Raw genomic sequence first — 117,386 nt, 5'->3', positions numbered from 1 at the left:
TAAAATTAATTAGTGTTCTTGTTTAAATTGGCCTATATGGAAGTTTAGTGTGGAAATTCTTGTCCAATTACATGAGGAGAACTTTACAAACAGTGCAAACAACTTATTAAGCGGATGTCTTCTCTAATCTAGAGGAAAGAAACAAGTTCAAAGTAGATTTTTTGATCCGTGTTTTTTTATCGAAATATCAAATATTTTCTTAACAAAATATACTAAATATAAGGCAAATAAATGTAAATTTATCTATTCTATATCCGTGTTTAAATTTCAAGCTTTTTTTCGTAAAAAAATATCAAAATTCATTACATCGTTTATAAATCGACCACAAAAATATGACCGTTTTCAAACCGAGAAAAATAAACGTCTTTTTGATCAATTTTTCCATAGAACAAAATGGAATATGAAACCGATATCGAAAACAATTCGATGTCGGAAAATGTACATGCATCACACCTACAGTCGTTTTTGACTCGTTTTGAGCTCGAAATCGATTTCCATCACATACCTGATAAATTTCACGTGAGTTCTTTTTTCACTTTCTCCTTTAAGTTGAAGCTGCGGAAAGACAAAACTCGGGGGGAACTTTCGTTAATAATAATCCCCATAATAAAATTTGTATTTTCTACTAAAAGGATATTTCGAAAGAAATTGTAAGAATAACTACTATAACAAGAAAATTTCCATTTCAATATTCAAAATGTCACAAAAATGTTCATATGATTGATCTATAGCCATGAATTCAATTCTATATGCAATGTTGGCCACGGGAAAAATCCTCTTTAAAAATCGTAGTTTTGAAAGGTGTCCCTAGGAGATTTTGGGATATATTCTGTGACACACTTCACGCCTTTTTAAATACCCTAATGAATCTTTGCCCCAAGAAATTTACAAAAAGTGGAAGTAAATGAGGTGAAAAAATGCTTGAGGCGTGAATTGAGATGTGAAGTGTGTATCAGAACATACCCGTTAATGTACTATGAGTATTGGGATTTACCTCAGTTTATCTTCATTTGCGTGTCCTCAAAGTATGTTTGTGTGTATTCTCCTATATCCATCCAAAGATGCTGTTCGTTCAATATTTTAACCGTAGGAGACCGGCTCACAAGTTCTAAGTCTGATAAAAATGCATACGGGTATGTTGTGAGATACACTTCAACTCTCGTGTAAAGTGAAAAGGAAGTTTTTGACAGCCTTTACGCCTTTTTTTCGAGGAGTAAAGGTGGTGAAGAAAACGCTTGAGGCGTGAAGTGAGAGGTAAAGTGTGTCTCAGAACATACCCGATAATATGACCTCGCATTTAACAAGTTAGAACATACAGGTATGTGATGAATTTCGAATCGATTTGCAATGAAAACGATTTGCCCAAAACGAGTGAATTCTTTTTAGATAAGATGGGATCCGCATCGTATTTCGATTCCACGTTGTATATATACTAAATATAAGACAAATAAATGTAAATTTTTCTATTCCATACCCGTGTTTAAATTTCAAACTTTTTTCTAAAAATATCAAAATTTATTGCCTGATTTATAAATCGACCACAAAAATATGACCGTTTTCAAAACGAGATAAATAAACGATTATCGAATTGCATCACACGTCTTTTTGGTCAATTTTTCCATAGAACAAAATGGAATATGAAACCGATATCGAAAACAATTCGATGTCGGAAAATGTACATGCATCACACATACAGTCGTTTTTGACTCGTTTTGAGCTCGAAATCGACTTCCATCACATACCTGATAATATGTAAATTATCTGTGTATCTTCAAATGTAAACTTTAAGTGGAGAGTAGCCCTATTGGTTATGTTCCCATTTATGAAAATAAATTGAAAATATACATATATACACATCCTGCGATATGACATTTAAACTAAACGATAAGAAGTAGGTTTCTTCTCATTGAGCAAAATATTGAATAAAAAATGAATAAAAATCTTTCTTTCTTGAAGAAGCCCGCTTCAAGGGGCTTGCATTATTTGACTAGAGTTATCAATTACAATGTTGGTGATTTAAAATTTAAATTTTATTCCGATTCTAAAGACCGATAAATCCTCTAACAATGGAGAATGCTATCGCACGATTTCTGTTCTTACATCTGTAGCAAAATTTTAGAATCCTTATTGCTACCAACCCTGAAAGAGCACTTCCATTTTGTTTTCCAATATGGTATTAGGTAGGCGTATTCCACAACAACAGCTTTGAGGAGATTACGCTCTGTCCAGACATGATTTCCGACATCATGAATTGCTCCCTTACAAACGATTTTACGTGTTGGATAGCACTCCACAATCCATCAGCAAATGTTTCGATGGTGTCGTAGGCTGATGACTTTTCCATCATTGCACCAACCGTTAACACTCACGGGCAAGTGCTCAGATTTCCGGCCATTTAGCCACCGTCACCGGGACACAGGTAAGATAATAAGTGCATCTAAAGCCTTCGCCACATAAGAAGCATGGCATTCTTGCCTAAGTCATATCTGATAAAAGACTAAAGACCAAGTTTGACCTAGTAAAAAGATTTCAGAATCACATTTGAATAGGTCGAAATTGGTCTGTAGTCATTTACCAGATATGACTTAAGCAAGAATGCCATGCTTCTTATGTGGCGAAGGCTTTAGATGTCGAGGCCTTTATTTCTTCACTTACAAAGTCATTTGTGTCACCTTTTATTTCCTGAACACGAGAGGTAAATATAGAATTAATTATATCAATCGTATTCCATTTCCCATAGTCAATAATCCAAAAAATACTTATGGCCTGTTTCTCTAAGACGATTCGAATTCAAATTCGTTCAAATTACTACCAAACTCCTTTTGTTGTAGGACATGTTTGTTTGATTGAAAATAAAAACAATTCCAATATTCCCAAAAAAAAAAAACAGATGTTTGGTAGTAGTTCGAACGAATTTCTATTCGAATCGTCTTAGTGAAACAGGCCATTAAACAATCTTCTCCAATTCTCGTCACACGCCACATATATAAACCAGAAAGTGAAATCTTTTTTTTTTTCAGTGGCGTAAGGTCCAGTGACGTGGATTGAAACTAGTCTTCCCTGCTTTACCTCTTGGCGAACAATGCCAAAATTTTCCCTAATAAATAAGTTGTTTTAAAATAATAGAACAACAATAATGGGATTAACCGGACTATTTAAAAAAAAAATTGTATCAGCTATCCCAATAAAAACGACGCCACCAATGTTAATTAGAAAGTGAAATCTACAAATAAAGTCCTGAAAGCACTACACCATTTTCAGAAGTAATTCGAAATATTTTAGATTCAATTCGTAACATTTCACTTAATATTTCATTTTAAAAGTGAAAATAAAGATTATTTATTTCATTTTCTTATCCGACTTTTTCGCTGGCAATTCTGGCAACACAACAAATAAACTATTAAATAATTGCAAAAATAATCAAAAAAAAATTAATGTAAATATCACAGTTGTTTCTTAATACTATGGATCGCAGGCATTTGAATTATTAACATTTCATTTGTAATTTGAGATTTCCATTTGTAATTTGAAGCATTTAACTTCGAAATTCGAAAATTCCATTTGTTATTTTCGAATTACAAATTGAATAATTCGAATTACAAAAAAATATTTGAATTACAAATTGAAAAATTCGAATAATTCTCGAATTCTCGAATTACAATTGAAATGTTACGAATTACAAATGTAATTTTCCAATTATAGTTGAAATGAGTTGAATTACAAATGCAATTTTAAATTTAAATGATTTGAATTACTTCTGAATATGGTAGCTGTCACCTACTGGGGCGACGCATAAAACATTATTGGGGTGACGGCCCCTAGTCGAAGTTACATCCGAGTCAACCCACCGTGGACCAGAAGAACGCCATCTGTAAAGGTAAACACTACACCATTTTCACATGTAATTCGAAGAACTTCAGTTGTAATTTGATTATTTCATTTGAAATTCGAAATATTTCACTTGTAATTTGAGAATTCCAATTGAATTTCGAATTATTACATTTGTAATTTGAGAATTCTATTTAAAATTCGAATTATTTCATTTGCAATTGAATTTTTAAATTTGTGATTTTAATTTTTCTATTTCTAAATCGAAGTTTTTCATTTGCAATTTCAAATGAAAAAAATCAAATTACAAATGGAAATATTCGAAATACAAATGAAATTATTCGAATTACAAATGAAGAAATTCAAATTACGAATGAAATTATTCGAATTTCAAATTGAATTCTCAAATTACAAATGAAATAGTTCGAATTTCAAATGAAATTCTCAAATTACAAATGAAATAATTCATTTCGAATTCTGAAATCAAATTACAAGTGAAATGTTTCGAATTACATACCCAACACATGCTCTGTATTTGGATTGGAATCGCACTACACAATGTATTTGTTTAGCTGTCCAGCTAACCCTACTTACCATCCATCTGATTCGTTATGGACGTATACAGTCCAGGTTGCAGAATTCTTTCCGGACTGAAAGAGGAACCAACCAACCAGATAACTGAACATATTTGAGTTGTTACAACAACATCGGTCATTCCGTCCTTAACTATACAGTTCCAGTCTGGACTCCCTCCTTAGCGACACAGAATGGAGAAATTTGCAAGCATTCCATGCTGACCAGACAGTTCGTGCTGGCGTCCTATCTGCTGTTTTAACCCAGCTATCACAAATTGAAGGAGATCCACCTCCCCAACACATCCGTAAGGACTTCGCATACTAGTGATTGACGTTAGCGAACTCCATGATAACCGTGCATCAACAAGAGGACTCCGAAGCAATAAAACGATTTATGGTCAAAACCAATTGAGGTTGCGCAGTTTCTCCAAATGATGCTCCCTTGTTTCTAGATGAACTGTTACAACAACAATTGTTGTTAAATTTTTATCTAAAAGTCGAAAGTATGGGGACTATGATACCGCGATCATGTTTACTACTACACCCTTAGTTGTTAAAAAGGATATTAACTTTATTTTGTTCCAAGGTTTTTATTCCTTATTTAAGCCTTAACTACAAGGGTTTTAATTCCTTATTTAATCCTTAACTTCAAGGTTTTAATTTCTTATCTAATCCTTAAACACTTTCTTCAAAACATTTTTTAAAGTGAATAATTTTTCAGTCCATCTTTTTTATTAAAAAAATTATTTGAAACCTAAAATTAGCACGCAACGAAGGTTTTTTATAAGAGATTATAAATATAAATGTGCAAATTTTCAAATAGAAATTGATACAATTGTAAGCTTAATTGAGGAAAAACAATGAAAATGTATATTTGGAAATTGTACAAAGTACTAGCATCATCAGGGCGTTAGAACAAAAATATATATTTTTAAGAAAGGCTGTGTAAAAATAAAATATAGATGCAAATCCAGACAAACAAACCAAAAACCTGAATAAAGAAAGAAAATTACATTTCATACAAAGAACAATGGAAATAAACCACAAGACCTGAGACAAATTATGTACATGTCTCCAAACAGGCAAATCTCAAATACCACCTTTATAACTGTTTAAGTAAAAAAATAAATAAATAACCAAAACTGAAATGCAAGTATGTTTTTTTTTTATTTTTAAAGCAAACACCATTTACTTTGTGGTGGATAGTTAATCCAAAACAAATTTCAGCAGGAAAACATTTAAATAAGCTAGAGTAAATTTGAATATTGAGTAAATAAACCTACACAATTTTAATTGAGAAACAAAATTAACTATTACCAGTGTTTTTGCAGTAAATTGCGTGTACGAATTGCAAAAAAAATTAAATGATAAAGACAGGTATGGTCTGTTTTTTTAAGAAAAGAAATTTGTGTAATTCGTAACCAATAAGTCATTTTTTAAAAGCATAAACAAATTTTAATGTTGAGAAGAAATTAAAAAAAACCAAACCCCCAATCCACAAATGATGACCCTTAAAACCAGGACAAATATATTGAATAAAAAATAAAAACGTTTTTTAATAAATGCCAAATTCAAAACAACAAAAGCAAAATGCATATTAAAAAATTTTGCACATTAGTAAATTTGTAAAAGGTAAAAAATAAAAAAAAAAAAGATTTTTTGAAAACCACTTGACTTACGTCTTTCTTTTACTTTCGAAAATTAAATTCGTGATTATGTACAATCGACAGTTAACGGTTTTTATTTAATATTGCTTTGTTCAAAAACCAAAACGTGGGGAATAATGATAATCGCTAAACAAAAATCTATAATTTTGAACATAGTTTTTGGTACCGAATATTTAGAGTATGAAAAACTAATAAATTCGAAAACATAAAAAACACTTAAAAATACTGTCTGCCATACATTGAGAAACACAGTGATCTTAAACCTAAAGTATTAACTTAAACAAGTATGAAGAACATAAATACATTAAAAGTTTAAATGCGCTGTTTATCTAAGGACTAGCTTCCTTAATTAGCCATATTAGAAGCTGCTACCGTTTAGTAAAGAAGTATTGTCATTGTCATCGTAGTATAAGGACAGTTGTGACGACGTTTGTACAGCATTTAGAGACCTTTATTGAAGTATACCTTATCCGGTACATTGCCTTTGGTGTTTTCTAACATTTCTTCATAGAATTCCGGTTCAAGACGTTTAATGGTCGTTGTATTTAGCGAACTAAAGAAAATTGGAAATGGAATTAAAATCTATTCTAAGAAAATCGTATTTGCTAATAAATGTACGTACCATGTTTGTGGGAAGAGAGCACACGCAGTAGGCACCATAAATAGTAGGCTAAAATGTCAATTAAAGTGTATTTAAATAACAAAACTAAATTTTGGTGGGTGATAAACATGCGAAGAAATTGAGGGAATGGAGTTTGTTAGTATGAAATGGAATATTCAATGAGAAATGAAAATAAACTTATAATACCCTTTTCAGATTGTGGTATAGGGAATAATAATTTAATTTATACAATATTTAGTTAACATTACCCTGCCCACAAAGATCTTGTCAGTAAAAATCGTATTCAGTTTACAAGACATACGAAATACCTTTAATCGAGGGCTCCAATTTTTAAGGATCAATAGCCTTTAAATGCCTCAATGAGTGGCTAAATCTTTAAAATCGGGAGGAGCCATTCTATAGGGGATATATCAAAACGTGGACCAGTACCGTACCATTACCGTTGATGTGCCGTTCTATGAGGGGTATATCAAAACGTGGACCTGTATTGATCTGCAGGGATGTTCCAAACCTCAACGAAGATTTAATACCAAATTTCAGCTATTTCGGTTGAACAAAGTGTCTAAAACCTTTAAGCTTCCAAAAATCAAGAAGTATAGTTAAAGGGGGCTATACCAAAACGTGGACCTGCACAGACTGATTTCTTGAGAAAAGTTTTGTGGGTTCAACGAGCATTAAATATCAAATTTCAGCCATTTCAGTTGGCTAATGACGCTAAAGCTTTTAGAATACCGAAAATCGTGAAGGGTATATCAAAACGTGGACATGTATTGATCTGCGGGAATATTTCAATCCCTATGATGATGTGAATAAAACATTTAAATTACCGAAGATTGGGGGGCATCGTTCAATGGGGGCTATATCAAAACGTGGACTTGTACCGACTGATTACTTGAGAAAAGTTTTGTGGGCCCAACGAGCATTAAATACAAAATTTCAGTCATTTCGGTGGACTAATGAGGCCAAAGCCTTTAAAATCAGAAATCGTTATATCAACATAGCATTTTTTGCTGATAAAGAATTCGATGTGTTACAAATGGAATGACCAATATAATTATACACTCCATCTCATTTGGGTGCCACCGTGGTGCAATGGTATGCACGCCCGCCTTGCACGTAGAAGGTCGGGGGTTCGATTCCCCGGCCAGGCAACATCAAACATTTTTCAACGGTGGCAAAATACCCCTCAGTAATGTTGGCGACATTTCCTGAGTATTTCAGCCTTGAAAAACTTCTCCAAAAGTGGTGTCTTAAGACACGCCGTTCGGACTCGGCGATAAACAGTAGGTCCCAGAGCTAAATATGAATCGGGGTGCACTCATTGATATGAGAGAAGTCTCCCTTGTCCCGTATGGGATGTTGTGGAACAAAAAAATCTCATTGTGCAGCCTTTTAAGTCCCAATACCCAACATATTCCTGGGAATTTAGCTAAGAATCCTCTATTGTTATCCATATTTTCATATTTCGCAGCAGGACAAAAATAATTTTAATATGATTTAGATACATATTTTTACGCGTAGGGTTCAAATCCCATCCTATAATTTATCCTTTTTCCTTTAAGGAAACAAGAATGTAGTGTTCCACATTCCTCCCACTGAAGTAGGTGAATACTCGAACATGCATCCAAACCTAGCGATTTTAAAAATCCTTAAACCATTTCTTTCATATTCTAATATGACATTGACCGTGGAAAGGAATGATTGCAGTTTTAAATAAACATTATTATAACGAGATACTTGACTGAATATAGTGTGAATATTATGATGATAACTGTAAATTGCGATGATATGGACTTTTTAAATGCAATATAAAGATAAGCATTGTAAATAAACAATAAAGAGAAAAAAGTGTGTACTTACAAACATCCAACCAAGGCTGTTTGGAATGGAGCATTTATCCACTGGATGCGTTTATATATTGGTAATTTTTCTACACGTTCCATAATGAATGGAAGTATTAACATGCCGGGTGCAGCCATAGTAATACGAGAGAATACCACTTGGCTAATGCCTTTTACAGCAGCAGTTCGGCTTTTTCCCACAACATTACCATTTTCATCTTTCACCTCAATTCCATTGATAATTTCATTTTGCCGCATTAATGGAATATTTACACAATTTGCAGCTGCCACAGCGGCAAAGGGTACAAAACGCTTTAAATAAAAAATGTGTTAATACGGAACCATAAAAGCTATCTTATTATAGGGGGGTTATTCTGAACGAAAACTCTCCGTAAGTTTTGTCTCTACCGTTTAAACTTAAATAACAAAGTGAGAAAACTCACGGGCAGATTTCGTTCGGAAAACCTCCAAAACCTTACCTGGAATATGGGAGTTGCTTTCTTGGTCCAATAACTCTTGAGACCAATGGCTGCAATTAAGGCTGAACTAGTGGCAGAAACATAAGAGACTCCCAATTGTGTCACCGTTGTTGGAGAATTGGCATTTCTGTTGGTGTAATTGACAACAGCATTAAAGGACTGATTTATGAACTGCCACAGGACTACAGCGGGAATGGTACGATAAAAGGCCAACATTCCACCAGTGATCAGCATTCCGCCAGGCACCTATTCAAGGCAATAAAGAGAATATCTCGTGCACCATTTGCCATAAATTTAAACTAAATGCTGTGATTAGTTGTGTGGGAACGTTTTTTGGCAATGATTCAAAATCGACCATTACATGAGAGAGAAATGAACATTTTAGAAAGTGAACATCTGTTTGTTTAAATATTTTGGTTAAATCACGCGACTTCTAAACGTGCCCATACATCATCATCATTGCAACATTTAAATGTACTTAATTAATGAAAATGTGGTGAATATTCATCCCTAATGAATCAACAATGACGCTTGTTAATTTGCAAACAATGTAGATTTGTGTTCATATGTTGTTGTTGCTTACTTGGAAACTCATTCGGCCACAGAAATTTTGCAATTCTCCCGTATCAGGATGGAAAGCTGAATTATATAATTTCATGGCGTATTTCACTTTCTCGGGAGTTGTGTCCAACGTTTCACCTCTACGATAAGAATCAACCAGACTCTTGGCCTGCAGTAACCTTTCACTGGAAACCACAACAGTTCTTGGATCTGTCATCCAGGCAAAATGCTGGAAGCGTCCTTTAAAAGTGGACAAGTCATAAAGTGGCTTGTCAACATCAATTCGTTGGGCTAAAGCTAATAAGGAATAAAGGGGTCAATAACAAGGACTATATAACAGTGTGGATTATAAAATACTTACTCTGCATTTTATAGCTTCTGATTTTGGACTAATAGAATTACGTAAGATTTATTGTTTGCAAATTGTTGTAAACTTCCACAGCAATACAGCAATTATTACGGGTAAAGAGTGGGGTGCGACGGATTGTGGATTGTTTGTCTTTCGCACGGTTTATTGTAGTACATCAACAACGCAGCAAAACACAATTCAAAACAACTCGACCCGTCTTCTAGCCGAAACACTAAAATATGAGTACAGAACAAGAAAAATTAATTAATATTCAAAATTAAGTACCTGTTTAATAAGAAGCAAGAACATCAACTAATTCACACAAAAACAAATTAACACCTGTTTTCTTATTTTAAAATAAAAAGAAGAACCTAAACATGTTCTGATTTGGCTTACATTTTTAGTATTGACCTGCGAATGCATCAATGAAAGTGATGCTAAAACAAAATTTGCAAACATAACATTCGTGATAAAGTTTTGTTTGGATGAGGTCCAAAAAACTAAAAAAATCATCTACCTCCGACTGTCTTTGTGTTTGGTTGTTGTTGTCGCACTTCATAATATTCGATGTTTAAGATGGAACAGAATTTAATAAATTTCTTGGTGCTTTTATACAAATTATACATACTAAATGTTTTTTGTTTAATATTTTTAAAAATTACAAATAAAATACGTGAGATTTCTTTGTAAACTTACCGCTAAATGTGTGTTCCCCTTTTTCCGGTTGTGAATAAATTAATAAATTTTAAGTTTCATTCATTTTTGTATTGGGCGGCTTTTTTGCGCAGACTCCAACATCATATGTTTTACATTACTACTAGGCGTTTACACCAGACAGTTCCTTGCCAACATTTGCTATCTGTTTATTGTCCAATGAGTCACTTCAATTAGATTGCACAAACGAATGCGATAGTCGCATTCTTATCCAAAAAGATCATGCTCTCGGGAAGAACTGTTCCACTCATTAGATACTTTTTTGAGTGTCTAATTGGACACTTCAGAAAGTTATTAAAACGATAATATCGGTGGAACAATGGTAAGCATGCTCGCTTTGCAATCTGAATGCCCGGGTTCGATTCCCAGGCCAGTCGACATTTTTTTAATGACAAATCTTTTTTTTTTAACTATAAAACATTAATATAGCTAAAAACTTGATAAAAATATTAATAAATAAAAAAGAACAAAATTTAATTTTCTTTTTAACTTAATTTCTTTTTATTTTATGTTTTGTTTATTGTTGTTGTTGTGTCGTTAAATCCTTTGTTTGGGTTATTTTTGACTTTTTGGTTTTTTATTATTTAATTTAATTCATTATATTTTTATAATTGTTTCAGGAATTGTCGCTTATATTAATTTTGTCATTTGAAAAATGTGATGTCGCCTGACCTGGTAATCGAACCCCGGACATTCAGATTGCAAAGCGAGCATGCTTACCATTGCACCACCTGCGTATATAACCATCTGTGTACAAATGTCTTATTTGTTCAACTTACAACAATTCTAAAACTAAATGTAAGCTGTCTAATTTGTATCCAAATAAAGGATGGAAAATAGATATGTATGTCTATCTAATTTCCATCCTTCATTGGGATATAAATGAGATAGCTTACATTTATTTTTAGATACATATGTTATTGTTGTTATTTGTCTATCGTATTCTTTTCTAAATGGTGACTGGATACGATACAAATGGGATAACAATGCAATTGTTATTGTATATTAGACAAATGTCGCATTTTTACAGAAAATTAGACACCAAAAATATCCTCATTTATAAACTTAGATAAAACTCACTTCCAATTGCTGGCAGGGTTTATCTTCAAATGCAAATCTGATTTACTAACACATATGTACATACATTTGTCCATTTTTGCACAGACAGTTGGGTTAACAAATTTTTGTGAAAAAGAAGTGAGGTGATAATGCAAATATGCTGAAAACAAGAGAATATGTACAAAAACAACATATGTGAAAGGAAAAACGAGAAGAAATCGATGATTTTCATTCAAAATTTTACAACTGTTTTTGCAGTTATCTGGACGCCTACGTCACACAGGCAAGTTTTGCGTTTTTGACAATCAGTACATGAACTCAACTGTCCTGTCATGTGTAGACGCAGGGTTAAAAGCATCCAACGTAAATTAATGGCCTGCTTCCTCTTCTTTGGAAATTACGAAAATCACTCTACAATTCCCTAATTGTTGTTTTGTTTTACTATCTGTCATTTCTTGTTTTGCAAAAAAAAAATTTTGCAACCAACTAATCGGCAAAAATACGCATTAATTAGTAACATAAACCAATTAAATATTCATTTTTACCGTATAACTACTAATTTGCATAAGCCAGCGTTATGTAAATCAAAATCATTTAGAGACGAATACCACCGAGAGAGTAACCAAACAGGATTTGACCACGTATCGTTGGGAAGAAAAAAACGAGAGGCGTATGCGAAAAGTTGCCTAACAACATATATATAGCCACAGCCAACACCTACACATCACAATATTGGTCCAGATATACACATATAGATGGATATGAACTCCTAAGATAAGACTGAAATATCTACAAAACGAAAATGTTAAAACTTAATGACATTTTGAAAGGATGCTGGTTGATTTTGAGTCTTGTGCTAAGTTCCATCCCACAGTGCTGCCATGGAACTCATGTAATGGCCGTTCTGCCAAGCGTTTGGAAATCCCATTACTTATTTGGTTACCATTTGTTGGAACAAATGGTACAACAACGAAATTGGTGTCCAAGGATTATATAACGCCATATTAAAACACAATTCAAGGTCTTCTGTATGTAATTTGAGCCAAGAACTCCGAGGAATCTATTAACTTCCAGAGATATCCCAGGAAAAATGTGAATTTATCGACACCCAGGAAGGTGTGTTATGCACAAGGTCAACTAAAATGCTTTCTAGGATCTCAAAATTTATAATCTGACACTAATATTGTGGCTTTTGTATACTCAAATACCTAAAACGGAAAGAAATCAGCAAGGGTCCGCTTTAACGAGCTATACAAGAAGTTTGGCATTAAATAACGGCACTTAACACCCAAAAATTATTTTTTTTTCTCTAAAATATATCGGACACCCAGACACATTCGCCAAAACAATAAAATGTATAAATTTTGCTGCTAATTCCATAAATTGTACGATAATACTCATATTTCCTTGGGGCGTATGTATACTTTTGTAAGTGTCATTTTTTGGTTTTTGTAAAATTTACCGTTATTTATATTATGGAATATACTTTTGTTGTATTAAATATTGTTTATTAGTGAGACGAAATAAACCTGTGTACTTGGAATTTCATAAATATCATTACTTTTTCTAAAACCCGAGATTTATGGGGCGTACGTATACTTATGTAAGACTGTGTAAATTCTCTGTAAAAATTGCAAATTTATTTTTCCCAACTTTTGGAACGGTTTCAGGAGGATTGGTGTAAGCTTGGGTTGCCATTACTCCAAAGCCACACGCTAAAACTTTCATACGAAACTTTCCCATTATTTTGGCGTTCTTAGGTCGAGTTCCCCAATACAGTAATTTCATAAAATTACTTTAGTATGGAACTCGATCTATGAACGCCAAAATAATGGGAAAGTTTCGTATGAAAGTTTCAGCGTGTGGCTTTAGAGTTAGGGATACGTAAAATCGATTTCGGTTAATCGATTATTAACCGTAAAATTTCCAAAAGTCGTAGTCGACTATTGACTGTGCGAAAACCGGATAATCGATTATTTTTAGTCGACTTTCGAAAGACAGAGTCAACTATTATTCGTAGTCAACCATTAGTCGTAGTCTATTATTATTCGTAGTCGGCTATTAATCGTGGTCGACTATTAGTCGTAGTTGACTATTGGGTGTGCTAAAACCGCATAATCGACGATACTTTTTTATACATATAACCATCACGGATGGCATCAACGAAAATGGTCGATTATAATCGGTTTTTGGCAGTTAACGATTAATCGAAAGTCGAGTTTTAAGTTTTTCACGAAAACCGAATAATCGAAAAATCGATTATTGCAATTCACTGCGTATCCCTAGTTGCCATGATTTGAAAGCTTAAAAGTAAACGAAGAAGAAATTATGTATTATTTTAAGTTATTTTTATGTTTTTTGCTTGCGTTTTGTAAGTAATGAAAAGCGATTAATGTGATTGGTATGATTAACGAATTTATTTTATACAAAAACAAACAAACAAAGAAAACATAAAAATGACAATTAATAATAAAATTCAACAAAAGAATACACATAAAACACAAAACCATACAAATAAAGAACAAAACCAATTAATGAAATTATATAAAAACAAAAAGCAATTACAAATTCAAATTTTTTGACTAGAACATAAGCAAATAATATAATACAATTTATAAATTTTCTAAGTTATTTTTAGCTGTAAATGAATCATAATTTAATTTGTTATTCTTTTTAGTATAAGTTTTACTTGTTATTTTCAGTCTAATTTCTTTTACTTTTTGTTTGTTTTCTTCGTAATTAAAGTTTAGTCTTTCTAAACTTTTTTGTACAGTTTTTTGGTAAGATTTTCTGACATGTGCTTCTTTTCAAATGGCCCTCCTTTACTTAAGTATAGGTCCCGCATTAATGTTCGGTACGGTATTTTTAATACTTCAGAAACATCTGCAGGCACTTCTAGGCTATTGTTGCACAAGTATAATGCAATTTTAAAATCTTCTTCAGTATATGGTCTTTGAGTTGATGAAGACGATAAACTTGGAATCGACGATAATTTGAAAAATTGAAGGAAGAGGAAGGACCCTCATCATTTTCATAATTAATTGATCTACAAAAAAAGGAAAAAAATATAGGCTGACTTTATAAATGCAGTATTTACATTGCAACAAATGTTTTGGGGTCTCAAACATTGCAGTGGTTAGGAATTTTGAATATGAGGGAATTCTGCCTTTGAGCAATTTTGTGGAACATATTTTAACTTCAACATTTATTAAAGAATTTAAATTGTAGCCAATTCTGTCCGATCCGTTATACAGTGAATCACAGTCAAAAGTATCCACTTCACTTTCTTTCATTAAAACTGCAATTTCTAAGAGTTAATTAATGATAGCGATTTCATTAATTTTGTTTTTTCAAAATAGTCTGGCTTAATCCCATTGTTGTTGTTTTAATATTTTAAAACAACTATTTTATTAGTGGAAAAGATTTGGCATTGTTCGCCAAGGGGTAAGGCAGGGAATACTATAGTTTCGATCCACGCCACTGGATCTCATCAGTTCCCTTGTTTCTTGTTTGTGGATATTCTCCACCGAAGTTATTTTTCAATAACTTCTTCAACAAGAAACTTGTTATACCCAAACATCAATCGTCAGCTCGAAGTATAAAGGTAAGCAAAGAAAAAGGTTCAATGAGAAGTTTTTCCTTGGCAACCTCATACAACTCCGACGAATGTGTCTGCGAAAACAATTCAAACCTCTTCCACTTGTGTGTGTCGTCGAATTTCGACAAATGCACACACCAAAATTTGGTTGGTCTGCTTTACAGCAAAAACAACACACGTCGTGCCAGTGTCTTCAATTTGAAGCATTGTGGCGTTTTTTTTTTATTGGGATAGCGTTTGCAATTTTGTTTTTTCAAAATAGTCTGGCTTAATCCCATTGTTGTTGTTTTAATATTTTAAAACAACTATTTTATTAGTGGAAAAGATTTGGCATTGTTCGCCAAGGGGTAAGGCAGGGAATACTATAGTTTCGATCCACGCCACTGGATCTCATCAGTTCCCTTGTTTCTTGTTTGTGGATATTCTCCACCGAAGTTATTTTTCAATAACTTCTTCAACAAGAAACTTGTTATACCCAAACATCAATCGTCAGCTCGAAAACTTCTCATTGAACCTTTTTCTTTGCTTACCTTTATACTTCGAGCTGACGATTGATGTTTGGGTATAACAAGTTTCTTGTTGAAGAAGTTATTGAAAAATAACTTCGGTGGAGAATATCCACAAACAAGAAACAAGGGAACTGATGAGATCCAGTGGCGTGGATCGAAACTATAGTATTCCCTGCCTTACCCCTTGGCGAACAATGCCAAATCTTTTCCACTAATAAAATAGTTGTTTTAAAACAACAACAATGGGATTAAGCCAGACTATTTTGAAAAAACAAAATTGCAAACGCTATCCCAATAAAAAAAAAAAAAACGCCACAATGCTTCAAATTGAAGACACTGGCACGACGTGTGTTGTTTTTGCTGTAAAGCAGACCAACCAAATTTTGGTGTGTGCATTTGTCGAAATTCGACGACACACACAAGTGGAAGAGGTTTGAATTGTTTTCGCAGACACATTCGTCGGAGTTGTATGAGGTTGCCAAGGAAAAACTTCTCATTGAACCTTTTTCTTTGCTTACCTTTATACTTCGAGCTGACGATTGATGTTTGGGTATAACAAGTTTCTTGTTGAAGAAGTTATTGAAAAATAACTTCGGTGGAGAATATCCACTAACAAGAAACAAGGGAACTGATGAGATCCAGTGGCGTGGATCGAAACTATAGTATTCCCTGCCTTACCCCTTGGCGAACAATGCCAAATCTTTTCCACTAATAAAATAGTTGTTTTAAAATATTAAAACAACAACAATGGGATTAAGCCAGACTATTTTGAAAAAACAAAATTGCAAACGCTATCCCAATAAAAAAAAAACGCCACAATGCTTCAGATTTCATTAATTTTTATATTGTTACATTAACTTAAATATTATAAAACAACATCGATTTCTACCTCACAGTGAAAAGTATGCACTCTAAAAGTTTCATGAAACAAAACGAATATTTTAGGGTTTCAGCCCTTTGTATGACATCCTTTGTTTTAGATGTTACGATTTTTTATATTTGTCTCAAAATACTCCATAAATTATCTATAGGATTCAACTCCGGGGATCGGCGAGGTGTTTGAATCACTTTTGGACAGTTACATAGCATCCATTTTGGAAAAATATGTGATTTGTGCTCGGGCTCATATATTGCCCTATGACATACCTTAATTGGTCCATATGACCAAAACAGGTTAAAGTTGTCTTCACTGCTTTCATTGGCAGCCTGTTTTGGTCATATGGACCAATTAAGGTATGTCATAGTGCAAATACCGCCTTGGACCCCAAAACACACAATTTCAAAAGTAAAGCACAGATGAGACTCTGTTGTGGTATGGGGTTGTATGAGTGCTTCCGGTGTAGGAAATCGTGTCTTTATCGAAGGAATTAAGGATAAGATGTATTATTTAAACATTCAGAATGGATAATTGAAATTTAGCCGTTGAAAAAATGGGATTTGGGACAACATTCCAATTTTATCAATATATGAGCCCGAGCACAAATCACATATTTTTCCAAAATGGGCAGTTGCATAGCCCAAAAGTGAATCAAATACCTCCCCGATCCCAGGATTTGAATCCTATAGATAATTTATGGAGTAATTAGTAGACAAATAGAAAAAATCGTAACGTCTAAAGTATAGAAACCCTGAAATATGCCTTGCAAGAAGAATGTGGAAAAATTCCGATATCTTGCCCCGAAAACTTAGTTAAATCTTTGCCAAAAAGCTAAAAGCTGTAAAGGATAACAAAGGATGTCATACCAAGTGCAAAACTCCTAAGAAATCCGTTTTGTTTCATGAAACTTTCACTGTGAGGTAGAAATCGGTGTTGTTTAACCATTTTTATTTTTTATCTAAATTTACCTGAATTTCGTTAATTTCATTTTATTATATTTAAGTTAAGACACTAATTAAAAATATAAAAAGGAATGAAATCGCCATCATTAACAAATTCTTAGCAATCGCAGTTTTAATGAAAGAAACTGAAGTGGATACTTTTGACTGTGATTCACTGTATAACGGATCGGACAGGTCTAAAATATTTACCATGGATAGATCTTGATGTCCTGATAAGGAAAATGTTAATGTAAAGGCCTGGGTAGATAAGTTACCTCGCCTGGTTGCCTTGCTTTCTTTTATTTTTTATTTCTTTTACGCAAAAACCGGTTATATTTCGGGCATTTTTGCCAAGCTTTCGATTGAAATAATATTGGCAGCCTGCAAAATTTACATTTGCGTTTAAATCTAGATCGGTAAAAATTCCAGATTGATCCGACTATTATAGCTAAACTAGAAATGTTTCAATTCTTCTAATAACTGCGGCAAGAAAAAAGAAACAAGTTGAGTTTATGCGCTAAGGCAAGACATTTTTTAATCGCAAGTCTTCTCTAAATTGCCGGCCTTTAGACAGGTGCTAAACGGACGCTCAACGGACCGTATGGGCCGGGGCCATAAGTGTGACTGATGAATTCGTTTAAATAAGTGTGACTGATGAATTCCTTTAAATGCGAATTCAGCCGATACACCTAAAAACTCTCGTAGCCGCATATGTAAACCAAATTAACTACTCCCACTGTCATGTGTAGTTAATTTGGTTTACATATGCGGCTACGAGAGTTTTTAGGTGTTTCGGCTGAATTCGCATTTAAACGAATTCATCATTCACCTGAAATGCCCAAAGACGTAACCCTCAACGTAACCCTCTGAGGGTTACGTCTTTGGACATTTCAGGTGACGATATATAGTGAATCACAGTCAAAAGTATCCAGTTCACTTTCTTTCATTAAGTTAATTAATGATAGCGATTTCATTAATTTTTATATTGTTACATTAGTGTCTTAACTTAAATATTATAAAATAAAATTAACAAAATTCACGTAAATTTAGATAAAAAAATAAAAATGGTTAAACAACATCGATTTCTACCTCACAGTGAAAAGTATGCACTCTAAAAGTTTCATGAAACAAAATGGATTTTTTAGGGTTTCAGCCCTTGGTATGACATCCTTTGTTATCATTTACAGCTTTTAGCCTTTTTGGCAAAGATTTAACTAAGTTTTCGGGGCAAGATATCGGAATTTTCCCCCATTCTTGCAAGGCATATTTCAGGGTTTCTATACTTTAGATGTTACGATTTTTTCTATTTGTCTACAAAATACACCATAAATTAACTATATGATACAAATCCTCGAATCACTTTTGGGCAGTTGCATAGCATCCATTTTGGAAAGATATGTGAATTGTGCTCGGGCTCATATATTGACAAAATTGGAATGTTGTCCCAAATCCCACTTTTTCAGCGCCTAAATTTCAAATTATGCTGTAATAATGTTTAAATAATACATCTTATCCTTAATTCCTTCGATAAAGACACGATTTCCTACACCGGAAGCACTAATACAACCCCATACCACAACAGTCTCCTCTGTGCTTTACTTTTGAAATTGTGTGTTTTGGGGTCCAAGGCGGTATTTGCACTATGACATACCTTAATGGTCCATATGACAAAAACAGGCTGCCAATGAAAGCAGTGAAGTCATATGGACCAATTAAGGTATGTCATAGGGCAAATACCGCCTTGGGCCCCAAACACACAATTTCAACAGTAAAGCACAGAGGAGACTCTGTTTTGGTATGGCGTTGTATGAGTGCTTCCGGTGTAGGAAATCGTGTCTTTATCGCAGGAATTAAGGATAAGATGTATTATCTAAACATTCTGAAAGGATAATTTGAAATTCAGGCGCTGAAAAAGTGGGATTTGGGACAACATTCCAATTTTGTCAATATATGAGCCCGAGCACAATTCACATACATATCTTTCCAAAATGGATGCTATGTAACTGTCCAAAAGTGATTCAAACACATCTAAAACACTATCTAAAGTATAGGAACCCTGAAATATGCCTTACAAGAAGAATGGGGAAAAATTCCGGTATCTTGTCCCGAAAACTTAGTTAAATCTTTGCCAAAAAGTCTAAAAGCTGTAAAGGATAACAAAGGATGTCATACCAAGGGCTGAAACCCTAAAAAATCCTATTTGTTTCATGAAATTTTTAGAGTGCATACTTTTCACTGTGAGGTAGAAATCGATGTTGTTTAACCATTTTTATTTTTTTTTTTTATCTAAATTTATCTGAATTTCGTTAATTTTGGGTCTGTTCCAGAACTGCAAGAATCTACTAATTTTTATTATTTTTTTCCGATAACGTAAAGGAAAAAATGTTATCGTAGTAAAAATTAGTAGCTTCTTGGAGGTTCTGGAACAGATCATTTATTTTATTATTTTTAAGTTAAGACGCTAATGTAAAAATATAAAAAGGAATGAAATCGCTATCATTTACCAAATCTTAGTCTTATGCCAAGTTTACACTTGCGCTCCAAAATCCACTGGATTTCACGAAATCCAGAAATACACCCCAGTGTTTACACTTATTTTTTTGTTGATTTCAAACATATCACAATGATCAAGGTAGATGCATATGCGCAGCTGATTGAACATGAATTTTCAAAACAAGTTGTTGTAAATTGAATTAAACATCAAAAATATTCGACAATATAGAACTTTACAACTTTATTTGGAAAATTATCGTAAAATTATCTATATATCATATCAAATGTGTATAGTACCAAAAAATAAAAAATGATTTTATCGTTGAGACATCATAATAATAAATTTTGATAGATACAAGTTGTGCTCAGAACCTGCAAAATATTAGTACTTGCAGTAGTTTTTCCGTTTAGTGCTAAAAATGCGTTCCCGTACTCCGAAATCTAGCAAGACTTACACTTCTCTTTAAACAAAAATAGCGCCGAATAACACCCTCTTCTACTGTTTTCTGCCATACAATTTTGGCCTGGTAGAAACTAGCAGCAAGCATGTTCATATGTTCATTGGTATCTAATATTATAGCTGATACGTTGATTTTGACATTTCTGCTGGAGTTTTTGCAATTGCCATCATTTTTCCGTTCCCATATTTTTTAGGAAATTTGTATAGGGGAGAAATTTTTGACAATTCGATCTATTTTCTAAAATTACCATTAAAAAAGTACGGGAACGCAATGAAAAATAGCACTGTAACAAAGTAATTTAATATTTTTTCAAGTTGTTTACAAATTTTGATACTAAAATTTTTTGTTGCAGCAATTCGCACATCTACCTTGTTTATTGTGATACGTGAAAAGTGTTGCAACTTTTGGTACTTTTTTAGGCAAAAGCAAGGTTGTATATCATGTGTACTGTGATTTCGACGTTGATTTCGCTGAAATCACGAAATGAGATGATTTCATTTTTGTATGCGAAATCATGATAAATTTTGCTTGATTCCGCACGAAATCACGAAACGCCTACGAAATCACGAAACGACGCCGAATGTTAACCAAGCATTATGCTTAGTTTACATTCGGTGTCGTTTCGTGATTTCGAAGGCGTTTCGTGATTTCGCGCGGAATCAAACAAAATTTATTATGATTTCGCATACAAAAATGAAATCATCTCATTTCGAGATTTCAGCGAAATCGAAATCACAGTACACATGATATACAACCCTGTTTTTGCCTGAAAAAGTACCAAAAGTTGCAACACTTTTCACGTATCACAATAAACAAGGTAGATGGTCAATTTCTGCAACAAAAAAATTTAGTATCAAAATTTGTAAACAATGTGAAAAAAATATTAAAATACTTTGTTACAATGCTATTTTTTTCATTGCGTTCCTGTACTTTTTTTAATGGTAATGTTAGAAAAAAGAGCGAATTGTCAAAAATTGCTTCCCCATACAAATTTCTAAAAAGTACGGGAACGGAAAAATGACGGAAATTGTAAAAACTCCAGCATAAATGTCAAAATCAACGTGTCAGCTATCATATTAGATGCCAATGAACATGCTTGCTGCTAGTTTCTACTATGCCAAAATTGTAATATTGTGCAGGTTCTGAGCACAACTTTTATCTATCAAAATTTATTATTATGATGTCTCAACGATAAAATATTTTTTTTATTTTTTCATTTGTTACTACTATACACACATGGTAGAACAAATATAAGGTAAAGTTAATACTACAACAAATACAACTCGAACAACAACCACAAAGGAATTTGTTTTTGTTTGTAACGTTACTGCCAGTTGTATTTGTAAACAAAACAAGGAAATGTCTATAAATTATTGGAATTTAAAAAACTAATATTTTTTCACATTTGGTTGAATATTTTGGAAAACATGAATGAAAATTCGTAACATTTTCAATTTTTATGGTTCCACATCATTCCACTAAATGCATAAATTCTCGCAGAAAGTAGAATTCTTGCAGAAAAGTTTGGGGTCGCTGGAAATTCATAGAAAAAGGAGAAGCTGTTTCAATGTTTTGTTTTAGAAATCAAAGAAGCACATATTTATTAGGGCTTTATTTTTTTTTTTTAAATTTTAACAAAATACCTCACATATTAACAAACGTTGTATCGCCTCTACAAGCGGTGATTTACTGCGCGGCTTATCGTTCGAACTTGGAGGAGGTTACATATCATTGATATGAAGAAGTCTTTCTGGGAAATGGTTTTTTCCGAATGATATATTTTTTTTCTCAAAAAATATATGTCCCTAATGTACATCGAAATAGAAATGAATGTATAAAATGTCATATGAAATTTGACACTAAGTGCTGTTTTACATTTAAACGATTTCTCTTACGATTTTTTGTCTCCTCTTTGTGGTGGTTATTCTTGTTAGGCAGAGTTGCAAAACATAGTAAGAGAAATTGAAACATAATTTAGTTTTGAAATGAATTTTGTGCATAAAAAATCATTTAAAGCATTAAATGATTATTTTTTATAAGAATTTTAAAATTTTTATAACATATTTTTATAAAATACCTTCTTTTTACATTAAGAATTTTTAACAAAATGTACACTTGGTACCATGTTACAAAAAATGCAACCCTGTGTGAGAAATTTACGAAGATGAGCAAAGAGGAGACAAAAAATCGTAAGACAAATCGTTTAAATGTAAAACAGCACTAACACTACAACCCAGTTCAGTCAGCTGGGTATTGCTGCTACCTTTTCTTGTTCTACCATGCTATACACAAATAATACGATATATAGATAACAAACCCGTTCGTGGGTATTGATTTGGTTACGAAGTTTTTCGGCAAATCACACACACGCGACCCGAACGCAAAGTAAGAGAGCAAATGTTTTGATTTGTTTACTTCAGTCTTGTACTGAATTTCATGCAAGCAGGTTGATGCCGCTTTATTTGTTTATTTTTGGGTACACAGAAAAGATTTTGCAGTTGTACAGCAAATATGTGGAGGGAAGAATTTGAAAATGATTTTTGTTTTGTATTAATATTTTTAATGACGCAGAATGCCTCGTCTGCAATGCAACAATATAAAATGTATGTATGCTTAGAAAGTCTTAAAAAATCATTTTTATATGCAATTTGTTTTTTCTCTCAAAAAAATTAGCATATGAAGAAAAATACTTTTCAAATTATGAAGTTATTTATATTATTTTTAATTTAAGTCATACAAAGCGAACGCGCCACAATATATTTTTCATTTCACACTCAATATGAAAATCATCACCCTGTTCTGTCAGTGTAATTTTACCCACACATAAACAATTTAAGCGCTCGCTCTTCTTGGTCGGCTATGATAGATAATTTTCCAAAAAAGTTCTATATTGTCGTATATTTTTAATGATTAATTCAATTTACAACAACTTGTTTTGAAAATTCATGTTATATCAGCTGCCCTATGCATCTACCTTGATCATTGTGATATGCTTGAAATCAACAAAAAAATAAGTGTAAACACCGGGGTGTATTCCAGGATTTCGTGAAATCCAGTGGATTTTGGAGCGCAAGTGTAAACTTGGCATTATTAACGTTACGCGCTAAAACTTTCATACGAAACTTTCCCATTATTTTGGCGTTCATAGATCGAGTTCCATAGCCCCGGGCCACACTACAGTAATTTCACTGAAATTTTGATATGAAATTATGCGTCTCTAGATCGACGTCCATAGTAGAATAAAATCATAAAATTGCTGTAGTGAGGAATTCGATTTAAGAATACCTAATTTCATGAAATTTTTTAATGAAATTCACGCTAGTGTGGACCGGGACATACAAAAGTTATTTTATGAAATTACTGTAATGGGGAACTCGACCTAAGAACGCCAAAATAATGGGAAAGTTTCGTATGAAAGTTTTAGCGTGTAACATAAGAGTTAGCAATCGCAGTTTTAATGAAAGAAACTGAAGTGAATACTTTTGACTGTGATTCACTGTACATTTGTCGGCTGCCTTCCAGATGTCCATAATTTTTTCACAGACAGTCGGGTTAAAAAATTTTTGACATTTTGGTGAAAAAGAAGTGAGATGACAATGCAAGTGTGCTGAAAACAAGAGAATATGTACAAAAACAACATACATATGTGAACGGAAAATGAAAAGAAATCGATGATTTGCATTCATAATTTTACAACTGGCAATCAATTCATTAACTCAACTGTCTTGTCATGTGTAGACGCAGGGTTAAAAGCATCCAACGTAAATTAATGGCCTGCTTCCTCTTCTTTGGAAATTACAAAAATCACTCTACAATTCCCTAGTTGTTGTTTTGTTTTACTATCTGTCATTTCTTGTTTTGCAAAAAAATTTTTGCAACCAACTAATCGGCAAAAATACGCATTAATTAGTAACATAAACCAATTACTCATTTTTTTACCGTACAACTACTAATTTGCATAAGCCAGCGTTATGTAAATCAAAATCATTTAGAGACGAATACCACCGAGAGAGTAACCAAACAGGATTTGACCACGTATCGTTGGAAGAAAAAAAAAAACGAGAGGGGTATGCGAAAAGTTGCCTAACAACAACATATATAGCCAGCAGCCAACACCTACACATCACAATATTGGTCCAGATATACACATATAGACGGATATGAACTCCTAAGATAAGACTGAAATATCTACAAAACAAAAATGATAAAACTCAATGACATTTTGAAAGGATGCTGCTTGATTTTGAGTCTTGTGCTAAGTTCCATCCCACAGTGCTGCCATGGAACTCATGTACTGGCCGTTCTGCCAAGCGTTTGGAAATCCCATTACTTATTTGGTTACCATTTGTTGGAACAAATGGTACAGCAACGAAATTACTCAGTTACTTTAGTAAGTCCCTATAAAGGAGGTGGTCGTGAAAAGACTGCCGCTGAATTGATGGATCCTAGGTTTAAGGAAATACAAATTGATGGTTTGTTGGAGAATTGGTCTGAAATGGGTCTTAGCTTTGATATTGAGGAAATGTACAGCAAATCGGTAATGGAACATTTTACACGTTTAATGTATGCCACTACAAGTAACACTGATGCGTTATTACAAAGTCCAAAAGTGCGTGAATTGTTACACTCACAACAACAATTTGATTTGCTAGTTGTAGATCTATTTTTAAGTGATGCTTTAATGGGGTGAGTAGGAAACGAATGATCACATTGACTGTTTAAATGTCTGATGGATTTTTTCTATATTTGCAGATTATCTTTTTACTATCAAATACCCACTGTAGTCCTAAGTCCAAGTGGTTCAAACACTTGGCTCAATCAACGTTTTGGCAATTCCCAGAATGCCGCCCTAGATCCTAGTAATTTCCTAGCCTACTCAAAATACATGAACCTGTGGCAGCGTAGTGTAAACACCCTAATGGTTATGTTTGAAAAGCTAACATATTCCTTTTTCCACATGATCTCTCAACAAGTTGTCTATACCAAACACTTTGAACCTCTTTGCCAAAATGCAGACTGGTGTAATGTATTGCCCGACCACAAAGACCTCATACAAAATTTATCCTTAGCTTTAATTAATACACATCCTGTTTTACAATATCCTAGAGCATTTTTACCCAACATGTTAAGCATAGCGGGAGTACATATTAAAAATGATAATGAATTAACTCTGCCAGCGGTAAGTAATGCGAGGTTGACATCAAATTATACAGTAATAATTGTTCCAATTTTCAGCATTTGAAGGAATTCATAGAAACATCCAACGAGGGTGTGGTCTATATTAGTTTTGGAGCCAATGTTTATGATTTTCCTCAAGAGAAAATCGAGTTATTTTTAGATATCGTTGAAACACTGCCCAATATGCGTTTCATTGTCAAATACGATGAGGAGGAACCGCTGGAAATGACCGTGAATGTAAGCAGCAAGGTGATGGTACAAAACTGGTGGCCACAACAGGCTATATTGGGTATGTCTTAAGATCTAAATTTATTAGCAATTGATTTAATGTTCTTTTCCTTAGCCCACAATAACGTGAAACTCTTTATAAGTTCCTGTGGTTTTATGAGTGTAACTGAAGCCATTAACTTTGTGAAACCTATTTTGGCAATACCCATAACACCTGAGCAGCACGTCTTGGCCAGAAATCTGCAACAACAGGGTGCCGCCCATATTTTAAATTACAATGAACTATCCTATGAACAGCTTTTATTTGCTATAAATGAAACATTGACAAATTCCAAGAAATACGAGGAATCTTTGTCAATATTAAAATCTCAACTCACCCAGGATTTAATAGGCCTAAAAGCCATAGACAAAGTTTTGGGTGCCATTGAAATGACACTACAAACCAAAGGCCTAAACTACTTGAAAACACATTCTCATCATTTGAATTTTTGGAGTTCAATACTAATGGATGTTATGCTTATTTTACTATTTGGTCTTTTGGCCATTTTAGCAATTCCTTTCCTTCTGACCAGTTGTATTTTGCGTAAATCCTATCAAAATCAAACCAACAACAATATTACCATGTTAAAGAATCAAATACGTTATCAGCGCCAAGTAAATGATTTTCTAAACAATTGTTCGAATCCCAAGCACAGGCATACAAATGAAAGTGCCGAAGACTTATCTTTGAAAACAGTGCGTCGTTCATCTTCAAACTCGGATTTGCAACGTAAACGCCTGTCCTCGGCTTGTTCTCACAGTTCCTCGTGTTTTTACTGCTCTTCGGGTTCATCATCAGCGCCGAACACGCCATTAACACGGGAATCACCCTCCTTTATTAAATCACTGGAATCCAATGACACTCAATAAGTACATATGTATTTTTCTGAAACACTAAATGAGATACATATATACACAAAATATATGTAAAACTGTAGTTTATATACATCTTTATATTGTTTAGGATATAAGTGAATAATGTTTGTATTGATTTATTTTATATGTAATTGTTATTTTATTAATAAATATATGTGTGTGTTTTTAGTCCTAAGAAAGCAAGAAGTAAAAACAATATCAATCACATTTTAACGAATTTATCAAATTCATATATAGTAAATCCAAAAAAAAGAATCTTGTAAATAGAATAAAATATAATGGAAACTTGCTATTAAAAAAAAAATAGAATTTTTGGTGATTCTTTGTATTTGACCAATAATTTCTTTATAAAATTAAAAACAATTCACCGTTTTCGTTGTATCTTGTTAAAGGGTTGTTTACACCATCTATCAATGTCGTATGAGATGCCAAATTTTCTACCTGCGAATGTTGAAAATTTTCATCTATCAAAATGATTTGGCAACTCATATGTAAATTTTTCATTTAGGGAGCGCTCTATTTGATACGGCATTCTCGTATGTAAATATAAATTTATCAGCTGTTTTCTGACATTCTCAAACAAAAATGAAAAACAAAATCTTTTAAAAAAGAAAATGGAAAGGCATGTATATTTAAATATTCAGTAAAGTAAATAAATGGCGTTTATAATGTTATTTTCCGATCGATTGGTCGAAAGAAGCTGTCCTTGAAATGATTGTTTGGTGGCAAAAACATGATGCCTCTATAACTCCAAACACCAATTCTACCAATTCAGTTTCCTTCAACCAAAATTAAAATTTGCGCAAAATTGCAACTCAACAATAAATGTAAATAATGACAAAAACGGCTGGTTTTTATATTTTTAGGTTATGTCATACGAAAATAACACTTGCAGGTATGAACGCACAAATTGAAAGTTGTATGGATGACGCCAATTTTGACAAACATAGAGAATGTCGAATGGGTGAAAGAATTGGCAGCTCATATGACATTGATAGATGGTGTAAACAGCCCTTAAAATTATTGTCAAAAATGTATATCTTCTTGTAATTCAACAAAATTCTTAACATTTGTTATGATCTGCAATAATTTTAACGCATTGATATCGATCTTAATGTAAATCACATAAAATAATTGCTTTTAAAATATATACAAAAAATAAAATTTTTGGTCTGTTCCAGAACTGCAAGAATCTACTAAATTTTACTATATTTTTTTTTTGCGATAACAAAAAGGGAAAAATGCTATCGTAGTAAAAAATAGTAGCTTCTTGCAGGCTCTGAAACAGAGAATTTGTTTCTAAAAATGTTATGAACACTTGATAAGGCAGAATTTGGAAAAATGTAGGAATGGCGAGACCAACATGAAAACTAAAAGTTTTCAGGACTTGGTCAAGGCCATTCGCCTCATACTATTCGTAAAAATATGTATTTTGAAACAATAACTAGGATTTAAAGGATTTAAACAATGTACATATATTCACCCTTAAGCTGAAAACACATCCAACGTTTAGGTAAAGTTTTGTGTCGTTTGGGCCGTTTTTATATGCCGAAAAATATATGCCGGCAAACATATCAATGAAGGACGTTGGTGTCAGCGTCGCCCTGTTGTTCTTTTCTCAACGCCCAACACAAAACTTTAATCAAACGCAATCAAGCAAGCAATACCCAGCTGACTGAACTGGGCTGTAATGTTAGTGTCAAATTCCATACGACATTTTTTGTATTTATTTCTATGTGCGATGTATATTATGCTGGGCATACACAATGGGCATGCAGGACAGCAACCGATGAACCCTTGTGTAAGTGCGTGATTGAATAGTGTGTGGCATTCCTTCAATCCATATTGCAAAAATTATGAATTTTCCTCCAGAACTCGATTTTGGGTTGAAGTTTTCCAAATTTTTTATTTCCTCACAAATAATATTTGTTGTTTACAAAAATTATTTGTTGGTTACTTGGAAAATAAACAAAATTCATCGGATTGAAAGGGGTTCATTTACAAAATCAAAACTATTTTGATTTCAATCCTGCCAAAACTACTCCCAAATACATTGACAAAAACTTCAAAATTTACTAATACTATTACAAATGCTGTCCTGCATGCCCATAGTGTATGCGCGGCATTAGGGATATATATTTTTTGAAGAAAAAGTATATTCATCAGAAAAAAACCATGGTTTAATAAGAAAGGTTAGCCAAAGCTTTATGTCAATTTAAATTTTTTTCATTGGAGTATGCCTAAAACTTCAAAACAATAGTTGTGTTCCAGAACCTGCAAAATAGTACTATTTAGTACTATTTTTACAATTTTTTGCCAAAATGCGTTCCTGTACTACAAAAAGTGGCAAAACTTGCTCTTCTCTTTAACCAAAAATGGCACCAAATAGCTTTCTCTTCTACTATTTTCTACTACACAAATTTGGCTGTGTAAAAAGTTGGAAATTTGTCAAAAGGAATATTTGACATATTTTTAAAGAGAAATTTGACATATTTTTAAATAAACTTTGAAACAAATCATCAACAGAAAATAAGTGTATAGCAAATTAAATTGGATCAAGATATTTCGCTAATAACTGTTGAATCGTTTAATAAAAATTGATGGTATGTATTTACAGAATTTCAGCAAAGCTCATAACTACTTAACAATTTCAATCTTACAGTCCAACTGCGGCAATTGTGACCAAGGCTATTCCTATTTCCATGTAGGAAACCATCAGCAAACATATCCTCAAGTACGCTATCTTCTTCAAGAGCATCGTACATTGCTATAGGAACGGTCAAATTGTACAGATCGCATCTTCCGTACACGTTTCCGCCTCAATAACTTGATTTATGTTGCTCTTGTCCTTCACTACAAGAATAAGCGCGGTGGAACAAATGGTCCTTATGCCAAGCCCAATGATTGAATGATTGTACGCAAATGTCAAATGTTACCTTTCCCACTAACATCAAAGAATGGAAAGGATAGGAATATCCCAGCCGATCCTATTTCAACTACATGATACATCCGAATACAATGCTGCACATAGTTCGTTGGATTCAATCAAATCCAGGACATATTTTCTCACCGATGTTGACACGGTATAATGTAGTGGATCCTGTTGGTGTTGTAGTAAATGAATGCAACTTTGAGATGCTAAATGAAATCAATTCCAAAAGGACATTATTGTGGCCCAATAACGTAATGAAAATTAGCTGTTGTTGTTAATGATGATAGTTTTTAAACTGAATAGTGGAAGAGCCAACAATTCAATAAATCTCTAAACGAAATATTAACATGATTTTTGTTCATATTAGATACACAAAACATATATTTATGCATTATAATCGCGTACATTGATTGGGATTTATCTCTAGGACTCCACAATATATCAGGGCCTGTCCCAAATTGGCTGGATGGGGAATTGATGCTTTTATTAAAATATGATTTCATATGCTTGTTGTTATCCCAAGGGTGTTCCAGATTTATATTGATTGAAGCTACGGCCATGGCACAATTAACCAGGTAGTGGCATCGCAAAATTTTGAATATGTTATGTCAAAACTTTCTTTATGTTGTTGGGGAAATTACAACAAAAATATTTTTTATAAAGGGATTTGACTTTACATATTCGATCAGCTGGTGTGATGCCGCTACCTGGTAGTTCTGCCATGGCTACGGCTCTTGTTCTTTTATTTCTTAATGACCAGCAAAGACTTCCAAAGTATGTTGTTTCTGAGACTTCTTTGGTATACAACTTCTTAAAAAGAACAGAAATACATTAGAAATCACAATTCGTAACATCGAATATTTATTTTATGTTTTATATGACGTCTGCCTTTGATTTACCATTGACATTTTTATTAACTTTACTACAATTTCCGTTCCTGTACTTTTTAAAACGAAAACGATCTATAAAGCCCTACCTGACGGACGTGCTGATTTTCATAAAATAAAAAACAATTTCCCAATTCGTTGAAATTATTATTAATTACAACACCGGCAGGTTTCCTGCTTGCATTTAATTGCAATGGAGGAGCCTGATGATCTTATGTACGATATGGAACATGATGTGACGGAAGTTATTGCCTCAACTTCCACAAATATTCTACCGCCATTAGCAAACAAGGCAAGTACACAAACAAACATACAGAAAACTACTAACCAAAATGACCGTAAAAGACAGCGCATTGAGAGCGCACTTTCGCCAATAAACGTTGACGTTTCTGATCTTGCTAGAAGGTTATCAAACTTTAACCCTCAAGACCAGAATAAATTTGGAATTTTAGGTGCATTAGCAGATTTGGACATCGAGGCTACTATGCCAACCAACAAACCCAATATAAAGGAAGCCAATGATAAAAGGCCGGTTAACAAGGTCTCTTGGTGCCCACCCATCTTTGTTTTTAATGTAAACACCACGGCCTTAGCGCAAAAGCTAAAGTCGTCAATGCCAGACTGTGTGTTCAGAATCAAGAACGTAAACAAAAGTAAAAGCAAATTATACTTCACCGACCCAAAGGTGCATGCATCCATGATGGAAATATTAAAATCCAAAAACATTCAATCTTATTCATTCACCCCTAAAGATCAAAAACAAGAATCTCTAATAATTCGGGGGCTATATTTCTGCTCAAATCCCGATGACATAAAACAGGAACTTGATGAACTAGTTCCGGAAATTGTACACAATGTCACAAAATTTAAAACAGCCTCCTCCATAAAGAGGAATGCTGACACTGGTCTTTTCCTGGTTTCCCTTCACCCCGGGAAGAAAACTGGCGAAGTAACCCATATTCGGGAGCTATTAGGCCAAACAATGTTTTGGGAAAAACCAAAAAAGAAAGGTGGAGACGTACAATGTTACAGATGTCAACGATGGGGGCATGTATCCAAGAATTGCAATTCGTCGCACAACTGCGTCAAATGCAACCAATCACATCTTCCAGGTGAATGTCAAAGGACCAAGTCAGACAACTCTGACCCTTACTGCACTAACTGCGCTATGAGCGGACATCCAGCAAATTGGAAAGGTTGTCCTTCTTATAAAAAGTACGCACTTGCCAGAAAAAATAAAGTAGCCAAGGCCATGGAAGACAAAGCCATAGCACAAAATAATGTAGCTAAATTATTCAACATGTCTAAGGTAACAAGTGGCAAATCCTTTTCTAGTCTTTTCAATACTGATACTCCTTGTAAGAATGATGGAAGTAAAAACAAGAAACCCCAAATCATTGACGACTTTCTAAAACTTGCCAACTTCTTCCTTGAACCGGAAGAACTCACTCTGGAACAGGAAATTCAACTTTTTTTGACGGAATATAAAAACCTGCCAAAGCCTGAAGCCAAAAAACAATTCTTAAGGCTTCTATCAAAGGTCAAGTCTAACTATGGACCATAGATCAATAAACTTTTTAACATTTAATGTACGTTCCCTTGTGGATGCGAGTCGACAATTGGAGTTAAGAAATATGCTCTATAACAACAATATTGATATTTCATTTATACAAGAATGACACATAAAGAAAGGCAGACATGTCCATATTGATGGTTATAATTTCATCTATGATTACTCTCCTATTGGCGTTGCAGTAGTGCTAAAGAAATCTATTCACTTTGAAAGGATAACTGTGAATGACATTGGCATAAACACAGCATTTATCAAGGTAGAAATGCCATACAGTAATATCATTAAGAAGTATCTAGTTGGCTCAGCTTACATCCCATGTAGCTACCCTGTTCAAAGGCTGGAATCTGATTTGAACAAAATAATGCAATTGGCAAGTAGATTTGATGGCTTCATCATTGGCGGAGACCTAAATTCCAAAAGCCCGGCATGGGGTGACGTATTTGAGAACTCAAATGGTAAAGTTTTGCGCTCCTGGCTTGAGGACAACTCGATGGATGTGACAAGGCTTTGTGATTCTGGACCTTCATACCCAAGTGGTCCATCTTTTTTGGATCACTTTTTAATCAGTTCGGTGCTAATTGATGCAAGAAACCCCAATTTCAAGATTTCTTCCAAACCAACCTTCTCTGACCACTTTCCTCTATTGTTGGAATTGAAACTAGATCAACCAAACTTCTTATTGAATTCTCCTCGAATATTTACATCGTATAAGAACACCAATTGGAATCATTTTCGTCGAGATCTTGATCTAGCATCCCGTCAAATGATGCCGCCGTCGAATAGAAACCTTGGAAACGAGGAAATTGACGTCCTCATTACAGACTTCAATGCTTCATTTGCCGAAACGCATAGAAGTCATTCTCAACAAATTGAATTGAAAGATGAAAAACCTCCTATTTCCGACAGAGTGCGCCATTTCTTAAAAATTAAACATCAATGGCAGAAAAATCTGAAGAAAATATTTCATCGATCTGGTAACAGGGTGAGTCGAGAATACTCCATACTCTCAAAACAAATCCAACTATTAAAAATATTAATTAAGGAGATTATCAACATTGAAAACGCTGAAATATTTAATAATAAGTTAAAAAAAATTAAACCCAGTCCTTCCGCCTTCAAGGAGATTTCCAAAATCACTGGAAAAAACAAGTCTGCCTTCTGCCATAAAATTCAGAATGGCGATAATACCATTACAAACACTTCAGAAATTGCAGATCATTTTAAAAACTTTTATTCGTCAGTCTTTGAAGAATTTATGCCATCATCTCCAGTGGAAGATCTTAACTCCCGTGTAATGTCATGCATTAATTCAACATCTTCTCAGATCTATACTTTTGATGACAACTTCAATTCTCTTCATAATCCGGACCTGTATCATTTTGTATCTCCTGCAAAGATAAAAAGTATAATTAGTAGCGTAAACAACAAAAAATCCAGTGGACCCGATGGAATCTCTAACTTCATTGTTAAAAGATTTCCCGACTCCACTGTTAATCTACTGACCTGCATCTACAACAACTGTATCAATAATGGATACTTTCCCTCTCAATGGAAAATAGCCAAAATAATACCCATCAGAAAAAAGGCATCAATTAATACGGTTGATAATTTCCGCCCTATTTCCCTATTATCCAACATCGGGAAAATTTTTGAGAGAGTCCTGAAAGAAAAAATGGAAGATGAATTTATTGTTGATCCCATATCAGATTATCAATTTGGATTTAAAAGTGGCCATTCTACTCAGCATGCGCTGCTTAAATTTCATAATGACATTACGTCGAATTTACGAAATCAATCCTGCACTGTGGCTATATCTCTGGATATACAAAAAGCTTTTGATTCCGTCTGCCATGTTGGAGTCCTATACAAATTATTGCAGCTGGGGACCGATCCTTTCATTGTCAAGATCATGGAGAGTTTCTTTTCATCGCGCAAATTCACGGTGCAAATCAAAGATGCATCATCCACAATGGGGGATGTAAAAAGTGGTGTCCCTCAGGGCAGTATTTTGGCACCATACCTTTTTAACATCTTCCTGCATGACTTCCCGCATGTCTTCCAACATTCGAAGGCTATTTTGTATGCAGACGATTGTTTAATCTACACGCATAGCCTCTCACCATCCCAAGCACTGGCTTCTGCTACTTCTCATCTGCACACAATCAACGATTATTACAAACGGTGGGGCATCAAAATCAATGCTGCTAAGTCTGTTGCGATCTGTATACGCAATGCCTCGGGGAAATGTCCACGTTACGTAGTACCAGAAAGTAAGCTACTTAAGTTATCTTTAGATGGCGTAGAAATCCCCTTTGAAACATCCATTAAATACCTCGGCATAAACTTCAATAATCTAATGAAATTCAACACTCATGCCCGCAACATCATGAAAAAAACAAAGGGAGTTATAGGGAAGTTTTCATACATCCTTAATAACAAATACTTACCGCAGAAAACAAAGCTGCTTCTTTACAAGGTTGCCATAAGATCCATACTAACTTATGGTTTTCCAATCTGGTTTTCTATTTCGCCAGTAGTTGCCAAGGAGTTGGAAATCCTAGAAAGAAAGATTTTGCGGAAATGTGTCAACAAAAATTTTGAAACTCAACAAAAACGATTTTCCAATACTTACATATACAATGCGGCTGGCGTTGTTCCATTTTGTAAGTATGCTCTGTACCATCAAAAAATGTTTGTAGAGAAACTGGCAACCCATGAAAACTCCCTAATAAGCATAATTCTCGAATTGGAAAAACATACATCCTGGACCGAATCATCTTATCTATCGTCAGTGGGCATCCTAAACGAGGATCTGGAGGAAGATATAGATGATTATACTTTACCACACTTTTTTACCAAATCAGTACCTGGATCCCATAGAGGATAACATAACCAACTTTTATCTGTGATAATATATCAATTGCACAATTTTTTTTATAAACATTATTATTCCACTGCTCTTTGCGGAGCTTTCGTTTTTAATTTCACACTTACGATAATTATATACATCCGTATGTACATATGTATGTATTATTAATTCAATACAATTTGTATTATATATATATACAATATCGCTGTTTGTTATGCAGTTTAACAGCCTGTATTATTGTTATTTAGTTTTAATTTGTTGTTATTTATTTATACAGACAATAATGCTCTGATCGTCATAGTCGAGGCCGGGAGCAAGCCTTATATTTCATACTACTATTTGTTTACATTTTACATTATGCTTTGTCATATTTCGCATGTAGCATTTCATTCACTTATTGTTATTAGAGTAAGACAACAATAGCTCTAAGAATTTATCCATGTCATCATTTCGCTTTGATTACCTGTATTAAGAAAAGAAGAAGACTCAAATAAAATATTACTTACTTACTTACTTACTTTTTAAAACAATATGTGTTCTGAGAGCACATTTGACAGTTTGCTCTTTTACTACTTCTGCCATTAAAAAAGTACTGGAACGAAGCTAATATAAACAAACTGTGTATGTGTGTGTGGTGTTTGAATAATATGCCAAACAATTTAAAAAACAATCGAATTCAATGATTTTTAAAATTGTTTTTAGACCATTTATATGGAAGAAATTGGTGAGATTTGCATTGAAACAATCAGTTTATCATATTCACAACTCGATCATGTGGAGAAAACTTAACTCTTCATTCATTTTTCGCGTTTTTTATAAAATGCTCAAAAAATGGATTGTAAACAAACCCACTTGTTGCTTTCATTTTGAAGTTTTAGGAATTCAAGAAAACAAGGGTTCTATAGATTTTTTTCATTTAAATCTACCTCTTTACTTATACCATGAAAAAAACTATTTCCCATATTTCCCATATAAATGACATGTAACCTCCTCCAAGTCCAAACGACGTGCTGCACACTAAAACACCGCTTATAGAGGCGGTACAACATTAGTTAATCACCCTTATTACGGTTGGCGTTGTCGTATCCAAAATTGCAAACTGACGTGTCGTAACGTCTAATTGGTATTATGTATGTATTTGTACAAAAAAGCAAAAATTTAAATTTTTAAAGAATTCTTTTGGTAACAAAAGTTAATAGAATTATTAGTAGGTCATTTTTAAACTTTTAATCCAGAAGAAAAACTAACCCTACAGGTTTTACAATCAAAATAAGTGTTCGGCGTAGACGTTTTTGTGGTCGTTGGCGTAGTCGTTGTCGTAGGGATATTTTTTGGTACCACGTAACATTTACGACAACGACAATTTTTTTCTGATACAAAATAAAAAAAAAAATATTTTTTTTAATTGTAAAATAATTCGTTTGAAATCATCTCTTTAACAAAAACTAAGAAATTTGCATTGCATGAATCGTTATATGAGGACTTTAACAGATTTTCAATAGAAAGTTTGTCATCTGATAAAAACACGAAATTTATCATATGCAAATAAATAAAAGTAGCAAAGTTTGTACTTATTTTAGTTATTTTCCAATTTATTTTAATAATCATTGCCAAAAAATCTTTTGAAATTGATTTGTTTCTATTTTTATATGCTGTCGTTTACAAAATCTGACACGACTCTTTCCTCGTGTTTCAACGCCACACGTAATACCCATTTGTCGTATTACGCCATACGTAATACCAATTTGTCGTATCAACAAAAATAAATGTTATATTTAAAACGAGAAATCCGTTCTTGGAATTACGAATGTATTTCTTTCGATTTTTTAAGGATATAACATGCCATAAAAGTCAAAAATTGTCGTTGTATATCATTTTTCATCATATAAAAAATGTAACTTACGACTACGCCTACGACAACGTCTACGTCACTTGAACGTCTACGACTACGCCAACCGTAATAAGGGTGAATATGGTGTGGTATTTTGATAAGTTTGAAAAAATAAAGCCCTAATAAACATGTGCCTTTTGATTTCAAAAACAAGAGATTGAAATAACTTCTCCTTTTTCAATGAATTGTCAAATTTGCAAGAATTATACTTTCTGCGAGAAATAATACATTTAGTGGAATGATATGGAAACATTCAACTTGAAAATGTAACGATTTTTCATTGATGTTTTTTAAAATATTCAATCAAATGTGAAAAATATTAGTTTTATAAATTCCAATAATTTATAGACATTTCCTTGTTTTGTTTACATTTACCAGTGACACTAATATTACAAACAAACAAAAAATTCCCATGTGGTTGTTGTTGAGTTGTATTTGTTGTAGTATTTACTCTACTTTCTTTGTTCTACCATGGTAGATGAATAATAGACATAGTGCTCCCAAGTTTCAATTTTTCTTTATTCTTCTACCAGAAATGACACAAAACTTTACTCAAACCTTGGATGTGTTTAGGGCTTATCATTAGCTCTGTTCCACAACTAAAAAGTTTTTACAATTTTTACCACTTTTACACATTTTGCGTTCCCGTACACAAAATATGAAAATCGTTTACGACTTTTACCACTTTATAATGTACGGGAACAGGCCAATTGTTTGACTGACTTCCGAAACGCCAGTTGTTTTGTATTCGTGCATGAAACTAGGGGTTCTTAGATCCAGTTCCCCAATACTGCAATTTCATACAATTACTCTAGAATGGAACTCGATCTAAGCACCCCTAGTTTCATGCACGAATACAAAGCAAATGACGTTTCGGAAGTCAGCCTCTTCTGTTTCAATCGGCATCAGGAATAGTCCCTCAGTTCAGTGAACTAAAATAACTAAACTAATCCATGCGCTCTTTACAATGAATCATCCTATTGAACTAGTGGTTCATTTGCGAACTAAACAACTCTATACTAGGGGACAAATCGCGTAACATCAACTCCATCAACGTGCCGTGCGGCTTAATTTTTATTTTTATGAAATAAAACAAGTTGTTAAGGATTCAAAATGCTGAGAGCCTCATCGGGAATATTAAGTCGCCTAACCGCCACAGAGGGTAAAGTAGGCAGTTCTGGGTTTTCCTTGGAATTTGTGCGTTGGAGACGCAAGCCCCGTTGGTTGCCCACAGCCAAGAGCAAACTATTTCGTGTGCCTGAAAGAAAACAACAGACTCCCGAAGAAAAGGCCGAACTTTTGCGTCTACACAACAATTACAAGTAAGATAACTTGTATGTTCCATTAAGCGATTGTTAATTTTCTTTTGTTATAATTTTAGGACACAATTACGTTCCGTAAGACAGTATTTGAGGGAGGAGAACCAACGTATTGCCGAAACTTCCACAGCTGATCATTTCGTTTTGACTGCTGAACAGGAAGAAGCTGAATTCCAACGCTGCTTACAAGAGAATGAGAAGTGGAATAGAGAAGTAGCCCAGTTGCGTGAACAACGTTTGGCCAAGGAACGCCAAGAGAAGCAACAATATGTCCAAGAAAGATTAAGATTGGCCCAGGAGAGGGAGGAAGAAAGAATGGAAAAGATTGAAGCCTTAGTTAGGAAAGAAAAGGTAAGCAATTTATACAACGATTATGTGAAACATTTAACTGATCTTTTTTCCAACCACAGGAATTATCCAAGACATTCATTACCCGTGAAAACCTTGATGCTGCCATTGAACAAGCTTTGGCCAATCCAATCGATTACAACTTCTCCATAGATTTGCAAGGAAATTTGTATCATGGACGTTCAACTACTCCTAGCGGCGGCAGTAGCTCTGGCGGTGGCAATCAAAACCTTTTGGAGTCTGCAGAAGAACGCATTGAAGCCCAAAATTAAATTTAATTTTTAAGTCTCAGCTGTATTTTTATTGTTATATCAATGGAGTTTCATCTAACGTAGCTAATTATTTGTTTTTGCTTCTTTTGAAGAGGATGATGTGAAAAATACGGAATAAATTCACAGTTGTTTAGAATAAAAGGCCAACAACAAAAACTGTTTTAAACTTTCGTTTGTTTTTATGTACACGGCGACTTGGTTGAGGAAATTACTAACAATAGAGCCGATAAGAAGATAGTGGTACATGGGCATGTGCTATAGTTTACCATCCGATAGAGGCTGTTTTAGTAAATGTTCCCAGTCGGGAGTGGCTGTGATTTTGGCTTGTATGGGTCCTAAATTAATCATATTACCGCTACGTTCCTCTCGATTACAGCTAATGGACATTAAATCCTGTAAACAAAAACATAATTAGATTTGGAATACTTAATAATTACGAAGTTTATACCTGTAGAAAACCAGTTTCCATGCCAATATCCAAGTCAAATTGTGTTTCACCTAAAACTAACTTTGTTTTGCCGGATTTATAGCGTATCAAACGCCCCACTTGTCCCTCATCCATTTTCTTAAGAATGTGTTCTCTGATAGACTTTTTCTGAGTCTCAATGGCGGGTGCAGCAGCTTTTGGATCGTCCTTTTGTGATGATTTCGAAGTCTCTGGCGAATCATTATCGTCATCCACACATGGTAATGTATCCGGCAGCTGTAGGGAATAAATTCTCAATTTATTAAAATACACATGGCGACAAGGGATCAATGTTACTACCTACCTGCATTAGGAATATTTTGGAATCTGATGAATTATTTAAAAGTTCTTCTAGTGACTGAGGATAACGAGGCAACGGGCGATTATGTTGCTGAGCAACATGCATTGATTGGATTTGTGATGCTATAGCCACGGCATCTATCAAAAAATCAGAATGGTTACTATTAGGTTGGAGTAAAAATGAAAACTCTAAAAGACAAAATATGTGGTGGAGAAATGCCTCTTAAATTACCTTCACTTGCTAAGGGTGTTTGGGTATCAGGGACTTCCATTTTGATTTCTGGTTTTACGTACTTCCACTTGGCTTTTGTTAGTGGAGGGAATCCGAACAAGATTTCAAGGGGATATTGGGTAAGTATAAAATGGGTAAGGGTATTAAATTTTGCCTTAGAAACACCATTGTGGTTCATTCCGAAGGGTCTTCTCATATGTAAGTAGAAGCCCATCTTTGAACCTAGCTAAGCAAATTTAGGATTTCTTGGAAGCATCTATGGGCCATTGGGGGGTCAAACCATATTGCTTGCGCAAAGTTCCCATAACGAAAAACTATTTCCTTCCATCACTTACCTTCATTCAATAGTACAGGAATTCTATCCAAATCAGTCTTTTGGTCATCATCATCTTCCTCATCATCGTCAAGGCCTTTTAATATATCTTTGTCTCTGGCTAATTCAGCCTTTAGGTCTAGTTTCTTTTCTGTCTTGAATATGGTGGGTTTACGCATGGCCGATGGTGAGTCATCCACATCCCTAGAGTAGCCGGATGAACTTGTGGTTTTGCGTATATTTACCGCACCAGCACCTTCCGAAAACACACCAGCAGTTTGTATCAAATTTGAGGCACCGCCTCTACCGCCACGACCTCCACCTCTACCAGCACCTCTTTCTGCACCACGCCCCCGGCCACGACCACGCATTTGTGTGGTATCTTTCGAGGTTTTGACATTGCTAAATAAAGAAATTTTAATTTTGTAAGTAGTACTAGCCGACACGATTTAATTACACACAAACTTACGTGTTCTTGTTTCTAACCACATTAAGATTTGGCAAAAACACCTTCTTGGCAGCTGTGGAACTTCCTCTTCCGCCCAGTGTCAAATCCCTAGCAGGAGTCAGCGAAGAAAGTTTCGTTGTTCCATTCACTACTGGGGAGCTAGGATCACGCTTGACACCTCCTTCTTTGGGAGTAACCGCATTGACAGCTGGCATTTTAGATTTATCATTACTTGTGGACATAGGGTTGACTTGTTTTAGTTGATTTTGTGCGTTTTATGGGTTTATTTCACAATATATTCTAATAATTCTTTGTTCTCGTTACAGGCTATTGTTAATTTTTAAATTAAAAGCCTCTTCAGAGACAGAATACACGTTTTTCATTCAGCATCACAAACAAACTCAATGAGATGGTGGTGCTTCTTCTTGCTTAAGTTCATGCAAAGTGAGATGTGGCTTGCTTCTTCTTATTAAAATATGATTCCAGAAAAAGTGAGGAAGTTAAAACGGTGATAACTGTCAGAAAAAGAAACTGAATTCAGAAGCAAAACATAGAGAAGAGAATGACCGGTAAATATTAAAATCAAAACAAACGGAGGGTTCTGTGTAGGGCTTAACAGATTGAGGCACATATACGATTATCAGGGTTGCCATGCGTGCACAGAGAATTTAACAATTGCTAAAGCCCAACGATATAAAAAAAAATATTAAATATTATGGTCCATATTTACATTAGGCAATTTTCCTTGCGGCAATTGTCAGTTTTACGGAGAGAGGGGTGAGGCATATGGTAACCCTTTACCTCTCAACACCCTCTCTCACCTACAAACTGACAACTGCCCCAAGGAAAATCTCCTAATCTAAATTTGGACATGCATGGTTTATATTTACGAAATCCACTCGACTTCAATTGTCAATTTCATTGATTAAACGTCAAATGAAATCCAATGGATTTCAGATGAGATTTCATTTGACGTTTAATCAATAGAATTGACAGTTGAAATCGAGTGGATTTCGTAAATATAAACCAGCCATAATATTAATATCATGCTGTATTATTAATGTTTCCAAGGCAAAATATATTTAGTTTGAAATATGTGTATTAATGTTAATATAGCATTTTTAATGATTAAGGCTCATCATAAGTTCCATATTTACAATGTGATTTGCCAGATTTTGTTTTCGTAACATTTGAAGTTATATAATTTGATTTCGGTTTCAAATTCCAATATACTTCTTCCTTTTTAACTTCCTGATTTTTGCATTTCGATTGTAAGAAATCAAAAAAGTCTATATAACGGACATGATTTTCATATCGCGTCTTGAACTCGAAGTAATTGGGATAATTGTGATGTTTAAGCATTGCATGATAGAGACCCTTTCTTTGAAGTTCCATAAATTTACGTCTCTCATGTTCTTGATGACGTTTTTGCCATGAATTCTTGCTATATCTGCGTTTAACTTCAAGCGCCACTTGAGGTCGTAAATGGAATTCAACAAGTTCATTCATTTTCGGTTGCAACATTTTAAAATTCATATTCTCAAATGTTTCCAAAAATTGACAAATGTTTTGCGTGTTTTGCAGTTGACTGGGGATTTTACAATATACACTGAAATAAATAAATAAATAAATAAATTTATAAATAAATAAATAAATAAATAAATAAATAAATAATTGAAGATACTGTAATTAAATATGATTTGGTTTTTGTTGCGGAATACAATCTTAAAGAATTTAAAATATTTGTCCATAAATGAATGGTATTTCATAATTTATTTAATTTCGGATTAAATAATTAATTTGTGTATTTAAAAAACGTTAAATATGGCATCTATTTTATAGATAACTACATTTCACAATGTTATAAACAAGAGCTTGGCAATTATATTAAAAGATTACTTTGATATAAAATGTACTCAATTGTAAATAAAAGTTCAGTTAAAGCTTATTCGTCATTCGGTTAAGTTCTATTACCGTAGGGAGGTAGATTTGTTATCTCACTTCTGTAAAATGACCTCGCCCTCCCCTGTGCCTGCACTTCTTAACGAAGCCCTTATCGTGCGTGCTTTGTGTGAAGCTCATAAAACAATTGCGGAATGTATAAAAATAAAAGCGTGTGATTTTACGATATCTTCAGTGAACGGTGAAAACTTTTGCAGTGACATATATGACGTCGATGTCAAATATGTAATAAACGGTATTGCCATGCAAAAGTGTTTCATTGTTAAAATCATGATACCGGAAATAGCCGAAATTGGTACCAACGAACAAGTAATGTTCACAACAGTGTTGCCAATTATGGAAAATTATTTAAACGCCGTAGAGGGAAGAGAACGAGAAAAATTATTTGCCAAGTGAGTTGTGCGATAGTAAAAATAAGAATTAAAACATTAGTTTTTATAGGTTTTATTGAATAGTAGAGGGAACTTATGTACAAAACGGTAAATATATGGTCTGTTCCTTTACTTTAAAAAATGGTAAAAGTGGTAACAGTAGTAAAAGTTGTGAACTGCTCTCATATCAATTGCAACCTACATCAAGTAAAGGAACACTTATGGAATAAAAAGTGGTAAAACTTGAAGATTCTTGCCCGTTAAGGAACAAGAGTATAGAAGACATATCACCATAAAAATAATATGTTTTTTATTTACAATTTAGATGTTTTCTAACGGAACGCCAAGGAAACAATGAATTTTATATTTTGGAGAACTTAAATACTTTGGGCTATATCTGTGGTGATCGTATTAAGGGATTGGATGAAGCCCATGGACATTTGGTGATGCAAAAAATTGCAAAATATCATGCTGCCTCTATTATATATCAGATGAAAGTAAGTGTGAAACAGATGTGTGTGTTATGATTTAAACTAAAATACATCATTACAGTTTCCACAAGTTGTTGAAAGTCTTGAGAAGTCTCACTTTGCCAAGGGAGCGTCAGACGTTGTGGCCGAAGCAATAGCTTTTGGAGGTTTTGAATATGTGGCAAATATGATTGAAAACTGGCCCAATTATGAACATCTAACACCAAGAATACGAAATATTAAAAATAAATTTAATGATTTGGTAAAAGATGTGGTGGATCCCAAATATTCAACTTTAAAAGTTATTACCCATGGTGATTTGTGGGTAAATAACATGCTTTTTAAATATGACGAAGTGACCAAAAAGCCCACGGATGTTGCATTTGTAAGTTGGAAGTTTAAGATGATAAATGGTTATATTTACAATTGTTTTTTTTATATTAGGTTGATTTCCAAAATACATTTTGGGGTAGTTGCGGTTTTGATTTAAATTATTTCCTTTACACAAGCTTGGAATTGCCAATTTTAAAGGAAAAGAAAGACGATTTATTGAAGACCTATTATGACGCCTTAATAGAAACCTTGTTGGAGAATAAATACGACATTGATTATTTACCCAGCATGGGTCACATCTTGTGGGAAGTTAAACGCTGTGAATTAATTGCCTTATATGTATCCCTGTGTGAATTGCCAATAATTGCATTGGATAAGACCACATCGAAGAAATTTACATTAAAAACATTTGAAAGTCCTGAGGAAATGTCTAAAATGCGTGCTCCCATGTATGCCAATCAACGTGTTAAAGACCATTTATTATATACTTTGAAATGTTTTGAAGAAAGTGGCATTTTTAAATGAACAAACATTTACAGATTGTTAAAAAAATGTTTACATCTAATTACTATAATGTAAAACAAAAAAGTGTAATATAATATTATGAGGTTGGGGCTTCTTTAGCTTGAAACTGATTTTAAAATCGCACCAGAAATAAATGATAATAACATTGTTTATTAGATAACAGAGATACTTGCTTACTATTGGTTTGTTCCTTTACTTTTGAAAATGGTAGAACCCGCAAAATTAGTAAAAGTTGTAAACTGCTCCCATATAAATTGTATGGTGTCTGAAGTAAAGGAACGCTTTTCGAGTAAAAAGTGGCAAAACTTGAAGATTCTTGCACGTAAAGGAACAGAGCTTGTTGTTGTTGTTGTAGCAGCATATATGTAATATTATTATTAACAGAGCTTATATGGTGTGCTAAGGTCTCGTGTAAATTATTTATTATTACAGTAATACACACAATAATTTTATACTTAATTTTACAATAGAATGTAATTATACCATGACCCAATTACAGGTCCTCCATCAAGCGAATTCAAAGAAAAACAAAGATTTTAAATGTCAAAATTTATAAACAGAGGCGAACAACTTTTTGAGGCGAATTTCTTTTCTGTCAATTGAGGTAGATACATACAAAACATTTCCGAGAAAAAGTTGTTCCCGTAGTTATTTCTGTTTGACGAAAAAGAAAATATCAGCTGATCGAACTTGAAATGCTAAAATAAGTTATTGTAAATTAAATTCTCATACAAAACACAACAAATGCTGACTTTTTACATGTATAACATAAGGTTTATTTGTTTTCTGTTTTCGAGATACATCTACCTGTTTCTGTACAGTTTGACATTTCTATACCTCACAGCGAATTCAAATGACAAATACGAATTTTGACAGCTCAAATCGAAATCATCTGATTTTGCTGGAGGACCTATAATTGGGCCATGAATTATACATATTTATATTAAATAACGATAAGTATGGCAACACTTTGCTTTGGGGAACTTTTTTTGTGCAAGATTAGTTTTAACTCAATCGCCCTTTAGTGAAGGTCTATTAACGGAGAAGGCTAGTTGATTTTTATTAGTATCCCACGCCCCTTCATCGTCCATTGCAGCAGTAGTACCAACACGTTTTAACAAAGCCCCTTTCGCGCGTGCTTTGTCGGAATCACACAAAAGAAATGCAAAATCTATTAAAATAAAAGCATGGGATGTAAAGCTTTCATCAGGAAATGGCGAGAACTTTTGTGGTGACATATGTATATTTCGTAGATGTCGTGAATGGCAATGCCATGCAAAAGTCGTTAATAGTAAAACTTATTACGCGGGATGTTTCAAAGATTGGAATAAACGAAGAGTTGATGCTTAAAAAAGTATTGCCAATGAAAAATCTACTGTGTTTCTACCTTTATGTTGTTTTCACATGATTCTTGTTTCAAAGCGTTATAGTATGTTTACATATAACCGGATTTAATAAATCCATTGGATTTCAATGTCAATTCCATTGCGTACATATCAAATAAATTCTCACAAAGAAGTTTAAACCCGACAAAAAGGTATAATATATACAGGATATTAACGATATGCTCAAAAGATTCTTTCTGGCTGAGGCATAACTTCTGGACAAGGTAAGTCTTTTACTTCATCTTCATTAGTTTTGTAAAAAATATTTAACTTGCATATTTACCTAAAAGTACTTATTATGGGAAATTCGATTTTCTCATTACACTTTCTTTTGGAATTAGGATTACGAAATCTAGGAAACTTCTTCATATTCTTTTCATAATGTTCAATTTTATGCTGCATTAATTCATCAATGGTAACAAGAGCTTGAGCCTGAAGTATACAATTGGCACAGTTATAAATATAATCTAATGGTTGGGGCACAGACTCATGAAATTCAAAACCTAAAATAAAAAATTTGTATAAATTTTATGATAAATAAAATTTTAAAAATTTAATATTATTTACCCTTTCCTTTTCTCTCCACAAAGTAATGCCGCTTCTTCATGATTTGATCATTATTGTAATTGTAAAATGTGGCAATTTTATTAACCAAATGTTTGAAAACATCCGTTAAACAATCTTCATATAACAATCTCATTGTTAAGGAATCACTGCAAGGACACAGATAAGAGGTAAGTGGTATGAAAAGAAAGGATTCAAGCAAGCGTGTATACACATTTATTTTTATGTTAATTTCAATTTGAAAACAATGTGTGAGCAGAAATATTTTGTATTTTTTCTACTTCTTCTTTCTTTAGGATAATTTGCGGTTTTGTACATGAGAACGTCTTAACTGACTGACAATTTTCCACTTGATAAAACATTTTCATTTGCATAATAATGTTCAGAGCAAAAGATAATAATGCATTCCAGACATTTCAAGCTAAAACGTTGCGTTGTATTAACGTTCTTCCACACAGTGAATAGCAGCAACAACAACTATCAACATCAGTGGTACAATGCATTTGCAACACATCACTTCTTCATTGCCATCATTCCCATCATCGTTATTATCATCATTTACATTCATGTCCAACACTGTTCCACACTAATCATAAATGCAAAGTATCATCACCCAACAATGACATTATGTCACACAGAGAATGGATGTGTGTATAGGGCCAAATATGAATGTTTGTCTGAATGCTTGGAAAATCTTTCTTGCATCCATCCAACTGTGTATATTGCACATTTTCTTTGCTCGGGTAAGTTAAAGGGGTTTTCTTCCCAAAGGTATTGTTAAAGGAACACATCCATATAAACATACAGACTTTCTTAACTAAGGACACAAATTAACGATCGTCTTTGAGTCTGGGGAATCTGGCAATCCTAGTCTCTACAAAGTCGTTAACTTCCACCGTTTGCATTATACATAAGCTTGACAAGTAAATACTTTCTATTCAATAAAGGTTTAATATGGCTACCAAAGGATTTTTATAGCTCCATCATTAAAAATGCATTTTTAAATGAAAAATAGTTGATAACTGCACAGTGGAATAGAAGGGTTCACATTCGAAAAGTATGCTTACGGAAGGATAATGCTTATGCAACGATAATGCAGAGTACATACATACATGATACTGATAGTCTTTTAGAAATGGTCTATAGAAGCACCCTTTATTTCAGAAAGGGTCTACAGATGAACCCTTTATTTCAAAAAGGGTCTATAGGAGCACCCTTTATTTCAAAAAGGGTCTATAGGAGCACCCTTTATTTCAAAAAGGGTCTATAGGAGCACCCTTTATTTCAAAAAGGGTCTATAGAAGCACCCTTTATCTCAAAAAGGGTCTATAGAAGCACCCTTTTTTTCAAAAAGGGTCTATAGAAGCACCCTTTATTTCAAAAAGGGTCTATATAAGCACCCTTTATTTCAAAAAGGGTCTAAAGAAGCACCCTTTATTTCAAAAAGGGTCTATAGAAGCACCCTTTATTTCAAAAAGGGTCTAAAGAAGCACCCTTTATTTCAAAAAGGGTCTATATAAGCACCCTTTATTTCAAAAAGGGTCTAAAGAAGCACCCTTTATTTCAAAAAGGGTCTATAGAAGCACCCTTTATTTCAAAAAGGGTCTATAGAAGCACCCTTTATTTCAAAAAGGGTATATAGAAGCAATCTTTATTTCAAAAAAGGGTCTATAGAAGCAATCTTTATTTCAAAAAAGGGTCTATAGAAGCACCCTTTATTTCAAAAAGGGCCTATAGAAGCACCCTTTATTTCAAAAAGGGTTATAGAAGCACCCTTTATTTCAAAAAGGGTCTATAGAAGCACCCTTTATTTCAAAAAGGGTCTATAGAAGCACCCTTTATTTCAAAAAGGGTCTATAGAAGCACCCTTTATTTCAAAAAGGGTCTATAGAAGCACCCTTTATTTCAAAAAGGGTCTATAGAAGCACCCTTTATTTCAAAAAGGGTCTATAGAAGCACCCTTTATTTCAAAAAGGGTCTATAGAAGCACCCTTTATTTCAAAAAGGGTCTATAGAAGCACCCTTTATTTCAAAAAGGGTCTATAGAAGCACCCTTTATTTCAAAAAGGGTCTATAGAAGCACCCTTTATTTCAAAAAGGGTCTATAGAAGCACCCTTTATTTCAAAAAGGGTCTATAGAAGCACCCTTTATTTCAAAAAGGGTCTATAGAAGCACCCTTTATTTCAAAAAGGGTCTATAGAAGCACCCTTTATTTCAAAAAGGGTCTATAGAAGCACCCTTTATTTCAAAAAGGGTCTATAGAAGCACCCTTTATTTCAAAAAGGGTCTATAGAAGCACCCTTTATTTCAAAAAGGGTCTATAGAAGCACCCTTTATTTCAAAAAGGGTATATAGAAGCACCCTTTATTTCAAAAAGGGTATATAGAAGCAACCTTTATTTCAAAAAGGGTCTATAGAAGCACCCTTTATTTCAAAAAGGGTCTATAGAAGCACCCTTTATTTCAAAAAGGGTCTATAGAAGCACCCTTTATTTCAAAAAGGGTCTATAGAAGCACCCTTTATTTCAAAAAGGGTCTATAGAAGCACCCTTTATTTCAAAAAGGGTCTATAGAAGCACCCTTTATTTCAAAAAGGGTCTATAGAAGCACCCTTTATTTCAAAAAGGGTCTATAGAAGCACCCTTTATTTCAAAAAGGGTCTATAGAAGCACCCTTTATTTCAAAAAGGGTCTATAGAAGCACCCTTTATTTCAAAAAGGGTCTATAGAAGCACCCTTTATTTCAAAAAGGGTCTATAGAAGCACCCTTTATTTCAAAAAGGGTCTATAGAAGCACCCTTTATTTCAAAAAGGGTCTATAGAAGCACCCTTTATTTCAAAAAGGGTCTATAGAAGCACCCTTTATTTCAAAAAGGGTCTATAGAAGCACCCTTTATTTCAAAAAGGGTCTATAGAAGCACCCTTTATTTCAAAAAGGGTCTATAGAAGCACCCTTTATTTCAAAAAGGGTCTATAGAAGCACCCTTTATTTCAAAAAGGGTCTATAGAAGCACCCTTTATTTCAAAAAGGGTCTATAGAAGCACCCTTTATTTCAAAAAGGGTCTATAGAAGCACCCTTTATTTCAAAAAGGGTCTATAGAAGCACCCTTTATTTCAAAAAGGGTCTATAGAAGCACCCTTTATTTCAAAAAGGGTCTATAGAAGCACCCTTTATTTCAAAAAGGGTCTATAGAAGCACCCTTTATTTCAAAAAGGGTCTATAGAAGCACCCTTTATTTCAAAAAGGGTCTATAGAAGCACCCTTTATTTCAAAAAGGGTCTATAGAAGCACCCTTTATTTCAAAAAGGGTCTATAGAAGCACCCTTTATTTCAAAAAGGGTCTATAGAAGCACCCTTTATTTCAAAAAGGGTCTATAGAAGCACCCTTTATTTCAAAAAGGGTCTATAGAAGCACCCTTTATTTCAAAAAGGGTCTATAGAAGCACCCTTTATTTCAAAAAGGGTCTATAGAAGCACCCTTTATTTCAAAAAGGGTCTATAGAAGCACCCTTTATTTCAAAAAGGGTCTATAGAAGCACCCTTTATTTCAAAAAGGGTCTATAGAAGCACCCTTTATTTCAAAAAGGGTCTATAGAAGCACCCTTTATTTCAAAAAGGGTCTATAGAAGCACCCTTTATTTCAAAAAGGGTCTATAGAAGCACCCTTTATTTCAAAAAGGGTCTATAGAAGCACCCTTTATTTCAAAAAGGGTCTATAGAAGCACCCTTTATTTCAAAAAGGGTCTATAGAAGCACCCTTTATTTCAAAAAGGGTCTATAGAAGCACCCTTTATTTCAAAAAGGGTCTATAGAAGCACCCTTTATTTCAAAAAGGGTCTATAGAAGCACCCTTTATTTCAAAAAGGGTCTATAGAAGCACCCTTTATTTCAAAAAGGGTCTATAGAAGCACCCTTTATTTCAAAAAGGGTCTATAGAAGCACCCTTTATTTCAAAAAGGGTCTATAGAAGCACCCTTTATTTCAAAAAGGGTCTATAGAAGCACCCTTTATTTCAAAAAGGGTCTATAGAAGCACCCTTTATTTCAAAAAGGGTCTATAGAAGCACCCTTTATTTCAAAAAGGGTCTATAGAAGCACCCTTTATTTCAAAAAGGGTCTATAGAAGCACCCTTTATTTCAAAAAGGGTCTATAGAAGCACCCTTTATTTCAAAAAGGGTCTATAGAAGCACCCTTTATTTCAAAAAGGGTCTATAGAAGCACCCTTTATTTCAAAAAGGGTCTATAGAAGCACCCTTTATTTCAAAAAGGGTCTATAGAAGCACCCTTTATTTCAAAAAGGGTCTATAGAAGCACCCTTTATTTCAAAAAGGGTCTATAGAAGCACCCTTTATTTCAAAAAGGGTCTATAGAAGCACCCTTTATTTCAAAAAGGGTCTATAGAAGCACCCTTTATTTCAAAAAGGGTCTATAGAAGCACCCTTTATTTCAAAAAGGGTCTATAGAAGCACCCTTTATTTCAAAAAGGGTCTATAGAAGCACCCTTTATTTCAAAAAGGGTCTATAGAAGCACCCTTTATTTCAAAAAGGGTCTATAGAAGCACCCTTTATTTCAAAAAGGGTCTATAGAAGCACCCTTTATTTCAAAAAGGGTCTATAGAAGCACCCTTTATTTCAAAAAGGGTCTATAGAAGCACCCTTTATTTCAAAAAGGGTCTATAGAAGCACCCTTTATTTCAAAAAGGGTCTATAGAAGCACCCTTTATTTCAAAAAGGGTCTATAGAAGCACCCTTTATTTCAAAAAGGGTCTATAGAAGCACCCTTTATTTCAAAAAGGGTCTATAGAAGCACCCTTTATTTCAAAAAGGGTCTATAGAAGCACCCTTTATTTCAAAAAGGGTCTATAGAAGCACCCTTTATTTCAAAAAGGGTCTATAGAAGCACCCTTTATTTCAAAAAGGGTCTATAGAAGCACCCTTTATTTCAAAAAGGGTCTATAGAAGCACCCTTTATTTCAAAAAGGGTCTATAGAAGCACCCTTTATTTCAAAAAGGGTCTATAGAAGCACCCTTTATTTCAAAAAGGGTCTATAGAAGCACCCTTTATTTCAAAAAGGGTCTATAGAAGCACCCTTTATTTCAAAAAGGGTCTATAGAAGCACCCTTTATTTCAAAAAGGGTCTATAGAAGCACCCTTTATTTCAAAAAGGGTCTATAGAAGCACCCTTTATTTCAAAAAGGGTCTATAGAAGCACCCTTTATTTCAAAAAGGGTCTATAGAAGCACCCTTTATTTCAAAAAGGGTCTATAGAAGCACCCTTTATTTCAAAAAGGGTCTATAGAAGCACCCTTTATTTCAAAAAGGGTCTATAGAAGCACCCTTTATTTCAAAAAGGGTCTATAGAAGCACCCTTTATTTCAAAAAGGGTCTAAAGAAGCACCCTTTATTTCAAAAAGGGTCTATAGAAGCACCCTTTATTTCAAAAAGGGTCTATTGAAGCACCCTTTATTTCAAAAAGGGTCTATAGAAGCACCCTTTATTTCAAAAAGGGTCTATAGAAGCACCCTTTATTTCAAAAAGGGTCTATAGAAGCACCCTTTATTTCAAAAAGGGTCTATAGAAGCACCCTTTATTTCAAAAAGGGTCTATAGAAGCACCCTTTATTTCAAAAAGGGTCTATAGAAGCACCCTTTATTTCAAAAAGGGTCTATAGAAGCACCCTTTATTTCAAAAAGGGTCTATAGAAGCACCCTTTATTTCAAAAAGGGTCTATAGAAGCACCCTTTATTTCAAAAAGGGTCTATAGAAGCACCCTTTATTTCAAAAAGGGTCTATAGAAGCACCCTTTATTTCAAAAAGGGTCTATAGAAGCACCCTTTATTTCAAAAAGGGTCTATAGAAGCACCCTTTATTTCAAAAAGGGTCTATAGAAGCACCCTTTATTTCAAAAAGGGTCTATAGAAGCACCCTTTATTTCAAAAAGGGTCTAAAGAAGCACCCTTTATTTCAAAAAGGGTCTAAAGAAGCACCCTTTATTTCAAAAAGGGTCTATAGAAGCACCCTTTATTTCAAAAAGGGTCTATAGAAGCACCCTTTATTTCAAAAAGGGTCTATAGAAGCACCCTTTATTTCAAAAAGGGTCTATAGAAGCACCCTTTATTTCAAAAAGGGTCTATAGAAGCACCCTTTATTTCAAAAAGGGTCTATGGAAGCACCCTTTATTTCAAAAAGGGTCTATAGAAGCACCCTTTATTTCGGAAAGGGTCTATAGAAGCACCCTTTATTTCAGAAAGGGTCTATAGAAGCACCCTTTATTTCAGAAAGGTTCTATAGAAGCGTCCTTTCTTTTAGAAAAGGTCTATAGAAGCACCCTTTCTTTTAGAAAGGGTCTACAGAAGCACCCTTTTTTCAGAAAGGGTCTATAGAAGCACCCTTTCTTTTAGAAAGGGTCTATAGAAGAACCCTTTCTGAAAGAAAAGGTCTATAGAAGCACCCTTTCTTTTAGAAAGGGTCTATAGAAGAACCCTTTCTGAAAGAAAAGGTCTATAGAAGCACCCTTTCTTTTAGAAAGGGTCTATAGAAGAACCCTTTCTGAAAGAAAAGGTCTATAGAAGCACCCTTTCTTTTAGAAAGGGTCTATAGAAGAACCCTTTCTGAAAGAAAAGGTCTATAGAAGCACCCTTTCTGAAAGAAAGCGTCTATAGAAGCACCCTTTCTTTTAGAAAAGGTCAATAGAAGCGTCCTTTCTTTTAGAAAAGGTCTATAGAAGCACCTTTCTTTTAGGTAGGGTCTAAAGAGGCACCCATTCTTTCAGAAAGGGTCTATAGAAGCACCCTTTCTTTCAGAAAGGGTCTATATAAGCACCCTTTCGGAAAGAAAGGGTCTATAGAAGAACCCTTTCGGAAAGAAAGGGTCTATAGAAGCACCCTTTCTTTAAAAAAGGGTCTATAGAAGAACCCTTTCTGAAAGAAAGGGTCTATAGAAGCACCCTTTCTTTTAGGTAGGGTCTAAAGAGGCACCCATTATTTCATAAAGGGTCTATAGAAGCTCCCTTTCTTTTAGGTAGGGTCTAAAGAGGCACCCATTATTTCATAAAGGGTCTATAGAAGCACCCTTTCTTTTAGGTAGGGTCTAAAGAGGCACCCATTATTTCATAAAGGGTCTATAGAAGCACCCTTTCTTTTAGGTAGGGTCTAAAGAGGCACCCATTATTTCATAAAGGGTCTATAGAAGCACCCTTTCTTTCAAAAAGGGTCTATATAAGCACGCTTTCTTTCAAAAAGGGTCTATAGAAGCACCCTTTCTCTCAGAAAGGTTCTCTAGAAGCACCCCTTCTTTCAAAAAGAGTCTATAGAAGCACCCCTTCTTTCAAAAAGGGTTATATTAGCACCCTTTCTTTTAGAATGGTTCTATAGAAGCACCCTATCTCCCAGGTAGGGTCTGTAGAAGCACCCTTTCTTTCAGGTAGGATCTATGGAAGCACCTTATCTTTCAGATAGGGTCTATATAAGCACCCTTTCTCTATAGAACCACCCTTTCTTTCAGGTTGGGTCTATAGAAGCACCCTTTCTTTTAGAAAGGGTCTACAGAAGCACCCTTTCTTTTAGAAAGGGTCTATAGAAGAACCCTTTCTGAAAGAAAAGGTCTACAGAAGCACCCTTTCTTTTAGAAAGGGTCTATAGAAGAACCCTTTCTGAAAGAAAAGGTCTATAGAAGAACCCTTTCTGAAAGAAAAGGTCTATAGAAGCACCCTTTCTGAAAGAAAGCGTCTATAGAAGCACTCTTTCTTTTAGAAAAGGTCAATAGAAGCGTCCTTTCTTTTAGAAAAGGTCTATAGAAGCGTCCTTTCTTTTAGAAAAGGTCTATAGAAGCACCTTTCTTTTAGGTAGGGTCTAAAGAGGCACCCATTCTTTCAGAAAGGGTCTATAGAAGCACCCTTTCTTTCAGAAAGGGTCTATATAAGCACCCTTTCTTTTAAAAAGGGTCTATAGAAGAACCCTTTCTGAAAGAAAGGGTCTATAGAAGCACCCTTTCTGAAAGAAAGGGTCTATAGAAGCACCCTTTCTTTAAAAAAGGGTCTATAGAAGAACCCTTTCTGAAAGAAAGGGTCTATAGAAGCACCCTTTCTTTTAGGTAGGGTCTAAAGAGGCACCCATTATTTCATAAAGGGTCTATAGAAGCACCCTTTCTTTTAGGTAGGGTCTAAAGAGGCACCCATTATTTCATAAAGGGTCTATAGAAGCACCCTTTCTTTCAAAAAGGGTCTATATAAGCACGCTTTCTTTAAAAAAGGGTCTATAGAAGCACCCTTTCTCTCAGAAAGGTTCTCTAGAAGCACCCCTTCTTTCAAAAAGGGTTATATTAGCACCCTTTCTTTTAGAATGGTTCTATAGAAGCACCCTATCTCCCAGGTAGGGTCTGTAGAAGCACCCTTTCTTTCAGGTAGGATCTATGGAAGCACCTTATCTTTCAGATAGGGTCTATATAAGCACCCTTTCTGTATAGAACCACCCTTTCTTTCAGGTTGGGTCTATAGAAGCACCCTTTCTTTTAGAAAGGGTCTACAGAAGCACCCTTTTTTCAGAAAGGGTCTATAGAAGCACCCTTTCTTTTAGAAAGGGTCTATAGAAGAACCCTTTCTGAAAGAAAAGGTCTATAGAAGCACCCTTTCTGAAAGAAAAGGTCTATAGAAGCACCCCTTCTTTCAAAAAGAGTCTATAGAAGCACCCCTTCTTTTAAAAAAGGGTTATATTAGCACCCTTTCTTTTAGAATGGTTCTATAGAAGCACCCTATCTCCCAGTTAGGGTCTGTAGAAGCACCCTTTCTTTCAGGTAGGATCTATGGAAACACCTTATCTTTCAGATAGGGTCTGTAGAAGCACCCTTTCTTTCAGGTAGGATCTATGGAAGCACCTTATCTTTCAGATAGGGTCTATATAAGCACCCTTTCTCTATAGAACCACCCTTTCTTTCAGGTTGGGTCTATAGAAGCACCCTTTCTTTCAGGTGGGGTCTGCAGAAAGGTTCCATAGAAGCAATATTTTATTCAGAAAGGGTCTTTAGAAGCATCCTTTCATTTAGAAAGGGACCTTAGAAACACCCTTTACTTCAGAAAGGTTCTATAGAAGCGCCCTTCCTTTCAGGTAAGGTCTATTGAAGCACCCTTTCCTTCAGGTAGGGTCCATAGAAACAACTTTTCCTTCAGAAAGGTTATATAGAAGCTTATTTCCTTTAGAAAGGTTCTATAGGAGCACCCTTTTTTCAGAAAGGGTCTATAGAAGTACCCTTTCTATCAGAAGGGTTCTCAAGAAGTACACTTTTTTTCAGAAATGGTTCTATAGAAGCAGTCTTGCTATCAGAAAGGGTCTTCAGAAGCACCCTTTCTTTCAGAAAGTGCCCGCCATAACAGTGCTATCGAAAACGATATCGTTTTCGAATGTTTCTCGATAGTTTTGCGTATATTTTGTTCGAGAACGACACACGAGGATGAATTGAAAACGATTCATTCGTCGCTAAGTTTGTGGCAGTAAAACCTTCGATTTCGAATATCGGCAATAATATTATTAGCGAATGAATAACGATAGTTTCTACGATAGTGGCGTAAGACACTTTTTGTGGAGTTTCTCGATGTTTCTGTTATGTACCTTTCCCGTTTTTATTTTTTGTTATGTTTGCGACTCGATATGTAACTCTTGATTAACATTAGGCCTGTTCGATAACTTGGGAAGTAAAAAGTATTTGCAACTACTTCTCATTTCTCTTTCACTGAAGAAGTTTGTTATCGAACAGCAATTTGTAAAAGTTTTTACAAAATTTTGTAAAAAATTTTGGGTTATCGAACAGCCCTATCGTTGTCTTGTGTTTGGCAACCTACCTATATGTTGTCTTTATCAACACTTATTGTTTATATTATAGGTAGCATTTATATCGAAATTATTTGAAAAAAGCAAATGGGAATTTTATACAAACAACATAAAATTATTTTTTGAAACAAAAAAATTTTCAAAGTAAAAAATGTTTTTCGAAACAATTTTTCTTTTGAAGAAAAAACATTCACCAAATGTTCGGAAATGATATAGTTTTCGGACTTTTGACGAACAAAATAATAACGTGCTTGTGTACATACGAAAAACATTTGCCAAACATTCGACAGTGATTGTCATTTTCGAAAGTTGTGCCGAACATTCGAATAAAGGGGGGTGGGTCTGTGAAGCACCTTTTTTTTTCAGAAAGGGCCTATAGTAGCACCTATTCTTTCAGAAAGGGTCTATAGAAGCACCCTTTCAGAAATTAAAAAAAAAATAACAGTAAGTTTCCATTTATAATTACCGATCAATATCGTTCTCATCGTTTAGATGCACCGAACGACGTTCCTTATGCACACAAATATCAAAGCCTTGCTGATCTGCCGAGAAATGTAAATCGTCTCCAATGAAAACATGAACCAATAACTGATTTGATTTCTTATGTAACTCCTCTTCTGGTTCTTCCTTTACGGTGGAAGATTGTTGATACCCTTCTTTGGAATCTTTATAATTCGTATAAAACAGAATATTATCAATACCGAAAATTTCCACAAATACGGGTGATTGATTTGGAATAGAGGGATTTAGCCATCTAATGCGGACACCAGCATAAGATCGATGTTCTATTGTGCTTCCATTACATATATAGTGTATAAATCTCTCTTCTTCATGTTCTTCAGGAGATTCTGTGTTCAAGAAATTGAAACATGAACAAGATTTCGGATTTTTTGACTTCAAAACTCTTTCATTGTCTTCTTCCTCTTCTAGCATATTGTGTGAGGAGCTTTCAGAAATTTGCAGATCTGTGGGGAACAATATATGATACAAATTAAAAAGGAATAATAATAGGTCTGTGCTACTCACCAAATTCATCTGGTATACATCCACACAATTTCTCCTCAATTTGTGTTGTAATGACAGTGCCATCTTGATGATAACATTGAAGAGCCTCCTGCGTCCAAATCATCTTAACGCCATCACTGCGCTCGCAGTAGCTTTCATTGGCAAAATAGTCGTGCCATTCTTGTAGGAAGAATGGTTTTTCTTCATAAATCTTAATAAAATCAATTATTGAGGTTAGGTCAACTTAAATTGAGGTTATGTAATATTTACCTTTCCATGCCGGCTTAGATTGATGTTTCTTCCTTGCGATGTGGTTATTTTGAGATGAACATAATTAATCTCATATAAGGTAGAAATATACATGAGAAATTTCAGTTCATCATTAACGGAAGCTTTTAAAGCTTCACATCCATACGTTGTATTCGATGAGATCTTAGGAAATGAAATATTGGTGCTGGAACTGTTCTTAATACGAGTTGGCTTTTTTCGTACATAATCCCCTTGGCCATTTGGATCGATGTTTTCCGAACTTTGATTATTGGAAAATTCACTTAAAATATCCTCTTCTTCTCCCTGGTCTAGATCATATTGATAAAGTCTGTAGATTTCTCCATTGTAGCGCATTATGAGTACCACATCATTGGACTTAAAGAAAACAATTACCACTCCATAAGGAGTTATGATTCTACTTCTCTCGTTACTTATTGTATCATCTCGGTTCCAAATCTGCTCACAATACATTTCATGATAATAAATACTTAAGCCATTGGGATAATTCATAACAATACGGGCGGCATGATTGGCTTTGGTTTCATTGACAATTCTTATATTAATTTTGTTTTCGATTTCTAGGCGTATATTGTTGCTTATCCCCCCGTCCTGAAAACGTGGACGATTAAGAAACAAATGACGCTCTTTTATAGAAAACTTTAGCGTCTGATTTAAATCTTGAAAACACCATTTATCTTCATACAATTCCAGGCAGCCTTGTTCAAAATAATATTTTGAAGTTTTCAATTTGATTTCTTGGCGTATATCTTCCAAATTATAACCCTTAAGTAGGGGATGTTCTGGTGGCAAACCCACCCAGTCTTGCGATGGTCTTTTATCTCCTTTTAAGGAAAGTTTCTTGTCATATTGCTTACTTTTGAGGCGACTGCTTCGAACTTCCTTTCCTGGAGGTGGCAGAGAATCTGTACTTCTCTTCTCCTTAAGTTTTAGGGCTCTCAATGAATTGGGTCTTATAAAAATCTCTTCATCCAATTGCAGCACTTGCATTTTCTTTTCCAGGCCACCTTGCTCCAGTGATTGTCTCCTAGCCTCTTCTTGAGACGCTTTGAGCATTTCAGGGGTAACAAGATTTTCAAGAAACTCTTCTCTTTGGAACAAAGTAAAGTCGCGGAAACAAAGACGAGAGGGCAAAACGTACATTTCTTCTTCCACTTTTATTGCATAATAGGTTGTATGGAAGGTATAGATTTTACAATCATCTTCAATTTCACTGATTTGGATGTCATCATGTGTCTCAAGAAGCTCAAATAGCTTTTGTTTACAGCCATCTTCAGAGAGATAAAGTTTTATATATTCCGGTAAAGCTAATATCTCTTCAAGAACTTTCATAGTTTTCGACAATTCCAGCTCTTTTGGATGTTCTCTTACCATGTAAGGTTTCCATGAGTTATAATCAAGAAATATATCTCTCAAATTTCTCACCCCTTGGGGTTTATTATAACTCAACAAATTATTCAGGAATTTATTGCCACCATCAATGAAAAAGCGTCCAAATTTCTTGATTTTAACAATGCCAGAAGACGAAGCATTGGAATGGTTTAACAATTCCAAATCACTGCCATTATAACTTGGACCACAGGCATTTAATAAGCCATTTAAATACACAGCAATATTAGCAGAATCTGCACAACTTCCAGGTAACACATGTTGTTGAAAATTTCCCTGAAAACTTAGAGATTCTAAGAATTCCTTAAGTTCCTCCAGGTCCACCTCTATGGGTAGGCTTACATTATACAAATGAAAAGGTTTATAGTAGTACAGCTCATATTGCCGATACAACATCTCAATATCATAAACAGACCATGTCATCTGATCAAAAATATCTCTTTGCAATTTATTCGCCATGCAGGGAGATAAAATTGGAAGTTGATGGGCAAAAAGGCCAACGGGTTTCATTGCAACTATTTGCCGATACTTATAGATATCATCATTAATGGACTTAAAGGTTTCTTCAATGAATGAACGAAGTTTTGTATTGTTTATCAGCAGATCGTAATTAATTTCAGCGGGAAGGAAGTTTGTAATGCCCAATATCGGTTGACCATATCTGAAAATTGAAGGTAAAAAGGAAAAACAAAAACTATCGACTTAATAATATTTATTTCGAGAGGTCCTTTTCGTATGCGTTGTTTCTTATGTGTCCAATTGTGTTCGTCCTCTCACATTTCCAACATGTCTAAGAAGGTTTACTCTAGCGTTGCACATAAATTTTGCATAAGTAATGCTATTTTCGTATAAATGCATGATGCATGTCTGCAACTAAAGATAAAGTTTGTCACAGTACCCTACAATGGGTAAAATATAAGGGACTGGAAGACCAAGAGGTATATGCCATTTTTTTCCTTTCTCCCAAAAAGAGTCTATAGAAGCACCCTTTCTTTCAGAAAGGGTCTATAGAAGCACTCTTTCTTTCAGCAAGGGTCTATAGAAGCATCCTTTATTTCAGCAAGGGTCTATAGAAGCACTTTTTCTGTCAGTGTCCATTTATTTCAGAAGAAGCATCCTTTCGTTTAAAAAGAGTATATAGAAGCACCCTTTCTTTAAGAAAGGGTCTATCGAAGCACCCTTTCTTTAAGAAAGGGTCTATCGAAGCACCCTTTCTTTAAGAAAGGGTCTATCGAAGCACCGTTTCTTTAAGAAAGGGTCTATCGAAGCACCGTTTCTTTAAGAAAGGGTCTATCGAAGCACCCTTTCTTTAAGAAAGGGTCTATCGAAGCACCCTTTCTTTAAGAAAGAGTCTATCGAAGCACCCTTTCTTAAAGAAAGGGTCGACCGAAGTACCCTTTCTTAAAGAAAGGATCTATGGTAGCACCCTTTCTTAGAGAAAGGGTCTATGGAAGCACCCTTTCTTAGAGAAAGGATCTATGGAAGCACCCTTTCTTAGAGAAAGGGTCTATGGAAGCACCCTTTCTTAGAGAAAGGATCTATGGAAGCACCCTTTCTTAGAGAAAGGGTCTATGGAAGCACCCTTCATTAGAGAAAGGGTCTATGGAAGCACCCTTCATTAGAGAAAGGGTCTATGGACGAACCCCCTCTTAGAGAAAGGGTCTATGGAAGCACCCTTTCTAAGAGAAAGGAGCACCCTTTCTTAGAGAAAGGGTCTATGGAAGCACCCTTTCTAAGAGAAAGGAGCACCCTTTCTTAGAGAAAGGAGCACCCTTTCTTAGAGAAAGGGTCTATGGAAGCACCCTTTCTAAGAGAAAGGAGCACCCTTTCTTAGAGAAAGGGTCTATGGAAGCACCCTTTCTAAGAGAAAGGAGCACCCTTTCTTAGAGAAAGGGTCTATGGAAGCACCCTTTCTTAGAGAAAGGGTCTATGGAAGCACCCTTTCTAAGAGAAAGGAGCACCCTTTCTTAGAGAAAGGGTCTATGGAAGCACCCTTTCTAAGAGAAAGGAGCACCCTTTCTTAGAGAAAGGGTCTGTGGAAGCACCCTTTCTAAGAGAAAGGAGCACCCTTTCTTAGAGAAAGGGTCTATGGAAGCACCCTTTCTAAGAGAAAGGAGCACCCTTTCTTAGAGAAAGGGTCTATGGAAGCACCCTTTCTAAGAGAAAGGAGCACCCTTTCTTAGAGAAAGGGTCTATGGAAGCACCCTTTCTAAGAGAAAGGAGCACCCTTTCTTAGAGAAAGGGTCTACGGAAGCACCCTTTCTTAGAGAAAGGGTCTATGGAAGCACCATTTCTTAGAGAAAGGGTCTATGGAAGCACCCTTTCTTAGAGAAAGGGTCTGTGGAAGCACCCTTTCTTAGAGAAAGGGTCTCTGGAAGCACCATTTCTTAGAGAATGGGTCTATGGAAGCACCCCTTCTTAGAGAAAGGGTCTATGGAAGCACCCTTTCTTAGAGAAAGGGTCTATGGAAGCACCACTTCTTAGAGAAAGGGTCTATGGAAGCACCCTTTCTTAGAGAAAGGGTCTATGGAATCACCCTTTCTTAGAGAAAGGGTCTATGGAAGCACCCTTTCTTAGAGAAAGGGTCTATGGAAGCACCCTTTCTTAGAGAATGGGTCTATGGAAGCACTCTTTCTAAGAGAAAGGGTCTATGGAAGCACCCTTTCCTAGAGAAAGGGTCTACGGAAGCACCCTTTCTTAGAGAAAGGGTCTATGGAAGCACCCTTTCTTAGAGAAAGGGTCTACGGAAGCACCCTTTCTTAGAGAAAGGGTCTATGGAAGCACCCTTTCTTAGAGAAGGGGTCTATAGAAGCACCCTTTCTTAGAGAAAGGGTCTATGGAAGCACCCTTTCTTAGAGAAAGGGTCTATGGAAGCACCATTTCTTAGAGAAAGGGTCTATGGAAGCACCCTTTCTTAGAGAAAGGGTCTATGGAAGCACCCTTTCTAAGAGAAAGGGTCTATTGAAGCACCATTTCTTAGAGAAAGGGTCTATGGAAGCACCCTTTCTTAGAGAAAGGGTCTATGGAAGCACCATTTCTTAGAGAAAGGGTCTATGGAAGCACCCTTTCTTAGAGAAAGGGTCTATGGAAGAACCCTTTCTAAGAGAAAGGGTCTAAGGAAGCCCCCTTTCTTAGAGAAAGGGTCTATGGAAGCACCATTTCTTAGAGAAAGGGTCTATGGAAGTACCCTTTCTAAGAGAAAGGGTCTATGAAAGCACCCTTTCTTAGAGAAAGGGTCTATGGAAGCACCCTTTCTTAGAGAAAGGGTCTATGGAAGCACCCTTTCTTAGAGAAAGGGTCTATAGAAGCACCCTTTCTTAGAGAAAGGGTCTATAGAAGCACCCTTTCTTAGAGAAAGGGTCTAAAGAAGCACCCTTTCTTAGAGAAAGGGTCTATAGAATCACCCTTTCTTAGAGAAAGGGTCTATAGAAGCACCCTTTCTTAGAGAAAGGGTCTATAGAAGCACCCTTTCTTAGAGAAAGGGTCTATAGAAGCACCCTTTCTTAGAGAAAGGGTCTATAGAAGCACCCTTTCTTAGAGAAAGGGTCTAAAGAAGCACCCTTTCTTAGAGAAAGGGTCTATAGAATCACCCTTTCTTAGAGAAAGGGTCTATAGAAGCACCCTTTCTTAGAGAAAGTGTCTATAGAAGCACCCTTTCTTAGAGAAAGGGTCTATAGAAGCACCCTTTCTTAGGGAAAGGGTCTATAGAAGCACCCTTTCTTAGGGAAACGGTCTATAAGAGCACCCTTTCTTAGGGAAAGGGTCTATAGAAGCACCCTTTCTTAGAGAAAGGGTCTATAGCAGCACCCTTTCTTATAGAAAAGGTCTATAGAAGCACCCTTTCTTAGAGAAAGGGTCTTTCTTAGAGAAAGGGTCTATAGAAGCACCCTTTCTTAGAAAAAGGGTCTATAGAAGCACCCTTTCTTAGAAAAAGGGTCTATAGAAGCACCCTTTCTTAGAAAAAGGGTCTATAGAAGCACCCTTTCTTAGAAAAAGGGTCTATAGAAGCACCCTTTCTAAGAGAAAGGAGCACCCTTTCTTAGAGAAAGGGTCTATGGAAGCACCCTTTCTAAGAGAAAGGAGCACCCTTTCTTAGAGAAAGGGTCTATGGAAGCACCCTTTCATAGAGAAAGGAGCACCCTTTCTTAGAGAAAGGGTCTATGGAAGCACCCTTTCATAGAGAAAGGGTCTATGGAAGCACCATTTCTTAGAGAAAGGGTCTATGGAAGCACCCTTTCTTAGAGAAAGGGTCTATGGAAGCACCATTTCTTAGAGAAAGGGTCTATGGAAGCACCCTTTCTTAGAGAAAGGGTCTATGGAAGCACCCTTTCTTAGAGAAAGGGTCTATGGAAGCACCCTTTCTTAGAGAAAGGTCTATGGAAGCACCCTTTTTTAGAGAAAGGGTCTATGGAAGCACCATTTCTTAGAGAAAGGGTCTATGGAAGCACCCTTTCTTAGAGAAAGGGTCTATGGAAGCACCCTTTCGTAGAGAAAGGGTCAATGGAAGCACCTTTCTTAGAGAAAGGGTCTATGGAAGCACCATTTCTTAGAGAAAGGGTCTATGGAAGCACCCTTTCTTAGAGAAAAGGTCTATGGAAGCACCCTTTCTAAGAGAAAGGGTCTATGGAAGCACCCTTTCTTAGAGAAAAGGTCTTTGGAAGCACCTTTTCTTAGAGAAAGGGTCTATGGAAGCACCAATTCTTGCAGAAAGGGTCTATGGAAGCACCCTTTCTTATAGAAAGGGTCTATGGAAGCACCCTTTCTTAGAGAAATGGGTCTATGAAAGCACCCTTTCTTAGAGAAAGGGTCTATAGAAGCACCCTTTCTTAGAGAAAGGGCCTATAGAAGCACCCTTTCTTAGAGAAAGGGTCTATAGAAGCACCCTTTCTTAGAGAAATGGTAGAAGCAGCCTTTCTGCCTTTCAGCCTGTTACTTCAGAAAGGGTCTATTAACGCACCTGTTACTTCAGAAAGGGTATATAGAAGCACCTGTTCTTTAAGAAAATGGGTATAGAAGCATCCATTCTTTCGGAAAGAGTCCCTTCTTTGAGAACTGATATACTTTCTTTGAGAAATTGTCTATAGAATTACCCTTTCTTTGAGAAAGGGTCTATGGAAGCCCCCTTTCTTTGAGAAAAGGTCTATGGAAGCACCCTTTCTTTGAAATGTTCACGACTTCTTATTATAGAATTACCTTGGATCTTCTTATAGAAAAAACTTAGACCTTCGAATAGAAGACCCTGTGGTGTTCTTATAGAAAACCACGAGTAGTTTTTATAGAAAACTCTGAGGTATTCCTTTAGAAAATTCTGACCCTTACAGAAACTCATAAGTCTTCTTATAGAATACCTTGATGACTTATTATAGAAGTCCCTTAGATCTTCTTATAGAATACTCCGAGGTCCTTTTATCTAAGACCATTATAGAAAGAAAAATGTCTTCTTATAGAAGGTTCAGAGGTTTTCTTATAGAAGTCCCTGATGACATTTTATAGATGCACCTTAGGTCTTGTTATACAAGAACCTGAGGTCGTTATAGGTCTTAAAGAAGACCCCGAGGTCTTAAAGAAGACCCTGAGGTCTTCATATAAAAGACTCTGAGGTCTACGTAGGATGACTTCTTATATAAAGTTTTCTTATAAAACACAATTAGAAATTTTTATACGATACCATTAGGTCTCTTTATAGGATACCTTATTGGAGACCATCACGTTTTCTTACAGAACACCATGAAGTCCTCTTATAGAACACCATGAGGTCTTCTTTCAGGAAGGTGGCAGGTGTTCTTACATTAGTCTATGAGATCTTCTTAGAGAATACCACGCTCGGTCTTCCTCTAGAATACAATGAGGTCTTCTTTCAGAAGACTATGTGTTCCATGAGGTTTTTCTCTTATAGGTTTGAGGTTTTCTTATAGGATACTATGGTCTTATAGAAGATCTTTGTTAATACGCGCAAACATTTCTTATATGCAACGTTATGAATTCATCGTATAGAGTACATACATAGCTTGTCTACCTAACTCCTTCAAAACTTCACACAACTTTGATATTCTACTATACAAGTGCCGAAGTATATTCTTAACTTCGTTTCCCCCTATTTTCCTTCTGACTTCCAAACACATCAAACCAAATGCATATTTAAATGACTAAAGTTGTTGTTCTTGTTGCTTCTTGCTGCCTGTCTTTCCCATGTTTGTGGATGCAAAAGGAAAACTTCTTTTTGAAAACAAACACTTGTCAAGTTTTCAGTTTCGAGTTCTTAGCTGGGTACGTTGTTCTTATGCTAAAACTATACATGAGTACGGATGCTTAGCATGCAATAAGGATTCTAAAGGCAAGGCAAAAAGGAGGTAATACAGCTTTGGCAAAGTGTCATGTCAACTCTTAAGACTTTGGTATTTAAATAACAATTTATTGTCGAGTACCAACCAACAGCAACAACAACAACGATTAGAAAGAACTGAAGGATTGTAGAAATAGAAATCCTCTTAAGAAAACATGGAAATTTGTTTGGAAAAAGATTACTTAAATAAATTTTGTATACAAATCATGAATATAAATACCTTAGCAAATCCAAATAGAATTCCTCATTGAGTTGGCCTGTGATTATGATATACAATTTTCCATCCAAGGGATTGTCTTCAATGTACTGAAATTTGAGGAATTTATAGGAGAAATTAAAATAGTTACAAATTGCAAAACACCTTTCGTTTCGATAACAATTCTTTTTGGCCCACACGATTATGCTCTCTTACAACCACAGGGATACATGCAATTTCTTCCTCCTGCTGTTCGGAGCTTTTATTGCTTATGGTGGATTTTCTGGAAGCCCTTTTTGTCGTTTTCGTTATTTTTGATTTCCTCTTGGCACTAATTTTTCCCGATTCCTTTAAATTCAATGAAGCAGTATCTCTTTGACTTGCCGCATCGATTGTTGAAGCTTTTTCTCTATTCTCAATATCCTTAAGCCAATATTGGTAGATATCAAACTGCAGCTCCTCTGTTATCTTCCTGTTAACATAATCGAATTCTTGGCAGCAATTTTGTATGGCTTGCAGAATTTGATGTATTGGTGATTGTTTTATACTCTGCCTTAAAGTTGAGTTGCGAATTTCGGCTGTTTGCTGATCTTGTATTTCATCTGCATCAATAATAAAGACGGGCCTTCGAAGTCCTGTCTGTACTTGAGTTTTGAAAACATTTTTCAGGGTTTGTAGGCCACTGCCATGGAAGTTGATACAATAGAGATAATAGTTCTTAGATTCACGGGAACGCTGAAAAAATATTAGAAGATTAAGAAGATTAGACGAAAATTAAAAAAAAAAAACATCTAAACCACTTACTTCCGTTACCGATTTTCTGAAGTTCATATTTTGAAAATAATTTGTAGAAAAAAATGTTGAAATAAAGCCTTAACCTAATTAACTGCGTGTTGCGTGTGCGTTAAAAATACAAAAACAAAATACATGTATTTCAAATTGAAAACAACAACAAATACATGTATTTTGTTTTTGTATTTTTGAACGCGCACGCAACAGGCAGTTAATTAGGTAAAGGCTTTATTAAAGACAAAGAAACAATACCGACAAAATTTAGTTGAAACCCCTTTTACGGATATTGCGAAGTAGCTAAAATCGGGAGTCACCTTTATAAGGCCTCTACACTGGAATAGGTGTTCGTTCCATCCTCTGAGAAGACCGAATGTCAAATTAGAGCTGAATCGATATGGAAATATGGCAAAGACCCTCGAAATAACTGGCAGGAGGTATGCATATTCATTTGGGCTACACCAAAACATAGATATACGATATATCTGTTATACCAAGGATTTTGAAAAGTTCAGCGCAGAATATAAGGTGCTTTTTTGTATCGTTAAGATTTTATATCAAGGTCCCTAAAACATTTGACATGATAACCCGAAACCGTTTTGAGAATACAATCACATCCACATGAAATTTCTTACACCCTTGATAGGATCACCTAAATAGACCTCTCTCTTAAAAAACTTGTAATATGGTTGTTAAATTTTGTTGAGGAAAAGTTCTAGATTTTTCCACCTACTGTTGGAGCGCTATAACAATAAAACGCTCTGCTTCTTCCTTGACAAATTCAAGAAGTTTTACTTTAAGAAAACCGTTAGGATGGCATGACGAACTTAGATGCAAAGTATCGACGTCAATCTGATCGATAATCGCATAACGTAGAACAGCGTCCCCGATGCTTACTTAGAGGTAGTTTACACTACCTATCAATGTCATATGAGAGACGTAGTTTTTTCTTTTTTGCTGGTGTGGACACACAGAGTAAATGGCGCAAAGAAAATCTCCAATACTGCACATATTAGGGAATATAAACCGATGGAAAAACTCATGTCATATGACATTTACATATAGTGTAAACTACCCCTTAGCAATTCAGAGATCAGAATTGTTGTAGGGATCATAACTGGTCACTGCTTCATAAAGGCCTGGGTACATAAGCCGCTCGGCTTTCTTGCTTAATTCATTTCTGGTAAAAGACCAATGACCAAGTTCGACCTAACTGAAATGTGGTTCTGACATTTCTTTATTTCTTTACCAGAAATGAATTAAGCAAGAAGGCCGAGCGGCTTATGTAACAGGCCTTAAGTTCCATGATCAGTACGTGGAAGGACAACAATATTTAGTACGGATCCAAGATGGAAGAAGGCGAGTCCCACTAATTAAATAGTCATACAAACTTAACGATAGCTACAGCGTTTTTCAAGCAGAGATTCTTGCTATCAGGAAAACTGCAGAATTGGTGAAGGGGCTAAAAGATAATCTAACAGGACCGGTGACTATATACGTTGAAAGTCAAATGGCCCTCAAGACTCTTATGTCACAAACTATTAACTCTCGAGCTATCCTTGATTACACTGTATGGCATACGTAATATTGTTAAACTATGTTGTATTCCAGATCAAAGTTATATAATGGGAAACGAAGTAGCAGATGAACTAGCCCCAGGTGGCTCTAAGTCTATCGACCTACCAATTGATGAAATTGTCCGGCCACCAATATGCTACTACATCGGCAAACTTCGTGAGACCTATAGCGAGAAGGCACATCAAAGATGGCTTTTGGAAACTGGCTGCAGAACATCCAAAGAAGGCTGGCATGGGGTCTCTCGTCGTAGAACGACCTCCCTTCTGTCACTTGATATTAACGGTGGGACTTAAAACGGGTCACTGCAGAGTGACATGGTAGAATAAGAAAAGGTAGCAGCAATACACAGCTGACTGAACTGGGTTGTAACGTTAGTGTCAAATTTCATATGACATTTTATACATTTATTTCTATTTCGATGTACATTAGGGACATATATTTTTTGAGAAAAAAATATATCATTCGGAAAAAACCATTTCCCAGAAAGACTTCTTCATATCAATGATATGTAACCTCCTCCAAGTTCGAACGATAAACCGCGCAGTAAATCCCCGCTTGTAGAGGCGATACAACGTTTGTTAATATGTGAGGTATTTTGTTAAAATTTAAAAAAATAAAGCCCTAATAAACATGTGCTTCTTTGATTTCTAAAACAAAACATTGAAACAGCTTCTCCTTTTTCTATGAATTTCCAGCGACCCCAAACTTTTCTGCAAGAATTCTACTTTCTGCGAGAATTTGTGCATTTAGTGGAATGATGTGGAAACATAAAGATTGAAAATGTAACGAATTTTCATTCATGTTTTCCAAAATATTCAACCAAATGTGAAAAATTATTAGTTTTTTAAATTCCAATAATTTATAGACATTTCCTTGTTTTTGTTTTTTCAAAATAGTCTGGCTTAATCCCATTGTTGTTGTTTTAATATTTTAAAACAACTATTTTATTAGTGGAAAAGATTTGGCATTGTTCGCCAAGGGGTAAGGCAGGGAATACTATAGTTTCGATCCACGCCACTGGATCTCATCAGTTCCCTTGTTTCTTGTTTGTGGATATTCTCCACCGAAGTTATTTTTCAATAACTTCTTCAACAAGAAACTTTTTATACCCAAACATCAATCGTCAGCTCGAAGTATAAAGGTAAGCGAAGAAAAAAGTTCAATGAGAAGTTTTTCCTTGGCAACCTCATACAACTCCGACGAAAGTGTCTGCGAAAACAATTCAAACCTCTTCCACTTGTATGTGTCGTCGAATTTAGACGAATGCACACACCAAAATTTGGTTGGTCTGCTTTACAGCAAAAACAACACACGTCGTGCCAGTGTCTTCAATTTGAAGCATTGTGGCGTTTTTTTATTGGGATAGCGTTTGCAATTTTGTTTTTTCAAAATAGTCTGGCTTAATCCCATTGTTGTTGTTTTAATATTTTAAAACAACTATTTTATTAGTGGAAAGATTTGGCATTGTTCGCCAAGGGGTAAGGCAGGGAATACTATAGTTTCGATCCACGCCACTGGATCTCATCAGTTCCCTTGTTTCTTGTTTGTGGATATTCTCCACCGAAGTTATTTTTCAATAACTTCTTCAACAAGAAAGAAATTTCCTTGTTTTGTTTACAAATACAACTGGCAGTAACGTTACAAACAAAAACAAATGCCTTTGTGGTTGTTGTTCGAGTTGTATTTGTTGTAGTATTAACTTTACCTTATATTTGTTCTACCATGGCAGAGTGAGATCTCTAAGTTCTAAGTGGCATTGATTACTGAAGGCTCCAATCCGATTGGTCGATTCCTTTGCGAGAAGTAGATAGAAGACTGCTTTGCGCAAAGGAATCGACCAACGATAGTGCTTACTATAGATTAAACTATTTGTTTACTAATAGTAGTATTTATATTTAATGTATTACATAAATAAACGAAACACTTCTTGATATGATATCAACAGAAACTTCGGAAATGGAGGGCATTACAATTCATGAAGGAAATCCCCCTTCGATTGTACATGTGTATGTACTGAGAAAATGATTCCTAGACAAGACACTAGGGTGACTTGATATAGGAAAAAGACTTCAAAAAATACTTCATATCTACAAATTTGTAAAAATGGTTGTATAAATAGAAGTTATCAAAATCTGCCTTTGTCTTCTAGCCATTTACATTCAAAATATGATCGTAGCATAGTGGCTATGTGTGTGGTAATTTGCTAGAATTCAGTTTTCAATACAAATTCCTTAGGTCATGTTAGCTCGATTAATTCAAATAATTGAAAAAAAAAAAATGATTGATCCAACAATATTCGAAGATCAAAATATGTATTGTAAAGATATTGTTAGATTCCGCATGTAGTATTGTGAGTCCAACAATCGTTTTTGCTAATTACAACAATAGTTGTTGTCATATCCAACAATAGTTGTTGTTATTTCCAACAATAGTTTTTATCTGCTGGACAATATTATTCTCTTTCCTTCTACAATTTTATTCTCTTCTCTCGGTATTCGATGTCGTGGTGAACAAAAATAATTTTGGTGATTTTTTTTGTTCCTCTTATCTTTGTTTTTTTATCTTTTTTCTTTTTTTGTGTATATACACCAGCGAAATTTTTGTTTTTATTTGTTTCTTCTTTCTCATTCTTCTTTGTCTTTTGAAAGTTGAGTTACACCACAATCTGATAAGTGTTTTTGGTCGTAATTTGTGTATTCTCTTCATATTTGTTGTAGTTTTATGGTATTCCTTATGTTTGGATAGGTGCTTGGAGGATGAGCGCAATGAAGTAGTTATGTTTTTTTATTCAATTTGTTGCCTTTTTAGGTAGACCTGGCAACACCTGGCCATGTGTAGTGTTGGCAATGTTCATTATATTATACGTGGCATTTATACTAAAGTTATGTGGAAAGTGTATATGAGAATTATATACGATCTAATAAAAATGTTAGTAACTGGTTTTCTGGGTTGACAATAGTTTTTGTAAAAATTCTAGATTATGATAGTTCCTACCATAGGTATTGTCAATGATTTTTACAATATTGAGGAATTTCGTAAGTTGTTTTTGTTTTGTATGGTATTTTTGGATTTTGAATGAATTGTTGGAACAAAAATGAGATACGTCGCTTTTTTCACGCTCAGTTTCATGCAAAAGATTTGAATTAGGTAGTACTTGGCCTATAATCTTTTACATGAAACTGAGCTTGAAAAAGCAGCGTATTTCATTGTGTTTCTACCTTTACATCTTCTCTATAGAACCCGCAGACCTATTAAATTCCGCATATGCTGTTTATATTTGAGCTTTTTGCAGGGTTAACCTTCTTTATAAGGATTTGTTTGAAATATAAGTAATGGAATTGACATTTAAAACCCAGTCGGTTTGTTAAATCCGGTTATATATAAATGGGGTATTAGGTGGGTATTTTCTTCCGTTCGATTTACTGCTTATCATTCCTTACTGGTCCTTTTTTATGCCTTCTCCACCTTCTTCTATCTGAAGGAGTTCCTTCACGTCCGTTCTCTCCCAAAAGCTGTGGAAGCTTCGTATGAAAGTTTCAACGTGTGGCTTTAGAGAATTACACCAATGAATTCCCTACTGTTAACGAACTCCGTAATAATACGTTCACATTGGATTTAGTGAGCCCAGTGATCTTTAAATTGTCAATTCCATTGCATATTTTTTAATTGTTCCACAAACATCCCATAAGGGACACGGGGGACTTCTCTCATATCAGTGAGTGCACCCCGATTCATATTAGCTCAATGATATGGGACCTACAGTTTATCGCAGAGTCCGAACGGCGTGTCTAAGATAACACTTTTGTAGAGAAGTTTTACATGGCTGAAATACTCAGGAAATGTCGCCAACATTACTGAGGGGTATTTTGCCACCGTTGAAAAGTGTTTTTGAAGTTGCCTGGCTGGGGAATCGAACACACGACCTTAAGTGTGCAAGGCGGGTGTGCATACCATTGCACCACGGTGGCACCCATTGCATATACGTCAAATAAATCTCCATAAAAGTGGCTAATAGTACGTTTACATATAAGGGGATTTAATAAACCCACTGGTTTTCAAATGTCAATTCCATTACATATATGTCAAAGAAATCCTCATAAATGAGGTTAACCCGGCAAAAAGCTATAATATAAACAGGCTATAACAGGCAGGAAGTAATGTAAACATGATATTATTATGAACTATGCTTTGCGCCTGGAACGCCCGGTTTCATTGAAGTTTCTATTGGCAAAAAGGAGCACACGTGCACCCAAAGAGAGTCATATAATTCAATTCAATGAAAAACCACTCACTTTCACTATTAAAGCTCCCTAAAGTATGCAACAACAAATAGTGCTGCCGATAACTACTTTACTCTTTTACCGGCAAGCAAAGAAAGCTTCCCTCCATTCCAGCGTTATACCCTAGACAGACGGCAGCGTTAATTTGCATTAACTGCCTTAATTCAAATTAATTCGTGCATTATCCACATTCTTAATGCACAAAATCAAAGGGAATTTAAACTGAATTTAGGTATTTCAATATGGCAATGCTGTAAAAGAGAGCCCATATTCATGTAGGAGAGAGAGCATATTCATGCTCTGAGACACAATTCGCATTGCAAACAACAACAAAACAGTTGTTTACCAGCAAACAGCTGTTTCTTAAATGCAGAAACTGTCGTCTGTCAGGTTAAAATTAAATGCACATATTAGTGCAAATTAACGTTGCCGTCTGTCTAGGGTATTAGGCAAGAGAGCGCACACGTGCACTCAGTGAACGTTTATCTCTCCCCACACACAATTCAACAAATTGGAAATAGAAATATTTTGTACCTATCGCTGCTCCACTCTCGTTGAAAAACCGTACACTTACCCCCTGTTTTTGTAAAAATGTTTATTCTTCTCACACGAACTGTCAAATTTTGTAGATCGATTCACTCGCCTTAGCGCAAATGTAGAGCGCGGATTTTTAAATGACGAATTCTTAACTATATATGGAACTCATTTAGGAAACATTAAGCCTGTATGTCATCTGTGAGCTGAGCTATGGATGCCTAAATTATTACGAATATAGACGAATAAAATAAGTTACAAAAACAGGGGGTTACACAAGCTTCGTTCCAGTACTTTTTTAATGGTTAATATGTCAAAAGAGCAAACACATATTTCCAAAATGTACGGGAACGGAAAAATGTCAGAATCGAAAAAAAAAATGGAACAAATGTGTAAACAATTTTCTGTTGTGCAACGAAGCTACAATTAAAGCTCCTTAAAGTATGCAACAAAAATAGACTGTCGATATCTGGTTTAAAGAGTAGATGTATTCTTTTTCTCCTTTGTCATTCTATTCTTAAACTTGATGATGTTTTATTAGCTTTAATTCTCCCCAAAATAAATCATAGACGATTCATACGAATTTTTAGGCAATTAATCATTTTGTGACTATTTATGTTTGTATGTTCGGCTAAAAACAGATAATAATCACAATTTGAGTCCAGTTGGCGGATGTTGAAGAGAAAAACGGAAATAGATTTAGCATGGGTGATAATGGTGGTCAGTTGTACAGAAACTCCTCGAGGAAGAAAGGCATTTGAGTTTTTGTTAATTGTTTAATATCCATAGAAAGGAAATGAAAAATAATTAATGAGAAATAGTTTACAAGCAAATACAACTAAAAGCTAAATACGTATAAATTATATTTGATGTCATCAGGGTCAATAATTTACACATAATAAATCTTCTGTGAAAGTTAAAGGGCTCTAGAAAATGATTTAACTGTGAACAATTTTCATATAAAGATTTATAAGATAAAACGTAAATAAATTGTATACAAATACACACATGCATGATATTCTATGTGTGTAGAAAATGGTTAAATTTCCATGAAACTAATATGAGCGATATGTACTTGTATGTATATCATATCTATTTTGTAAAAATGTGACAAACCACCCTCTATTGTATTGCTAAAAAGATAATGACCGCTCGTTATCTTGGCAAATAGATTTTTTTTAATATTTCAGTTTTTTTGTTCAGTTTAGAAAATTGAATACAATCATCATCAGCCAAACACTCTCTGTCACACACATGCCACATACAATATCATACATGTTGCTAAATATATTTCAACATGTAAATTATCTTCAATTTATCATTTTAATAGTTGAACATTAATAATATTTTGTTCATTCTTTTTTTGTGCTTGAAAACAATTTGAAATGCTTCAAAACGATAGACATTGTGATCCTTTGGCAAATATCCTTTTCATATTTACATAAATAGCAATGCATGTGGGTGTTTGGGTGTGTAAAAAATTACTCCGACATTAACTAGACAATGGGTTCGATGGTTATGTGTGAATTGATGTGGGTGGGGATGATGATGGTGGTTCGTAATTTTTGTTTTCTTGCCATTCAGTTAAATTGAATCACATTAGTTGCATGTTGTCTTTAAAGTCCTTACAAAGGATCTACTGGATTTTTAATCAAGTTTTTTTATAATGTGGATATGTAATTATGTATGACGAAATTGTTTCTTGTTGACAATACCGCCACATTTACAGGTGAATGGTTAAATGTTTAATACATCACAGTCTATTCCCTTTAACTAATCATATTTTCAAATGATAAATTATTGGATGATTTGTAACAGTCAACAATTTAAAATTCTTGCTGCAGAGACACTATAAGCATGTGAATGGTTAAAGTATAGACAAAGAAATCCTCTCACTGAGTGTGAGTTGAGTCAGTTCGCTATGCACTCAATATTTAAAATGGAAATAACTATAAATTTTTAAACTACTTATTCTGGTGAAAGACACTATGTGGATAATCTTGGCCACATCTACATCCTCATTGCAGTTTACGCGAAAATATTGTGCAAAAAATCAATATTAAAAATCTAAACGCGCCCAAAAGTATACAATCAATTTATGGTACCTACGTATTATAGTGCATTTACATCAAATGTTTTTTTTTTTACTTTTATCTCTTTCGAAGATGTCAAAGCAAATCATTTTCCCTTCTTAGATATCTAATAAAAGTAAGTACATAAAAATAAATGAATGACTATGTCTAGGCATTGGCAAATTTCTTTGCAAAATGTTTTTAAAGTGATTGCACTTGTGAGTGCATAACCGTAATTAACATGGCAATCAAACAAATGTTACCCTTAATTTATACCAAATCATACCACTGGAGAAATAGCAGAGAAGATTATGATTGTTGCACAATATCTATACATACGCAGATGTAGAGCCATGCAGCATTCATTTACCCCCTTACGGTGAATTTACATGTGATGCATTTTCAACTAGTCTGAGAGATCCTTTGGTTTCATTCCACACAAAAGGTCTTTGCACAAAGTTTAGTTAGAAGAAAACTCATAAATCAATTTCCGTAGCAAATGCATTAAAATGTTTACTTTTAATAACAGTAAAAATGAAGAAGAAGAAGTAGATGTTGATGAGACGACAACAATGATGATGGGCAATGACGATTATGTTTATTGTGACGAAGAAGTAGAAGAAGGGATGAAATAACGAAGTCTAGATGACTGTGAATTAAATTGTAATGAATATCCATAAATAGAAGAGTACAGTGCAAATACAAAATAATTAACTAACTTTTAAAAGAAAGTACAAAAAGAAATGAGGATATAGAGTTGCCAATGTAGCCTATGCAAAATTTGGCAAAATCCCTTATACCGAAAATCTTTTTGCATATAATGGTTACTTACTTACTTAGTTGGCCCATTACAGAACATTTGTTCCATAGACCGAACTAAGAAAAGATCTCCATTCCTCTCTGTTTTTCGCTTGACTTTTTGGAATACCGCGCCTTTTTATTTCTTCATCCACTTGTTTGCTCCATCGAAGCTTAGGCCAGCCGATTCTGCGTGCACCGCCATGTGACATGTATTCATACGCCTTTTTAGCGGGTTCATCATCGCTCATTCTCATGATATGGCCTAGCCAACGCAATCGTTGCATCTCGATACGTTTAACTATATTCATGTCTTTGTATAGCTTATATAGCTCGTGGTTCATACGACGTCGATATTCACCGTCAACGCAAATCGGCCCGTAGATCTTTCGAAGAATTTTCCTCTCAAACACACCAAGCACTGCCTTATCTGCTTGCGCAAGTACCCATGCTTCGGAGCCATACATTAGCACGGGTAGTATCAGCGTTTTGTATAGTGTTATTTTTGTTTGACGAAATGTGGCTTTGTTTTTAAATTGCTTACTTAGACCATAGTAGCATCTGTTGGCCAATACAATTCTTCTTCTTATTTCACAACTGATGTTGTTTGTTGTGTTTATGGCAGTGCAGAGGTAGACGAAGTCTTTAACTACCTCAAAATTGGTTACATATTCTAAAAGTAGACTTCAACAGCTTTCATTTTCATCGGTTCTCCATACTGTAGTCATACCCATGCTGATGATCAGCAAATTGATAGCTGTTTCTGACGCTAGGGAGGAGTAAAACCTCAAGAGTCTTTTCTACTAGCGACAAAAGCGAAATAGGTTTGTACGCTTCATCTTTGCACTCATCCTTGCCAGGCTTCAGTAGCGGGATCACTCTGTCCATTTTCCAGATTTCGGGCACAATTTGAGTGGCTAGCAAAATGTTGAGTTCGCCCTATCACTCCCGGAGTGCTACAAATGCCTATTACAACAATTTTCTCACTGCTTCGGATGAGCCAGGTTAAAGTTGGAAAACCTGACTGAGGTCCTGTCTTCTTTTTTTGCAGGGTTCCAGAGTTACCTAACCGTTGCCCACACTTCACATACACTATAAAGATCGATCGGCTCCGGGAACTAGATTGCCCAACTCTACTCATTTGGTAATCCCGCCACCTCTACTGGTAAATTTGGTCTCACTTCGGGTATTCGACATTTTTTCTGCTAGCCGAACATTAGAAGGGTTGAACAGATCTCGGGTATTCGACCAGATATATGTAATTGGTGATTATGTCTCGGAACATCCTTTCTGCTAGCCGAACATTAGAAGGGCTGAACAGATCTCTGAAGTTTTGCTGGATGAGTTCTTTGAATCCTTGCCAATTGGTTTTTCATGATGTTCAGGGGTTATGAAGTCGGGTGGTCTATTGATGGAGTTGAGATAAGGGAGATAGATGGTCCGACCCAAGTTAAAACAAACGTGTTTGCCAAGTCACATCAGTCGTCAGACCGGGGGACAGGATGGATATCGTAGGCGAACCAGCGCCTAGCCAGCGCTATGCTTACATGTTAATTTCCTAGGCCGAAGTTCTATAGCTCATGATCCTCATTAAAATCTCCAAGGACAAGCCAACAGTTGTCTGATGCCGCCTTCCAAAAGTTGTCTGATGCCAGGCGAATAACACGGGACTCAGGTGTTAATAGGCGAGATATACACATTCAGAAGTTATATTTTGGCGGTTCCACATCACTACACCCATACACACAAGTATGAGTCACTAGAGACAAGTTCTAGCGAAATAGTGCTAGACTGGTGCAATAGGATTGCAAGCCCACCACCTCCACTTCTACGTGTGGTATACTTTTGCTGTAAAAAACGACTAGGATGTGCATCAAGTTTCAAATGTGGGTTTAATGTAAACATGATTGTAAACAGGGATCCGTAGACTTAAGGAAAGAAAACACTTCCTTCCTTATTGAATGCTATACATGCACTCCTCACCAAGACATTCACTATCTTTATTATAAACTATGTCTGTTTGTCTGTTTACTACTGCTCTGTTCCTTTACTTGCCTGAGGTTACCATTTCTTACCATTTTTAACCTGTAAAGTGTTCCCTTACTTTTAATAGCATACAATTTATATGATAGCAGTTTACCACTTTTGCCATTTTCTGCCACTGTTACCATTTTTAAAAGTAAAGGAACAGAACATACGTGAACATCTTGGGGGCCCAAAAATACATATGAAATATGAAAATTATTTTAAAATACATATACAAATTTAAAAATAGAAAGTCAAATAAAATCCTAAATATAGAAATATCAGGAAATGCAGCTTGTTCTAAACAGCAAGCTATGTTATAGCACCAAGGAAGCATCTCCATCTTTCAAGCTAGTCGCTCCTTCCCGTACCACCTTTGTCTGCAGGCTGAATCGTCCTCATCTGGCGGCTTCTTCCCTCTGACACTAGCAACGTCATCCTTCTGCGGCGGCTTAACTTTTCTGGCCTTGGGCATAGTCTTCTTCCGGCCTTGAAGACAGTTATCCTTTTCTGGCGACTTCACCTTTTTGGCCATAGGCAGTTATCCTTCTTTAACGGCTTAACATTTCCGGCCTCGGGCATCTTTTTCTTCTGGCGTTGAACAATGTCATCCTTCACAGGTTGTCTAGATGGATATTCCTGGCTTATCTTCTTATCAACGCTGAAGAACATTTTCTTCCCATCCCTCTTTGTGCATTTGGCTTTGTTGACTCCAGCATACTTAATGTCTTCCATGGCAACCGTATGTTCTGATTGTTCCTTTGGGCTGTCCATCTTTTCCCTCTTCATAGGCTCCATTTTTATTAGCAGAGTTCCTGTCTCTGCCTGGTTTTTGGTCAGTGCCGAGCTGTTGACTGATTCGTCTTCCTGGGAATATGGCCCCATAGCCTCATCCCTTCTGTCTGCAGCATCTTTGCTCAGATTTGAAGCCCCCTCGCCTTTGTTGCTCGCCAACTCATCACGTTTGAATTCAGCTGCATGTCGCGCTCTCTCTGCGCTAGCCAATTCTTTATTTAATTTTCTCACTTCTGCCTTCATAGCCGTCACCTCACAATTTCCCTCTTGGATAGCCGCTATTAATTCTTCCTTAGCTATCCTCGATTCCTCAGCCTCACGCTTGACTTGCTCCTTTAGTGTAGTGGCAAGCTTGACTGTATCTTCCTTTTCCGATTGGCATGCGGTCATAGCAACTTCCATTGCCATGATCTCCCCTTTCATAATCTTCATAGCTTCTACCGCGGCCCTGCGTTGCATTCGCTCGTTGTCCAATTTTTCCTGCAGGCCACGGACTTCCATTTTGGCCTCTTCATCCCTCATGTGTAGGTCTCTTATCACCTCACACTTAGAGCTCACTCTGGTTTTAAGGCTTGCTTTAGCCTCTTCAGCTTTTTCATGGTCAATTTCCAGAATTTTGTTCTTGACTTTCAATTTCCCTTCTTCATAATCCATTGCGTCGATATCCCATCGCAGGAATTTTATTTGTTCCTCCAATGACAGGGGCCTAACAGGCATCAACATTACTGGTACCACTTCCTCTTTTTTGGTAAACAATTGGAGGATTTTCTCGTTTACCATTTTATCTTTTGCTGCCAGCTTCGATGCTGCAAACCTCTGCTTATCCATGTACGTATAAATGCCATCATTGTAACGCTTAGTCTGGGTTTCATTGACTTCTTCAATCTCCCAGCTGATGAGAACAAGAAGCTTCTCCACCTCATTAGCAATTTTTGCCGCCATTTCCATTTGGCTCAGCATGGTGAATTTCTCTTCCCCTACGGACAATATCCCCAATTGGATATCAAGACTTCACCAGCCAGCTGACCCAATTTCCTCCCTGTGAGGCAAATTATCAGCTTCCCAGCTCTTTTTGGATTCGGTCACTGATCCGGCTCGAAGGACCAATGTAAACAGGGATCCGTAGACTTAAGGAAAGAAAACACTTCCTTCCTTATTGAATGCTATACATGCACTCCTCACCAAGACATTCACTATCTTTATTATAAACTATGTCTGTTTACTACGTGAACAATGATATTAGTTATATAAGTTTGATATGCTGTTTAGTTCAATAAGTAGATCGTTCTTTTACTGAACCAGAAGGAACGAAATTAAAGCTGCTCTTTTCAATGAACATTTCAATTGTACTGGTTTTAGTAAATCTAGTGGATTTAAATTGTCAATTCCATTGCATTTACTTCAAATAAATCCTCAAAAAAAAGTTAACCTGAAAGAAATCTCTAGTGTAAACATGGCATAAAGTCAAGATTTAGATGTAGGTTGAATGTAAACTTGATATTAATTAGGTAAGTTTGATATGCTGTTTAGTTCAATAAATAGTTCGTTCTTCTACTGAAGTAAAAGGAACGAAATTAATTGAACAAGTTCAGTTGCTCTTTTCAGTGAATCGTCCAACTTTCTGCAATTTTCAGTTTGATGGAGAGAGGGGTGAGGAATATGGTAACCCTTTGCCTCTCAAAACCTTCTCTCACCGACATACTAACAATTGCCGCAAGGAAAATTGCCTAATGTAAATTGGGACTTAATGTCGTGAACAAGACGACAATTGGTCTGTTCCTTTACTTTTAAAAATGGTAAGAGAGGCAAAAGTAGTAAAAGTTGTAAAATGCTCTCATATGAATTGTATGGTATATAAAGTAATGGAACGCTTTTCGAGTAAAAAGTGGTAAAACTTGAAGATTCTTGCACTGAAAGGAACAGAGCAAATGTTTACATTGTACTGGGGCTGGATTCTTGTTCTATAAAAATTACCATTTTCTTCGATAACATAAAGGTTCTGAAACAGAGCAAATATTTTTCGTCTGACATTTATTTCCTAACTCTCAGCGCGACGTACAAAAAGTATTCACGAACCTACCACAACAACGCTCTCTGAGCGTCCGTATTACCCAAATACGTTTAGTCCAAAATAACATTTAAAAAACAAAATCCGCGACCGAAACTCATTACGCCCTTGGTCCATATGATAACCCTCTTAGTAGGGATACTATATACCTAATATTGTTGATACATGTTAGTAGCTATTCCTTATTAAGAATAAAAGGTCATGATTTTTAAGTATTTGCTGACAACATGGGGTATTTTGGACATTAATTGTATTTTGAAAACATTTATTTTACACCTTGAATTACATGTTAATTATTATAGTACGGTTACATTAGAGGTTTTTGCCGGGTTAACTCACTTCATGAGGATTTATTTGACGTTTGCCCTATGGAATTGACATTTGAAAACCAAACCCACTGGGTTAATCCGGTTAAGTGTAACAGGGGTATTACTTTTGGTTATTATTATTTAACTACGTGGGTTTATTTCTTATTTATACATTCAGTCTAGTCTTAAACAAGTCGATCAACTGATTTTTGCAAAAACCCGACATTTTTATCACAACTATTTGTCATTTTTCACTAAATAATGCTTAAAAATGTTCGTTTTCTTAGTTTGAAAACTATTACTTGGCAAACTGTATGTCAAATAAACCCTCATAAAGCAGGTTAACCCGATAGAAACCTCTAGTGTAAACTTGGCTTAAAGTCTTCGAGTACTGTTTTACCCTGCGTTTACATATGACAGGACAGTTGAGTACATGTATTGATTGTCAAAAACCCAAAACTTGCCTCTGTGACGTAGGCGTCCAGACAACTGCAAAAACAGTTGTAAAATTGTGAATGAAAATCGTCGATTTCTTTTTGTTTCCCGTTCACATATATTGTTTTTGTTCATGTTCTTTTGTTTTCAACACATTTCAATTATTATCTTACTTCTTTTTACAAAAATACCAAAAAATTTGTCTTCCCTACTGATTGTGAAAAAATGATGGACAGCTGAGAGACGGCCGACAAATGTATGTATGTGTTAGTAAATCAGGGTTGTATTTGCAGACAGTCTGTCTTGTGTAAACGCCTAGTTAGGAACAATATCGAAGTAATTTTGGGAAATCCGTTTCCATTTCGTTACTTTTCCTTTGCCTTGACATCTCTGTAAATTTATTTGATTTTAATAACAGTTAACCCAATGCATTTCACTTCCTGCAATTGTGTTATTCCACACCATTTCCATTTCAAAGTTTATTCTTGAAGATGGAATACCAATGAACTTACTTTTGTGTTGTAGAACATTTTGAGGCCATAACTTCGACTTCATTTGAGGCAGTTAATCTAATTGTTTTTCTGGTTGTTGTTATAGCTGTGGTGGATAACCAAAGATTTCTAAAAGGGATCAAAATTAGTAGTGGAGGATGAGATGTGGCTGTACTATGACTTTATGAAATTTACAAATGCATCTCACCTTTCAATTAAAAGAGTACCCACTTTACACAGTGAGCGGAAGAAGAGCACCAAATGCCAAGTTATTGCAATTGAGGTCTATTTGGTTGGATGGTTGTTGTTTGAATGTCTTTGGCTTGTAGATATTTGCATTTTAACTGGTAAACTGATATGTCTACAAACATAGAAGAAGGCAACAAAAAGGATTCCTCATGTAGTTAATAGAACTTGCAATTGCGTTTAAGAGGCTGTATGCACTTCCGTTAGCTCTGATATGGTGTGGGTGGTGCCGGGCGGGTTGATTGGTGGTGGCAACAATGCAAACAAGACACATAACGGCCATGTTGAGAAATGCACTTAACATCCGGCCAGGTTTTCAGTAGTAAGGAATTGATTGCAGGAGAGAGGGAAAGAAAGACGAACTAGAGTAGCTGGGCAAGGATAATGAGAATGGTAATGGTTTTACTGTTATTGGATATTACAGTTGGACAATGAGAGATGCCGAAACCTCATTCAATTTAATTGAAAGTGCCATCCATACAAGACAAGTAGCAAAAGAAGTAGAAGAAGTTTTTAACGAAATGCAATTAAATGCCCGCAAAACATTTCAAAGATATTTACAGATGAAAACAAATATCTTTGAGTATGACAAATGATTAAGGAAGAGGAAGAAAGCGTGCAGGCAAAATTTCATGTTATCCATATGCCGAGTAGGTATATTATGCTATGTTGTAAAAGTCATTTTTCAGTTTAATCACAGTAAGATTTGTTTTTAACTATTTTTGCATAATCATCAAATTTTGATTAGAAGGATCCACAGAATATAAAAGAAAAATTAAAGACACACAGATAAAAACATTAATTTTCCTGAAACGCAATTAAAAATGTTTGTTTGCATTCATGGATGGCATGATGATAATTTTTCCCGTTAAGCATATGTATGTATGTAAGAGTAAATGAAAACGTGTATGTGTTTTTAAAAGCTTTAACTGACAAGTGATAAATTGTTTTTGTTAAGCTTCTCTTAAAAGGATACACTCCTTGCAATTATTGAGGTTTTAACTTGGCCTCCGCCTCGCCCCGGGAGAATGAAAAATTATGTTTAATTTTGATAAGTGTCATCACATGTGTGATGGTTTTTGCCTTTTGCAGCGAGAAAGTATTTCCCTGTAAATGACTTTCTATTTACATAACTTGCTAACACATTAAGAACAATGATAAAAGAGTGTACAGTAACAACAAAAAGTGTTAAATACTAATTATACGCTCTTTTTAACAATCTTTAAAAAATCTTCCATCCTTCGAGGAAAGTCAATCATTAATCTTGTCGAAAACAAAGGAGTTAATCAGGCTTTAATCACATGTGTGAGTGTAACCCCCTCCCCGTATAACCAAAGGAATAATGACTAAATTTTTGGGGGTGGCTGGCAATCACTTTAATTTTGCCACAGCAACATATCCTGCAGCTTGGCATGGTTTTAATGTTAATTTAAGTTAAGTGGCCATCAAAACTATCTCCGAAGCCTTTGTGGAACAGTTTTTCAAATAAATCTCTGTGTCATTTATCTATTTAATTTCGTCTTGTTTCCTTTGAGCTGGAAGCAATTTTCGTGTGTGTAAAGAATTTTTTCAAAGGGTTAACCTTATGATAACACCACTTTAACATGTTTTAATCAAAATTAAGTGCTTTTTAAGTTTTACCCTTTTTTGAGGTTATTTTGTGTATTTAACCATTACTATTTTCGAAAATGGAAAGTATATATTTAACAGTGATTATTTTTAGTGTAGAAAAATTATATTTCATCGTCATTTAATCATCCATCTTGTTATTGTCATTTGCTGTCCGTTCCATCCACCGTAACCAAGAGATAAGTACCTAAATTGCCTTTTTCGGAAAAAGGGTGAGTTTACTTTTCACGAAAGATTGCCACGAATTGATATATAAACTAATTAAAAATCCTCAAAAACAGAGTATCATTAATCAAAGCTAATACAATGCAAGAAGTTTAATTACTATTGACTTTTCCTCATCCATAAAGCAGGAAGGGTTAAAGTTCATATCTATATCAATGAAATAAAGAATAGAAATATAATCGGTGATTTTATATATTTTATAAAATAAAAGCTTGGCGGCATATTCTAAAAGTAAAAAGTAGGTAGGTTCAATTTGCCGCTTAGGAAGGAAAGGAAACAAAAACAACAAAAGCTAAAAACGTCAAAAAGAAACTAGGCATCACTTAAGGCCAAAACAGAATCAATCGTCGCTTGCTTTGCTTGCTTCCCAAATGTCAAATTATAAAGGATTGCCAGAGTATCCTAAAGGAAAACGCAGGCGGATTTGCAAAGAGGCTCTGGCATTCCTTTATAATTTGACATTTGGGGAAGCAAGCGACGATTGATTCTGTTCTGGCCTTTACACTTTCTATGGGAGTTGGCCATTCTCTTACTAGGCGCGTCTTCCCGGGTGGCGGATGGGAAGGGGGTCTCTGCGGTGTGTGGAGTCGGAGCTGTCCTAGGGCAACCAAAGCCGGACGCGGCCCCGCACACCGTGGATACCTTGGGGGTCTTCGGACCCCTCGTGGACCAAAAATTGGATCGGGGTAGTTCCCTTAAACAAATTAACTAAAGTGGGTAGAAAGAATAGGAGAAATAAAGTTACGGCGCAGAGAGTTAATAACCCAGTACCGGCGGCAAGCGTTGGTGAGACCACAAGCCATGTGTCGTCGAAATCAAGTGATTCTGATCCGGCTGTTTTAGGTGTGGATGCCTTGACACCTACAGCTGTACTCGTTACAAGTGCATCAACTTTAACCCCCAAAATAGATAACGACACGGCAATTCAAATGGAACACGATTTAGCCAGGGCTGATGAAAACCAGTCCACGGCAGAAAGGACTGCAGTTATGGGTGGGGACGACCTGCACGGGACGCTCAGAACTATCCACGACAGTCTAGAGATGTAGAGTAGGGAACTCCTCGACCAGCTGGACAGGCTTGTCCCGGATTAGCATAGTGAGGACATACTCCCGGAGGAATTGCTACACAATTTAACCCTGACTGATGATGAGCTGGACACCACGGTGATTCCGGCCAAGTCTACTCAGGAAGATTGTTGTGGCTCTAACGAAGGAAGTACGGACCTTGATGTCCAACCGAAGGCAAGTCTGATTCCGACTGGTCCTGTACCGCCAAATGCTGACAATAAGCTTCAAAGGCAGACGGCAACTGAAACCATGTCCGACGACGGGGAATCTAACGAGACCCCGACAACGGGCAGCGACTCAAAGGTTGCATCCGCACGAGAAGCATCTGATGCGATGCACTATAAACGTGCCGTATCCTATCTTCGCAAGTTCGTAGGGCGAGATGCGAACATGCATTCGGCGAGGGAGGACCACCTCATCAGGGGTAAACTGAAATTCATAAAGAAGTTCGAGAGAACTTACCAACGTGAATTTCATCGCGAGCTCCAGTTGGAAAGGATCTTCCTCCCGAATAAAGTAGTAGAGCCGTCTATGCCCACTGCCTCTGGCAAATGTGCTGAGCCGAAATCTGTTCCGAAGCCAAACCCGAGCAGAAAGGTAATGGAAAAAGCTATTGAGTGAGGGTGATCCACCGGTAAAGGACTCTGCCTCAAAGCCCGATTCTGCTCCGAAAAGCAAAGATGAATCGGTTGGAAATGCTGGTCTTAACAGGGAGATGGTAAAGTCAGCTAAGGAAACATTGTCTTCTGGTGGAACGAACAATGCCCCACAGCATAAATCAGTGAAGCGTGTTCATTCCTCCGAGTTTCCACAGCCTTCACCTAAGAAGACGATGACTTCTGGTTAAACCATCAACCTCGTATGCGGCAGCCGTTGAGCGTACTACCAAGGGGAAGCAACTGAGTACGGAAAAGGCATCCACCTCCTCTGGAAAACTTAACTCCAAGGCGCATGGTCAAGGACGCAAACATTTTCTAAAATTTTCTACTTAATTAATTCTTTTATACTTTCATAGCTTCCTTTTTATTTTGCCTCTTTCTTCATTTCTCTATCTTTTCTTTTCTTTACAGCACATCCCTCATTTTTCACCCGGATGATCACAATGGACCGGAAGGTCTCCGAGTGACGCGTCACAAATTAGTGGCTCCACATCCCCAAACCTAACCCCACACTTTTTGACTATTAACTATTGTAGTACGTTTACATTTACCACTCGATTTTAACTGTCAATCCATTAGTCCCGGTCCACACTAAGAGTAATATCACTGAAATTTTGACATGAAAGTAAAAGGAAATGTAAAATAGAACTGTCTGTTTGTTTCATACGTATAATGCAACAAAGCAAAATAGCAGAACACATGAATTATGTGTTTTCCCAAAAACCGCAACATTTCATGTCAAAATTTCATTGAAATTATTCTAGTGTGGACCAAGACTTACTTAAACGTTAATTGAATTTAAAATGAGTTTTCATTTGGCGTATACACAAAGGAATTGACAGTTGAAATCCACTTAATTTCGTAAAAGTAAACGTACTATTACAAAGATTATAGAAATCGTTTAATAGGCCATTTAGATATGACCTCATTGGTCGGATTTAGCGCATTATCAGGATTTATTTGTTAAATCCGGCGATAATTTACCAGATTTCCCAGACGAATTCAATTTACAACAACTTCTTTTGATGTTTCAAATTCCATTAGATGGGCTGATACATCTACCTTGGTAATTGTGCTATGAACCAAAATCAGCTGACTGTCATTTAAATCCTCCAAAGGTATATCTAAATGCAATGAGATTTGTACAGAATTTATTAAATACAGTTGAGGATTTATGGCTAGTCTAAATGAACTACATATAAGATCGTTCTTGTAAAATTATACATAGTACGTTTAGATTTATAAATCCACTAGATTTCAAATATCAAGTTCATATCGTATATGTTAAATAAACCCTAGTTATAAATCCACTGGATTTATTTTGATGTTTAAGCTATATAATTGACAGTTGAAATCGAGTGAATTTCGTAAATGTAAACCAAGCATTAGTCTAAAATACAAACATGCATATGTCAGTCGGATATATGTATGTACATACATATTTACAGCATTTTAATCAAATTATTAAAAAATGCAATGCCGTTTAAGTGCAAACTTTTAAGACGATTGTGTGAAGGCAAACAACCCTCAGTAAACGAATGTTTATTTTTAAGCTTGAAATTTCAAAGAAATGTACCAAATGTGTTAATAAAGCATTTTTCAAGTAAGCTTAAGACCGTACGTCTCAAAAAAGTGTTAGCATTGAATGTAAATCTTTACAACAAACATTCAATGCTACCAACAAGTAAAAAGCTTAAAATATATTTATGATTGGGTTTTAAACACTTCCTTTATTGATTGTCAAACAATTCTTGATTTTTTCCATTCATTTTAAGTCCTTTGAAGTACTGAACACAAGTATTTCAATAGAAATAAACCGAAAGAGAGATTCTTTTGTTGGGTGTTTAAAAACCTATCGTTTATGAGTTATTTAAATCAGAGGATTGGCAATGTGCTTACGTTTTTTCAATATGAAGGCAAAAATGTTGAAGAAATATAAATGATTTCAGATTTGAAAAATAGAGTGAATAATTTAATTTAAACCACAGTTTATACAGTTGGCCATTCAGAATTCTGTTAACAACCACAGTTTATACAGTTGGCCATTCAGAGTTCTGTTAACAACATTTGACAACAAACATAATAGATTGTTCATTATTGTGATTTGATTTCCTTTGTATTTTATGTATTTGACAGCAAACTAAATAGTCAGGGCTAACTAGTTTGGGCTGAATGGCCAACTGTATAAACTGTGATTTAAACTTTATAATTTTAGGGTATACATTTTCGGCAATATTCGTGTTAAGAATTTTTTTGTGCGGTCAATGAAGACGCTCTTAACAGAATTAGCGGAGAATACCATAGTTCGTCAGACATAAACATCGTGTCACCTGGTCTCACAAATGACGTCACATGGCAATCCGTCTTTTCTCTAGGGTCCATCTCTCTATAATCGTCTCCATCAGTACACCGCCCTACTTCATCACTAGAATTTTATGCAACCCCTATTTTTGGTCCGATTCATGTCAAATTTTAGGACTGGGCATATTTTTGGCTTCTGATTACATTGCAATCGAAACATATGACATATGCAAAATTATGCAAAATGCATAAATGTTTGCATATGCAAAATTTATGCATTTTACATATTTTCTTATGCAACAAATATTTGAATAATAGGTACAAAAATGTCTCTGTGTACAATTTTTCTGTTTAAAATTCTCTTCAGACAAGTCAATAAAATAGAGAAATGTATAACCACAGCCACAACCTTCAAAATATCGAAAATCGGGAGGTATCGTTCTATGGGGTCTATATGAAGGCCTGAACCTAAGCCGACAAATTTTAGGTGGAAAGTTTTTTACCCCTAAGGAAGACTTAATACCAAATTTCAGCCATTTCGGAGGGATATTGAGGGCACAACCTTCAAAATACCAGAATTCCGGAGGTACCGTTTTATGGGGGCTATATGAAGACGTGGACCTATACCGACAAATTTCATGTGGAAAGTTTTATACCCACAACAAAGACAAAATTCCAGATTTCAGTCATTTCGGTGGGATATTGAGGGCACAACCTTCAAAATACCGAAAATCGTTAGGTACCGTTCTATGGGGGCTATATGAAGACGGGGACCTATACCGACAATTTTCAGGTGGAAAGTTTTATACCCACAACGAAGACAAAATGCCAAATTTCAGTCATTTCGGTGGGATATTATGGGGGCTATATGAAGACGTGGACCTATACCGACAAATTTCAGGTGGAATGTTTTATACCCCCAACGAAGACTAAATACCAATTTTGAGTCATTTCGGTTGAATATTGAGGCTACAATTTTGAAAATACCGAATATCGGTAGGTACCGTTCTATGGGGGCTATATGAAGACGTGGACCTATGCGGACAGGTTTCAGTTGTAAAATTGCATAGCCATAACGAAGACTTAATACCAAATTTCAGGCATTTCGGTGGGATATTTAGACCACAAATCCTCGAATATATTTTTGCATATGGTTTTGCATACAATCATTTTATGCAGATATGTAAAAATATGTCAAAATATGCACGATATGCACGATATGCAAAATATGCAAAAATTTCTGGGCCTAATTCGTTTTATTTTGTAATAAAACGAGTTTCTGTCTAATCAGATTTTCTCTACGACCATCCTAACCATATATGCATTTGCATATTAATCACCTCTGAATGCTGCACTTACCTAAATTCTGAGAAAGCTAATTGTCCTAATTTCGAAGAGTTCACCAATCAAAGAGTTCAGATGTTCGGTTGCCAGAAAGAATGTTCTGGGGCCTCATCACCACTACAGTCTCTCGCTATATACCTGCTTCTCAAATACTCGAAGTGAGGCCAAATTTCCCAGCAGACGCGAAGGGATATGCAAATGAGCGTGATGAGCTTCGTCATGCCAACACCAGTGACCTCAGAGTCAGGGAGTCGACACTGGAAGTTAACAGGTTAGTCGGAAGTTAACAGGGGAACAAGTGGCTACATCATCTGAAGAGTTACAACATTGAAGATGGAATAAGTTAAGAAGGGAGATATTTCCTCAGTGACGTTTAATGACGTTGCGCTGACCGATCCGAAAAGCTGGGCATGTCAATTTATTTGACAATTAGTCGAGCACCCCGGGCGAAAAGAGAAGGAACCACCAGAATTTACAATAGATGATGTTGCAAATGGGGTGCCACCGTGGTGCAATGGTATGCACACCAGCCTTGCACACATAAGGTCGTGGGTTCGATTCCCCGGCCAGGCAACATCAAAACACTTTTCAACGGTGGCAAAATACCTCTCAGTAATGTTGGCGACATTTCCTGAGTATTTCAGCCATGTAAAACTTCTCTACCAAAGTGGTGTCTTAGACTCGCCGTTCGGACTCGGCGATAAACTGTAGGTCCCATATCATTGAGCTAATATGATTCGGGGTGCACTCATTGATATGACAGAAGTCTCCCTTGTCCCTTATGCACTGTGGTTTATCTTGTATGAGAGAGAGCGACAAAAATATTTATAATCAAGATATCGATCTGAAAATTTTACCGTAAACTAGTAGTGACTAGAAGATAATTTTCCCCAAACATCGTCATGATTGGTCCACTTTTAGGTGTAGACCCCCCATAACGGTACTTCCAGTTTTTTATTAATTTCAAGATTATGTCTATATTTTTAAAGTGAATTCGCTGTAATTTGACATTTTGAGTTCTTTGGTGGTATAAAACATCTTGCATAGGTCCATGGTCAATAGAGGTCCATGCTTTGGTATATTCTCCATATAGACGTACCTCCCGTTTTTTAATAATTTCAAGATTTTGACCATATTTTCCAACTGAATTTGCTGCAATCTGACATTTCGAGTTTATAATCTGTATCAAACATTCTTGCAAAAATTCATCAATATATGTCCACATTTGGGTATAGTCCTATATCATGTTAACTCCAGACATTTGGCATATTAAGTATTTGGCCTAAATTTTTTACATACACGTTTGTAAAAATCATATTTTATGAATTTTATTCCTGACAAGGATTAACTGGTAACAAGTATCAACAATATAAGGCATAGAATATTCTTACTAGGAGGTTTAACACATGGACCAAGGACGTACCAGATTATATTAGATGTAAACAATGTCCTAGTTCTCAAACCGGGAATATCTGGAAACTAAGATGTTTTATGAGATGTTCAGTTTGCGAGGATGGGTTGGCATCTATTAAAATAAATACTAGCTACAGGATTTCTGGATTAGGAGAGTTCCCAGATCGAATAAAAATGTACCAGGGCATATAAACAGTAAACAAGACCATACAGGTGGTCCTGCATGTCAATATAACCATTCTACGTTGTTTAGTTTTCCGTGTGGAGCTTAAATCTACGGCAGGCCGCGTTTTTACTTTCATCGGCAGGTAATTCTTGCTTCAAAAATAATGGTGTCTTTTATAGCAAGCCAATTTGCATGATGTTTATAATTTTTTTTTGTCCTCTCGTTGTGTATCCAAATTTTTGAAATTCCTTTGCAGAGACAGTTTATAAAATGAAATCATATCCCGCAACATCCACCTGAAGATTTGCTATAATTTCTTCGAATACCGTCCGTCCCATGCTGGCATTGACAAAGTTTTTTGAACGCCATATCTCAAAACCATACAAATTTGAAAACACACATTCATACTGTAATCCTAAAAACATCATTTTTTATAAAATAAGATCGAAAAAAATGCAAAACAACAACACCGATTGCTTGAAAACACCCAAAAACTCATTCACAAAACTTCGAGTATACTCAATATAATGAAAACTGAATACCGCTCGGCAACTTTCGGCAGACGAGATAATTTTTTTCTAATTCTGGACACTTTCACGAACATTTAAATAAAAATAACGTGAGGATCCGCGAGGATCCAAGGTACTAAAAGTCTATTTCTTTTCACAATATTAAATAAAAAACACTCACAAAAATACATTTCAAAAGAGATCAATTTTACAACAAAATAAAGATACAACTTTATGATGTTATCAATTAAAAACAATAACAATACCATTAACTTTAACTTCCATTTCTTACTATAGTAATTTTACACATTGCTTTTTTGTGATATCACTTTTAACTTGTCACAACGTTAATGGAAATTTCAATGTCTCAATTTCTTCAAATGGAAATGCTCACTTCTGCAGCTCTGCTATAGCAAGTACCGTTAGAAGTTGTAAAAAGAAAGCCGGAATACTAAAATTGGATGTGTCTACGATAGATTTGAATAGTTACAATCATAATTTGTAGACATCGATTTTTGTATTTTTGTCGCGGCCTGGGACCACAGTGTTATGGGATGTTTGTGGAACAATTATTATTATTATTATGTTGCAAATGATCCAAAGCGTTAGGCCCTTATGTATGGAGGAAGGAGGCTTTTTTTGTCTGAGGCATCCTCCCTCGGACAGATCTGATTGAACATATCTCTTTAACCTTGGGGATCTATTGGATCCTTTGGAATTCTTGGTTTAGGAAAGCAGGATCCAGCAGAGAGCAATCTCTAAGAGATGATTGCTCTACTATCACTACTTGCTTGCTCTAATTTGTTGAATATTTGACAACTCGGCGATCTCTTTGAACAGCTACACAACCAATTGTGGCCCAAGACAGTCGACGGCCGACAGGACCGAAGTTATGGACGGGACGACCTACAAAGAATTCTAAAGAAGAGCAAAACTTGTTACTCAATCTGACCTTGACTGACGACGAGCTTCATACCACGGTGGTTCCGACCAAGTCTACCTATTGATACCGCTGCTCAACTGATAGCAACACTTATTCCAGCTGGGGCTATATCGGTACAGGCCGATAAAAAACTTCGGAAGCGGGATGCCACACTTACATTTATGAAAGCCAAACTCAGGTACCTGATAAAATAAAAAAATACAGTCGAACCTCTATTATCCGCAATGGTCAGAACGGGAGGCATTACTGATAATCCATTTTCCCGTATAATGGAGTAACACAGTTTCTCATATATTTGTGTGGGAACTGGGTATAATATTGCTCTGTTCCTTTACGTACCTGAGGTTACCATTTCTTAAGATTTTTAACATGCAAAGCGTTCCCTTACTTTAAAAAGCACGCAATTTATATGAGAGCAGTTCACCACTTTTACAATTTTTTGCCACTGTTACCATTTTTAAAAGTAAAGGAACAGACCAATACTTAAAACACATAGTTGTATAACATTAAAATACAACTCTACATGTAAAATATAAAATGTAAGCCCGACCTCTATATTTTAATATTAACAATTTGGAAGCTTTTATATTTTTATTTGTCATTGTGAATTTATAACTTTTAATATTGTGATTGATCATAAAATTTAAACTTTAACTGACGAAATGCAACACTGTAAAATATATTTAATACTACTAGTTTAATCAACTGTAAAGTACTATTTAAATCATATGATTCTATGGGATTCTCATGAGTTGTACTTAAATAGAGTGAATCTCAAATTTAATCACTTTGCAATCGGCAGTCGAGCCACTTGTAGTCTCGTCCATTCTTGTAAAATACATTTTTGGCAGCTACAATGGTTTCCATTGTTGAACAAGCAAAGCAAGGAACATCAATTCCGAAAACTAATTGTTAGGATTTTATAATAAATAAATCAATGTTTAAATAATTCACTAAAATTATTACATGTGTTTTAATAAAATCCTACATTTGTAATCAAGAAATATGCGTTCTTGCAAATATTTATAAATAAGATCAATTACGAATTTAATCTGAAGTTTAGTAGATTGAAACTGTTCTAAAGTAATTCATTTTTGAATTATAACCCCGGATCATAAAGATTTTCGCGTTTAATCGGTGTAAAATGAACAAAACAATCGGTGTTTTCCTTTTCCGGATAGTGGAAGTTTACGGATAATCGATTCCCGGATAATCGGAGATTGACTGTACTCTTATTAGCCTTGACGTGAGCTTCCTTCCAGAATCTTTGGCTGCTCAAGCCTATAAGTAGCTGCTAATGCCTCTAAGTTATTCCATTCCGTGGTGGAGTCTATTTCTGTTCAAAAGCCGAAACCAACCTCGAAAGATATTAAGATGGCCAAAGAACGTGTTTGTTCCTGTGAATTTCCACAGACCAGCCCCAATGAAGCTAGTCCAAGCCGGTCTTAGAAGCATTGTTGTTTCTGTGAAAGTTATGATGGGTACAGTTTCGTCTGAATCCGTTTAACCTCTACCTTTCTTTTATTCTAACCCCTTCAGATGACGATGATCTAAATCATTGTCTTCGAAAAGCGTCCCTATTTTTATTTGTGAAATCCTGAGCTCATATTTGATCGATTTTGCCACCTTTTTTCCGTCGGATTATGCAACTCTGTTCACCACATGGATGGCGGAGATGAGCACTGAGTTTTATGACCTGATCGATGGTAACAGAATTCCGACCACTAAATATTGCTAGATTCTAGGGGTAACATTCTACAGAATGTTCAGGTCGTCTGCGCAAGTCTCAGCAGTCGGAGACAAGCAGAAATGTTGGAACAAAGTCCTCAAGTCCCTAGCTGCCAGCATTTGGGGTGTAGACAAAAAAACTTTGTTGACCAAATATAACACGACCACAGAATGAGGTATGCCACGCATAGCCAGTGTAGATCGCGAACGAAATTCAAAGCCATGAAACAATATTCAAACTGAACAAGCAGAGCTGTAACTGGTTGTTTCCTTATGTCATCAGTATTCAACCAGCTGCACGAAAAGACGAAGTTTCTTTCAGTGCGGCAACACAATGATGTGTTCTCGTTGCAGTATTTTCTCACTTTATTGTGGATAGAACTCCCAGACCAAAGTATGTTACAAGGAATCTCTATGATCCAAAGAGAGGGATAGGTTCAACGTTACAAGACACAACCCCTAGATCAGTGGGCCTATCAAGCAGGTTTGAATAGCATTCACACAGATGCAGTCGCAGATGCCACAAAACCACAATCGTGTAAGTGCTGTCCTCCACATATCTCACCTGAAGAACATCAGCGGTCACGACAAATCAAAGTAATTTTGGCTCAACTAAGTTTGGGGTGATGTAAACGTCTAAATTCATATAGGGAAAAAATTGAAGACACCGTGCAAAATATTGGGCCAGGATGCGGTACAGGCCCGCAGGACCCACATCACCTTTTCAACTGTCCTACTCAACTAACTCTAGTAGCTTTGTGGTTAAATAAATTTTAACAAATTTTCAATCGATAAAAGTTACAGAATAGGCCTACTGGAGATAAAACCAGAGTCCAACTCTTAAGCAGGAAAACGAAAATACAATCACATCAACAAAAAACACAATCAATCTTATACTATCAATATTCAAAACTTACAAATATGTTTGTTTTCTTTTAGTTAAAACAAAATATTTATTCATTCCATTTCATTCTTGCTATTATTTAATTTACCAACGAATGACGCATGCCGCTTGCATAATTACCTAGGAAATTATTTTAATCAAAAGCCATACGCAAATATTTTTTTTCGTGATTCAATGCAACACTGAACTTTTTAACACACATTAAGAGTTTAGTATTGCCGTGAGACAATATTTCTAAATAATAGTAAAAAATGTCTTCTAAAAATTCACATATTTAAGGAATACATTTGGAATTATTGTAAGAAAATTATAATCGGCACAATATAAGAGAAATTTATAAAATGGAAAATTATATATTTATTTTTCCTTTTAACAACATACATTATTTATAAATTACCTTAAATGTCAACGAATTGCAAGGAACCCTAATGTTGGGCGCCACTTATCAATTACCTTAAATTTCTGCGAATTGCAAATGAACTCCAACTTGGACTTTGAGAAATTGTGAATACTAATTATTTTACCTAATCTATATGAATAAAAGAATCAGTTTTTTTTTTATTAAAAAATAAGGAATAGACGGGGTACTAACCTCTTTTTTAATCAAACTTCCAATGTTTTTTGTTTTCAATTTTCCTTTGCATGTGTCGCCACTCAATTTAGTTGATTTATTAGAAACATGACAACAAAAACAAAAAAAAAGGGATTGCATATTGCAATTACATGTCGGTATTCCGAAAAGAAGAGAACACCTTACCCTACAACACATATCATCATGTTGTTGATAGACAATTCATGGCAAATTAAAAATTGAAAAGAAATTAAATCAACTTTTCAAATGGCTTCTCAATTTTTTCCATCATCAATTCCATGTCGACTAATAAAAAACAAAACAATGCCAAGGGGGTAAACCAACCGCCGCTGATTTATTGAAGTGAAACAAGAATGCCGAATGAATTCCCCAAGGACTTGCCAACGAAACAAAACAGAATATTGTAAAAAAGCAACCATGACATGCAATGACAAATATTGCCTTTGTCTTCATCTAACCGCAAAAAATATTGTTGTTACCACCGTATGAATATTTTTTAGCAAGTTGATTGGAAAGTAGCGTTTTATTTATTTTTTCTAAATTTTCTAAATCTGAGTTTTTTCCTGATTCTTTTTGGTTGTAATTAAATTATACGAGTGTAGTTGACTTTTTGTAAACGTATTTCCATTTTAATCATAGGATATATCGAAAGGAGTTTCAAAACAAATAAAATAAGTGGAGAGGGGAGAAGAGAAGGCCGGAGTCACAAAAGGGCCTTTGATCTCAGAAAACAAGCAAGCGACTATAAAGTAGATGGCATCCATAGTCATCTACTACCGAGTAGATGACTTCTTGGGTTATCCACTACATAGAGTTTTCTACTTAGATTACTTCCAGAGCCATCTACTATGGCTTCCAAAGTCAGCTATTATGGAGTACATGACTTATAGAGTCTTCCACTATGGAGTATATGTCTTTAAGTACGTCTACTATGGAGTAGATGACTTCCAGGGTCATCTGCTGTGGACATCCAGAATCTACTATGGAGTAGGTGACTTCCAGAGTCATCTACTATGTACTAGATGACTTCCAGAATCATATACCATGTAGTAGACGACTTCCAGAGTCATTTACTGTGGATTATATGACTTTCAGAGTCATCTTCGGTGGAGTAGATGATTTCCAAAGTTATATATTGTGGAGTAGACGACTTTCAGAGTCATCTAATATGGATGACTTCACATCTAGTGTGGAGTAGATGATTTTCACATGGTTTTCACAGTCATCTATTGTGGAGTAGATAATTTCCGGTGCCATCTAGTATGGAGTAGATGAAATTCACGGTCATCTAGATCTAGATGACTTTCAGAGTCATCCACTATGGATTAGATGACTTCCAGACTTCAGAGTCATCTACTGTGGACTTCCAGAGTTATCTACTATGAAGTAGAAGACTTCCAGAGTCATCTACTATGTAGTAGATGACTTCCAGACTCATCTGTTATGTAGTAGATGGCTTCCAGACTCATCTACTATAAAGTAGATGACTTCCTGAGTCATTTGCTGTGGAGTAGATGACTTCCAGGGTCATCTACTGTGGACTAGATAACTTCCAGGGTTATCTACCGTGGAATAGATGACTTCCAGTGTCTTCTACTGTGGAGTAGATGACTTCCAGAGTCTCCTACTGTGGAGTAGATGACTTCCAGAGTCAACTACTCTGGAGTAGATGACTTCCAGAGTCATCTGCTGTGGAGTAGATGACTTCCAGAGTCATATACTATGGAGTAGATGGCATCTAGACTCATCTACTATGAAGTAGATGACTTCCTGAGTCATCTGCTGTGGAGTAGATGATTTCCAGGGTCATCTACTGTGGAGTCGATAACTTCCAGAGTTATCTACTGAGGAATAGATGACTTCCAGTGTCTTCTACTGTGGAGTAGATGACTTCCAGAGTCTCCTACTGTGGAGTAGATGACTTCCAGAGTCATCTACTGTGGAGTAGATGACTTCCAGAGTCATCTGCTGTGGAGTAGATGACTTCCAGGGTCATCTATTGTGGAGTAGATTACTTCCAGAGTCATCGACTGTGGAGTAGATGACTTCCAGAGTCATCTACTGTGGAGTAGATGACTTCCAGAGTCATCTTCTATGGAGTACTTGACTTCCAGAATCATATGCTGGGGGGTAGATGACTTCTATAAATCATATACTACGGATGACTCCACATATGTTGTGGAGTAGATGATTTCCAGAGTCATCTACTGTGGAGTAGATGACTTACAGAGACATCTACTATGGAGTAGATGACTTCATGGGTCATCAACTATGGATTGGATTACTTTCAAAGGCATCTACTACGGAGTAGAAGACTTTCAGCGTCACCTACTTTTGAATATATGGTTTTCAGAGTCATCCATTGCGTAGTAGATGACTTCCAAAGTCATCTACTATGGAGTAGATGGCCTCCACAGTCGTCTTCTACAGAGTAGATGGTGTGTAGTGTAATTTTAAGGCCCTCTTAGAGGCCGATTTATTATCCAATACCCTTTATGTTAAGGGAAGTGGGTTACACCAATTGTGTCACATATGTGGTTATCCACAACAACGATGGCCATATATAGGCAAAGAACAGAGTGACAGATACGTGCATACATAGGTGGATATGTATGAATATGGCTGTCACAATAGAAAAACAATATATCATCATTGCATTTGCTGCTCCATGCCTTGGCTTCATTGGAAGCCATTCAACCCCACACATACACTAGTGGCAGTTATCATTCTGAAGTAAAAATGCGAAAAAAACACAAAGAGGGAATTATTCAAATATGAAATTGCAATGGAATTGTTTGATGATGGCAAAACAGTAGCGAGGAATGAAAATGAAATGAAAGTGAATACAATTCACATGTAAAAATTGGCAATTCATAAATTTAATCGAATTGTTTTTTATTCCTTTCGGGGGAATGGATACAATTTTGATGTGTGGATGAGGGGGTGGGGTGAAAAGGCGCTGGGAATCAAATGCAAACATGTTGTAACACATGCTAACGACATATTTGACATGTTATTCTCTTCTTTTTTCGTGTAAAATGTTAAACAGTTCGATATTCAAATTTAAATGAGGGTAAGGAAATTGGATGCAAGTTTGAGTTTAAAACATGAAATTTATTATGTTTAAAAAACTCAGTTTTAAGATGGGCTCCACTCCATAACTTTTTAGGAATGTATATTTTATTTTTAAGACAATCTGACGTACAACAATAGTGATGAACAAAATCTTGGCATTTCAATTGAAGCCTTAAAAAATCCATCAACAAAACAATAACATGTCAAGTCAACAATGGCAAGCAACAAATCTTGATTTCGGACAAAACAATTCTGAAATGCCATCTTAAGACAAGAAAATATTTTAATTAATGCGAAAGAAATTGTCTAAGGGAACAACAAAATGAGGGTAAGACGGATTCGTGATGATGTTTTCATAAACTTGTCATTTTTGAGATGCTCAAGAATTTGTTGTTTTTCTTTACATTTTTCGTAGATTTCTTCCCCAAAAACAGTGGAATTTATTTTGCAATAAAAGAAAACTTCCATTAGAATAATTGTTTGTCTTGAAGACTTTATTGTTTCGTTTTTCTAATGGGAAGAGAAGAGACTGTAACTGAGAACAATGGGGGGTGTAAAGTTTGCCAAAAGGCACTCAAGCATATTGACATTTTTAACGCCTCACAAGGAATTTATTTTTCATATTTTTTTAAACATAAAAAACTAAATGTCTTGACCGTAGACATCAAGATAATTTTGCATGATATCCATAGGGAATTAACAAAAAAGAATAATGTTGAAGCTTTAAATGATTACTTTATTGAAATTGTGGCTAGAAAGTGATAAAAAAGCTGATTGTTATCTCTTTAAAAGGGTTTGTTGTGATGGCTTTTCATCTCATTACGAAGAATAAAGGGGTGTATTATTCTGTTTAAAATTTTGCTACTAAACCAATTAACCCTTTACTTAAAGAGGGTAGTTTTGTTGTTTCTTAATTACTGGTTATGAATGCCTATTTTAATTTGAACATATTTTGAAATGGCTTAAGTCCTTTGAAAACATTCCAAATATGTATTATTTTAAGCTTATTTAAATATGGAAACTCAAAAGCTTTTAATGTTTTTCAAATTGTTTAAAAATAACATACATATCGTCACCATAAATGCCAAAATAATAATTTTACAGGAGAAGCAAAAAAAAGTTATCCCTGAAGACTAAAGTACATGTTCTTCCAAAATTTCAAGCTTCTGCGTTAAAAAATAATGATCCCATTCAAGAAAAGGCATTTCGGAAAATGGGATAACATTCCAGATTTTGTTGTACACAGAAAAAAATAATTACTGCATTTCAGGAATTGTGTTCTTAAAGTCTTTCCAAGGTTCAAATTTCTAACAACAAAATTGTTGCGACCTACAGTGGTAGTTTAGGTATGTTGTTGTTGTTGTTGTTGTTGTAACAGTGTTTTATTATTATGTTTGTATGTTCGTTCTCCTGTTCAATCTAGTGGATCTGTGGTTACATCCCATCGAAGTAGCCACAGATCCACTGGAGTCAGATGAGTAGGCTTGGCGGGGCAGTGCTTAGTATCGCCGCATACTGGGCAGATGTCTTGCACGATGCGATCGATTCCCGCCCAATAGGAATTTAGGCGACTGCTATATCCCGAGCGTAATTGAGCCAAAACTACTCTGGTTTGTCGTGGCAGCTGACGCTCTTCAGCTGCGATAGATGGGGGATGTGCTCCGATGACTGCATTCACACAATAATTGCTTATGGTCTTAGCAACTGTGCCCGTGTGAATGCTGTTCAAACCTGCCTGATATGCATGTTGATCTAGAGGTTCTCTCCTATATTGTTGGACCGTCGTCTCTAGAGCATGAATATCCTTCTTGATATGCCTGGGTGTATCGGTGGCAGGCAGATGGTGATTGGGATGGCTCTCACGGTAACACCCGAGCATGTACTGCAACGATAGCATCTCATTATGTTGTCGTACTGGAAGAATCTTTGCCTCCTCATGTAGATGGTCCACTGTAGATTTGAGGAGGCACCCTGTTGCTGTTCTCAGGGCGGCGTTCTGACAAATTTGAATCTTATGTGACACGCACATAAATTCGGGGACCAAACTGGCGCCGCATAGCTTACCACAGACCGACCTATCGCTTTATACGTGGTCAACAAGGTTTCTTTATCTGCACCCCAAGTGCTGCCGGCTAGGGACTTGAGGACCTTGTTTCTACATTTTAGTTTATCGCAGATAGCTGTGGCATGCGCGGACGACGTGAAAGTGGTGTCGAATGTGACCCCTAGAATTTTGGGGCAGTTTGTGGTCGGAATTCTGCTACCATCGACCCTGATATTCAACTCTCTTCTATACTGCGCCGTCCATGTGGTGAACAGAGTGGCCGTCGATTTAGTGGCGCATATCTGCATATTCCTCGCGTGGAAAAAGGTGGTAAGATCGGTTAAATAGGAATTCAGTCTCTCACGTACAATCACCCGCATACGTTACGATCTCAATGCCGTCTAGAGGGGGCGGAATACAGGAAAGGTTGAGGTTAAACAGTTCCGGAGATATCACCCCCCTTTGGGGAACTCCCTGTTTCACTCTACGGGGCTTGGATTTCTTGTTCCTAAACTCCACATACGACTGGCGACCACACATATATTTGATTATCCAACGTTTCAGACTTGGCCGGAGGGTTGTCTGCTCGATGTCCTCGAACAGCGTGGAGTGCTTGACAGTATCAAAGGCTTTTGATAAGTCAAGCGCCACTGTTCTATCACACGGCCGCTCCTGGTTGAGTCCTCGACAAATATGTGTGGAGATGGCGTGCAGCGCTGTTGTCGTGCTGTACTGCTTACGGAATCCATGCTGATGGTCGGCACCTTGATAGCTATTTCTAATGCTGGGGAGGACTAAGGCCACAAGGGTCTTCGCTACAGGTGACAAAAGCGAAATCGGCCTGTACGATTCACCTTTGCTGGCATTCTTGCCTGGCTTCAGTAGCGGGACCACTCTGCCCATTTTCCAGACTTCGGGAACAATAAGGGTGGCTAGCGACAGGTTGAGAACTTTAGTGAAATACTCCACTCCCGGCTCATCCAGCTGCTTCAACATTACCATGGAAATTCCGTCAGGGCCCAACGCTTTGGATGATTTAGCGTTCCTGTGGTGGTTCATCCTCGGCAGGAAGAGATCTAATGCGACGTAACACTCTTCTCTTCGCTCTGTCACTCTCGGGGTGCTCGAAAAACAGTCGATTGAAGTAACTTGCACACCTCTTCGGGTCAGTCAACGTAACGTCGCCAAACGTGACTGAGGTCCTGTCATCCCTCCTTCCGGGGTTCGAGAGTGACTTAACCGTTGTCCACAATTTACTTATACCGACCCCAATGTTGCAACTCTTCAGATGATTTAACCACTTGTTCCGCTTATGTTCGCCGACCAGCCTATTAACTTCAAGTGTCAGCTCCCTGACTCTTGGGTCGTCGGGGTTGGTTCGACGAAGCTCATCACTCTCATTTGCTAATCCCGTCGCCTCTGCTGGAAAATTTGGTCTTACTTCGGGTATTCGACCAGCAGGTATATGACGAGCGGCTGCAGCATTGATGATGTCTCGGAACGTCCTTTAAGCTACTCGAACATCAGAAGGATTGGGCAATTCTCTGAAGCGGTGATTGGTGAACTCTGAAACTCGGCCAATCAGCTTTCCCATGATTGACGAATGTGCGGCGTTCAGAGGTGATGAAATCGGGTGGTCTGATGATGGAGACAATTATGGGGAGATGGTCTGATCGAAGGGAAATTACGGGTTGCCAGGTGACGTCATTTGTCAGACCAGGAGACACGATGGTTATGTCTGGCGAACTGTGACACGCTCCTCTAATTCTGGTAGAGGCGTCTTCATTGACCGAGCAAAACGTTGCGCTATCAATCTGCACAGCAAGCGCTATACCTCTCTGGTCGTTTCCTAGGGCCGAATGCCACATCTCATGATGCGCATTAAAGTCCCCCAGGACCAGACGATTATGACCTTCCAAAAGCGGGCTAATGTCAGGCTTATAATCTGAGATGCAGCTATTTCCCGGCGGGATGTATACGTTCAGCAACTCTATCTCGGCAGTTCCACACCTGACTGCTACCCCCATACATTCCATGTACGGGTCATTAGAGACAGGCTCAAGCGAGATAGGTCTTTATTGAACAGACTGGTGTAAGAGGAAAGCTAATCCCCCACCTCCACATCTGGTGTGATCCTTCCTTATTACGTTGTAACCATCACAACGTACTGAGCTGTGGTCGTTCAGCATGGTTTCCTGCACCGCCGCGACCTTGATCTTCTTCCGATTCATAAAGTCCACTATTTCATCGATCTTACCTCGGAGCCCATTGCAATTAAATTGCAAAAAGGATGCATTTTCTGGGATTGGAACAACAACGGCTGGTGTTAAAGGCTGCGCGTGCGGCTGCTGTTGGGGGGACTGCGGGGGAACTGCGGGGGAGTTTCGTGATCCGACGACGAAGGAGTTTCGTAATCTGACGACGACGACTCACTGAGGGCTGTGTTCGCGCAGCATGCAGCAACATAGTCCCTATCGTAGTCCCTCGCGTGGGCAAGTCCAGAGCAACCCCTTAAATGCACCCACTCCTGAGATCTATTGCATCTCACCGAAGATTGGATATGGGTGAAGATGCGGATGTGACAAACCGAGCACAAATATATTTTTTCTGGGTTTTCCTCCGTCCCGTCACGGACCAAAAGAATCCGGAGCAGACATTCCGGGATATGCCGCTCCCAGCACAGAAAAACGCTGGCCGGAACGCTGATGTTGTGTGGTCCCGTGTCAATCCGGTACAGAGAACCCGCTGCCGTGGGATTGGGTATGTTGTTGCGGTGTGTATGTGTGTGGTTTGTTGATATAGTCCAGCGTTAGGCGAGAGAGCGCTCACGTGCGCTCATTTAACGTTGCTCTCTCCACACACACAATTCAACCCATTGAAAAAGCATGCACTCACACAATGACATCCCGTAAAGTATGCAATTGAAGAGTATGGTGCCTGGCGATGATATAGTCTCAATGTGATGGTGAGGCGATGGTGGGGGTTGTGTTGTGGTTTGTTGATACATTGTCAGTACGATGGTGAGACGACGAGACCATTCAAAAGAAAACGAGAACAAAGTTGAGAGCATTTACCAAATAAGATAAGAAATATGAGAGCAAATAGTGGAATATAGGGAAAAATAGGAAAGTGATTTTGCATCCCATGAAAATCGTACATATTTTTGAAAAAATAGTGGCTTTCTGATGGTGGTAGGAAACTGCACATGTATCTTAGGTGAGATACCTGTAAAGTATGAAAAAACTACATCACGAACGAAAATATGTAGAAATTCTTGAAATATTTTTTCTATGAGGGTTCCAGAATGACAACCGTTGCCAAGAATTCACTTATTCTGGCTCCTATGTTGCTACTCTATACGAGTAGATGTTCTAGCCACTTATCCCGCTGCTGCTCACCCATTAACCTGTTAACTTCCAGTATTAGCTCCCTGAATCTGGGATCACTGGGATGGGCTCGGCGAAGATAATTACGTTAATTTGCTATTCAAAATTGTCGCCTTGGGGCTTATTTTTCAATTCAACGTATAGGACAGAAGTTAGGTTAGGAGCCACCTAAGAAAGTTAAAGACGTATCTTACGTGTCTGAGCTGAGAATCTATCAGAAAACTATACGACGATGCACATGGAGTTTGGTGCAAAAACTGTACTGAGATTTCTTGAAGACTGCACTCAATGGAGCACATGAACACATTTCATATTCCAGAATGGGTTAGTGTCTCAAGTTAAAAGCTGAACAAATTGTTTGAAAAATAAAAGAAATTTGTTAGCAATTCATATTTTTTGAAAAAACCATAAAAAATATTAATACGTTAATGTTTAATTGCTGGGATATAATTTTTACAAGTTTTACAGTTTTTATGTTCCTTTTTTCCCTGCGCTGAAGGAGAGGTGTGTTGAATTTTTATGACAAACAAAAATTAGTGCATTTCTAATTGCTGGATGGGTGGCACAATTTGCATAACGGACAAGCCGAAATATAAAATAATATTTTTTTGGAAATTATATAAAAACGCTTAAATTTTATAGGAAAAAGTGTTGAGTTTTTATTATTTCCCCTGTAAAGAAGAAAAATCTCTTGGGAGAGGTTTATATTACTTAAGAACAATTAAAACTAAGTCATACGACGACTGCCCCATAAAAATATGAAATTAATAAAAACAGAAACAAAATCCACGCTAAAGAAAACAGGCTTTTTATGGGAGTTTTACGAGAGGAAGAGGAGTTCCAAGAAGTACTTACCAGACAAATAATAATATTAAATGAGCCAACCCCTTCAATTTATGTTGTTTCTCTCAACGAAATGCAATAAATGTTGGGGCTACAAGCGAATGCAGGACATCTACTTTAGTGTTTTGATAATTTCATAATTTTTATTTCGTTGATTTTTACGATTGTTTTGAGTGTCTTAACAAAAAAACCAGACGCCTTCCGTATTTAAAGGATATTGTGAAATTTATATTTTCTTTAGCTTGGTGTGCAACACTGTCATATCTTTCTTTTTTAATTACCGTTAAAGCCCAAGATTTTTATGATTAACCCTTTTGCCAGAAGAATTAAGAATTAAAATCCATTTTGAGCCTTAAGGCAAATGTTTTAATTATTCAAGACAATTCGTCAAATGCACACTGGCACACACACACGCACACGCATACATAGATATATCGCAATCCTTTACTGGTCTGTGGCTTGGCTTACAAGACAAAATATTTTATGGTGAAGGAGCAAAGTAGAGTGATAAAATATACAACCTTATACTTTACAGGCGTCTGTCTAACCATTCATCTATCATCTATCCATCCAATATTTATCTCTCTGTCTATTTGTTTTGTTGTTTGTCTTTGATGACTGTGTATTGCGTAGGGCTGAAGGCAAATTAAAAGGGTGCTGTTTTTGAAATGCAATGACAATGACGACCAATCTGCTAACCAAGGTGACCAAGGGTGTCATTTTGATGATTGTTTATTTTGTTATAAAACTCTTTTCCAACAACAACAGCAACAACAAACAAAAATATGATAATTTAGTTTTACTTTTTATTAGACAATAAGACAGAGCCAGTGGCAACATGGTTTGCTTCAAAGGACCACTTTAATGTTTAAAAACATTAAAAAGCCATAAAATCCTTTACTTTTTCTTGGTCCAGAATCCTGCTAAAATTCTGTCTTAATGTTTTGAAACAAAACAAATGAATGAAATTTCCTTTTGTAATGCAATTTTAGCTCTCAGTTATTCTAAGAAAAACAAAAACAGCAACATAACTTTTTAATTAAATTACTTGAACAAATTGTTAATGTTAAATGTAATGGAGTTGGTAATTTAAAAGAATGGAATAGAGAGAAGAAACTACAAAAGAAAATTGCATAATTTTTCGCATGTAAATAAGCTGTAGTATCCAAAATGACACTATTTAAGAATGCTGCAACAATTCGTGTGCAACAATTTGTGTTGCTTCCATCTTTGTTTGGTTGGTGGGTCTTCCTCAATTCAAGGTAATGCTAATTATTAGCTAAAATGCAAATGAAGAACAACAAAAATGCAAATGATTACGAGTAACCTAACTAAAAAGGTGAATTAACAAATTCTGAAGAAAGAAATATTCATTAAGAATGTTTCCATGCAAATCACAGAATAGATATTGGTGGAGACCAGGTTATATACCGGAAGGGAATATGTTATGTCATTTGGAAATATTCGTTTAAAAGATTGTCCAAAATTTTTCTCTCAAATACACCAGGAACCCCTGGCTCCAATCCATTAGTGATACATAATCGAAAGCAAATATCGAATTTTTGAATGCTAAATGACTTAGGCAACACATCCGATACTTTGTTTGTTAGTGAAAGGAGCGATTTTGTATCTGTATGCATACTATACAGGATATCCTTGCTTGAAAAACGTTTAATATTCTCAAAGCGTATTTTCAAAAAAAAAAAAAATTTTAAATTTTGCCTGTTTTTATTAATAACAAGTAAAAAAAAGTATCAGTCGGCTTTGCCGACAGAGATATACCCTCTGCCTATGTGAATTGAAATATTAATCTACGGACAGATCGAATATATTTCGGGTCTTTTCAGAATTTTGTGGCCATTTTGTACCTTTAAACTTGCCGACGATAATGTGGATTAGGATTAAAGTTTTGCGGAGGGGCTACTTAAAGGAATAGACGACATAGGAAGTGGATCTGATATATATTGGGCACACTAGTCATTTCAGTGGGTCATCTTATAACTTTTGGACCAGTATGCCAGGAAGCATGGACTTGTCCACGGAAAACATAATATGACTGTAAACAGCAGGACCACAATGAACAGCATCGGCATTCATTTCAAAAGCATCTTCGAAGAGACACTAAACTGCATATCGACACGAATGTTGAACTTTTGTGGGGGAGGTACCCTAAGGGGAAGAAGAAGTTCTCGTGCTCTCCAGCAACTACATATAAACCTTTCGGGCTGTTTCCTCAAGAAGTACGGACATGCCCCTGAAAAACATTTATCGTCGTAATTGAGGCAGCGAATGCAAGTTGCTTCAACAGAAATCAAAGTGTCTCGAGAGCAGGTCTTAAAGAGAACCTATCCGAAATTTTGTGTGGAAGGTACCCGAGGGAGTGGACAAATATATTCCATATTTAAACCTGATCTATGTCTGGTAGATGTATTAAGATGTGTAAAGTATGGACCAAATCGTTCACTCAATTCAAGAATTATCGTGCGCACAAATTTTCAGAATATTTTTTAACTTTTGTGGGGGAGGTACCTGAAGGAATGGATTGATTTGAATTAGCCTTGAACGCAAACTATGTTTGGACAAAGTATTACGAAAGCCAAATTTTGGACTGAATCGGTAGATCCGTTCGAGAGTTATTTGCGCTCAAACCATTACATACGGTGTCATAGGGGTTTTTCGCGGGGTTTCATCCTATTTTCTCAGGAAGTATGGACTTCCTCCAGATGAAACTTGCACCGTCAATAGGGGGCGGAGAATACAAGTTGCTACAATAAAAATCAAAGCGATTCGTGAACAGGTCCTAAACTGAACTTTCCGAAATTTTGTGTGGGAGGTACCCGAAGGAGTGGACCGATCGAGTCCATATTGGAACCTTATCTAACCCTGTTAGAAAATTTACAATATACAAAGTATGGACCAAATCGGTTACTCTCTTCAAGAGTTATCGTGCGCTCAAATTTTCCGAACATTATCGAACTTTTGTGGGGAGGTACCTGAAGGAGTGGACCTATACCGTCCAAAGTGTATATACCCTCCTTAGCCTAAAGGCTAAGGGTATAAAAATCATTAACAAATTATTATGTCGCCCAGACAAAATTTCAAAAAATAAAAAACAGGCTGAGCCCGGCTTGGATTTGAACCCGCGTCCTTGAAAACATATGAAAAAAATGTTGTCACGGCGTGTTAGCGTTCAAAGCCAAACTCATAACTTCAAAAAAGCAAAAAAGCGTTTGTCATGAAGAAATACAATTCTACGGCCAAATATCCGTCAATGTATAAAAACACATTTCCAAACCAAAAGTTGTAGGACAGAGAAGCCATCCCATAGTCGATAAGTCTGAAGAGCTACTCAACTAATAGCGAAACCAGGTCACGTAATTTGGTGATTGCGTGGGTTCGAGTCCTTGGCTTTCCTTTTTCACTTGCAAAGAATTTTCGATCATCAAGCTTAACCCTAAACGAGAAAATTAATAAAAAAAGAAAATACCGAGATTACCGAAGAGCTGACCATAGTCTAGAAAGGGGTTGGTTACCAGTACCCGGTCACATGGGACTGAAGCTGTAAGTAACTCGTTTATGAGATCAAATCAGAAGTCCCTTTTCTAAATCTCAACTCTCCACATCATTACAGATTTTTACCATCTTGTTGGGGGCACTTTCACACATAAATATGTTGCCGTTCCCTATCTACAGTGCTGAAGACTTCCATATACCTGTGGTGATTATACTGTCCCATCATTGTACCACTTGCCTACCACTCTCGATTTGCATGTAACTAAAGTTGATAGTCGCTTCGTAGTTGATTACAAGCTGAGTTTTTTTAGTGCTGCAATATAGACATCACCCCCTTACCAAGGGAAAGTGACACCCCCACAGTGAATGGGCCCTTCGGGATACACTTGGCTGCTCTGTGGAGGGCATCCACTCCCTAGGATCTTTGTAAATAAGCTGCGTTGGCGACATTTCCGAAGTATTTCAACGATCCTAATATCACTGAGCAAATATGAGTCGGGTGTTCTCATTGATATGAGAGAAGTATCCATTGTATGTGTGTAGGCCTCTGCAATTTGTTGAGCGCTTTTTTGCATGAGGGTGCGGAGCTTGACTGGTCCGAATCGATATAAACTCCTGATTAGCTCCTGGTTTCTGCTTGCTACACACTCCGAAGAGGAAATCATCAATTCTATTGAACACCTTTGCGAAAGGCTTCTATTCTGTTAAGCATTTTTCGGAGGTATTTTTTTCTATACTGCAACCTTTCTATATTCCTATAAAAGACATCAGCCCTAGTCTATAGAAGACTCCTACGGATCCTCATAGAAGGTCACCTACCAATGTATTCAATTTCATAGAAGATCCCTATATAGTAATCTATTCTATATGAGATTTATACGGAGATCTTCTATTCGTCAGAAGACCCTTTGTTCTACAGAGGCTCCGCTGAGAAGGTCTTGTATTCCATAGATGTTTATGGTGCTAAAACATACGCACTAGAGGAGAAAAACTTCGATTGGAATATATTATGACAACAAGTAAGAAAGTACCAATTAGTCAGCTGTGCCGATAGGGATATACCCTCAGTCTCGGATTTAAAGAAAAGAAGCAAATACAATACTTCTGACGTCTATAGGCGTTTTTTGAGTTTTTCAGCCAATTTCTCAGGAAGTATTAATTTGACCCCGAAAAAAATTTAGAGTTTTAACTATGGCCGCAAACAAAACATGTTGACAAAATTTAAAAACGATCCCAGACGGGTGCTTAAACTGCACTCTTTCAAAACTTTGCGAAAGAGTGGTCCGATGCAGTCGATCTTCGGACATAATTCGAGGCAGTAAAAAAACAATACCCTGTAAAATTTTTTACCACATCGGGTTTTTTCTTCGGTTTCTCCCAATTTAGTTGTTTCCGGTAGGTTTTTTTGGACATTACGTCCATTATCTTAGGAAGCATGGACTTGCCCCTGAAAAGAATTGCGGCTTTGCAAAAGGGCCTTCAAGGAGAACTTTTTGGAAAAAATGCCATAACGATTCGAGATGAGCTGTTAAACTGCTCTTTTTCCAAATTTGAGGTACTTGAAGGAGTGAACCGATATAGTCCATATTATAACCTGATAAATGATTAGATGAAAAGGTACGATGTGCAAAGATTGGACCAAACAGAAACTTTCTGCGAGAGTTATCTTGGGGATTTGTCATTTTAGATGATGCCGTTATGGGTTCTTGGAGCTTTGAGGTCATTATCTCAAGAACTATAGACTTACTCCCGACAAAATTGTGCCTTTTTAAAGGGAGTCGCAAGGACAATATGCTGAAAAAACATCAAAACGATCCGAGAGGAGCTTTTAAATTTACTTTTTTTCCGAATTTTGTGTGGGAGGTACCCGAAGGAGCAGACCGATATAGTCCACATGGGAAAACCGATCTGTAAGTAATATTACCATATCGAGAGTTATGACCAATTCGTTTGGTACCTTCGAAATTTATTGTGCGCAACATTTTAACGAAAAGTTTTGAACTTTTGTGGGGGAGGTACCAGAAGGAGTGGACCGATATGGCCCATCTTCGATCATTATCTAAGTTTGGACAAAATATTACGAATGCCAAATTTTGTATCCGATCGTTTGCTTCGTTCGAGAGTTATCGTGCGTACCAGCCAGCCAGACAGACGGATGGAGGGATATTGCTCAATCGACTCCAAATTGTCGAAACAGATTTCGTCCAAACATTCTTGGGGACTAAACCCATTATTTCGATGGCATCTTTTTGGCCGTATCAAAGTGTATATGTGTATACATCTACCGACGGCCAAGATTGCAGACAGTTGATTGTAGTTTAGCTTAAAGGCGCTCAGGGTACTTTGCCTATAGCCATCTGACTTCTTGAGAAAATGACAATGACTGATCGGTCCATGTTCGATAAGTATAGGACAGACAAGAACTTATAATCGAGGAAGGGTCTGTGTCTAGTGTTGTTTAATCGACATTACTTTCACCCTACCAACAAGTTCTGTATTTTACATAGCAGTGTCCCGTGATGACCACTGCAGCATTTCTGATTGCGGTCTTGTTGGGTAGAAGAAAGGAAGAAGTTCCTATCCAACCATATAAGCCTCGATATCCCGCAACCGTGTTCGTTCTGACGTTGGGTAAAACACAGATTCCGCAATTTTAATATTGGAAAACTGCGATGCCAAGATTGCTGCCTGCCTAGGTACAAATACACTACTGACCTTTCTGAACCACTTAGGCTGGCTGGTAGCATCCCCAGGGCATTTGAAAACGGTACAGATCAGTTGCAAGTGGTGTGAACCTCGATGTCAGAAGATTGTCTTCACAAAAAAGTCTTGTCTCAGTGTACTCTTCCATTTTGGATCCATCTGTATAGATGGTCAAGCTTTATGGAAGTGGTCTTCCATGTCTAAATCCAGTCACAGTTTGTAATCAAGATTTTAGCCGCTCTGAAGTTCGGGATCAGACTGCCTCTTCGGTGGAGGATAGAAGTGTACCCGAAACGCAACTTACAGCACCGGTGATTCGGATCGAAGCTACGCTTTGTACACTATCTGGTTTGCGGGTATGGCTAGGTACAGAGCGCTTGCCATCATACATCCATTTGTCAAAGAGGGACAGGGGTTTGTGCGTGAGCTTTTTCAATATTTAAGTTTGAATCGTTCTTGAGAAAAAATGTCAAAAAGTCATAAATAGCCCTAATGTACTCGTATATGTCGAGGTCTTTAAATTTAGCGCACTACCTTCACGACAAGCTTTTCGGCATCTGCTTGTCAACTTGACGTAAAAACGAAAACAAGATAAATTGGGGACTTTGTCCTCGTAAAGCTAATCAGGACAGTAGCCTGATATCTATCACCTATTTTATTCATAACCAAACTAAATATCTTTTTTTTGTTGTTGGTTTTCTATTAAACTATGAAAATCATTAAATATTTAAATGTTCCCAACAAGTGTTACCGCATTCACCAATAATGTATTGACAATGCAGTTGTGACACATTTCTCGGTGCAGGGAGAATTCACATCGTGACATTACTCATCTCATCCTTTGGAAAATTCAAAACAAACTAAAAAAAACATAAATTTGCACAACATAAAAACCGGAAAATGTTTTACGATTCTATTTCGCAATGCAGGCACGAAATATTTATGGAGTTGGGAGAAAGTTTGTGAGAGATGGAGAGAGGGGTGGAGGGAAAATGGAGCGATAGAATATGTCATAAAAACATGTAGAAAACTATAAAACTTATATGTATGAGCTATAGTAAAATAAATATATGTGCATATGTATGCTGATAGAATGAATGCAAAATATTCTTTTTTGTTGTTGTTACTCAGCAGAAAACACACATACGTATCAATATAAATTGCATAAAATTTGGAATCATTCATTGAATATATTCACATGCATATATCCTTGCATCTAAACGTATGTATATCGAAAAGTAACACAGATGTGCTATGGCATTTTTATGATTTCGCACATACGTACATACATATACTTTTGCATAGCTACATAAATTTTAATATAGGGGGTAGTATTTTTTGGGCCAATGTGTGAATAATGCATATCCTGAAAATCCTCTGCACTAAGCTCTGGTGACTATCTATTTTAATTTTTGCTTAAATGTTTATGGATTTTTTATGTCACTTTTAGAAAAAAAAAAACAAACATACAAACAAACACAAACTAGGATTTTAAAAATATTGAAAATTGATATTGATATTCTGTGGGTAGTCCGAATCATAAAGCTTTTTACTCTAAGCTCTGCATAGTTATGAAAATTAATATTGTCATAAATTTGTATAAACCCAAAATTTAATTGTTAATAAAAACGACACTTGTAAGTTCAATATTAATTAAATTACATAATATAAAATTAATTAACATAACTTGCAAAATTATTATGTTCATCGAATTGAAATGTTTGGTATACATAAGTTTGTCTCTATTTCCTACAAATAATAAATAACAATTTTGTCACGCTGATCATTGCCCAGGGTAATAAAATCTAAGAGAAGACATTCACATCCGAAAACTGCTACCGATTTAATGAAATTCTGTAATAGCTCTTAGCATAGCCTAGGTATGTTGACACATGTGATTGTCATCTGCCTTTACATGTAACATCCACTAGCTGTGGAAGGAGGGTAATTTCGCCAAGGTATTTGTTTGTCGCTGTAATATCCAACAAATATTGGTAGCTTTTATTGTTAATTATAATAAAAGTAGCCAAATTTTATTACCACACATCACATCTGTTAATGTTCGCCGCTACTACACACTAAAATTGTCTGTCAAATATTGACATCTCTATTTCAGTTGAAGACGCACGAAATTGATGTTAGATATCTGTACACGTTACATTTGTATGTATATATATACATACATTTGTATATTACAACAAATTTAGTTCCGGTTAGTAAAATTACAACATAAATACTTCTTGTATTTTATTACTTACACATCTTTTGTCATACATTTATATTGTAATCGTCATCTTCGATATGAAAATAAAACAGGGCCGTATTGAGATGGAGACTCTTTCAAAGTTCTTCCGAATACGTTGATATCGTCTATGTAGGTAAGTAACTTGTGTTGTTTTATGAATAAAGTATAGAGATGGTATTTACCCGTTTTTTATCAGCAGAACTTTTGGAATTGAAATGGGGGTTTTAGTTCCATGTTTTGATATAGCCCCCCATATAACCGTACCTCCCGATTTTAGATATTTTCCCCAATTAGCCACATTTTACAACTACATTGGCTTTAATTTGGCACAGTGAGTTCTCCATGTATACAAAATGCCATTGCAAACATTTGTCAACGTAGGTCAATTTTTGATTGTAGCCCCAAATATGACCGCCTATTTCTAGTATTTAACCGAATGTTGGGTAAAAAGTTTTAAAATGTCAAACCAATTGACGTAGGCTGCCAAAATTTGGCTCAAAAATTTCGTATATAAGCTGAACTTTTAGAATTGAAAATGGGGTCTTTGGATCTATGTCATAACAGTATCTCCTGATTTAAGGTATTTTTCCGAAATCGGGGGTTATGTAGGGCTTCTCCCAAACGTTGACCTTCGTTGGCAAATTGTTGCAAGGACATGTTCTATTCCTTGATTACTCACTGTGCCAAATTAAAGCCAATATGATATAAAATATGGCTAATTGGGGAAAATGCCTTAAATAGGTAGGTACGATTATATGGGGGCCATATCAAAACATGGACCCAATTACCCCATTTTCAATTCTCAGAGGTTCGAAGAAGCTTCATAGAAGTTCGAATAGGTAATGAGACGCTCTATGGGATTATATTACTTGATGATAAGCTCTTTAGAAGTAAAGGTTCGAATAGATAAAGCGAAGCTATATATAGGTTGGAAGAGAAGCTGTATAGGGGTTCTAATATATGTTGAGAAGGTCTATAGAGATTCGAAAAGATAATGAAAATTTTTACAGAGGCCAGAATAGATGATGGAAAGTTCTATGAATGTGCAAATAAATTATGCAAAGCTTTTTAGAGGTTACAATGGATGATGAGAAGCTCTAAGGGATTTTTTTGTTTGATCAGAAGCCGTACGGACTTCCAACCAATAGGATGAAAGTGAATCTGTATAGAGATTCGAAAATATGATGATTTTTATAGAGTCCAGAATAGATCATGAAAAGTTCTACGGATTTTCAAATAAATTATGCGATGTTCATTAGAGGTTAGAATGGACAATGAGAAGCTCTGGTTGATTTCATTGCTTCATGAGAAGCTGTACAAACTTCGATAAAGTGATGATAAGCTCTTTAGAAGTTTGAATGGGTTTGAATAGGTAAAGCGGAGCGATATATGGGTACGAAGAGGATATTAACATCTTTTTAGGGGTTTGAATAGGTGATAAGAAGCTCTTTAGAAATTTGAATGGGTTTGAATAGGTAAAGCGGATGAATATATTCGAAGGAAGAGCTGACGATAATATCTTTAGAGGTTGGAATAGGTGATGCGAAGATCTATATATGTTGGAATAGATGATTATAAGTTCAATAGAAGGTCTATGAGATGAGGAAAAGCTCTGCAAAAGAGTAGACCTACTGAAATTCCAAAATATGGTGAGAAGTTCTATAGAGAATCGAATAGAAGATGAGAATATCTCTAGAATAAATAATGAGAAGATCTATAGCTCTGGGTGTCTTCTATAAGAAGACTTGGGTGATCTTTAAAAAGACCTGTTGCTTCTCCGTAAGGAGCTACCAGGTCTCCTTACGGAGAAGCAACAGGTCTATTCGACCTAAGACCAATTAGTCTTCTATAAGAAGACCTATTGGTCTTCCATAAGAAGACCTGTTGGTCTTCTGTAAGAAGACATATTGGTCTTCTATAAGAAGACCTATTGGTCACCTATAAGAAGACCTATTGGTCTTCTATAAGAAACCTATTGGTCTTCTATAAGAAGACCTATTGGTCTTCTGTAGGAAGGCCTAGTAGTCTTCTATAAGAATAACTATTGGTCTTCTATAAGAAAACCTATTGGTCTTCTGTAAGAAGACATATTGGTCTTCTATAAGAAGACCTATTGGTCTTCTATAAGAAGACATATTGGTCTTCTATAAGAAGACCTATAGGTATTTTTTAAGAAGACCTATTGGTCTTCTGTAAGAAGACCTATTGGTCTTCTGTAAGAAGACATATTGGTCTTCTTTAAGAAGACCTGTTAGTCTTCTGTAAGAAGACATATTGGTCTTCTATAAGAAGACCTATTGGTCTTCTATAAGAAGACCTATTGGTCTTCTATAAGAAGACCTATTGGTCTTCTATAAGAAGACCTATTGGTCTTCTATAAGAAGACCTATTGGTCTTCTATAAGAAGACCTATTGGTCTTCTATAAGAAGACCTATTTGTCTTCTGTAAGAAGACATATGGGTCTTCTTTAAGAAGACCTGTTAGTCTTCTGTAAGAAGACATATTGGTCTTCTATAAGAAGACATATTGGTCTTCTATAAGAAGACCTATTGGTCTTCTGTAAGAAGACATATTGGTCTTCTATAAGAAGACCTATTGGTCTTCCATAAGAAGACCTATTGGTCTTCTATAAGAAGACCTATTGGTGTTCTGTAAGAAGATCTATTGGTCTTCTATAAGAAGACATATCGGTCTTCTATAAGAAGACCTATTGGTCTTCTATAAGAAGACCTATTGGTCTTCTAAAAGAAGACCTATTGGTCTTTTGTAAGAAGACATATTTGTCGTCTATAACAAGACCTATTGGTCTTCTGTAAGAAGACATGTTGGTCTTCTACAAGAAGACTTATTGGTCTTCTATAAGAAGACATATTAGTCTTTTATAAGAAGATCTATTGGTCTTTTATAAGAAGACCTATTGGTCTTCTATAAGAAGAACTATTGGTTTTCTGTAAGATGAACTATCGGTTCTTTATAAGAAGACCTATTGGTCTTCTATAAGAAGACCTATTGGTCTTCTATAAGTAGACCTATTGGTCTTCTAAAAGAAGACCTATTGGTCTTCTATAAGAAGACCCATTGGTCTTCTGTAAGAAGACTTATTAGTCTTCTGTAAGAAGACTTATTAGTCTTCTGTAAGAAGACCTATTGGTCTTCTATAAGAAGACATATTGGTCTTCTGTAAACAGACATAAGGGTCTTCTGTAAGAAGACATATTGGTCTTCTATAAGAAGACCTATTGGTCTATAAGAAGACCTATTGGTCTTCTGTAAGAAGACATATTGGTCTTCTGTAAGAAGACATATTGGTCTCCTATAAGAAGACCTATTGGTCTTCTATAAGAACCCTATTGGTCTTCTGTAAGAAGACTTATTAGTCTTCTATAAGAAGTCCTATTTGTCTTCTATAAGAAGACCTATTGGTCACATTGACACATTTGTCTTCTATAAGAAGACCTATTGTTCTTCTATAAGAAGACCTATTGGTCTTCTATAAGAAGACATATTGGTCTTCTGTAATATATCAATATGTCTTCTTACAGACCTGTTCATCTTATAGAAGATCAATAGGTCTTTTAATAGAACACCACCAGGTATTCTTACAGAAGACCGATAGGCCTTCTTACAGAAGACCGATAGGCCTTCTTACAGAAGACCAATTGGTCTTCTAGAAGAACTGGTGGTGTTCTATTAAAAGACCTATTGATCTTCTATAAGATCGGTCGGTCGTCTTCTATAAGACTACATGGTGGCCTTCTATAGGAAGACCTTATGGTCTTCTATAAGAAGACATGGGGTCTTCTACAAGAAGTGTGGTGGTCATCTACAATAAGAGGTGCACCTTTTCTACAAGGGGACCTGGAGGAATCCCCAAAAAGACCGCTTGTTCTTTTAAAGTAAGATTTGGAGGACTTCTGTAAATGGACCTGAAGGTCTTATATAAAATGACCTGAAGGTTTTATATAAAAATAGCTGCAAGTATTCCATAGAAAAGAAAGAAGTCCTAGTGGTTTTCTATAAGTAGACCTGGTGGTCCTATAAAAAAGACGAGGTACTTCTCTATAAAAGGCCAGGTACTCCTTTATAAGAAGACTGGTTGACTTACATAAGAAGACCTGGTCGTCTTCTGTAAGAAGATCTGGTGGTCTTCTATAAGTAGACCGGTTACCATATATAAGAAGACCTGGTGGTCTTATGCAGCAAAACCTGGTTACTTTCCACGTGCAGACCTGGTTTCTTCTACGAGGAGGCCTGGTTGTCTTCTATAAGACGTCC

General features: G+C 35.9%; 6 protein-coding genes and 1 long non-coding RNA gene across 11 annotated transcripts; 3 read left to right on the top strand and 4 right to left on the bottom strand.

The window, feature by feature from the left end:
• Nucleotides 1–6,121: 6,121 nt before the first annotated feature.
• Nucleotides 6,122–24,181, bottom strand: Sfxn2 (sideroflexin 2). 3 transcript variants are annotated; one of them, XM_073987604.1, is made up of 8 exons: nt 24,077–24,181; nt 10,619–10,736; nt 9,935–10,154; nt 9,596–9,870; nt 9,013–9,258; nt 8,553–8,845; nt 6,693–6,740; nt 6,122–6,623 (listed from the first exon to the last, which is right to left on the bottom strand). In XM_073987604.1, the coding sequence occupies exons 3-8, from the start codon at nt 9,939–9,941 to the stop codon at nt 6,512–6,514; spliced, it is 981 nt and encodes a 326-aa protein (XP_073843705.1). In that variant the 5' UTR covers nt 9,942–10,154; nt 10,619–10,736; nt 24,077–24,181; the 3' UTR covers nt 6,122–6,511. The 3 variants fall into 3 exon arrangements, with proteins under 3 accessions (XP_073843705.1, XP_073843704.1, XP_073843706.1); XM_073987603.1 differs by lacking the exon at nt 24,077–24,181 and having other exon boundaries at nt 10,619–10,781; XM_073987605.1 differs by lacking the exons at nt 10,619–10,736; nt 24,077–24,181 and adding an exon at nt 10,319–10,528.
• On the top strand, nt 24,088–28,059 carry Ugt316A1 (UDP-glycosyltransferase family 316 member A1). The gene is made up of 5 exons (XM_073987602.1): nt 24,088–25,260; nt 25,327–25,753; nt 25,810–26,041; nt 26,096–27,280; nt 27,907–28,059. Exons 1-4 carry the CDS (start codon nt 24,776–24,778, stop codon nt 26,887–26,889), a joined length of 1,938 nt encoding a protein of 645 aa, XP_073843703.1. The 5' UTR covers nt 24,088–24,775; the 3' UTR covers nt 26,890–27,280; nt 27,907–28,059.
• Nucleotides 28,060–33,495: 5,436 nt separating this feature from the next.
• LOC141402181 (uncharacterized) lies at nt 33,496–35,552 on the bottom strand. 2 transcript variants are annotated; one of them, XR_012412550.1, is made up of 6 exons: nt 35,282–35,552; nt 35,155–35,190; nt 34,920–35,099; nt 34,308–34,844; nt 33,791–33,947; nt 33,496–33,675 (listed from the first exon to the last, which is right to left on the bottom strand). It is a non-coding gene; the product is annotated as an uncharacterized lncRNA (long non-coding RNA). The 2 variants fall into 2 exon arrangements; XR_012412549.1 differs by having other exon boundaries at nt 34,064–34,844; nt 35,282–35,515.
• A 2,503-nt stretch (nt 35,553–38,055) lies between these two features.
• Nucleotides 38,056–39,152, top strand: mRpS26 (mitochondrial ribosomal protein S26). Its single transcript, XM_073982587.1, has 3 exons — nt 38,056–38,369; nt 38,429–38,717; nt 38,777–39,152. Exons 1-3 carry the CDS (start codon nt 38,161–38,163, stop codon nt 38,984–38,986), a joined length of 708 nt encoding a protein of 235 aa, XP_073838688.1. The 5' UTR covers nt 38,056–38,160; the 3' UTR covers nt 38,987–39,152.
• Nucleotides 38,993–41,192, bottom strand: Polr3D (RNA polymerase III subunit C53). Of its 2 annotated transcripts, XM_073982585.1 has the most exons (6): nt 40,767–41,173; nt 40,320–40,699; nt 39,985–40,056; nt 39,757–39,890; nt 39,435–39,689; nt 38,993–39,379 (listed from the first exon to the last, which is right to left on the bottom strand). In XM_073982585.1, exons 1-6 carry the CDS (start codon nt 40,985–40,987, stop codon nt 39,242–39,244), a joined length of 1,200 nt encoding a protein of 399 aa, XP_073838686.1. In that variant the 5' UTR covers nt 40,988–41,173; the 3' UTR covers nt 38,993–39,241. The 2 variants fall into 2 exon arrangements, with proteins under 2 accessions (XP_073838686.1, XP_073838687.1); XM_073982586.1 differs by lacking the exon at nt 39,985–40,056 and having other exon boundaries at nt 40,767–41,192.
• A 634-nt stretch (nt 41,193–41,826) lies between these two features.
• On the bottom strand, nt 41,827–66,296 carry ms(2)34Fe (male sterile (2) 34Fe). The gene is made up of 9 exons (XM_073982356.1): nt 66,204–66,296; nt 65,565–66,134; nt 65,424–65,509; nt 57,454–59,521; nt 57,205–57,394; nt 56,645–57,143; nt 46,359–46,504; nt 46,075–46,294; nt 41,827–42,354 (listed from the first exon to the last, which is right to left on the bottom strand). The coding sequence occupies exons 1-9, from the start codon at nt 66,228–66,230 to the stop codon at nt 41,874–41,876; spliced, it is 4,287 nt and encodes a 1,428-aa protein (XP_073838457.1). The 5' UTR covers nt 66,231–66,296; the 3' UTR covers nt 41,827–41,873.
• On the top strand, nt 42,678–44,549 carry LOC141401839 (uncharacterized). The gene is made up of 4 exons (XM_073982357.1): nt 42,678–43,099; nt 43,404–43,575; nt 43,631–43,933; nt 43,993–44,549. Exons 1-4 carry the CDS (start codon nt 42,756–42,758, stop codon nt 44,404–44,406), a joined length of 1,233 nt encoding a protein of 410 aa, XP_073838458.1. The 5' UTR covers nt 42,678–42,755; the 3' UTR covers nt 44,407–44,549.
• Nucleotides 66,297–117,386: the final 51,090 nt, after the last annotated feature.

This window comes from Musca autumnalis, unplaced genomic scaffold, assembly GCF_047663935.1.
Source record: "Musca autumnalis isolate F117 unplaced genomic scaffold, ASM4766393v1 scaffold_4, whole genome shotgun sequence".
Lineage (NCBI taxonomy): Eukaryota > Metazoa > Arthropoda > Insecta > Diptera > Muscidae > Musca > Musca autumnalis.
This window is presented reverse-complemented; position numbering and strand designations above follow the sequence as displayed.

Bases quoted from the DNA above. Each gene is read 5' to 3' on its own strand.
- Polr3D (XM_073982585.1), bottom strand. From the start codon at position 40,987: ATGTCCACAAGTAATGATAAATCTAAAATGCCAGCTGTCAATGCGGTT. The intron at 40,700-40,766 runs GTAAGTTTGTGT...TTCTTTATTTAG, and splicing joins GTGGTTAGAAACAAGAACAC to CAATGTCAAAACCTCGAAAG. The intron at 40,057-40,319 runs GTAAGTGATGGA...CACTAACAAAAG, and splicing joins TCCTGTACTATTGAATGAAG to CCAAGTGGAAGTACGTAAAA.
- LOC141401839 (XM_073982357.1), top strand. From the start codon at position 42,756: ATGACCTCGCCCTCCCCTGTGCCTGCACTTCTTAACGAAGCCCTTATC. The intron at 43,100-43,403 runs GTGAGTTGTGCG...TTTACAATTTAG, and splicing joins CGAGAAAAATTATTTGCCAA to ATGTTTTCTAACGGAACGCC. The intron at 43,576-43,630 runs GTAAGTGTGAAA...ACATCATTACAG, and splicing joins CTATTATATATCAGATGAAA to TTTCCACAAGTTGTTGAAAG.
- Sfxn2 (XM_073987604.1), bottom strand. The intron at 8,846-9,012 runs GTAAGGTTTTGG...TTTTATTTAAAG, and splicing joins AAGCAACTCCCATATTCCAG to CGTTTTGTACCCTTTGCCGC. The intron at 6,624-6,692 runs GTACGTACATTT...AATTTTCTTTAG, and splicing joins GCTCTCTTCCCACAAACATG to TTCGCTAAATACAACGACCA.
- Ugt316A1 (XM_073987602.1), top strand. From the start codon at position 24,776: ATGATAAAACTCAATGACATTTTGAAAGGATGCTGCTTGATTTTGAGT. The intron at 25,261-25,326 runs GTGAGTAGGAAA...CTATATTTGCAG, and splicing joins TTAAGTGATGCTTTAATGGG to ATTATCTTTTTACTATCAAA. The intron at 25,754-25,809 runs GTAAGTAATGCG...TCCAATTTTCAG, and splicing joins ATGAATTAACTCTGCCAGCG to CATTTGAAGGAATTCATAGA.
- mRpS26 (XM_073982587.1), top strand. From the start codon at position 38,161: ATGCTGAGAGCCTCATCGGGAATATTAAGTCGCCTAACCGCCACAGAG. The intron at 38,370-38,428 runs GTAAGATAACTT...TTATAATTTTAG, and splicing joins CGTCTACACAACAATTACAA to GACACAATTACGTTCCGTAA. The intron at 38,718-38,776 runs GTAAGCAATTTA...TTCCAACCACAG, and splicing joins CCTTAGTTAGGAAAGAAAAG to GAATTATCCAAGACATTCAT.